The following is a 138,215-nucleotide window of genomic DNA, read 5'->3' as shown; positions in this document are numbered from 1 at the left end:
GAGAAAAAGGAAGAAAAAAGGTGAAATAAATAAAAGAAAAAAAGAGGAAACAAAAGAAAAGCAGAAAGCACGGATCAAGATCCTGTTTCTTTCTCATTTTGCCCTGGCGAGTTGGGACGAGGTTGCGGTTCTCCCCTGCCCTTGCCCTTGTCCCAGCCCGGCCAGCGGCTGTCCTGGCGGCTGGCGGGGAGCGGGCAGGGGATGCCAGCCGAGCCGACCCGAGCCGTACAGAGTCCTGCCGATCCAGGCTGCCAGCCTTCCCGCCGGGGGGCCGGACCCCGTTCCTGCGGCGTGAGACGGCAGCTGGCATTGCGGGAGCTAGGCTAGGCTGGCTTCTGGGTGCACACCGCGGGGGGTGCAGGGGAGAGTTCGGGAGGGCTGTGTCCTGCTTCTGCCTCGAAGAACTCCGGAACCGGAGTCGCCTCCTCCTGCCACCCGCCAGCCGACCCGGCCCTGCGGCCGAGACCTGTTGCACGGCGGCCGTGCAAGGAGCCCTCCCGCAGCTGGGGTCACGCCTCCCGCCCCCCGCCCCGGGCCCCGCCTGGCCCCCAAGGTTGCGCTGACTCCCAGTATCCCGACACCGAGTGTCCCACAGCGCTGCCAGGGGGCAGGCTAGGCGACACAGGTGGGAATCCCTTCCAAACTCAGCAGCTCTGGTTTCACCAAGGGGCTTTCAAGCTCTCCCAGTCCTGCGGAAAACTGTGAGGTGGGAGCTGGCAGAGCAGCTTAAGGGTGGTGAGAGGTGGGTGTCTGGGAGGGGAGGAAAGAGCACCTCCCCTGCGGATGCAAGCTGAAGTGGGTGACAGCACCAGAGAGGAGGGCCGGCAGTTGCTGAGGAGCTTGTACTAGCCCTTGGATGTCCCTCCGGCAATGCTTTCTCATCCCTGCCACTGGTGTGAGGTGTTAAATGTGCAACTGACTTCCCTCTTGCTGGTTGTGATCTGGGGGAATGTGGTGCTCAGACCTGCCCCAGACACTCTGTCCCTGTCCTTGTGCACTTCATATTTCATTCTTCCATCCTTCTGTCCTAAGCCATGGGTGACTCCTCTTCATGGGTGACTTGTCTCGTGCCTATGCCATACTTGTGTCACAAGGCTGCGTGACTCTTGGCAGCACTGAGACCCCAGTGCTTTTTGCTTTTTGCTCCCCATGGGTCCAGCACATCCATGGCACAGATCCTTCTTGAATGAGGCCTTGAATCAGGGCAAGTTCAGTCCTGCCTAAAACTGAGGGACACTGTCCAGAGGGCCAGGAAGTTGCTCAGGGAGATACCAGAAAGCAAATAAACTGTTGGATCAGGGAACTCAGGCAGATACTCACTTCAAATTTGCTTCTAGGGAGGCAGGGAAAAGTTTACCTCCTTGAGCAACATTCAAAGCAACAGGGAAGGAGATGACTATTCTACATTAGCAGGACCTGGGGGCCAAAACAGAGGGAGAGGATTAAATGGCAGCAAAGCCCAAACCTCTCCCTGAGGGTACCCTGCACTAGTGAGACACTAGTGCTATGGGGCAAGAGAGCCACAGTTCTTTGCCCCGTAAACTCAAAGTCACATGAAAAACACTGCAAAGGCTGGCTGAACTGTGCCCACAGGTTCCAGCCACACCTGGGACAGGCTGTTCTGAATGCAAGTAGGGCTCTGCCTCCCAGTGTCAGGCTCTGCCAAGAGAGATAAGGGAGAACCCAAACTAGCCACCTTTCCACCCAAATCTCTGCTAACCTAACCCAGAAACCCAAAACTGGCCTTGCAGGTGGGATGGGGCTGTGGGTTGCTGAGGAGGACACAAATCGTCATCCCCTTCCCTACCCCTTGAGCAGTGACTGGTGTTGCTTTGCAGTCCTGCACCAGCTGAGGTTTGTCCTCTGTCTCTTCAGAGCTTTTCTTGTCGTTTCCATGATTGACAGAGGTATCTCAGCCCTGAAAATGAAGGCAGGATACATCCTTCGAGAGTACAGGGAAGAGCTCTCTCCCCAGTCCAGCTTTCCACCGCAGCTTCTATTAAAGCTGTTTCCATGGTCATCTGGTGGAAAATTAGTTCAGCTCCAACAAGGCAGAAAATTATAGGTAGCATTTAGTATTATTATTATTATTATTACTATTAATACTGTTTAGTTTTTACCATTATTGTCCTGGTTTAAGCTGAGATAAAGTTAACATTCTTCCTAATGGCTGGTATAGCACTGTGTTTTGGATTTAGGATGGGAATAAGGTTGATAACACAGGGATGTTTTAGTTGATGCTGGGCATTGCTTACACTAAGTCAAAGACTTCTCATGCTGCCTTTGACAGCAAGCAGGCTGGGGGTGCACAAGAAGCTGGGAGGGGACTCAGCCAGGACAACTGACCCCAAGTGACCAGAGGGATATTCCATACCATATTGTGTCATGCTGAACAAAAAACCTGGGGGAAGTTGGCTGGAGGGTGGTGGTCCACTGCTCAGGGACTGGCTGGGCATCAGTGAACGGGTGGTAAGCAATTGCATTGTGCATCACTTGTTCTGTATATCCTTTATCATTATTACCCCTTCCTTTTCTGTCCTATTAAACTGTCTTTATCTCGAAGAACAACTTTCACCCTTTTTCCAGTTCTCTCTCTCATCCCTTTTTGTTTATCAGGCAGTTCTACATACAGAAGATGCTAATATAGTAATAAAGTTTACTGTGTCCTCATAATGCCTTGGAAGTACGAAGAGTTAGCAATCCTGCTATAGAAGCTAGTGTGTGTTTCCTTTTCACCGTATCTCCTTCAGGACTATGACTACAGTTACGTGGTGGCATTTTCCAGTGTTGAGCCATGGTTTCTTGCAAGGTATCTTTAGCTGGAGTTTCAGAAGCAAGAAAAATTCAATGTGTGTCCTCTTTTCAAATACATCACTCCTTCTGCCTTTACCTTGCTCCCCTTCTCTGCTCTTTGGGTGAGGAGCCAAAAGATCTTCAGTGAGGAAAAAAAAAAAGAAAGGGAAAAGCAAAAAATGAGGGACGTCAGCTGAGGGAAATATTTAAGCTGCTAGAGGTGTATGGATGTAGCAGCACAATATACAGATGTGCTGTTTTCATCTGTTTCTCTCACTGAGAAGCAGGTGAGTAAGATCAGTTAAATCTAACATACCTGTTTTCTTGCGCAGGAGTTAAGGAAGGAAAGGGTAGTGCTGTTTTCTCCTGGGAGGAAGAGCTGCTGTTGCTTTGGAGCTCTTCAGAAGCTATCTCCAATCCTGTTCTTTGGTGCACATGCCAGAGAAGAGCCCTAAGGCATCCCTCAGTGCCTCAGGCAGCCTCATACAGAGGGCAGCACCCTCACAGTGTAAATGAATACCTGCTGGGTTTAGTTCTTCTGGCTTGCTAAACCCTTTCTGAATTATGAAGCACCTTCCCTTATTTTGTAGGTCACAATCCATGTTTTATCAGCACCACCACAAATCCCTTTCTGCATCCACCTGTAGGCAGATGGACAGGCAGTGGCACCACAAAGGTTGCTGAAGGGACCATGCTGCTCCTCAGTTGCCCGCCACACTTGTGGTCCCTGATATGTGATTCGGAGAAAACTCCATGAACAAACTCGCCAGCAGAGTTTCAAGTTGACAAGCAGGTATTATTTATTGCAGCGCCGGGAGACACAGGGGATAGCTCCTCCTAATGTGTGTCCCCGTATTGCTCTACAGGTCATCCTTATATGGTCACTGGGAATATTACATCATTTCCAGAAAGTTTCCTGCATTCATAAAAAAATGTGATGGTGGTCTTTTACTTTTCCCAGCTTAATTAACATTATAGACATAGCAATCTTCCTGTCCTTCTACTTATCAGTGTCTAAGTGGTCCTGGTCATCAGCTAGTCCGAGATACTCCCCTCCCGCAGGTCCTGTTCTTCCATTCTGCTTTTCTCACACCTTTTGTGCTAAGGTTCTGAGGACCTGAAACTATGTCAACTACCCTCCAGCCACAACAGTTATTTTCCATTACAAATCCATCAAACTTATCATTACTTAGAACTGATTACATTTTGTGCTTTTGTGATTCCTTGTATCATATGGCTGTGCTTGGCACCCAACGTTGGCTGTTTTCCATGTGGGTGTTGGAAATGTATCTGACCAGCTCTCCTGAGGTATGGTATCTTCTTTGCAAAGCCCTTGCCTCATGGACACCTTCCCCAGAGGACCCCACGCTGTACAACAGCAATGGTGGCATTGGCCTTCCCAGTGCCCCACCCGGGCTGTTGCACCCAACATGGCTGACCCTGGGGGCTGAGGATGCTGCACGGCAACTGCCCTGGCGGCCATCTTGGAGCTACCTCATGCACGCCCTGTGGGTGGGCACCTTCCAGGGCTGCAGGGCCATGCTGGGAGCCCTGTCTAATTAAAACAAAAGACAAAACAAAACGAAAGTCCCACAGCCTTGTGCTGTGAGCTTTCTCCAGCTGGAGCAAGAGACAGCTTTTTTCCACAATGTGAAAATCCAAGGCACGAACAGCCGACCCAGTGAAAAAACTGCCCTGTGAAGCCTCTTTCTCTTGTTGCACAAGAGGGATTTCCTCACGTTTATTTATCCTCTGTAAAGCAAACTCGTTTTCCTGCTGCACCCAGGAATGACCTTCCCTGAGCCAGTGGCACCCTGTGTTAGAACTCTGTGTGCTGAGGTGTTCTGGTGAACATTCCAGTTACCTCTGGCATATGTTGGGCTTCTGTAGCTCTCAGCCCATCCTCCACCTGGAGTAATCCATCCAGCAAAAAGTTGGGAAAGACCTGCATTCCTTGCAGATGCCAGTGAAAAAGTGGTGAGTTTCTCCCTTGTGCATGTGCATGCTTGATTAAATAGGTTAATGACTGCGTGAAACAGTGACTGTATAGCTCTATTTCCACACGTGCATTTGATGAGCGCATGTTAGCAAAGCCACCTTGTGCAGAATAGCAGGGAAAACTATGCCTAAGGAGGACAACTGAGAAAAGAGTATCTCTGTAAGTCATGGCACTTTTCCTCAATACTTGTATTCAGAGGTGGAACAAGCCTGAGTTCACTTGCGGCAATGAAATGCCCCATTAATCACGTATGCCTTTGAAAGGGATATGTCAGGCTTGGCTTATACGCCTACATTGGTACCTGATCCCATCTAGACAATGCAAGACAAGCGCTTAACAAAGCAGCTCTAGTTAGTAACTTGACTTATTTGTTAGTTTGCTAGTTAGATATAAATCAAAGTGTCGTAATAAGCCAATGATGTAGCAGCAGCTGCAATCTAATTTAGAGAGAAACAGCCTCATTTTAGTTTTCCTGACATGAGCACAAAAGACAGTATCAATACTGAGGCTGGTAGAGGCACAGCTATATAAAACTAATGAAAGGTCCAAATATGAGGGCAAATATGTTATTATCTCAGTAAAAGAAAACCAAAAATTAGATTGGGTCTATACTTTTAACAGTTTTAAAATGCTAACAAAAGAATTCTGACTACAAGGAATAAATGCATCTTGGAGCTACGCTGTGACACGTAAAAATCATTTTGCCAATGTGTTAAATTAATAGCTCTGGTTACATCCTAAGCACCTTGTGTGTAGGAAAGAGTTGCCTTAGCTATGACTTTGATCATGCTTCAAGCATAATCATTTCTATGGTACATTGGCCTTCCAAATTTTCCTGTAGAAGCTTATTTATAAGCTGACCTTTGAGGCAACTGAATAAAATACTATCTGGTGACAGCAAAGAATGCTCTTTGTAAGGGCTGTATTTCTAACTAGCAATGTAATGGCTCAGCTCCATTGACTTCAATTTAGCTATATCTCTTGATACTGGCTAGAGACTAGATCTGCAGTATCTATTTTGGGAAACAAATTTAGAACCAACGAAAATAAATACTTCCAGATGCAGCATTGAGTCAGCGTATCACATTCAGTGCTGCTTGAAAGTATTGAGTCAGTTGGTGCAGATAGATTTTTAAGAAGAGATTATTAATTTTATGACTGTCTATGACTTCTATAGACATGCTTCCTTTATCTCTTTCTTCATAAAATACAGGTCATAGAATTTCTTTGCAGGTAGAGCAGTTATTGGCAAGTCCAAGCAGAGAAGAGCACAGTATGCATCACTCTGCAACTAGCTAGATGTGTTATGAGGTTGGTTGGGATTTTCTGCCTTGTGAGATTTTGGACATAGATGAGGCCAGGATGGTGAGCTTGAGAAACCAGTGGCCTGAGTCCGTGTAACAAAATCTAGCACTCTCACCTCTAAGAAAAGAGGAAAGCAGAGGTCTGCTGTATTCCTCTGTAAAATAATTTAACTCTTGCAGCTATTTGCACTTGTTCTACCGGAATAGAAAATGCAGTCCAAAGAAAATATGCAACTGAGGCAGATTCTGATCCTGTGGTCTTCCATTGTAAATATGAATTAGGCAGCAGTTTAACGGGCTTTGATAGCATTGCTGGTGTACACAAGATCTGCAGAATTTAGCATGAACAAAGTTTTAGGCAGCCTATCTGGCCGGAAAGTCCTGGCAGTCCCCAACTCAGATTTTACCATTCAAATACATATTCTTGAACTTGCAGTGTATTTTAGTGGTTCACAAACCCTGGTGCCTGGAGTGCTTTCTGTGGTGTGGGGCAATTGCATACTTCTGATCCAGGGATTCCAAGCTCTAAATGCTCTTAAAAGAGAGCTCAGATATCATCACTCACATCCTCACATGCTTTTGCCAGTTGCAGTTTTGCTGCAGTTGTCACAAGAACATTGTATCATCATAAATATTAGGGAATTACAGGTGCTTGAACATGCAAGAGGATATGTATTTGGTGAGATACGCTCCAGTAACTCTATGTCCCTCTTTTCCATGAGAAATGGCTCTTACAAAGAAATATAAACCAGGGGGATGTGTGATGAGAATCCTGGGACACAGATTTATCTTGTGACTTAGTTCTTTGTGCTGTAATATGGAGCACAAAGTATTGAAGCATTGAACCTAAAGCTTAAAAAATTGGCACGGAGGGCAAGGCAGCATGGAATAGTACATGTGGAAGCTAGTAATGCTTACATTAACTGCATCTGTAATTACTCTGTTCTGTGGAAGTGCTGATACTGGTTGGTAAGGAAAGTTGTGTGACAGATCTCTAAGTTAAAGCAGCAGAACAACATGCAGACTGTTGCTCAACAATGCTTATATTCCAACTAAAAGTGCAGAGACTATGCTGCAAATTAAATCATAATGTTTAGGAAACCCCAAGAGTGATCCAAATACTGTAATCTCGCTGCAGATATACATGGGAAATTGTTTCAAATCAATCTACTGTATTGTGAACCAGTTTAATATTGTCAGGAGCATTTGTTTATTATTGACATTTTTAATATATTGTTATTGCAGTCAGTGTTGGCTGATGCTACTCAAATCCAGCTAGTATTCTTGCTTGCATGAGGTTGAGGTGATTCAGCACCTGATAAGTGAACAGAGGAAATAAGTTCTGTTCATTTTCCTGTGTACATGGTAAACACATTGTAGCTGTAGAATATTTTCTGTCATATCCGGTAGCTGGATTTTTCTTCTATTTGAAATCATAAGCAAAGCCACTACTCAAGGAGGAGGAAGAGTTTTTGTCTTAGGAATCCCATCAATTTTACTGATGACTAGGACCAGTCAGGGTAATAAAGGGTGGGACAGCTAAGCCTCATAGGGAATACCATTGTCCCTGGTACCAATGTTCTTCCCATGCCAGGGAGGGACAATGTTAATTTGGTTATGCATTTCCAGGATTGTTGAAAGAGCGAGGCCTCCATAGGGAGGGATGCTACATGGGCATCTCTCTCTCCTGGACTTCCTGGAGAAAACTGTATTTTAACGTATTTGCAATTGTACCACTTGGTTTTTATCCTGACTCAGTGCCTTACACCATTGCAACGTGTGCCTCTACTTACCTGCTTTTATGGTCTCTTAAAACTCCTCTGCAGGTGGGGAAGGCCTTAGGTCTTACATCTGTCCATTGCAACTGAGGGCTCTGCTGATCTGCAACTATTTGTTGAACTCTTTGTGCCGTATGTTGAAGGCCACCTACCACACACAACACCCACTGCTGTCTTCAAGCACGGAGCCTGATGTTTTGGTTTAGCTCAGTGTGTTCTAGTTTTGCTGTAAAACAATTCATTTGGAATAGCCCTAACCTAATTGTAAATGACCCCTGCTTCTGGCTGGTTTTTAATTAGGTTGCAGTGACTGTATCCTTTTCACTTTCCAAGAGCACATGTAAGCAGGCTTAGGGGAACTTGGTAGGTATAAAGCAAGCTGGTGACATTTTTGGTATCAGTTTGAACTTGGCCTTCATTTTTCTTGTGTCTTTCAGGAAATGCCTTGGGAAGACCATCAAATAAACACCAGTGGGCTGGGCAATACTCAAACAATGAAGTTCTTTGAGTAATGTAGATCAAACCCATTTAAGATACAGCGAGACAAAGTAGTCTGACAGAACAGCTGGACTGGCTGTCACCTAGCAATGAAGTTTCTCAAGTTCACTGCAAAGTTTTAGGACTGTATAGCTGACTTGCATTCATTTCTCATGCCCCTCCTTTTGGTCAGATAACTGCAACAGATCTACTTCAATGAACTGGGTTTCTTCAGCTTTGTTTGGGAAGCCAAACTGCCTGAATAGTAGTAGGTAAGCACTGTGACTGCAGCAGAACTACTTGTTCTTCTGTGAATTTGGCTTTTTTTGCTGGTCAGGTCAGGCTGTACTTGCTGGCTAGGTGATTGGGCTGAGCAACTGTTTCCAATCTTTCCTAGGAAAAAGCAGGGCTCTAGTTTTCAGCACCCCAGAGCTCACAGGAATCTGCTAGCCAGCCCCTTGACCCCTGCCCAGTGGGCGTAACAGAAGGTGCAGTCACAAGCAAGGTTAGGTATGTTTTTTCCATTTTTCCCTAAATCAAGAAAGATCAGTGTGACAGGATCAGAAACTTCCCAGTTACTGCCCTCCAATGTGAGAGCTGCGCTATCTCCATGCTGCTTTGAGAGGCTGTGTGTGTATGGACCTGGATCTGCTGGAGCCCAGGCTGGGGGAGAGCATTTCCTGCACATTCTAACTTTCTGGGTTTGGTGTTGTAGGGAGGGTGTTGTAGGGAAGGGTGGGTCCCATATGTGAGCTAGGGATACTGGATAGTGCTATGGGAGCAACAGCAGTGCAAGTGAACAGCCGGAGTTGCAACAGAGCAGGTTTGACTCTTCATTCATGCAAACAGTCCTTGAAGTCCAAAGGGGAGTGTACCGTAAGAAGTTTATCAGTATTGGTGTGGGGGGCAGGAAATATCTGTGTGTTTGTTTCACCTTTTTCTGCTTGGGATGTGTTTCCCAGTGTACTGTGTATAGGAAAAGCTAAACCAGCCTGTTTGTAAAAAAATGCTTGTATGGGTTTAAATGTAGATTTTGATGGCAAGACAACAGAGAACGAGACCTGCTGCTCTCAGAGTTGAGCTGCTGGTGAAGTTTTTGAGGCTGGGAAAGCCTGGCCAGCCTAGCACAGTGCTGTGTAGCAGGCATGACAATGCCATGTAAAAGAAGTTCGCTGAAAGGCTTTCAGAAGTCAGAGGAGCTATACAACAGCCTGGGAGCTTGTTAGCTCCCTTGCTACATCTGCCTTGAGATGAACAAGAGCCCCCATCAATGCCATTTCGCCCTGCTGTACTTCAGGCCCTGCGCCCACCCCACCTGCTCAAGACATGCCCCCAGACAGACAGACGGACAAGGATGCACTTGCTCTTCCCCCCCACGCTTCTTTTTCTCTTCTTTTTCCTCCATGGCTTTTTGCTTTTAAAGGTTGCTGCTGACAAATCTATCTATTTGGGGCAAATTGTCAGTGAGAAACTTCCGCTCGAACTCTTTGGGACAAAACTGCCTCTTTGAAAGGGTAAATCCCGTTGCATGAAGGTCTGAACAATGGCCAAATGTGTTGCTGCTACTGCTGCCGCTGCTGCTGAGGCCGGGGCTGTGACAAAGAGCGGATTAATTGGTGCCGCGGCTGACTGGTTCGAGATGGCTCCACTCAGCCTGCGCTGCGGGGAGCCCCATTGACTGGGCCCCGAGTCCCACTTTTCACAAACTCCAAACAAAAGTCAATTTCTTTTTTATAAGGCGAGGGAAGAAAAAAAAAATCAGTTCATGTTTGAGCTCGGGAAGTTGACTTGTTGGATTATAGGGCGTCATGCTCTCTCTGTCTGTCTCTCCCATGCTTTAAAGTTGCTTCTCCCACTAAGAGAAGAGTGAGGGGAGAAAATGGAAGCAAAAGTGAGCCGTCCCCATCAACATGAACATGAGAGTGGGCTCTGGGGATTGAAAGCTACCAAGAAACCTGGACTTTCTGACCATGCTGGGGACCAAGCCAGAGCTCTTATTTTGTCGCAACAAACTTCTCCAGCCATCTGATGCTATTCTCAAAGATGCTTGTAGGACATTACATTCAAGCCTTAGGTAGGTAGCGTTATCAGGGAGTCAGAGTGACTTAGTGTGGTTGAAGTCAGCATATCCATACAGGGCTTCATGACTGGCAAAGTCTTTTAACAGGGAAGGTTTTCTCATGTGGAAGTGTGCAACACAACTAAATGGCTTGCATCCCCCTTGAATAACCTTCGACTTCCTCTGACTCTAAACACCCACCAGGGAATGCAGAATAAAGTTCCCAAGTGGTACATCCCATGCACTCAGAAAAAAAAAGTAATATATATAGTAGCAATCAGAGAGAATGAGAGAGAGGAAGAAAGAAACCCAGGGGATTACTCTTTTGCATACAGATGTTAATAGCCACTACCGAGCTGGCACAGTTTCTGCAGCCGAAGTTATACTGGAGCATTTTGGGAAGTTAATCCCCATAATTGCTTTGATAATCTTGTGGTATTTGAGATATCACTTAATCAATATTTAGCTTTTCTTTTGGAAAATAGAGATCCCCAAATAAAAGAGGGAGGCTATTATCAGATGTAACTGCTGACCCTCTCCTCCTGGCGGTGGTATAGTATCACATCTCCTATTACCTGCAATTTATTTGCATATATTTTGTTTTTACAGGGGGACATTTCACGCTGGATTCTATTTCTTCTTTTTTCTGCAGAGTAGACCCTTTGATCTGACTCTCACTAATTGGTTTGACACACAGAGGAGGGAGCTGGGCATCCAACAGTTAATTCCCTTGATTTTTTAAACACCCTTTTCTGCAACCTATTCATACTTTAACGGGAAACACAGTGTGTTTTATCATCCACAGCTTTGCTACAGACTGTATGGCAGGCAGAGCTTGAAACTAGGATAGAAGGCTTCAGAGTGCCACAGTTTGGTTTGAAGTTCATTATAATTTTCATGTGTTAATGCTGCTGTGTACTCTGCAAATGAACTTCTGATTTTCTAAGATCCACATAAAATGATTGCAGATTTTATTCTGTCCATTTTTCAAGTAGAATCGTGGGTACAGTAAGAGCCAAACAACAGGAACATTCGTTCACATTAAACATGTAGCTCTGCAAGTATAGCTAACTTAAAAAGAGCCTCTGGCTTCATTGCTGATCTATAGGATTTGCACCACCACTCCCCAGATCTTTGACTGTGACCTTCACTATGCTACTGCATTTACTTTTACCCTGTATGATGTTCCTTGGCTTTCAGCTAACCTGACACTGGAAAGACTCCACTATCTTCACAGACTGATCCTCTTTCTGTCTGTATTGTGTGTCTGTATATAGTTCAGAATTAATCCATCTCTGATTTTACCAGCAAACAAGGAGAGACATGGTACAAAAAAATCTGTAGAAAAGTATAATTATTGGTTTAATTATTCTCCCTTTTATTCCTCCTTATAAGAATCCATCAAGGAAACTCTGAAGATATCTGAGATAAAGGTGTGTATTATCTTGTATTATACCTTAAGTCTGGCAGAGAGATCTGTGGGAAGCAGAGAGATCCTTGCTGGGTTTTCCTTATTGTTGAGTATGCCCTTAAAATTTTCGTAGTTTCCTAAGAGGATCTTCATTAATGTGCATAAGACAATGCAAAGAATTATCCTTTTTATTGTGCCCTTATTATAATGCTTCAAGCTCTCCTAAAACTAGATGGCAATTTTCAGCAGAGCAGCTGAGTTATGGGGAACTCCAAAGGAAGGTATGGTCTGGTATGTCAAAGGTGTTGGAAAAATCAAAGGGAAAGAGGTTGGAGAAGAGGTGGTTAGAATTGACTAGAAGGACATCATTAGTGATTTTAGAGAGAGCAATTCCTGCAGAGTGAAGTGGCTGAAAACCAGACTGCTGAGTGTCAGAGAGGTGAGTTCAAGAGAATGGGAGTAAACTAGTCATTTGAAAGGATAAGAGGTAAAGGAGATGAGAAAGGCATAATGGTATGTAGAGGAGGGTTGTTTTTGCAGAGACTTCAGAGGCGTATTTGAAAACAGATGAAGAGGGTGATCCATACAAAGAATAGGCTGGTGAGTCTGGAGAAGGAAACTGCTAATCAAAGAATGAGTAGGGATGGGAGGAGGCTGATGGGACCCTAGCAGGGAGTGGATGAAGAAAGAATTTTTTTCCAGGAGAAATACAGAGATGCAGAGGATGAACACAAGGCTCCAGAGACATTCACCAGACTGTGTGCCTGAATAAAGTAAGGCAGTTTAAAGGCTGTAAGAGTTAGTAGTTAGTGGATGTGGAATGGCACCAAGAGAAGCTGAGAGAAGAGTTATGGGTAGCTATCACCACACTGATGGGCTAAAGGTAGGACAAAGAAAGACAAAGAAATCAGAGCAGCCAAAAGGTAACTGGCGAATGCACAAGATGTAAAAGGCAGAAACAGCTACACCATGAGGTCAGTGACTCTCTGTTGGGCTGGCAGCTGAAACTTTAAGCTCTTAAAATAGGACTCGAGCTGCAAAAATCATCAAGAGAAGCCAAATAGCAACAGTGAGAAGAAGAATGATTACCAGGAACACACCATAAGGCAGCAGAAAGAAAACAGGGGAGGAAGGGACTGGCACCACAGCTGGCAAACCTAAGACAGTTCACAATGGGTCAAAGAGAATTGGGAGAACTGTGGAATAGCAGTGTTATTATGTACAAGGTATTTTGAGATATTAAACTATATTTGACATATTAAAATACATTTTCAGGCATGGCCATAAGGGTTTCTAAAGCCCACGATCCTACCTTGGTTGATGTAGTTGGGAATTATAAAGAATACTCTTCAAACAGAAAAACAGCCAGGGAATAATCTATGGGTTCTCTTGTTTTCTTTTTCGTCCATATAAACCTCTTGGAATCATCAGAACTTCTCAAATATCAGGTTTTGCATCTCGAACAGATGGACCTGCCTCCTGAGACTGTTTTTGCTCCCTGCCTAGAGGGTATAGAATTCAGCAACAGGCTCTCCTACTAAGACAGAGCGAACTGCTTTCCTTTGACTCCTGATTTTCTCTTCAATGTCCAAGATCAACATACAGGTGCTTATGTCAACCTGGAGGCACTTAAAAAGCTGATTTCTGAGATAAAGCCTTTGCTTTCCCTACACCTCTGCTCTTGGGCAATGCTAAGCAACTCAGTCAGCCTTTCTGCATCTAAGACTGCTTTGTAAATCTTGTCCAGCTCATCTACAAAGCTCTGGAAGTGTAAATGGGTCTGTAGGAGAAACAAGAATATGAGTTGTGATTTTATTTGTATCGCAAGAACTGTGTGGATGTCTCTCTTCCAAGAGAAGCAGACCTATTGCATTGAAACTTTACTAAGGTGATCCTTGCATTAGTAACTATATTTGCTGGCATGTTAGGCAACAGGGTAGAGTTGAATTTTCATGTCTACCAGACATGAGGTTGCTATGGTATGTACCAGGATGTCATTTGCATTGGGCTGCACTGTGCTCATCCCAAGCAGGGCCATCTGCTCAGCCTCATTGGGTGAACATTGATGTGGAAACAAGCTAAGTGTGAAGACAAGATTGTTGGAGAGCACTGAGGTGATCAGAGGTGATCAATCCTCCCGCTTCTCAGAGCCCAGTCTGTCTCTGCGAGAGTGCCAAGCAGGAAAAGAGGCACTATCTTGTTTTCAGGTAAATTAAATACATTTGGTATGGAAACCACCAAGAGGCAGCAAATGTGCAGTCTTTCTCTGTTTTGTATAAGGTCACTTTTGAGAGTTGAGCTCACTCTGAAGTTGGGAAGAACAAGGATTTACTTTTCTGTTTCTGTTGAGTCTATGGGCTTCTCCTCCACAGAAAAGTTCAGAAGACAGAGAAAGCCCGTGTGACCTCCCTGGGAGGGGAAGCAGCTCATCTCATCCCTCAAGGCTGAGAAGGTGGCAAGGTGGAATTTCTAGTCCAACTCATAATACCTGAGTTGGAACATTTGCAGTTCCTCAGGTTCAAATCCAGTCTTGCTAAGGCAGTTGGGTTCAATGCTTTATGTGTCCAGGACTTTGCTACTGGTTTCACCTAAAAAGGTAATTTTTGTGCTGTAAGAAGACAAATTAAATGCATTTTAGGAGCCCTAGTTTACACTTTCTGCCTATAACTTCTTTTTATGGTTACTTGTATGAAATGACTGTTGTTTCTGGATAACAACTGAGTATAGTTTAATTTAAGTGGACACTACTGGGCTCTGCAAGGCTATCTGATAAAAATAATCGATTTAATCTCAAAAAGGATAGGCTGAGGTGGAAGAAGGCATCAGTCTCAAGCTGCTGCCTCTTTCACAGACTATGAAATATGATTTGAATGTCAGAGTCCAGTTCTAGGGACACCCAACTCTGTGAGTTGTGTCAGGAAGGGAGATAATGAATGTCTCAGTTGCTGTGAAATATTTCCATAGAACACTTGTTTAGTTTGAAATAACAAGACTTAAAAACTCTGCTATGTTTATTACTGAACAAAATGCCTTACACTTTATTCTACTAACTGTTAATCAGGATTTCCCACTCAGTTAGTCATTGGATTATTTAAGATACAAAAGCAGTTAAAACAGTATTTCAAGATACCTGAATTATTTTCCTCAGAGCTCTCTGTTGTGCTTGGTATTGGATAAACAAACAGAGGAGATTAATATTACTTGACATTAGAAATCTGAATTGCAGATTTGGTTATCTCCATCTCCCTATATACAGAGAAAAAGACATTTTTATGATGCATTGTTTAGAACTATTTTTTTAGATTTCAAATTTGGCAAACTTAATTGCATTGCAAAGGTATGAATTTAGTAGATGCCCTAAAAATAGTCTGCTTTTTGCCAAGTGAGTCCAAGAAGGTCTTTAAGGATCTTACTTTTTAAGAGGGCAAAATTGGCAAAAGAGAGAAGATTGGAAATACCATTATGTTTTCACAAATGGAGAAGTGCAGAGGGGATGAAGGTGGTATTCATATGACCACAAAACAGACATTTGTAGCACTAACTGCAAGTGTTCGAGTTTGGCATGTGGATTCTTTGTAGTCAACTGAGGGAAAACTCTTCTGGGGCACAGTTTATCCTTCTTGTATGAGACATCCACAGTAGGCACTTCTGCATTAACAGTTGCCTGATATGTTTCTTTCCACTGACTCTGAAGGCATCCAGTCTCACAAAACTCAGATGCATATATATTCACATGGATATTAAAAGTCAAATGAGATGAGCCATCCCAGCTCCATGTCACCTGACAGTTTTGTGTTGGTGTCTGAGAATGAACGCAGTTTTCCTGAGAACCTTAATGGTGATGCCCTTCTCTGAAGACCTCTTCTTGATTTAGTACAGATACTCCTTTTGAGGCAAAGCCTGACACTAGGGACCCTGAAAGCTTTAATTAAGCTAGAAAGGGCAATACCTAACCATTGATGTGGGATCAGCTGGGGCAAAAATACCAGACCTCTGAATGGTCAGATAAAACATTGTGTGGTTCAGTAGGAGTAGGTAGGGCCCTGGGCTTCCATACATCCTCCAGCTGTCTGGTAGCTAGTGACATCCAGCAGGAGGGAAGATGTGCTTCTGTTTTGTATCTTGATCCCATACATGTCATTTGGTTGTCTTTCCTCAGCAATCAGACCCACATGATGCCAAACCTCTTTTGGCATCTTACAGGCAGAAATGTAGAAGGTGTGTTTAACTGAAGATGTTTCTGAAAGGTGGCATGGTCAAATTTTCATAGTTATGTATCCATCACCAGGCTGTACCTAGAACACAGAAGGGACACTTGGGAGGATGATTAGTAAGTATACTTTGGACCACTTGACTGGAGAATAGAGCAAAGAAGTGATAGATGCCATCTTGCATGCCAATTACTCTATTAGAAAATGTGTACATAGTGGCAGAATCAAACCATGAAAAAAAAGAATTTGGTTATTTAAAAACTCAGACTTCTGGCCTGGCATGTTGCATTTTGCATGTCTGCAGCTTTCGTACCCCATCTGTTCAAGACCTTTTGTTTTAAACACTACTTCAATGAAACAAAACTTCTTTAAATATGGAGAAACTGAATCAAGGTCAAAGCAACCATTTTCCACTGTGCACCAATGACAGTGAGGGATAAGACTGTAGACAGCCTGATTTTCAGGCATCTCTTGATCACTATGTCATGCTTCATCCTCAGTTAATCTAAAAATCTCTTCAAACTATTCTGTCCTATGTTTTGTTTGTTTCTTTCTTTTGTTTCTCCTCACGTATTTGAAACTCAGTACATTCTGTCCAGGAATATGGGTTGCAGTCAGATATTCAGGCAGGGATGTACATCTGTATGTTTATACTGGGAAGCAATTATTACTCTCTTCTACTCTGCTCTGTTATTCTCTGCTGAGTAGAGAAAACTAAGAACAATTAATTTCATGTCTCTTCTGTAAGCCAAAGAACCACTCTCAATCTTTACTTTCAAGAAGCAATTAACTTCAGGTTTATTAGTCAAGTTGTGCTATGAAGTTTCAATCTTTCATTGTACACTGTGAATTTTAATTACAATTTATTAAAATAATTTAATTGACTTCAGTCAATGGGCGTGAATGAGGGCAGAATTTCCCTGAGAAAGCTGTAGACAGAAGAAAAGGCCACCCATCCTAAATGCCTTCTGCCTGCCCTTTTTTGGGTTGCATCAGACTGTTTGAAAGAGGGCTGCATTTATCATCTTTGATGCCTCCAGCTCAATGGTCAATTCATATTAGATTCCACAAAAGGCAGTGAACCAAATTCATCTCTGATACAATTCCATTAACTTCAATGGTCTTACTACAGGGATTAATCTGGCCTAATATTATAGTATTAGAATGCGTGTGTGAGTACTATTAGCCCAGATTCTTTGCTGGAGATCATGCCGCGTAAAAGCGGATAGCTGTTGCAGTTGCAATTTGGTCAACAAATCCAATTCCTTTTGTTGACCCACTGAAGTCCACATTCCAAAAATAAAAATTAAAAAAAAAAGACCCAAAACCTCTCCAAATCCCTAATCAGTTTGAAACTACAGTTGAATTTAGATGTATATTTGCTAATTTGGTTTATTATGCATGCAAATATTGGTATAAAAGGTGTTTCAATTATTTTCTAAAGCAGGGACCTATGCATTCTCCACAGTCACAAAGAGTTTAAATGGAGTTATTTTTCCCTCCCTATAATCATTCTCCCTTTTAAGTACCCAGGCAGAAAAAGTAAGTTTACTGCTTCTAGCACAATGGCTCTCTTCACTTTTAGGTTTGGGAGACCTGGGTGACCTACGAAAGTTAATTAGAAGGTTAACAAAGACTAAGGCAGAGTAGAATACAGCGCCTCTCCTCCAGCCAAAGATGTCATCCATTAATTAGGGAAATCGTTAAGGTGGCCTTTATTGAATCCATAGAAAATTGGCAGTTGGCGGTCGACAGTTTTGATCAGATTTTCCTCTCCCCAGTAATACTACCCTTAATCGCAGGAGATGCGGAGGGCTCAGGGTGGGATGGGAGGGCTAAGGGGGAAAGTGTGTGTGCGCATAGAGGGAGTATGTGTTTCAGCGACATTACAGTTAAACAGCCGCCAATTGTGACGGCTTTGATTCTCAGGCTTACATGGCATACTTTTTCCATGATGTAATCTTTATTGAACCTGGAAGCTTGGGGGTGGGGGGCAGGGGGCAAGTGAAACTCGCTGCTGCTGCTGCTGCTGCCGCTGCTGCTGTTGCTGCCTTCCAGCCGCAGGAAGCCCGGGGAGTTAATACTGCAGTCATCATAGGCAGAGCTTGTTGCTTTTGCATGGTAATACACTGTTGGACTCCCCTTCCCTCCTAACCAAAGACTGTCTGCCTCTAGCAATGAGAGCAAACAGCCATCTGCACAACAGACCCTTCATTTCTCCATGAACACAGTCACTTTAAAGTTGAAGGGCCTTTTTGAAGACCTCCGATTATTCTTTTTTATTCTCTTTTTTCTCACTACAGTACCAAAGTGGTGTTGCTATGGAGAATTTCAAGTGAAACATTAGACAGGCCTGACATTTTAACGTGTATATTTTTTAATCTACTGTGAGAATTGCCTGGGAGAAGGTCTTCACTGATTTAGTTTTAATGTTTTTCCCTATACATTGAATAAGCTATGTCAAGAACAGTGACTACAGCAAGTCCAGCCTGTTCAGTGTTGTAAGCAAGAAAGCTACCAAGCATTGAAGATGTGTTTTGTTTGAACATGGGAAGCCATCACCTTCCAGGGGAGGAAGACAGAGACAAGGGCTACTGCAGTCGAGGGTATTTATGTTAATGCAGTGCTGTCCCAGCAATAATGTCCTGGAACCTGCTGCCTGGAGCCATTGGTTTGAGGCTTTTAAAAACTAGGGACTCAGTAGCTGTTTGTATATCTAGAGGACCATGTCCTATGCAACATGTGGTACAAAATGCCTTAGAATGATTTAAAAAATGAAACAATTGGATGAATAATACTTTCATTGACTGGTCTTCTTCAGGGTAAATTACACACAGTTCCAGGCCATGAAAGACCAAAAAAATCTTGTACTTATGCTTGCACCCCATATTCTGGTAAAAAAATTTCTTCACATTAGAATGAATTTTTCTACCAAAAAAAAAAATCAAATTTGAAATGCTACATCCTAGAAACAAGCTTTAATAGGCACAGGGCATATACCTACATTTTAGCCTGTATCTTTCCTTGTGCTGCAGTAGGTAGTACTTTATTTTATATACAGCTTATAATTAAAGCTCTCCCATAAAATAATTCAAGCTTACATAGTATTTTTAATATACAAAACATGTCATATTGAAAGCAAGCATCAGCACAAAAAACAGTAGCAAAGAAAGGCCAATCTGGTTCTGATATTCTCCGTGCTTTTCTGTATCCTATTTATGTCAAAAGGGAGTTGCCTGATTTTGTCTGGGTTAGAGTTAATTTTCTTCCTAGAAACTGGTGCAGTGCTGTGCTTTGGATTTAGCCTGAGAACAATGCTGATAACACACTGATGTTTTAGTTGTTGCTCAGTGATTCTTGCCACTGAGTCAAGGACTTTCCCATTTCTCATGCTTTGCCAGTAAGAAGGGGCACAAGAAGTTGTGAGGGAACAGAAACAGGACACCTGACTCAAGCTAGCCACAGGGGTATTCAGTACCACAGCATGTCATGCCCAGTATATAAAAACTGGGGGAAGTTGGCCAGGAGAGGCCTATCATTTCTGGGATATGGGCTGGGCATCGGCCACGCCAATGGTATTGTGCATCACTTGTCTATCTTCGAGTTTATTTCTCTCTCTTTTTGTTTTACTCCATGATAATTATTTTTATTATTATTGTTGTTGTTATTATTATCACATTTTTAATTATTATAATGTTTCCATTATTAAGCTGTTCTTATCTTACAGGTAAAAAACCCACACGTTTTGCCTGTTTTTCTAATTCTTCTCTGCATTCCACTGAAGGGAGAGCAGGGAGAGCAAGCAGCTGCATGGTCCTTAGTTGTCAGCTGGGGTTAAATCACAACAGGGAGATGGAGCAAGGTATACTCCATAAGTAAGGCTTTCTCCATGCTTTGAAGAGCTCCCAGAGAATTGTGATTTGACCTGGAGAGGCGTTGTTTTCCCACAGCTCTGTTTTGGACCTTTCTCTTTTAGGCTAAGAAACAAACTAACTCACCCATTGTGTAGCCACTGAGATCCCCAGATAAAGTGCTATAAGAGGGCCACACACTATTATTCTTTTATTATGGAGCATTAGTGGCTGTTCAAGAGTTACTATGGATTTTTATATGTTTTCCTATTGCCTTTTGTTTCCTAGTAGCAGTCCTGTGGCTTTGAGAGCTTTGGTTTCTGACTAGAGGAGGGCTCCTAAATTTAAGGTGGCATCCTCGGGAGGCTTTGGAAATCATTCTGGGTGGGGGAATGCAGGCTCCCCATTGCGTAAACATAGTTTTGTATCACAGCAGCTTCCGTATTAAAATGTATGTGAGTGTGGAGAGCTGGTGTCCATGTTAGCTTGAGCTCTTCTGCAATGAAGTGCCTGGAAGTATTGAACAGCATTTGTAAAAAGCCCTGGTAAGCAGGGAGACATTATCAAGAGTATAGACAGCATGAAATCTCAAGGAAAGTAAAGGATTTGTGTAGCTAAAAACAAGGTGAAAGAGGATTTGTGTAGCTATACAAAAGAAAAGTAGAAAGCATGAGAAAGTGATTTATCACTATTTTTTTCTCAGCTGATGTTCCTAGAATTGTAGCGTAGGTTTGTATCCTTGGTATGGAACTTTCTTGGATTTTTCATGTGATTTTTTTCTTTTTTGGTGGCTGTGACTCGGAGCAAAGCAAACACAAATCATTGCAAGCACATTTTTACAGTGATTTCACAGTTAATACAGCTTTGAGAAGCCTGGTAAAAGCTGCACACAGGTAATACTTTTTAACTATGATGTTCTATACAGCAGCTCATATAAGTGACTGATAAAGGAGAAAGTGGGTTTGAGTTGTTTTTTTTTTTTAATCCACTTAATTTAAGTTTCCTAAAACAGAACAGGAATGAATCAGTACAGGAGACAAAGCAAAATAAGTACCAAGTTCTCTGTATGCTCGGGAGCCTGGTTTTGGCTGCCTGTGCGCTTCCTCCCCCTGACATCTTCTCTAAAAGCACCATGGAAGAGATTTCTGGGGAAGTCTGAATACCTAGAAGGTAGACAATTCAGCCTAGCCTTAGGCATCTGCTCCTGTTTTAGTGTCCCATGGGTCTTTTTCTATTCAAGTGGGGCAGAGGAACACTTGTAAAGATTGTTCTTTTGACCTGTTTCAGACTCCCATATCAAGCTAATATGGGTTGTGCCCTCAACATGCCTACTCACCTCCTTGGAGTATAAAGTGGATCTGGACCACAGCTTCATCTGAGTTAGGTTCAACCTTGCAACTGAGTGATGTCTCTAAACTAGAAACATTTCTGTGTTTCCTCCTGTGGGAGAAGGAAAGATCGCTGGGGAACTATGTGGTAGAAAAGGAACTGGTTAGAAAAGAGGAGGCAGCTGGCTATGCTGACAGGGGAGTTGTCAGATCAAGGAAAATCACTGCTGGAGTTTCTCAAGAGGATTTATATTTTTAATGAATATGTGGGTACAAGATATAGCAGTATCAGCTATACAGAGAGAGACAGGAATATCCAACAGGGAGAGCTCATGGCCTTTAAAAATATAATGGAGATGATTTGCGAGTAAAATGTCCTTAGGGATGAATCTCTAGGATTTCTGCCTGAAGCCAGTTCTTTATGTAGCTATGCAAAAGGGGGGGAAAAAGACCTCCTTCTATTACTGACTACACTCTGACCATGAGACACTAAAGTTATAGGGTTGCCAAGTAGGCAAATGCAATTCTAGGTTATATCAAATGAGCTGTTTCCAGTAGAGAAAAGAAAACAGGAATGCTGTGCTCTGCCATGCACTGAGACTTCCTGTGGAATTCTGTGAACAAAACCTGCAGAAATGGAGGCTATCACAAGTGACTAAAATAAGGTGTAAAGTCCTCAGAAAAGAGCATGAGACCTTGCAGAAGGAATTAAAGCAACATCTGAAGGTTGCTGAAAGGCTTTGGAGATGGCCTGAGACTGGAGGTAAAATTTTTTGGGGGCAGCAGAAGCTGGAATGAGTTCAAAATAGATGAATAAGGAACCAGTAACCAGATGGCTGAGGACCAGCAGCTTTTCCGGGGACAGGGGAGGCCAAGGAATCTTTGGCAAGCTTGGAGGTTACTAACTGAACAGGATGGCAGTGAGGATTAAAAAAGCTAAAAATACCAACAGCACAGGGAAATCAGAAAGTTGCAAAAGTCAGAAACCTAATGTGGAATTAAGCCTGTCAGGGAACTTCTATCGCTTAGCCTTACCTAACACTGTTGCAGTTGCAGAAACCAGAAGGGAAGCAGTCAAACAAACTTTCTCAGTATATAAAAAAGTGCACAGAAACTGCAGTGAATGATCTAAGGAAGTATGAGCAGAACATTTATGGCAGAGAAGATGGACAGCAACAGTTTGCCAGGAATCAGACAGGTCTGAAGCATCACCTGCAGCATAAAAACAGACTAAGTTGTCTACTCCATTTCTAAACACGGCACATTCTCAAAGCCAGAAATCAGCCCAGTAGGCTGGGCCTCAGTGGGGGTCTCTGAGGAGAGAAGGGGAGAATCTACCTAAGCTGAGGGGGAACCTGAGGAGCTTTCTCTCCTGGCACCCCTCCAGCAAGGGCTGCCAAGATCCTTTGGCAATGAACCAATTTAGAAGGACTCAGCTGGATTTGGCCTGGACTGCAAAGATCAGCACAAGGAGGCTAGAGCTGTTCTTAGAGGTACTGGTATTTGCCACTGGCCTTGGGTGCAGCTGTATGCTGAAAGGGGGCATTGCTGCAGGACAGAGACCAGAACAAAGAGCTTTGGACACAGTGAGGCTGGGCGAGAGTCATGTATATGGAATGGGAATCTGCCTGATGGCACTTCTGAGTGATTAGAAGGAATGACACAATGGGTTTGTGTGACAAGTAAAATGGTTGTGAGGGGAAGCAGTTCTTTTACCTGCTAGTCTAAGGGGGGCAGGTAAGGAAATACCACAATAAGGATAGCCTGAAGTGTGGCCAATGTGGAGTAACTGATGGTACCCAGGGAAAGACTTTGCCCAGCTTTGAAGGGGAAAAGGTGCAGCTTATTGACCTGAAAGTCAAAGTGTGGAAGTACAAGGGTCAGAGCTGCTGACCTAGCCATCTTAGGCAGGTGGATTGGCTGTGGCCAAATGAGTAAGGAGTTACCAGCTCTGAGAACAGTGGTCACCAGCTGAGCATACAGGTCATTGGGTGAGCATGGGCTGAAGCAAGGAGGGACCATGGTGGGGTCTGCTCTGCAGCTGCTTGTGCAAGGCCAACCTATGAACAGTGGGGTCTAGACTGTCGCTTTTGCAGATGTTACTTGGAGGAAATAGATGAGCTGAAAGTATCTGACTTGTACGGCATGAATAACCATGCTTGTAGGAAAAGAAAATGTCATACTCTGTAGAAGGTGGCATAGTCTGTATTCTGCTAGTAAAAGAAAGCTGAGGAGCATCCAAGATGTGGCTTGAGGTCTGGGAAATCTTGGCAGTGAATGCTGACATGCATCAGGGGCAGCCCCTGCATTAAGCAGGTTGCTTCAGAGCAGCAGTGCAGCTTTGAAGCTAGTCCTGTGGTGACCACAACTTGCTGTATGCTGGTTTAATAACAGAGTGGCTGTAGTGCATGTGAGCTCATCTCCTGTCAGAGACACTACTTGGGAAGCTCAGATGTCCACTGAATATGCTTCAAGCATCCCATGCACTCCTGTGCTAGTGTGTTTGGTCCAAAGGAGCTGACTAAATGTTACATGAAGGAACCCCTCCCTCAGGCTACATGCAGCATAAATTTGGAGGCCAATAATTGCTTCAATCTTCTGTTCAGCCAAAGTTCTTGCCAGCATGGAGACAGCCAGCGGGTATGGGAACTATGCAATTGTGAGTTATGGGCAGCAGAGAGAAGGTGAGTGCTGGATCAGGACATCTTTTAATGGCTCTAGTTAATGAAAAAGACCATGAAGCTCTGCCTCTGCTAACAGCTCAATGATGGTTCCTCTGAGTCCTGAAGTCGCTGGTTTTACTTTATAATGAAGATTCAAGGCTCATTCTTAGAGGCACTGAACCTTTAAACTGCCCCACACTGTCTGGGGTGAAGGCATTGTACAGACCAGTGAAGACCTAAATGTGCCTTCAGCAGTAACTTGGATGTCACCCACAGATCTGCTTAAGGGACATGAGAGTGCGTGCCCCAGTACAAAGTAGAACATGCTGAAAGCAGTAACACCAAAATAAATAGGTGCAGTTGCTCTCATGAGAGAATAGCACCTTGGATACTGCAACATTTCAATCTGGTTTCCATACTTGGTTTTAGGAAGAATTGGCAAGTGGCAGTGGAAGCAAAGAGCAGGGGAGAAAGGCAGGAGACAGCATTTCCACTGCGTCAGTAAGCAGCACTTGAAAGTGCCGGCTTCTGGCTGACACTGAGTGATCTTGGAAGCGGTCACTGTGAAATAGGTCCCTCTGAGCCTGTCTGCTGTGCTGAGACGGCTCTGGGCACAGAGGCTGCTGGTAAGAAAGACTGCATTTACAACCAGCCTGGGATCAGATCAAGGCTACCACTGAACTTGAGCTTCCTGAAATGAGAGTTGCCCTGAAAAGAGTCACCTTCTCATGGACACACAACCTGATGAGAGAGTTTTCTCTAACAAAAATATATCTGTGCATAGGACTGGGCAATTTCCCAGGCAGTCACAGATGTGCAGAGTTTTGTGGGGCACTGGATTTGCCATTAAGGCCTTATTTGTGGATTTGCCAATATTGCAGACCTGCTATATAAAGTGGGTGAGAAAGAGACACCAACTGCAGTGACAGGTGAGACTTAACCACTTTCAGAATTAGGATTGGTTTTGTCTTGGCAGATCAAATTTTAAAACCCATTAAGGTGTTGTAGCCCCTGCAGGCCCAGATGCTAATCCCTGCAGATGGGAAATCTGCTCTGAAGTAAGAACTCAAAGGATATGTAAACGTGAAGATTTGGTATTGAATTTATAAAGTTGAATATCTAGTATCTAATATTACTTAGATCAACAATGGTCTAAGTAATCCAGACACCTTGTAAACAGGAGTCCAGAGAGGCAGTTTGCCCGGAAATGGGGGAAGTGGTGGGGTTTTATAGTCATACTATGTTCTGGAATAAGAAAGTCCCTACAGATACCTTGTTCCAGCTGGCTGGTGGAAGTCAGCTGCAATTGTTGCCCTAAACCAGATTGCTCAAGAGAGGTGCTCTAGAAAAGAATATTGTCCCCTCAGTTCTGTAACATATGCAGGTTCAAAGGTGTTTAGTGCATGTCCTGAATACTACTACACAGGATCAGATATGCTGGAGAACTGTAGATACTTCCCAAAGACTCTGCCTTGGATGTAGCACATCTAGAAAATCTATTGGCAAATGAGTACTGGAGAACTGGCATTGTGAGAGAGATCAAAGTAAAAATTATGTAAAAGGTGGGAAAACTTTTCCAGCAATGTCTCTGGTACAAGCTGATGATCCTAAATATCTCAAAGCTCAGTCCTTAGGGAAGCTATTAGACCATTTGTGCTGGGTAAAACACCAGAAAACAAGCATGAGAAGTTTGGCAAGAAATTAGCTCTTTGCAGTAATAAAGCTATTGGGATAAACTACACATACGGGAGTAAGGAGGTAGCTGGTTATGGATTTATTAGAAAAAGGATGTAGAAAGGAACCCCAAGACTTTATTTCAGTCTCCTGAACCCCTTGTGCAGCCGGGAACATCCCCATGAGGGAGAGAGTCTGCCACATGGCTGTACACAGCATAAAGATTGAGCTAAGGACTGTAGGTCACATTGTCAGCTGGAAGAAAGCAGCACAGCTTCATTTACTTTCATGGAACACCACCCACTCCCCCCAGCTGCAGATTCAGCTCCTATGTGCTCTTCTGCCCTCCTCAGGGAGCTGCTTTTTCACAGCAGCTTGGTTTTCTGAGTGTTGCTTTTTTGCTGTGGGGGTTGGGAAAAGAGCAAGATGTGTGCTCCAACAGTGAACCTTGGGTGTAGTTGGGAAGATAGCTCCTTAGCCACCCTTTGCCACCTTCAGCTGTGACTGAGGTCAAGCCGGTGTGCTTGGTTTGGGCAGTTCTGCTTACACTCTGCTGCAGAGAGGGAACCACCTTCCTGACACCTGCCAACTCTGCGGTGTGTGCAAGACCTTAAACTCAATTTGGGGAAGAAGGAAATTTTGTTTACTTTTTCAGAGAGGGGGGAAAAGCTAAGATGGATCATCAATGGTTACCTCATTCTAACAGCCTAAGTCCCTGTCTACCATACAGCCAAAGTGCATAGGTATGTCAGAGTGAATAAAGTGCAATCCCACCTGCTGCAGTAGAAATGGATGAGGAGGAAACAGGATAAACTGAAGATGGAACTTAGGAGACAGTGAAGGACAGAGGCCAGTTCTCCCCCTGCATCTTGTACAGCACCTCACTCAGTAACTCCCACTGTGGTTAAACTGTGAGACATTCCTATGGCATCCAGAACTGAGAAGGTGGGTTTGGTAGGACAAGAAATATGGAACTGTGTCACATGAGCTGGGGGGATCCAGAAGGAGCAGAGGCACCCACAGGAGAGTCAAGAGAAGTTGCAGATAGAAACTGAGGCAGCGTGAGGAGTATGGAAGAAGTGGGATATGTCAGGTTTGCAATGCTTAGAGACTGTGCTGGGGATGGCAGCAGACCAGTAGATGTGGGTTTCTGCAAGTCAGTGCCTCTTCACTCTGCATCTGTTTAGCAGTGCTTTCTGGCACATCAGGATGGGGGGAGACGTGTTCCTGTGGTGCCACCTCCTTACCTAGCCCTGCAGAAATCACTGTCTCAGCTCCTAGTCCTTTTACTGGCAGTGCCCAAAGGTCCCAAGGGAGCTGGGAGGCCCTCTGTGCTTAGCACCCTCAAATGCAGTGGGAAAGAAGGGGGGAGTGCTGTGTGCACTGTGGTGCTTTCCTGCGCAACAGAGATACAGGCTAGCAACAAGAACATGCCTCTTCATCAACAGACTTTGCTTTAATAGCCTGGTGGAAAAAATGCTACTTCCTACCATGCCATATTGCTTACAAACTTTGCACACAACAAATAAACTGAAAATCCAACTTCCCAGGTCATGAACTCTAGGCTGTCACAGACTGTGCCAGTGCACACCAAAACTCAGAGCACAGCATCCCTCCCAGCGCCAGCAATCACAGCCCAGCACACCGCCCCACCGAGAGCCCGCAGCTCAATACTCCCTCCATCAAGGCTGTTGTCCAGAGAAGCTGAGGAGGATCTGTTCCTTAACTATGGTGGGCTTGGGATCAGGTTTATATTCCTTTTGAAACCCTCGCCACATGTGCAAACAAGTTGCACTGGGTGGTGTAATTTGAGAGCAAAATTAAATGAAGAGCTGATGCGCCAGCAGCGTACACAAAACAAGGGAAGCTTTTCCAAATCACAAGCTGCCATGGAGCGAGGGGCTTTTACATAATAGCAAAATTAGGGTTTGGATGACTGGTATTCTTCAACAAACTTTTCAGAAATATTTCCTGGAGCAAACCCAAAGAGAGAATCCTCATTTACCCTATTCCTTTCAGAAGTAATTGAATTCACTTGTTTAGGGTTTCTGCCTCCTCCACCTTTCATTCAGCAGCGATGTGAATTCTGCTAATCTCTCTACAAAACAGTCAATCTCCTCTAGTCTCACTAACCATCGCTCAGTCACCCAGTAATGAAAATTTGCTTTGATCCTCTCCCTCCATTTGCTTCATCTCTAAAAAATATCTCAATTAAAAAAAAAAAAAAGCAAAACTATAATCTTTAATAAACCTGCCACCAAAAGGAATGTGGATTATTAGTTCAGTAGATTCTTTTTTCCCCTCCAGTGGGTTGTTTGAGAAACCCTGAATGTTAAGAAGACTGCGAAAGTGGCTCATAGCTTTGGGAAACGGTATACAGTGTTAATGTGAGTGTCCAAATGGTTATCCAAGCAATGGAAAATTACATAGAGGAGGAGAGGGAAAATGCAGGGGGTGGATTAGTGGGCACTCTTTCTTGATACCACATTTACCAGTAAATCTCAGTTACAGATTTTTCAGGCTATAGCTCTCCTGCTGCATGCAACTAACCAGCACTGTATTCACACCGTATTAACTTGGATAAGCAAGACGATGCTTTCAACATCTATTCGGGAAGGAGACCTGAAAACCATTTCCCCAGGATGTTATATTACTTGCCAATCATCTATCCACTAGCCAGAACACTTTCCCCACATATTTTCAGAGTAGCTTACAGCAGCTTGTCCACCTTCACTGAGGGTATAGATTTTACTGGTCCGCTGTCAGATATGAATTTTCACAGCAATCTGCAAAAGTTAAAACCTGCTCCGAGAAAACAGACCTACAGTCCTTCTCTGCTCTCTTTGGGAAAAGTTCAGGATTGCAGGAAGTGTAAAAAATGCTGTACTTCTGTCTGAGAAGGGGTACAGAAAAATTAATCCCTCCTGGTCCTTGTTTTCTCTGGTTCTGTGGAAGCCACAAATAGAGGCATTTTTTCACTGGTACAAGTTGATGCGTTTTCTCATTCCTCTACATGGAGTGAGTGTACGGCCAGCTTGAAACACCACAACTCTCTGCTAATTTCAGTGATGAATCTACAGGTTCATTTCCTCCTGCCTACTACCCCAAGTTGTCAAATCATGAGACCTACTGCTGTAAAACACTGTGTAACACCTGGAAAAAAGTTACTGTGCTTTGAAGCCATGTAGTACTCTTCAGGCAAGAATCGCAAGGCACACTGCAAACACTTGGAGCCAGATCAAGAGAATGCTGTGAGTGAGTCATTTTACTTGAATGAAACACACTTCCATTCCACACACAAATATGTGTCTATATGTGTGCTTTTATTTTCCTAGACACATTAGTTTTAGTTATTTACCCATTTGTGCTCCAGATAATTACATGCTGCAGATTCAATTGGATGCAGATTTATTCTTCACTTCCTGTCCTAAATTCTCTGCAATTAAACAGCTGCTGTGTGCTTGGTGTAATAAATTTATACAAAATCTGGGATGGTTTGGCATAGCAGAAAGGTTGTTTGGCATGGGCTTAGGGTGGCTACATTACTTACAACTGGCAACCCCTGCATGGGTTATACTTTCTCTCCCAAATGAGATTCACCCTAGTGCTATGCAACCAGAGCGGGCCTTTTGCATGACAGAAATGTTTACAAATGTATAACTTGATTTACTTAGCTGTTTTGAATATTCTCTCCCAACCTGAAAAAGAGAATTTCCTTAGCTTTCCCAGGCTAAGCCTTTTCGGGAAGGCCTATCTGGAAAGGAACAAGAAGAAGAAAATCTTCAGGAAGCCTCTGTCTGCAGAAATACCTCCACTTCATTTTACTAGGTGTAACGTTCTTCCCATGCTGCTGAGAGAATGGGAAATAGAGGAGGGGGATCTTTTTGATAAATTATTTACCATATTATTTTGCAGCATTTTGCACTGTTATTGATCAAACATGGATCAGATGGTGGTCTTATCCTTTGCAAGGGCACGTAGTGTGCAACATCTCTGTCCTTGCTCACCTTCACCCAGTTCTGATCTGTCTCCTTCGGGAAGAGCTTTCAGATCCTGGAGTCAGACAGCTTCTCTTTGATATCTGCCTGTCGTTCACTCAGTGTTCCCGTCTCCTGTGGCATTTGTGGCCTCAGATGACTATGGTCTGTGTGTCAGCATTAGTGGCACACAGTGTTTTTGGGGGAGCAGATGTAAAGTCTGCTGTAGCAGGGCTTGCAGACTGGAATTAGTGATGTACTTCTGTTATGAGTTAGCACACATGTCTTTTTGTTTTCTGATACCTTCTGCATAATGAAGTCAATGAGAGTTAAACTCCTCAGCTGTGATTCACATATTCATTAATCTCCTGCAATAACAAATACAAATTTTACAGCGCGTACAGTGCGCTTATTACCAGTGTAAACAACTTGCTGCATCCCAAAAAAGTGTGGCAGGAATTAGGTCCCATTGTATTGAACTGAAGGGAAGAAGAGTTGGAAAAATTTGCTATGCACTGCTGCCTGGGCCCAGGCGGCTGTGATCTGGTTATTGCACAGCAGTAATTCTGGATCTTTGAGAGAGAGCTAGCCCCATTATTTCCACAAGTGTCATCAGGCTTTGCTGAGGCCCTGCAGGAATTAACAGGGTTTTAGCATACCCTGGGAGGTGCTTAAAAATGCCTGAAGAAACAGCACATCTGAAAGTAAGACAGATTATATATTTAACTTCTCAATTTGAGGGTGAAATGATACCCAGGCAAAAGTGGAGAGCAGATCATGTTGGGGTTCTTCAGCAGGAGCACCTGAGGTAGCTTCTTCCCAGGTATCTCCCTGCAGGCTGCTTTTTGGGATCACATTCTTCTCTCCCAAAGGGCGCTGAAGGCATTTCTGTGTTGTACCTCCTCCCACCCTTCTTGACAGGGTTGTGCTATTGTTGTTCCCTTCAGACACCCACACGTGGTACCGGTGTGGCTGCAGGACTGCAGATGCCTCTTGAATTAAAGAGAATGCACTGTGTCCAGGATAATCTTCATAGGAAAGGCTGAAGGAACTCACTGCTTTCCAAGAAACATCCACCTCTTCCTTCCCACTCTTGCCACAGCTTGTAATTGTGCCTGCCTTTTCCTGGGAATATGCAGGTTGCTTTGACTTACACAAACGATAAGCCAAAAGCCCCCTTGGCCCTTGGACATTTTGAGAAAGATCATTTTCCATTTCCCAAACCCTCTGACTCAGGTTCTGCCCATGTTATACGGGGTTTTCTCCCCTTTTTCCATTCCCTGAGCTGGAGGAGAATGGGATCAGTCCCATGACATGATGCTATGATACTTTTTATGCTTTCTGCTCCTTGAAAGTTCAACTCTAATTGCCATTTTCTTCCTCCTGTGAAATGAAATCAGAATTACCGAGGCTTCTGGTCGAGCTACAAGGGGGCTGCAGGCCAGATACAAACACTGCATGGTTGGGAATCCTTAGCAAGTTATTAGCTCAAGACTGCCTATAAAGATGTATGGAGAGGAGCATCTCTGCGAAGGAGGCTGACATGTTTAGTGACATAAAGTGGCTTGACTGTTAGCTTCTTTTTTTTCCTCTCTCTCTCTCTTCCTAAATGACAAGACAAAGCCACCTCTGCTCTCCTCCCAGTCCCCTCACCCTCCCAGCCACCCCCTTCCCCGAGATGCTTGGAGTTGCTTCTTTTTAGAGGAGAGGAAAAAAAAAAAAAAAGAATGGGAGAGAGACATTTTCTTTCACACAAGCCCTCAGAATTACAGTTCATGAACTATTCAGTAAACTGACCGGCATGAACCTCCCTTCAACGGCCTAATCTAAGGGGTGGATCTATGTGTTTTGTTGCTTGTCAAAAACAATCACTGCTCGGCCCATTACATTTACAGCACGTCGTCCTTTAATTGGTGTAACACACTGAGGGCTGAAAGGAAGAAAGTCCTACAAAAGCCCCCGAGTGAATGAACCCTGACTCACACAAAAATACTCTTCAGAAGTTCAGAGCTGGGCACTAACAAGGGAGGTAGAGAGTTAGTTTGAAAAGGGGTTAAGTTCAGAAATGTGCCACCTTGAAGACCCTCCCATCAAAGCCATGATAGCATTGACAAGATGCAGGGGGAAAAAAGTTAATATTCCGCCCTTTCGGGTTTGACGGGAAGGCGGGGAAGGACGAAGATTCCTCCCGGCTCCCCTTCCCGGTCCGACCCTTTTCACGTCGGAGCCGTTCTCACTGTGTCCTTCGACTGCTTAAGAAAATTACGAGAAAGAAAAAAAGACCGCAGGAAAAGGGGGACGCGTCCCAGCCGTGCCGGCGGAGCGCTCACCCTGCCCTGCGCGAAGCAGCCTTCCCCTTGGCCCCTCCCCGCTCCCCTCTCCCCGGCCCTTAATGATCACACTAATTAACCAAATCGATGTTTAAACTCCCGGAGCAATCTTCGGGGGGGGGGGGGCGGCGGGGGGAAGGGGAAGAGGGGACAGGGACGCGGACCTGCAGCCCAACGTCCCGCACGCCCCGGGACACTGGCGGCAGCGGGGCCAGGGGCGCGGGATGGGGCCGGGAATGGGGATAGGGCCAGACCACCGCCCCCCTGCTCCTTCCCTCCGGCCCTGAATCTCCGCTGACATAGCCTCTCCTTCTTCCACCCCTTCTCTTCTCTTCTCTTCTCTTCTCTTCTCTTCTCTTCTCTTCTCTTCTCTTCTCTTCTCTTCTCTTCTCTTCTCTTCTCTTCTCTTCTCTTCTCTTCTCTTCTCTTCTCTTCTCTTCTCTTCTCTCTCTTCTCTTCTTCTTCTCTAATTTTATTTTATTTTATCTTATTTTATTTTTTTTATCTCCTGTCCTTCACCTCTCACACGGGCTGTTGCTTCTGCGGGATTTCTCTCACAGACTCTCTCTCTCTCTCTCTCTAAAGATACAATAACTATTTTGATGTAAATGCCGAGCCTTGGGTGGGTCCCTGGGGTAGAGAGTTAATGATTCTTCTTACACCGGGCCGGTCTTTCACTTTTCCTGTGCGCACCATGTTAATAAATTAACGCACCTTTCATTACTCCTCCACGCATCAAACCTCGGCTTTGTGTTTTGCGGCCTGACCCCCGTTCCTGCACTTTTGTGAGGCAGTTGCCCCCATGCTAGGTCCGGGGCACTTTTAAATGCAGCCCCATAGTCCTGCCCAGGTTTGTAATCCGTCAAAAAGCCGTTGATTGCTGCAAGCGTTACTTTTCATTAAGAAAACTTCGAAGCAATTTGGAAGAACCCTTCTCAATGAATACATTTACCCCCGAATGCTTTTTATTCTTCGCCTATACTTGATGAGTTTCTCTGGCACAAATCAGTTCTTACAGGCACAGAATGGGCAATCCCCTGATCCCCATCAATTGTCATCCAGAGTTTGGGCCACTTTGACCGCCAATAGTGGGGAAGTCAGAGCTAATCCTCAGAAGGAATCACGGGAAAAGAAAAGCAACAATAACCAAGTCAAGCGTAAAAAATGAAAGAGAAATCTCTATTATCACTCACTACATTTCCCAGCGATGTACTGAAAAAATCAGCTCGTTTGTCATTCGAGTCAGACACTGGGAGAAGAATATGGGGTCGTGGTGGGTTGGTAGACTCACACGACGTAAGGAACAATATTTTAGAGCAAAAGGCCTCTTCATTTGCCAAATCCTCCTCACATCCGCCATAACCATTAAATACAGACTGACTTTATTCTCTATGGGAAGAACAAGGGGAAAGGAGCCTTCAGCCACATAGCCAGACAAAAGTCCAAAGAGCTGGGCACTGGGGAGGCGAGGCGGGAGGAGAGCCGCCACCGGGCCGGGCCTGGCTCAGGGGGTGCCGGGGAAGGAGGGGTGAAGAGGGGTGTCTGTCTGTCTGAGGGCATGTGAGCAGGTGAGCTCGCAGGAAGGTGGGGGGATACGTGTGTATGAGTGTGCTGGGGCGTGCGAGGGGTTGCAGGAAGGGGTGTGAGAGGGGCTTTGCGGAGGGGAAAATACACGTGTAGAGGAAAAAAAGAGAGGTGTGAACACGGAGGAAAGCGGGACAAGGCTGCGAGGGGTGCTCGTAGCCGGGGCACCCAGTCCTGCATGTGCATGTACACAGGGCAGCGTGCAGAGTGGAAAGGCTGCGCGGGGGCTGCTGTGGGGCGAGGGCGACAGGGAGACTTTTGAGAGGCGGCAAACACTGCCGCTTTCCACGCTGACACCTACAATTAGCCACAAGAAGGCCGAGAATCCTTTACTCCCCGGCCAAGCTAGGGGCAAGGTTACCGCTGGGAGGCAGCTGCCAAGCCTCCCGGGGCTCGTACCTTTCGGGGAAGTAAACAACTTCATAGCTACCAGCCCGCTGCTGAGCCCCGGCTCTTGTGGGGAGCTTCCCAAAGCCCCCCGGGTGTCCTTCCTCTGCCAGGAGCTGCTGGGCTCTGTTCGGGTTTGGTTCGTCGATGCGGGCAGAGAGGGGGAGAGACACGGTGGGGATCACAAGGGGAGGACAGCAGCCACGGTGAAAGGAGGGAGAACTGATCCCTCGTGGTCCATGGGGAAGGAGGCGTCTGGCTGCCCGTGGGCAGCGGGAGGGAGCGGCGGATCCGGAATCTATCCCATGTAGTCCCCCCTCGCCGGGCTCCCGCGGCCGGCCCGCAGAGGTGCGGGCTCTGTTCGCAGGCCGACCGACTGCCACAGAGAGCTTTTCCTAGTTTTGAGTAACTCGTAGCTGCACACGGGCTCGCGGATACCTTCGTGCAGGCTTTTGGTTTCTCATTAGCATGAGACTGATTTTTCACTTAATTTTTTTCTTTTTAACCGACGAATAAACCCTTTTCTTTTTCTGTTTTTTGCTTTTTGTCGTGTCCGTCCCTCCCTCCCCTCACACTTCAGGGCATACCCGGGCCTCGCTGCGGCTCTGCTTTCCCGGCTGCTCAGGGCAGTAGCCGTCCCGCAGGCTCGGTGCGGCGGCGGCCGCGTACGCCGGGGCCTGGAGCAGCCCAGGGGGGCCAGCCCGGCCCTGCTCGGCTATCCCTGCCTGGGAGCAGCACCCCGGTAGCGGTGTCCTGCTCTGGATTTGCATAAAAGTGCGGTCTCTTTGCATCATCCCTCATCTCGAAAGGGTGCTTGAAGAACTCGAGACACTCTGCAGTCCTAATTAGTGATTTTTGTCCTCTTGTTACGGGGCTCAGCATCTCATGCAAATGAACTCTTCATCGCCGGCACCATTACCCCTGTGCTAGAATTAACTGACTCTTATCTTTAATGATATGCCGCTGAACTTCTCGGAGCCCGGCTAGCTTTTTATCTTGATTACTCTAATCAATAAGAAATGATAGAGTAGAATTATAAACTCTATTGGCTTTTGAATGTTGCCGACAAGCCCTCTAGATGCGCTCCCCTTTCATTGTTATTTATTAAAATGATCTTCAGCTAACAGGGGATGCAAATAGGGAAATGAACCAGCGAGGGGGTCCGGCACGGAGAGATATTTCCCCCCCTCCTCGGCAACTTCGGGGAGCTCAAATGGGGGCAGTGGGGTAAGAGTAAACAAACGGCTCTTTTTACGAGAAGAAGGTAAAAAAAACAAAACTACAACGACAACAGCCCCCGAGCACTCCCTCTTCACAACAAATCAGGACATAAACACCCTCCGGCCCCCTCCCCTAGCCGGAAGATGCCGTGGGGGAAGCACCCAAAGGGCCCGATAGTGGCCGCTTCCTCCCATCCCAAGGGAGCCAGGGGTGCAGGATCTGGCCCGATTGCCATACCACCCCCCCTCCAAGGCAGTCCAACACCCTGTCTCGGCTGCCGGTGATGGGGGATCAATACGCAACCGGCAGCAGCCCAAGTCGCCGCAGCGGGGGCTGTTCCACAGGGCGGGATGCGAAGGGTCGGCCGGGAATGTACCCTGCGCCCCGCGTCCCCCTCCAGCCCCTTCATCCCGCAGGAAAACGTCCTTTCTTATCTGTCAGCAGCAAGTAGATATCCTTGCGGTGACAGAGAGATGCACAGCACCCCCACTGTGTCTCGGGGGACAAGAATACGGGGGTATTCTCATATACACACAAACAGAGAGTGCCAATTTTGCAGCTGCATCCCTCCCCCCTCTTTTTTTTTTTCTTCTCTTTTTCCTTATTTAACCTAAAGGAGTGGAAGGGAACGGAACGGGCAACGGGCAGCTAGCCGGTCCTGCCTGCTCCTCGCCGGCGGCGGAACCGGGCAGCTCTCGGGCTGGGAGCCGGCTCAGTCCCGCAGCCGCTCCGTATTTCCTCCCCTCTCCATTCCTTCCAGCGAGGAGTCAGTGCCCGAGATTTTTCCTAAATTGTTCGGTGGGCGCGAGGAGCGGTTTTTAGATGCAAATTTTCAAGGCTGTCGAGAAGAGAAAGATACATTTAGTTATCTGCATGAAAATGAAACGTCTCTCAAACGAATTTCTAGGGGAAAAAACCCACGTTGGCTAAAAGAAGAGAGGTCTGGGGGCCGTCATCTCTGGGAGAGGCGGATTTCTCAGCATCTCCGAACCGCGGGCCTGAAGTTACTTCAAACCCTGTCTCTTTGCAAGCACCCATCGGAAAAACTCTCCATCTTTAATTCCCCTCGTAGTTTTTAAGCCTGTCCGTAGCATTCCAGCTCCTGCAGTAAATATAATTTTCCCCTAAGAGTTTAATTACTTTAAATACTTTCAGTATAAACCTGTGCTTATCTCGGAGGGGATAATTAATCAGAGAAGAGAAACAGGCGCCAGGTTCCTGATGAGTTGGAGGGGAAAAATAAAATTAGAAATCCATGAGGGACAAAATTATTTTTCTATCCTTATTCCGGGCATGTGTTTTTCCTTTTTTTATTATTTATTTTTTAAATATCCAGACGTTCCCCAGACATATCAAATCTGTAATTGGCATGTAAGGGAGCCGTACACAGGGTAAGACTAACAAAGTAGTCGTCGGCAGGAAAATTGAAGTTGTGTGCCACAAAGGCAGCCCCTTTCGTGGGGGAAGGGCTGAATGTGGCAAAATCATGTAAAATCTCCGTTCTCAGTAACATCTCGTTATTAGGAATGATGACTAAACCTCCAGGATTATTCTGGACTGTAAGTTATCAAGAGCCCACTAATTTCACATTAAAACCCATTGACTGCAACAGCGTGATTGAAGGGTTTTTAACAATTAACATAATCAGAAAATGAGCGGAGATAATTTTTATTCAACTCATTACTTTTTAATCATGTATTTCTTTTAATTAATATCTTCTCCGTGAAAATAACAAAAAGCCGAGTCCCAGCGCGGCCCCAGGCAGGGGAGGCGACCCCGGCGGCAGAGCCGGGGGGGACCAGGGAGAGACCGGGGGGGCACTGGGGGAGGAGGGCCGGGGGGGTAGGCCGGCATCGCTCCCAAAGCCACCGCCAAGGCTGCAAGGGCGGTCGCCCGTCAAAACAACCCCCTCCACGCGTAAAATCAAAACCAAAATGGGCTGTGTCCGGCTCTCAGAGCCCCTTTATCCCCAAGCCCTCACTGAGGGGTGCTGCACATCCAGCACGGCACCGAGAGAGCCCTCCCCAGCCCATGCCCGCTGGCCTACCAAGGAGAGAGGGTTGGGGTGTATTGGGGTGTGAGCAGTCACCCCCAGCCCCGGGAAGGCCGCCTGTGCAGCCGCCGGTGCCAACAGGTTGCTGGTGCCTCTGGCTTTTGGCTGCACCGCCCCAGCCCCGCTGCCTTGGGCACCAGCTTCAGCTGTGACTTGGGGTGGCTCCAGAGTGCGGGACTCCCCGAGCTCACCATCACTGGGGGGGGGGGGAGGGGGGGGGGTTGTGGAGGGGTGCTGGGCTTCATCAGCTTCTGTCCTTTCCTCTTCTGAAAAGAAGGAGGTTTCTGTCTCCCTGTGGCAAGTTCAGAGCTAGTGGTGAGAGAGGGGATTCCCATCCTGGAAAACCCCCAAAGAGCCCCAAAGCTTGGTCTCGATTCCCACGCTCCGAGGGGAAAATAGAAAATCACGACAGTTCTCTAGAGGTGTGAGGACAGTCAGCCCCGGCTGTATGTGTGTGTGTGAGAGAGTGATGGGGTGCCCCAGCACTGTCCGTGGAGAGACAGGGCTGTGAGCGAGGGGCAGGGCACACCTGAAGGCTGTCCATCCATCTATCAGTCTGTCCAGGCACTCAGCCACCCTCACCATCACCACCCCTCCTGGCCTGGCTCGACACCACTCAGGGGCAGGCAGCTCCACACGTGATTTGGGGCCCGGCATCTCGCAGCCTGGCACATGTGGCTTGGGTCTGGCTATCTGATGGGGATGATGGAAAGTGGTCACATTTGGTGCTGCAGACTTGCCAGTATTACTCCCTCTGTGCTTTCACTGGGAGCAAAGATGTTGAAAACCCCACGGGAAATTCCCGGGATCATCCATTCCTTGGTTTTATTAATCACTTGTGGACAAAGATACACAGGCTCTGAATAGCTGGAAGATGGTGAGACATCAGTTCACATCAGACAGTGCAGAATAGCCACAAACCTGTTATTTTGCTGCTGGGAAACGTCTGCCCATGGTGCTAATGAATTCACAGGTTCATGTTGGGTGAGTGGCTCCTCTCCTTCGAACACTTCAATTAATACAGTCTAGGAAGAGTAGGAAAATCAAATTTTATTCTTTTCTGCACTCCCGCAGCCTGACCTCTCCTCTGCTGCTGGAACTTCCCTTCTTGAGGATCTGCCTGGGGTCCTTCACCAGCGCGACTGTCCCCTTGAGTATGGAATAGGGCTAAATCCTGCCAGTCAGAGGTTTCAGGGCTGGGTCTCCTGCACTGACTCTGCAGTGGGCTGGTACAGATCCTCCAAGCAGAGAAAGATCAGGGACACACTATTAGATAAGTTTTAAACCTGGGAATGCATTGTGGGGTTGTTTTTTGTATCGCTGTTGGTTGGGGTGGTTTTTTGTGAGTGTGTGTGAAACTAATGTGGGTTCTTATTTTTTTTTTAATAAAAACATGCTAAATTTAAAAAAGAAGTGGAAAAAAGCTATTAAAAATAAACCATATGTAAATATCATACCAGCAGCATAAGATGCATTCACTACATGTGGTACTTACACCTGAGGTGCTATTTGTGTTCAGTTTTCTTAATAAATTCTGTGTGAAGCCTTGGAAGAGGGCAAGTGACTCTTGGGTCACAGCAGTGAGCCAGGACTGAAACACGGCCATGGAATGCTGCAAAGTGTGACAGTAACTGTTTACAGAATTCCATCAAGTTTTCAACCACCTGTAGCACTTTTGGAACTGCTCACTGGCTCCCACCAGCATAAGGAAAGCCATCTGGTACTGCATATCATGTTTATAGCTTCTTGACTAGAGTGTGCTCCTGTTTCTGCACGCACACAACCTTGGTGAACTCAGCCGTGCAGACTTGAAAATGCACAGATGAGAAAGCTTGGCCCTTTGTGGAAACCACAATGGTGACATACCCTGGGTGAGACCTAGGCTTGGCTCCTCCCAGGTCCCTCGAAGCTCCCACCAGCAAAGCGCCCCTGGTCTGTTTTGGAGTGCAGTGTCCGAGTGGGAAGCAGCCACAGTGGACATCACCCATTGTGCTCCTGGCTGTTCCATCCAGTGGTGTCTCTGCTGCTTCCTCACCAGCAGGCAACTTGCTGTTATGAGTGTTATAAGTGTCTTGGGCCCAAGACTCTTTCTTTCTTTTCCCCTGTCTCAGAATGAACAGAGATGGGGAGTACTTCAGGTAAGATGGCAACTCTGTAGGATAGTCAGTCCTTAAATTTTGATACCTTTACTGAAATAACATGTCATGTTTGTGATATCTTGTGTTATGGCTCATCTTGCTGTGATCTTCTATCAGAAAGGAAAGAAAAAACTTTTATTAAGGAATTATATAATCAGATAGATTATTTTCTACTACTAAGGGTAAAAGGAAGTACCTAGGTACAACATAAATAAGAGATGTAAAGCAAAGAACTCACCAGGACAGGTATATTTGAAGTGAAGACACCTGTCAAAATGTTCTCCCTCAGTGGAGGTAATTATTTTGGATGTTCACATCAGTTCCTGCACCACCACTTCACTCCCATCCATGTGTATGCCAGAGGGAAGAGCTCCTGCTTCTGTGAGACTGCTGGAGGGAAGGTGTCCTCCCTCCAGGGGAGGACTCCCTCCTGGGGGACTGCAGTACAAGGAGTGAAACCTGAAGGGTGCCCAAGCAGATCCTACATCTGCTGAAGCCTGGCCATTCTCTTCCCTTGTAAATCATGTTCTAGGCCTGTGCTTTTGGAACTTGATGAAATCTAGTGGAGATACATGAGTAGCAAGAAACAATCTGTGCAAAAGTGAAGAACAGTTTTGGGTTGCTTCCTTCTGAAAGGGAGAACAGGATGGAACCACAATAACACCAGGGAAACTAAAAGTAGAATTTGGCTCACTGGGTATTTCTGAGCATGGGCAGTCATCCACACCTCAGTGAGATATAAAAAGAATGTACCTTTCATACTGTTTGTGTTGATCAAGATTTTTTTTGCAGTATTTTCATTATTATGCTGCTTCTAATGTTTCTGCTGTCTTTTAAACATAGTTATCTTCAGAAGTCTTCTCCTCCCACTTTTGTCCTTTTCCCTTATATATATCTTAGCTATTTCTTTGGTATCATCCTGTTTTACTGTCATAAAAGATACCCAGTCTAACAGCTCTTCTTTAATTTCATAACGAACAGTGCAATTAAGACTCAATTAGATGCATATAGGTAAGGAGATGGCATGACACCCATGACCTTAAATGTGATATCATTCAATTGCTCAAGAACGCATCTGCAAAACAAACCCCATAAGCTTATTTCAGGCTGGATCTTTACCATCTGGAACGATTACCTACTGACATGAATTGTTTTCTAGTCATGATTCTAAAAAGATAATGTTCTTTTTTTTTCCCCCTTTCAACAGCAAAAATTCTGACAGGTGCATGGAAATGCCATTTCTCTGTGCACTGGATTCGTAGAATGTATTATATGCAAACTTTTAAAGTCTAAGCAAAGATTGTATGGCTTTATCTACAATTTCTCAAGCTATTACACTATTATATACTCACAGAAAATAACAGCCTTCATATGGAGATGTGGGGTTGTTTTCCCTCTTCAGAAGTGTGACAGAGCTAAATAAGGAAGAGGCTTAATTGATGGATGTCCTGTTTCAGTCTTCTTTTTCTCTCTCTCTGGAAATCGCTGGCTTTCTGGCTCACCATCACAGGTCGCTTCAGTGCCTTTGGATACCCTAGCTCCAGGATAGGGACAGAGGCTACAATAGCCTTTCCATAGGCAGTGGCTATGGAAAACTGCAGATGAGCCCTGGATAGGTCTCTGTGGGCAGTAGTGGTCAGGAAAGTAAACTCTGGTCCCTTGAGGATGCTGGGTGGAGGTTCAGACTCCCCATAGGTGAACCAGCTAGCCATAAAGAGGAGTTGGATGTACCAGGTGGCATCTAACTCTGATTAAACCTTACTCAGACATGGAGGAGGTTCATGATTCTCCAAAATGAGAATGTGATAGTTTGGATGAGGTGAGCAAATCATCTGCCGTATAATATACAATTTGCCATATAATTGACCAAGACAAACTCATTAGAGATCCTGGCTGAGATGGCCATACGGACACACTAAACAGCTCTTCAGAAAACTTTAATGTTAATAGTCTTTCCTCATTTCATTTGGTAATTCAGGGAATAAACCCTGAATTTGCAGAACGTTTCTAAAAAAGCATTGTGTATGAGGCACTGACACCTATTATCTGTAAGTTTAAAATTCTTAAAGTTCTAGTTGGTGACAGTAATTTCTTGTACTCACCCAGAGAATGATGTTCCTGAGTGTGTCTTCACATTTCAAGTGTTTGACCCTTCCTTGATTCCCAAGTAGCTGATGAAGCGTTATTGCTTTCAAGTGCCCAAGGCTGGAGGACAGGATTTGGCATCTCACTTGCAAAGCCAGTGATAAATTTTGGGGTTCCTCTGAAATGGTTGTAAATCAACTGGTCTGGGTTCCCCCCCCCCCCCCCTTTTATTATTTTGCTAATTCTTTGTGCTTTAGTGGAGATGTGACTCTGTCTTCTTGCCCTGAGTGAAAAGGCTTTCAAATTCTTTGCTACAAACACAGTAAAACAGTGCTCCAATGGGTCAGTGCTAACAGGCATGGTGGCTTTGGCTACAGCTAGACAAGTGTTTGTCAACCAATTTTTAATCAAAGCTCACATAATCTGTTGAAAATAGGAACTGGCTCAGACCTTTAAACAGTATTGCTGGGATGATTTTCACTTGCAACTAACCAAAAATGCATCAACATGATGATAGTTTATTCAACATATTTGTTTCCTCCCAAGTTAATTTTCTTGGCTGTGCTGGGGATGTGTGCATGCCCTTAATTAATTACTTATGTGCAGCTGTCTTCTGGACCATTTTCAGATGCTCTGTGGATTCTGGAAAACAGCCATTGAATTGCATGACCCACTATCAGCTTTACCATCAGCCACGACCAGCACATGAAGGAGCCAGCAGTGGCCCTATGAATTAATAGGGACATGCAGAACTGCAATGGAGATAGGGAAGAGAGGATTTCCATAGGCAAGGGATGGTTGTGCAGGGAATTCATAGCACACTGATCCTTTGCTGATGTTGAGCTTTGTCCTCTTTGTGATGAAGTTGGTCAATACTAAAAGAAGGTTTCCACTTCCACAACCCCAGAGACACCTGTCATGGACAGCTCTCACACCTCCCTGCTCTTGCTGAGCCATGTTTCAGACAATGAGCAGTCTGTCTCAGGGCAGCAGTTTTGGCTCAAGAGGCAGAGCCCCTTCTCCCCTTTCCTCCTGCCTTCTGCACTGCTGCCTGCCCAGTCTCCCTTCCCAAGCCTGTCCCCCTCCCCAGGCACCCAACCTCCCCATTGTCCCTGAGTCCTTTCCCTCTTCATTCCCTACATTCAGGTTATCACTTAATTTTCTGATACTGCCTTGACATTTATGGTCTGTTCCTGCTTTTCCAGCCCTTTGGTTTAAAGGCTTTATCCAAGCCATTGTTCTTTGAAGATAACAATAAAAATTGAAAAAACTGTTTGGTTCTCAGCTCACAATAGCACAAATCACAGGAGAAAGGGCACTGAAGGCAACAGGGAGACAAACAGAAGAACCAGATTCACAGCTTCAAACTGCTCATTTTCCCTTGTTCATACTTCTATCTCCACATATCCATCAAGATGGCATAGGAAATCAATGTTTATTTGCTGTGTTCTGTTTCTACATTGTAAAGGTAAGACTCTTTCTTCTGCTGAATGACACACACCTTTACCTGTTGTCAGGGCAGGTACTGAAATACTTCGATGGGTTTACAAGGATAATTGGGACTATATAACTGCACAAGACTTCTGATAAATAATAACAAAGTTCTGAGACTTGCTGGTTAAGGCTAAATCCTGCTTACTTTAGTTGTGAGTATGACCCCTTTGATGAAGCTGAGCAGAAAGGTAATGGCACTACTTGTACAAGAAAACTAACCAAGGTTTCTTGACAAACAAGTTGTCCACTACAAGAAAGTTAATCTGTAATCAGAGAGGAGGACCATGCTGCTCTCAGGCCATGTTTCTGAAACACAGCTGGAAAAGTTAGTGACTTTCTGACTTTGCTTTGTAATGTCATGTTCATTATTGATAAATACATGAAGTGCTTAATGACCAGACATCTTCCTGAGACCTACGCAGCAATACATTTATTAATGCCAGAAATGTTTGTATTCTGGCTATGCCTCAGAGATGTCTTCCAAAACTCTTAAGCTTTTTTTCCTTTTTTTTTTAAATTTTCCTTTTCCTGTCTTCTTCTTCCTTTTTCATCTTTATTTGTTTGTTTTCCTTTTCTTCTTTTCTTTTTGTTTTTCTTTCTCTTTTTCTTTCTTTTTCTGTTCTTTTTTCCTTTCTTTTTCTCTTTCCTTTTATTTCTTCTTATTCTCTTTCTTCTTCCTCCTTTTATTTTCTTTTTCCCTTTTCCTTCCGTTTTTTTCTTTTCTTTTTGTGTATTTTTTTAACACCCTCTCCTTTTTTTTCCCCTTTTCTTCCCTTTTCTCCCCCTCTCTCCATCCCCCCCCGAGGCCAGTTTCTTACTCTCAAGAAAAACATGTTCTTTTGCAGGAGAATGTTTAACATCTCTCAAGACATGGGAAAACACACCTCCTAGACCCGCCAAGAAGAGGACGCCGCTCTTTCCCCGCGCCAACCCCTCCAAGGCCCACGGCAGGGAGAGCCCTGGTGAGGATGGCGAGCGACTGGTCTGGGGGGGTCTTCCCATCCCTCCCCATCGCAGGGATGCAGATGCCGGCAGGGCGGGGTGAGACACACCGAGGGCCCTTTCCAGCCCTCCTGCCCCTCGGTGGGACTATGCGCGGGAGTACTGCTGCCCTCTCCTGGGGGGATGCGGGCAGGCCCTGCCTGTCTGCCTGCCTGCCTGCCTGCCTGCCCTCCCTGCCCTCCTGCCTGCCCTATTGGCTGCCTGCCCTTCTGCCTATCTGCCGCCGCCCATCCCCAGGGTAGTGCAGTGCGGGGCAGACGGGCCCTATGGCCCCCAGCTAGGCAGCTTCAGGCTTTCAAATGGGGTGGCCTTGCCCGATGAGGTCCTCAAGCCAGGAAGAGCTGTGCGGGAGGGTATTGCCTGGCTTTGGCCAAAACCAGAGCCAGGCCTGCTCAGGGATTGGGCAGTAGGGCTCGGGTAAAGTCCAGCACCCAAAGCAGGGCACTCACCCTGATCAGTCTGCAAGTTCAGGCAATCTGGCACATTTTTGACCATGCTGTCATTCTCTGTGTCATAATCATTACATTATTTTCATTAGTTTTCATTCATTACTTTGAAAGCCATTTCTTCACAGCTGAGTTATTCAGTCCACTCAGAGAAGTCAGATGCTCTCTGCTGGTCGCTCTTTGCCTGCCCGATGGCATCTTTATCATCATCACCTTTGCTGATGTGTTTTCACCTGACAGCACAAATCCATCCTGGACACTTCCATGGTGTGATGTTTACTGCAGGACTGGCACAAGGTAACACCAGGAGGGCCAGGTGACATTGAGGTGGGTACAGCTGGGTGCACAGGAAGCCACTTCAAGCAGCGCTGAACTCCTGGCAGCTGACACAACTGTCATGCCACCACCAGCCAGTGCGGCCTCCTGTCACCAGTGTCACGTGTGCAATACTCAACCAGCTGCAGAAGTGCCTGAGGCCTTTCCTGCTCAGATCCATTATTCCCAAGGCACTGCGGCCTGGAGTTGGGGAGGTCGGCTCTGCCTCTCCAATGTATATCTGACTAGAGCACTAAGAAACCCTAACTCAGGAAAAAGTTTTAGTCAGATGGAACAGGCATGTGGGCAAGGTCCTTTGAAACAGGAGGGTTATTAGACAACCTGGCACTTCCATCCCTGGAAGTACTTAAGGCCAGCTTGGACAGGGCTTTGAGCAACCTGGTCTAGTGGAAGGCATCCCTGCCCATAGCAGGGGGGTTGGAACAAGATGACCTTTAAGGTTCCTTCCAACCCAAACCAGTCTATGATTCTGTGATTCTACAATACAGCCCATGGAGAAGGGGTTACCTGCTGCTGTACTCACTCCTATTTTCTTTTGGTGGCTGTGGTTTTATTCAGAAATGGCCATGGGAAGGTTTGGGGCCAAGTACCAACAAAGGCATCCAGCGTGAGGTAAAACATTGGAAATATTATGTCTGCAGAAAGATGTTTTGTTCCTCCCTCATAAATTCTTTCTTTGGTTTGGGACTTTTTTCTAATTGCTGCTGTATTTTCAGCGTATTTTAAAGTCACTTCGCATACAACAGATACTTTTGAATCCCCTTTTCATAGAATCATACAATGGTTTGGGTTGGAAGGGACCTTAAAAGCTCATCCAGTTCCAACCCTCTGCCATGGGCAGGGACACCTTCCCCTAGACCAGGTTACTCCTGGTCCTCATCCAACCTGTCCTTAAACACTGCTAGGGATGGGGCAGCCTGTTCCAGTGTCTCACCACCCTCACAGTGAAGAATTTCTTCCTTCTATCTAACCTAAATCTACTGTCTTTCAGTTTAAAGCCATTACGCCTTGAGAGAGCGGAGCAGAGGGGCAGGATCACCTCCCGCGACCTGCTGGCCACACTAGTTTTGATGCAGCGCGGGACACGGTTGGGGTCCTACGCTTGAAGCGCACGCTGCTGGGTGATGCTGACCTTGTTCCAGTCACCCCCCCGCACAGAGCACAGCGAGACCCCGGTACCCCCGCACCAGCACCGGCACACGCCGCTGCAGCCCCGCCCCTTTCCCCGCCCCTCCCCGCCGCAGCAAATGAGCCGCGGCGAAGGCGGCAGGGGTAGGCTGCTTCTCGGGGCGGCACTTCCGGTTCCTCGGCGCGGCCGCTATGGCGCCGCTGCGCTGGCTGGTGCTGCTGCCCGCCCTGGCGCTCGCCCTCGGCCCCGCTGCCGCCGAGGGGTCGCGCCGGCTCCCGGCGCTGGAGGCGCTGGGCGAGGCGGAGGAGCTGGCGGAGGAGCTGTGGGGCGCGGGGCTGCCCGGAGACCTGCCCGAGCTGGAGCCCGAGTGCCGCCAGCTCCTCGCCGACTTCGCGGAGGGCAGCGCGGCTCTGACGGGCTGCCTGGGCCGCAACGCCCGCCCGGTGCGGCTGTGCCAGGCCTGCCACCGCCACTACCGGCAGCTCCTCGTACAGTACGGCAACATCGCCCGTGCCGTTGGGGTGCGTCCAGGGGGCCGGGCGGGCGGGTGAGGGGTCTGCCAGGCCGCTACGGGCTGGAGGGAGGCAGTGTGCGGCTCTTCCCGCTGCACTGGGGCCGGGCTGGAGGCCTGGACAGCCTCTCTGGGGCTTCCAGGCAGGTAAGTCCCGTGCCAGTGTGTGCTGCTGGGCCCTACGGAAATGGCTGTGAGTCCTCGGCAAGGCAGGCAGGAGGGCCCCATGCCGAGACATCGCTGCTTCGATGCCCCTGCGGCCTGTTGAAGGGTATCTCTCTTGGCTCCGCGCCCTGGCTGCTTGCTGGGGTGAGGAGGGGTGGCGTGTGTCAGGCCTGGCCTGGTGCGGCTGGTAGTGTGACCGTTGACATGCCGAGAGCAGGGCACCCGTGTTCTGAGTAAGCGGATCTCCAGCCTGCAATGCTTAATTCCCAGTCTGTGAGCTCCCACAGGTGTGTAAGGCAGTTTAGCAGGGGCTGGGGGTGTTTGGGAAGCACTGCTGTCAGTGACAGCAGCCTTCTGCTGCCTGGCATTGTAGTGTAGTCTGAGCTGCCAGCCCGTGGCATGGTCTGGAGCAAGTTGCTCCACCTGCAGAAAAAAAGCTGTGCAAGTGGAAAAACTTGAGTTGTTCTTGCTGATGTGGCAGTGGCTAAAGCAGCACTCTGGCTCACTGATTGTATATAGCACCAATGAGGAACACTGCCAGAGCTCAGTTGCCTGGCACTTCTTGGAAAATTTATGGTCCTGAAGCTGTGGCCAGTGATGCACATCATCTGTGCAGAGCTGTGTCACAGTGGGTTTTGCCTCCAAAGCTGATGGGAGTGTGTGGCAGCAAACTAGGAAGTCCTGTGTGCTGGCTGGAGTCTGTGGATCCCACCAGTGGGAAACCTTGGTTGAAGCCGGGTCTTGTTTACATTCGTCAGACTCCTGATCATCAGACCAAAGAACCTTTGTTCATTCTGTGATGATGGCTAGAAGGAGGTGCCAGGGTAAGAGGACAAGCAGAGAGCAAGTTTATAGTCCCCTGGATTATGCTTCCAGTCTTGGGATTTCTGAATCTGTATTTAGAATCGCTGCGGACAAGAATAATTTGTTGCCCTTTAAATTCAAGTAAACTCTGGAGCTGCAGTGTCCTCCTGCAGGCCATTTTGTAGTTCAGTCACCTGGCATGTGAAGAAGTGTCATTCCAGTTTTCATGTGTTGTCTGCTCATTTCCCTACACCACCCTAGTGCTTGTACTGGGAAAGCACACGGATGTTCATTTGATAATTGTGCTCTCCAGGGCAAACATCTTGCCAGTGCTCTCTTCTTTTAGTTTGTAAACCTGTAGTTGTTTTATTTGTTTCTAATACGGAAGCTGCTTCATATTGGTGACTAAGTAATGGCAAAGTGAGAAACTGAGTATGTAATTTCCTTGGGTATTTTCAGCGTGATGTTTTGGCTAGGATTAGGTTGCCAAACATATCCCAGTACTTGCAGTACTTACGAACTCATTAGAGCTGCTGTGCTTGAGTAGTGGCAGCCTGGGAGGACTGGTCCCCTGTGTCGTCTGAAAGGCACATCTGTATTAAAGTGTATTTGGCTTTCCTTCTGTGTGTGGTTTAAGTAACCAAGTAAATAAAGGGAGTGAGCTCTTGCAGCCTCAGTCCACTGTCACAAGTTATCGGATATCTGATGGTTTTATCTTTGCCATCCTACAGTGGATATAGTGCAGCATGAAAGTAGCAGCCAAGTTAAGTTTTGGACATCCCTGAAATGTAGAATCCTCCTCAGTCAGCTAATTAAAGAAATAAATTACCCACATGTATTTAAGTCATGATACAGGCCTACTTGCTTCAGTTTTGGATTTAAAGTGCTTTTTCCCCACTCATGAGTCCATCTGATGAGGAAGTTTCACAATTAAGGGTCTTTACCAAGCAACTGGAGAGTTCTTCTACATACACACAAACATGCAAGAAAGTTGTTTGAGTTGGTAGAAATGAAAGCGGGTGAATGTCAGAGTTACCAGATGTGGCGATAGTCTAGTTCTGCAGCTGAGTCTCAAGGGAAACTTCCTATTTAAAAATAAACCTGTTTTAACAAAGGGAGGCAGAAACTAGATGTCAAAGCTCTGTAAACAGGAACCTCTCTCCCATTAAAGAGATTATTTTCTTCTGTGTCCCCCATTACTTATCAAAGAGGCTTTTGACAGCTTTGGCAATTTTGAGAAGTGCTTAAGTCAATTTAGCAGCCAGAAACAAGGAGCTAGAGCACAGGAGTCAGCTGACTGGAGGTCATGGCTTTGTATCCGTGATTTGAAGGAGAAAATAACTCTTTGAGGGAGAAAAACATTGTTGTGAATTCTGATAGGAATACTTTCTGTTTGTTCTGTAACTGCTTTTATAATCACTCTGCATTGTTTTATGAGCTTGGTCCAGAGAATAAGTCGCTGCAAGAGTTGTGCCAGTGCCTGCTTTGAAGATGGGGCTGGGGGTTGTTGGGTGGCAGATTAAGACAGATGAGCTGGTACCTGTTTTCTTGGGAGGACAAGAGCCCAGCCTGGCCGCAGGCTGGGGGGTGCCACCACAGAACACTGTGCTTCTGGTATTGCTGCACTGGGAGGAAGCTTGCTGCTGATACAGCACAGTGGTACTGGGGTTTCACAGGTTGTTTTCTGCTGTTTGGATTTGTTTTATTTTGAGACCAGTCTGTTGGTTCAGCTCCTTCAAATGTTCCTGCAGTCCAGTAAGAACACCACCACCCTCCTCTCTGACTGCACATGCCTTGGGTGGGCTTCTGAGGCAGCAACCCAGAAGTGGATGGGTTTGAGCTACCTGGCAGAGGAGGACCTGCCTCTGTGCTGGTCTTTTCTTTTTTTGACTGACATGTATACAGTCTTAGTAGATCTTCAGAGACCATATGCAGTGAGCTGTGCTGCTCATAATATGAATTGGAAGGTCAAGAAACTTTTATTGTTCCATCAGTTGCTCTGCCTTGTCTAGAAATGTGTTTTTTTTTTTAGCTGTGCTTGCCTATAATACATTTTGGAATTTTCTCTTTGTATTGCTAACACCTGACTGCTTTCTCTGTTGTTTCTTTTTTCTTCCAGAATTCTTCTGAGAGCCACAATTGTGCCAAAAGCATCTTGACCTCAGACAGGCTGCAAATAATTGTGACCCTTTCTGACTTCTTCAATGAAACCTGGGAGGCAGCCAACTGTGCAAGTACGTGACTCCTATAGCTTTCATGCTACTGTTATGACTTAGTTCCTGAAATTTGTGCTGATCAAAATTACACGTGCTTGTTTAAGTACAGTCAGTAGGTAACACAAAAATTCTGAACTAAAGCCACTCAAAAGAAGGGTACAAGAGCTTTTTATTCATTAAAGGATACTACCAAAATCCAAGGGTACTGGCCTGTCAGAAAACTTAGTTGTTACATTAAAATTTATTTTAGACTACTCTTTCAAAAATTAGTCTTGCTCATTTTCTTTGTGACCTTCAGACCTTACCAGAGACTTTCCTTGTCTTCATTGCAGATTATTCTCCATCTTCCCATTTTTTAAAAAGACTTGTATAAGAAACTTTTATTTATTAGTCAAGTCAGTAACTTTGGTATGCTTATGTGTGTTGAACAGCACCTGGCTCCACAGCTGTGCTTTTGATTTCGTTTTATGGGTGGAGTGTGTCCAAGTCTATCCCTATATCTCCCTGTGCCCATGCTGATGGTGCTGTGTCATGCTTACAGCTAAATTGTGGCTTTTTTGCCATTCCCCTGGTGTGGGAAGTGGGACCTTATGCTAGTAGGTCTGTTGTAAAACAAGGGAATAGCACTATGGAGTTGAGTGTAAAAGCTGCTGTGTTTGCTGCAAATTCCTTTGAGAGCCCAGAAAGGTTTTTCCTTTGTGAAGGCTGGAAAGGCAGTACAAGAGCAGCATTGTGGGCTGTGCTGTCCTGCCTTGCTTAATCTGTGACCTGTGCACTGCCTGCCTGGTGTCCAGCAGAATGCTTGCCCTCAGTAGTGATGGCGCTTCCTTCTTTCAGGAGAATTTTCTAGGATGTTGGCTTGCTCTTGCTGAACACTGAAATTCCCAAACTGCTGTTGGTTTCAAGGGTCTGACTGGTTAGAACACCTGAAGTGGGGTGGGGTGGGATGGATGGAAGCAGTAACATAGTAGGGTTGAGCCAGTGGCTGGGAGGAAAGCCTTAGAGGTTCCCTCAAAACTGGTGAAATGGTCAGCTCTTAAACAACAGTAACCTACACTCTGGTTTCTACTACTGTGTTCATGGTCTAGCTGTTTCCTGATGCTCTCTGTTTCATCTTCACTACTGGTGCTTCTGCTTTCACAAGATGGCTGTTACTGTTGCTGGGCAAAGCCAGATTTGCAGGCTAGAAAATAAAAGTAATGTCTTGTTTTATCTTCAAGTCCAAAGATAATTCCGATCCCCTCTTCAGAAAGCTCTTGATGATAGTCTTCATCTTTCACTTAATCAAGGACAATTAATTCTGAAATATGCTCTCGATGAAGAGTTAGGTCAGCGGGTCTGAGACATCAGTGGCAGGCAGATAAGAAAACCACAGTGTTGACTAGAGCTCTTTTTCTTTTTGCAGGAGTGGAGTATCTGAGGCTTGTTGGCTATGAAATGTTAGAAATTAGAATATCCTGATGTTTTTCTTTCTCTTTGACAGATTGTTTAAAGAACAACAGTGAGGGATTATCAAATTCTACTGTAGAATTCCTGGATTTATTCAATAAATCTCTGACATGTTTTGAACATAACCTTCAGGTAATTTATGCTGTGTACTTCAGAGAAGCACTGAATCCTCTAATTGCTAGCAAAATCTTACTTATGCTGAATAAACTGCAGATACAGATTAGGCAAATAAATTGCTGGTGAGTTGAGAATTTTAGGCAGATAAAGCAATGATCTGTTAAACACAGTTATCTATAGATTGAAAGCATCAAATTGATTGTAATTGATATTCACCTTGACTTAATTTTATATGTAATTGCAATGCTACTTCACATCAGAATTTCTGAATTCACAATAGTTGATAATTACATAGTAAAATAGATAGATTACATAGATAATTACATAGCAAGTCTGCATGCTGCGAGTCTCTTTTCCTTTATCTTTGTGGAATTGTTGTCTTCTACCTTAATAAAATCTTTAAATAACCTTTTGATAATATGGACTAGTTCAGAAAGACCAGATACCTCAAATCATTGTAACGATTCTTTTGACTAGTAAAATTATGGGTAGTTAAAGTTTGTCCATATTGCAGAGGCAGTATAACTTAGTGAAATAAATGTAGTAATTGTCCTTAAAGAAAATCACCTAAATAGCCTAAGAAACTGTGCATATTCAATTTTAAATAGAAACTAGCCAAATTCCAGAGTTGTTCAGTAGTAAAAATGGGAAATGATGTGTATAGGCTGATCTCTGAGGAAACTGTTGGGGTTTTTTAATCATTAATGATTTCTAGGAAATAAGTCTTTTGACTTTGGTCAGGAGCAATGTGGACTGGCCTGCCATTCATTTCAAGTGTCTGAACTGGAACTTAACCCAGTGGTTGGTTGGTAGCTGGTACAACCATCACTGAGTTGCAATATCTGTCCCTGTCAATATAGCTCAGCAGTTGCAGCCTACCAGTGGTCAGGTATGGGCAAATAAAACCAAAAGACAGTGAAGGAACACAATAGCTCAGGCTTCAGAATAGCAAGCAATTACTAGTAAGTTATTTTGTCTTCCTGAGAACCAGTATTATAAAAATAAGTGTTTAAAAAAACCCACCTCACTGCTAGTTCAAAGAACAGTTTGAGATGCAGATCTTGCAGGAAATGGAGCTCGTCCCTACTGAATTAGGGTTGGTCCCTTTTCCTCCTGCTTTCTCATGTGAGTTTTCCATCTGGACCTCTACTCAATCTAGGATGCTAGAAATCAGGATTTTGGTTCAAACTCGAGTCTAGTTTTTAAGTGATGGCTTTTAATTTTTTTTTTTTAATTTTTTTAAATAATGTGTTAAAACAGCATTTATACAGAATTTTATAATTCTAGGGACAAACCATCCACCTGTCACCAAATAACTACACAGAAGTATGTAAAAACTGCAATGAGACCTACAAGATGTTGAATGACCTGTATAACAACTTGCAAAAGATGAACAGGCAAGGTGGTGAGTCTGGACACTCCGCACACTTGTGTATCGATGTGGAAGATGCAGTAAGTATTTCTTAACACTCGACAGGGAGACCTTGTTGTGGAGTTTTTCATTAATCCAAGTCATCTGTGCTTGTTTTACTAGGGATTGCCTTTTCCCTTTAGGCTTGGCAGCAGTGCCTTTGACAGTCTCATGTCCTGTGGGGTAAAGTTAGCTTGTGGGGCTATCTTGGTTTTGTCCTCAGTCGGTGTGGCAGGAGTGTAACTGAAGCTTCTGGTCACCCAAGTGCGTTCCCGTTTGAATAGCTGCAGTTCCATGTCTTGTTACTATGAAGGGAATGGATTTAAAGAAAAATAATCCCTTTATCTTCTGTGAAGCTTTACTGCTATTGTTCTGGCTAGTGTAATAATTGATTCCTTATTACAGCAGCTGTTTCTAGGGGTCCTTGGCATTGGCGACATGTTTGGAAACAGCTTTGTTATATTGTGGGGTTTTAAGTGGTTTGGGCAAAAGGAGTGCTGTTGAAAGCATGGGATTAGCCCTGTCCCTGAAGTCTGTTAGTGAGTTCTCTGGGAAATGGGCATGTGTGATGTCTGTAGTGTTTCTGAGTACAGTCTGGTTTTGAAGCTTGTAAAAGTTCTGATGTGAAATTTTGGCTCATTTTAATTGTCTGTTTCTACATTTCCAGGGATTTGCTTGCTTTTGGGGGGAGGTCTGTTAAAGTGTTGTTTTCTGAGATAGTATTTGAAAACTTGAATGTCTTGAGACCTGAATGTTTGCCATGCTGCACAGCAGAAGTGCATGTGCTTGCTTTCATGGCTTGCTTATGTTTTTCCTTTTAGATGAATATCACTCGGAAGCTTTGGAGTAGGACTTTCAACTGTTCTGTTCCCTGCAGTGATACAGTCCCAGTGATTGCAGTTTCATCCTTTATTCTCTTTCTACCTATTGTTTTTTATCTTAGTAGCTTCCTTCACTCAAAGCAGAAGAAGCGGATACTCATTTTGCGTAAGTGATGGTGCTGGCATTTCACTGTGAGAGCTGGGTGGTGCCAGGGACTCGCTTGGCTCTTGTGGGAGTGGGGGCCCAGCCAGATCTGCCTGCAGCTGTGCTGACGGCGCTAATAGCAACTATTAGTCTGCTGCTGTCCCCTGAAGAAGGGTAGTAAAGAGCTATAGCCATATCTTTTCATTAAAGTTTCTGGACGTGAACAGAAAGCTGTTTGCAAGTCTGTGTCGGATAAATAGAGGGAGTGGAGAGACTAGTTTTGTGGAATTCTTTGTGTTTAATTTTCATATAATTTTTCCCTTTCTAGCCAAGCGCATCCAGTCAAATGCCAGTCTTGTGAATATCCAAGAAAAATACAGCTGAGCTGCAAAACAAAACCTGAGAACTGCTGCTGGTATACAGTGGGTACAATTGTGTTGGAATGAGGCCGGCACAAAAGAGGAGTTAATTATGGTTTAGTGTAATGATACAGAGCAACACAAGTTAAACAAAATGCTGTCTGACTTCTAAGCGAGCATATTAACAAACATGACAAGGCAGGGCTGTGTGACACTGTATGGACTCTGGTTTTGAAAAATCTGTGGATTTTTTCCTTTCAGTCTCGAGTTGAAGCTGGTGTTTTTCTGTTTCTAGGCTTTTGTACTGCTCATCAATAGAATAGCTACACTTCTCTTGCATAGTCTTTTTTCATATTTATCTTATTTGCTTCCCAGAAACCTAAGATTCAGGACCTTTTTGAGGTGATTTTTTGTAGACAGACAACACTTGAAATAATATTTGATGTGTCCATTTGAAACATTAGGTTTAATTCTCCGTAATACTCTTGGCAGTCTTGGGATGGACAGGAAACCTTTAAAAACATTCCCATCTTTCCTGTACTGCTCTCAAGTCATGCTGCTGGTATTAGTTAAAAAAAGGCAAAAAGGCATGAAATACGCAGAGAAAGTGATAAGATAGAATGTCCAAAACCAGCAACAAAAGCAACAGAACTGCCAGTGCTAGACTAGAATAGTAATCATCAATGACTACAGTATTTGGTTATCTCTGAAACAGACGGCATATTTAGTCATTTGCACACTTCAATCACTAAAATCATTGCTTTTCATGTTATGTTTTCAGAGGCCTATTTTAGATGTCTCTTTGGGTAACCAAAAGCTTCACTCCTTGTCTGTTTGTGTCATTTCCTTTCCTTTTTAATTATAAAGAGATTTTTTTGGTTTGTTTCTTTTGTTTATGTAGAGAAGTAAGGTAAAGTCAAGTCACTGGAGATGCTGAATTTCTTGGTCTAGAGCTTGCTATGGCTTAATACTGAGGTGTGTTTACAGGAGCTTTGTAGGGGGAAAAGCTTCTTTACCTGGGGAAAAGGTTCCTTTTCTAGATAAATATGTATTAAATGGTAATGAACCAGGGGGTTCTCTAACTTAAAAACTGTCCTGAAGGACAATGAAGGTACTGTGTTGGGAATTGAATTTTCCAGGAATAGTTCTTACAAGAAAACAAGGCCTGTGAAATAGATGAATGTAAACAAATTCAAGCTTGCAGGATTCCAAAGCTGATGGAGGAATGGGCAATAAGCACTGGGTAGTGCTGCTGACAGGTTGTGGGTGCAGCAGTATCAATGGTTCAGGCTGGTTATTATAGCACTGATTTGGGAGAGTGGCAGGCTTGAAATGATTTATAGCTGTAGTTGAGGTTAATGAATGCCAGAGTCTTTGCTGCCTTTTTAAAATGGTTCTCTAAACTTGAGATAAAAATTAATGGCTATTACAGCCAAAAGATTAGATTTCTCTTGGAATCTGCGTGTCTGATATCTGTCAAAACCACTATGGAATGGTCTTACGTATTTGACTTGCTTTGGAGCCTACAATATTAAATTTTATCTTTGCACTAAGGCTCAAATAAATGTGTAACAGTGTAACAAAACACTCCTAAAGCTCTTCAAATCAGTGGTTTTCTTGTCCTTATTTTTTGTGTTTTTACAGAGTTAGGACATACTGACAGCTCTTAAGTCAAGTTGACAGTATGTTTAATATTGAGAAAAAAATACTGTGTTCGTGCTTGGTCCCACCCACGATTGCCTTTTTGTGTTTTATCAGTCAGAAGTGTTTATCTCCCTCTGTTGAACATGTGAATTACTAGGTCAGCAGTCAGTTTGTTCTAGGCAGTTTACAACAATAACACAAAACTGTGTTTCTTGTGGTTATTATGTAAAGTTACCTTCTTGCAGCTGGGAGAGGCACGCTGCCTTTGGAAAAAAAGGTTTATTTTTTATATCTATTATTCTTAAACTTCAACTTTCTGGGACTTATTCAGCTGCCTGCTTTAATAGCATTACATTGATTTGGGACATCATATGATTGAGAACTGGTCAAAGGAATCTTTCATTCGTGCACTTAAAGCCAGTTTGTATGTGCAGCATTTCAGAATGACTGCTTTTATACTGTAAGCAGTGGCTTTTTGAGCACATTCATGTTAAGTAGGTCTGAAAGTCATTACTTTTGGATATGGTGGTTAAGCACTTTAAAAAAAAAAAGAAAAGAAAAAATTAAAAAAGTCAGCTTTTCTTGCTGGCTGCAGAGCTGAACGGAAATACTTGTGTGGCTTTGGTTGGTCTTTATTTTAAAGCAACAGTAAAGTTTACACTTGGGATTTTTAATATTACGTCTACTATCTTCTCTTTTCTTTGGGTTTTTTTTTTCTTCAAACTTTTGTACTACTGGCTTTCTTTACACAGTGTTATATTAGTAGGATATTTCATAAATAAATTGCTTGAATTCTCTTTGTACACTCTTTCCTAAAGAAATGTGGAAGAACACAGACTGTGTTGAAGGAGAGTTAGAGTTCTTTTTGCTGCTAGTCTTTCATCTTGGTTTATTTTTTGCCTTTTTGGTATTATATGTACTAAATAGGATGGACTTTGAGATCCTGGTTTGTATCTTTTTGTGCAAATAAAGATTTCTTACTGTGGGGTAGCACTTTGATTCATATTTATACTTACTAGGAATCCTCTAAACATGGAAAGTCAGCTCTAATAAAGATTGTCAATAAACTATGAACAGTGTGGTTGCTTAATTGCTTCATTTCTAGTAGTTTTATACTCCTGCTGTTCTCAGTCTGTGTTCAGAAGCACTTGCTTATTATTCCTCATTATGCCATTTGCAGGAAAACTGCATCAGAAAGATGTTTTCAGAGCAGTGCTGTGCTGAATTGTGGAACAAATGAACTGCAACTGCTGAGAAAGGCTGGAGTTTCAGCTCAGTCACAGCTTACTGAAGTACATTGAAAGGCTTCTGGTAGTTGCAAGAGTTTCTTGGATGCATGTGTGTGAGTAAGGCTAGTGGAGATAACTTGCTGTCTTTGTGGGCAGGATTTTGGTTGACTGCATTGTCAGCTTCATCAGGCATAGTGTATGATTGCTGTTGAGCTGAAAGATTTCCTTAAAAATGGCAGTGCAGTGCCTCACTATGGAGAGAGCTGGGTGTCTCACCTGATGGTAGCAGCCTTGTACACTAGTGGTAGGATGTGCGTATCTCAAAACTTAAATCTCAGTGCATCATTTGCAAGGGACTTCCAGGAAGGTTGGGAAGTTGTAATGGCAGTGTGTGAGGTGTGACTTAATCAGGAAAAGTAGGAATGGTTCTGGGTGCCTGTATGCCTGGGAGAGGGACGTGAAAGGGAGTAAGCACAAGAGAAGGGCAAGGGGGATTTACCCAATGAGTGGAGCAAAGGCTCAGAGAATAACTGAGGGTGGAAATGTGTTTTTTTAAGCACACTTGAACAGTGTGTTTTAGAGAAGGAGGCAGCTGTTGTAGTTCATGGTTGAAAGATGCTGAGAAAAGAGGGTAAAAATGGGGCCTTAATTGCGGCTGGGCTGGAAAGGGGGAAAACTGGCTCATTGGTGGAGGTGAGGTTGGGGATTTGTAGCAGGTAGATGGAGCAGCTGAGCCCAGGTACCCCACTGGTCTGTGATGGGGCATATGGGTGGGCTGCCTGTGCAGATTGGGAATAGGAACAAGTAGTATGATGGCAACAGGGACTAGCTTCTGAGTTACTTAAAAGCAACTACTTTCTTCTGGGAGGATACCAGAGTTGTGTAATGCTGTTGAAATGGATGGTTTTGAAGTAATCCTGGTTCAAAGGCTCTCTACAAAGCTCCTGTTATATTTCAAGCTGAGGTCTCCTGTTCAGCACTAAACAGGGGACTTTTTCTCTAAAACAAACAAAACCCAGTTCTTCTGGGTCTTCAAGCCAAAACCCTTGGCTGGTTTTGGCTGGGTTTTTTTTTTGTTTGTTTGGGTTTCCCCCCCCATCTTTATGAATGTCTGCTGCAATCACAAGATGGCTTCAGTATTGTAGTATTTTGTTTCTGATGCTTACTGTCCAGCTAATTGAGTACCATCAAATCTTCTTGCATTTCTGCTAATTTATAGATGAGTTTTCATGTGCTGAATATGGAGTTTCTCTGGAATGATGAGCTCTGTGATTAGCAAAGTCACTGCACTCCTAATCAGAGCATGGGTAACTTACAATATTTGTTCATATTTTATTGTGAATTTTCCCTCTTGCACCGGTGTGAGCATTTTCAGCCTTATCTTTGTGTTTGTGCAGAATGCACCTTTTGTATTTTTGCCAGTGAAAAAAGTTACACATTGGAAGAGTGGAGCCTATATGTGCTGAAACTTCTGTGAAGTGTTGCTTCTCCCAGCACTGTGATCAGTGTCTGCTGCTACTTGCTGGAGTCAGCCAGGGTGATGCATGTGGAACTAGTACTCTTGTGTTGTGCTGAGAGTCGAAAGGCAGTGTCTAGCTTGGAGATCATGATCTAAGGCATCATCCCCTGTGAGGATCAGGGCTTGTGAACATAAGGCTGGTCCTGCCTGTCTATAGAGGGCCTCATCCACTTGGTCTTCCTGGTTGCCTGTCCTCACTATGTCACCTGTCCCTGCCCTCCTTTTAATCCTGACCCTTATGCTTTTGCTTGGCTCCTCATCCATCCCCAGGCAGAGCTCTATGCATTCCAGCTGGTCGTTGACACAGAGGGTAACATCCAGTCTCTGTGTCCCCTGCCTGTCCTTTCTGAGGACCCTGTATCCTTTGATATACATGGACACAGACAAATTGCTGATGCTGAGAGGAGGCCATTTGGCATTGGGGAGTGCTTTGCTCTTTCACCTAAGCCTTAACAGTGTTTATTTCCCTCCTGCCAGCCCTACTTCAAGTCCCTGCTCAATCAGGGTTGTCTCCAAAACTGAATCAAGTTGTTCCTGCTCATTTCTGAGCTGTGTTAAGGATAGTGCTAAGGAACTGGCAGTGTGGGGAAGTAATATGGCAATACTCTGTGGCATAGCTTTGGAAGGAGCCTGCTGCTTGAAGTGTAAGCTAGGTTTAGGCTTTTTCCCTTCTGTACAGTATCTTTGCAAATGGGACTGGGCAGGGATAGGGCTGACTGAGTGACAGGATGGCAGGGATGATGTTGCAGTGTTTTGCAATGTTGGAGATGCAAAGTTCCATCAAGTAAACCACTAATTAGTTTTTAAAAGTAACCGGAATTGTGATGGACACAAGTTAAATGAACTCTGAAATCTTCCCTTACTCCCATCTGAGGTGAAAATACTTGAAAGCTCTTTCAAATATTTAATAAAAGAGGGATACTGGCTCATAGCTTGGTTGAAGTTTTAACTTCTAATACCAGAAGTTCCCCTCTGGTGCCAGCACAGTAAGTATCATGGATTGCTGCAATTAAACCAGTGCCTTAAGTTATTCATAATACTCTTTCTGGGCAGCATTCCCACCTGCTTAATCTGTGCTGTACAAGGGTTTATTAGAACTGACTGTTGAAAAACGCCAAGCTAAATCAGACACTAGAAGGAAATAAATAAAAAATCAATATGATGCCCTTAAAGTGGTTTAATATGTCTTTCCTCTTCAATAATCCTACACGTTACTGATTTATTTGCTGTAATGAACATGCCATTCAACTGAAACAAGATTAGCTGCTTAAACCGCAGCATTAACCACGGAGCAACTTTAATGCTGCTTTATGTTTCATTGTAATGCTCAGCACTTACAGTGGTGTCTCTTTCTCTGCTCTGCAATAAAGAGTTTGCGTGAGGATCACAGAGGGTTCTGGAGTGGTGTTTTGTTAAAGCAGTAAATTTGGGTCGGGATTGCAATGCGGCACCTCCTTCATCCAAACCTCAGTGGTACGAAGTTGGTGAGTAGGATTAATGCATGGAGTTCTATTCCCTGCAGGATTTTACTGGGGTTAACCATGAAGTAAATGGCTTATGTCAAGCTGATCTAGGCTAAGACAGAGAGAACAGCCACTGACAATCAGGATATTCTTTTGGATTTCATTCAGAATTTTTATTCCAAGCATTTCAAACAGTAGCAATTTACTGTGCTGCAGGCAAACCAGACTGGAGCAGGCACCTTGGTTTTGCAAGGAAGAATCCTAAAACAGATGTGGTAAAGTCTGAAGATTTTTGAAGGAGTCTATAGAAGAGGGCAGGGAAATATGAGTGGTACAGGTATTTTATACCTGTCCAGTATAAATGTACAATATAATGTACAATGGGGAGTCTGTTCTATTATATAATATCAGCCAGGTCTGAGAAGATTAAGCTCTCCAGCTTCCAGGTAAAACTGTGTGTTCTCTCCCTACTACAGAGGCAAGCCTCAACTGGGAGTCCGTAAAGTCCATGGGCCTGCGTTACTGTTTTGTTCTTTCCTGCTGTCATGAGAAGACTGCTTTAGACAACTGCCTTCCCTTATTGTCGATGAAGAAGCAAGTTGTATTTGTTAGGGCATCCGGATATTCTCCATAGTTCTAAAAATTGTAGTGAATTTTCTGTTTGCAGCACGAAGCCTGTGGTGATTTGCCAGTACGTGTTTCAGAAGCTTTTTGGGAATTTGAAATCAAACTTAGATGATTAAAACCAGAGAAATGAGTTTTAAAGTATTGCAGAAGTGTGTGGAGTTGAGAGCAATTACTCAAACAAGTAGAAATGATTAAAAACCTGTCAGAAGTATTGTGCTTGCATGGTGTTGGATGAAGTTTTCAAATGGAGGTTGTGGTTCTGACTCTGGAAAGCACACGTTTCCTCTGGGGAATGCTTCTTTTCTCCATGTGATCAGAACAGAGGATTGAAAGAGAACTGGCAAAGGGAGAGTCAAGGGATTGAAGGCAGCTGCTTCTGGAAGGGGAAGTGCACTCTGGGTATGTGTTAGGAAGAGTAGCCTTACTTTGTGTTGCTCCATTGAAAAAAGCAAATAGCCTGAAGATGCTTTCAGCACATCTGCCTGAAGGCAGAGTGCTGGGATGCAAAGAGAGGGTTGATGAGCATCAGCAAGGTATTAGTTTGGCACTGATATGACATTTAATGGAAAAACAGACTCTCAAGTTGAACAGGATGGAGTGCCCTGAGAGGAGCATGTGTGCTGTGAGGGGAAAACAATGTCCTAAGCAGCTGGTTTGAAGTTGGTCGGGGAACCAATAGAAACAGTCATGTTATTTGTATGGAACATGCATGCGGTGTGGGCTTCTTCTCAATTATCAGGAGCTTCCTCAGCAGCTCAGCTCACGTCTGAGCGAAGCCTGCATCCAACCCCAGGGCTCTGGTTGCTCTGCATTACAGCAGGCTGTGTTCCTAGTGCAGAATATCCCTTTTTGTCTGTTGCACAGATAAGTAGCATATAAGGAGCTGCCATTACTGCAGCCACTCACTTGAGTTGCTTTAGGTCTGCTCCCACCACCGTATTTTATTTACAGATCAAGTGGTTTGTGTGATTTCTGAAATCACATCAACAGCAGCACTTGGACTGGCCTGTTTGATGCCCAAGCAAGCATCACGAGAAGGGATAGTGAAAAAGAAAGAATGAGGGAGCTGCAGCAAAACTTAGCAAGAGAAAGCACAATTGACTAGTCCTGGGAAAGCCTCTGCCTTGGCTTGTATAACGGGGGCTTATACAACACGTAACCCAATCTGACCCTGACCCTGCCAGTGCTCAGGGACTATATTTTTACTAAGATTAAGCTTTTCTTTCTTTTCCTGGAACTATTTCCTTGGCTTTCAGCTTGCCTGTTGGCTGGCATGGCCACAGCAGCCTCGCCTCTTTATTTCTATGATATTCAACTGGCTGCACTCTGCTTCCCCCACAGCCATATCTCACCAGGCAAGGCCACTGGCAGGAGGTTCACCACCCATGAGAAATGGTGTCTGTTCTCTGCTGGTAATAGTGCTGTTGGGGAAGGAAATTAAAATGTGGTAACTATAACAGCACTCTTCAGTTTAGCAAACCAGCTGTAAGCTCCCTAAGGAAAACGGGTCTCTCACTGCTTGGAAGGCTACAGGACTTACCAGAGCTTAGTTTCCCCAGGAGGCATGGGGCTTTCTGCCTTTGGGATTTTTATTCTTGCAGCAGAATCACTTTAGCCCTTGATGTTCTGCAGCACAAACAGACAGTGGCTGAGGATAACAGTCATCATTTGCTTTACATCTCTGAGTAGAGGCTTACATGGACAAATAAAGAAGTGGCAGATTAAAATATCTAAAATAGACCTTTAAATATACATGTATGTATTTCTGTTAAGTGCATATTCTTGATTTCAGAGTGCATTAGTTCTTAGCTTCTGTACCACGAGTCAGATGATCTGTGACATGTGTGTGCAGAGAGTGTTGACTGTGCTTGTTTCCAGCACCTGAAGGGGAAGATGAGGAAAAAGGGGTGAGGAGGGGAAAGTAGAGGTTGTTAGACCTAAGATGAAGAGAGCCCATGTTACTCACTGGTAGAAAAAAACGTGTGTGCTGCTGAAAGGGGATAAAAAGAGCATAGATTCCAGTCAGATGTGCCTCTTGTGAAAAATGAGTAATTAAATGGCATTGGTAAATGACCTTGCTTTAATAGGAAAATATCTTAGGGGTCTCTTGGAAAGAAATCAAACGCCTAGGAAAGATGGAGAGAGTATGACTGCCTGCCTGCCTTTTGTTATTTCTTAGAAGCAAATCTCATTTTGGGGGCAGCTTTCAAGAGCAGCAGTAAAGCCTGGCACATGTACAATAGCCATGCTCCTAGAAACAAGTGCTGTCCTGGGCTCACAAAGGGGCTGCAGAGGTTAGAAAACAAGTGTCAAGTGGTGGGCAAATGAATTCAGCCTCTCCTGACCTTGGGCAAACCTTCCTGTGCCTGCCAGTTTGAGAGGGACCCACTTGAGATTTGCCCTCACCCCACACCAGGAGGGATGCTCCGGGGGAAGAAAGCCACTGGCTGCCTGCACAGTGCAGCAAAACCGCATGACATGAGCATGGGAGCAGCCAGGCAGGGGTCCTGGCAGCAGAGCAGCCTCGCACTGCTCATCTGTAATGGGGATGCTTTAATACGTTTGTGTTGAAACACAGTCCTGAGCACCTGTAGCTTCACAGGGATGAGCTTTGTGGCGATGACTGCATAAAATCAATGCCAGCTGAAGAATATATAAGCTGCTGCCCATGCCTGCTGTGCCTGTCAGTTCTGGCATGATGGGTAGGACTCATTTTCAGTCCATGTTCCCTATGCTGGTAGTGATTTTCCTTGCCATTTCTCTCCTGCAGTTGCCCCAGTAGCATGTACACCCCAAATAACTATTTCCCAAACCATGTGCCTGAACACCTAGAGGATGAGGGGTTTCTAAAATCAGTTCATATACTGGAAACCTGAAAAGGATTAATGCAAAGGGGAAACGTTTGATCTCTTTCACCAAATAACCATATCAAAAGCTCTTTTCAACGCCTTTTGTTGAAACATATAGAAGTCAGGAACTCCTTGGCTGCTGGCCAGATACATCTGAGCAGATGGGCCCAAGCCTTGCCCAGTATGAACTTAATGTCCCTGTGCTGATCTAAAGGGACATGGACTGACTTTTGCCATAGCTGGGTTCAGCCTCTGGTGATTGACAGGATGTTTGTGTGAGCAGTAATGCTGTATGTTCTGCAAAGAAGTGGGATAAATGTATGTGAATGTATTTGGGAAGGACAGGTAGCTCCTGAAATATAACAGAGATTATTTTCAAGAGACCGACAGACTATCCATCTTCGAGGTGGTTCATAGGAATCCCCCCTATTTTCTAAAAATCTGTGAATTTTTACTAAACATCTCACTTTGCTCCACATATGCAATTTTGATTTCCTGGTGTTTGCCAGGGAAGGCTGCTCCCTGGTAAAGGGGAAGTTTTATTTAGGTCTTGTTATTAAAGCAAAGTTCAATTATGGGAAACTCTCCCTCTTCTTACCTGAGCTGATGGCTCTAAGAGAAAGGAGGACATTTCCTATTTCATTTTTTCACCATGTAATTTACTTCAGAGCTTTTCCAGCTCATTTGGAGGGGTACTGAAAGCAGCAAGGGCTGTGGCTCCTTCTCCAGATGCTGCAGCTGTCCTGCACTATAGTTCTGTCTCCAAACACAAGTGTCTCCAGGATGGACATGGTGAGGGTTTAGTGTTGAAGCTCATGCTGTGGTCCCTGGAGGCCTGGGCAGTCCACTGTGCAGCAGCTGGAGCTCTGTGTCTGCTTCAGGAGGGCCAAATGGCTCTTTAAACTGCTGCTAACCCCAGTCCAGAGTGAGCATGGGGGCACCTGCATGGCAACACTCCTCCTTTTTGGGACCAGCCCTAACCAGATCCCTTTCTGACCATGACAGAAGCTGCTTCTGCCCTGTGACTCTTGGTGCCTGTTGGGAGCATGGGATGGTGTGTTCTCAGCATGGTATTTCAACAAGAAAAGCTCTCAAAGAGGGCAGGAACATTTCTGAGCTTGGCTTCCCGGGGAAAGCAAGCTTATGTGTTTACGGGGTGTGAATGCAGATTGTGCCCTCGTGGCTTTTGAATCTCTTTGCAAATCTTAATCAAACTGGACTTGGAAACATGCAAAGAGAAACGGGTTCCTACAAGTTTGATGATAATGGCAGCTGAGGAATGGAAAGAAATTACCCCTCAAAAAGGCTGTGAGCTCAGAGTTGGTTAGACATGACAAAATCCCACATACCGGAGCCTGCACAAGTCACCACTGCAGGGAAAGCTTCGGTCAGACCGTGAAACTTCCTTGCCACCACAATCAATTGACCATGGGCACAAATGTGGCTTTGTTAGTCCCGGACCTCAGCCAGCCTGCTAGTCCTGGTTTACCCCACTTTGATCTTTCTGTGCCACACTGGCAGCCCTGGGACCCTCCTGGCCCTAGTGCTGCTGCCAGACTGATGTGAAGGTGAAATAATCAGCGGAACCACTTGGAAATATGCACTCCATCAGAAACATATGTGCCCACGGTACTAACTACTGCGGTGATTCTCAAATACAAGTGGGTTTTCTTTCCCCTTGGTACCAAGGGGTTTCACGCTGAGTTGACCGAATAAGGCTGTGCAGCAGAATGATTTCCCTGAAAGATTAGGGAAGTCAAACATTTCTTAGGCTCTCAATCATGTCTGCAATCTCTTTATCCCCCATATGAGTGACTTTTTTCCCCTTAAACCGATACATGCACTACAGCTAAACCCAATGTTTTCCCTCCCAGCTGTTGCTGTTTAGCTGCTCCCCTCTCCACTTACTTTTACATTTGGGGGTTTTCTGTAAGGTGAGAGCCTGAGAGAGGTCAGCTGGAGCACAAGTGCTCTGCTTTCCCCTTTCATTAGCACAAGTGATGGCTACCCACTGATTTCAAATTTGTTTCAGCTCTTACTGGGAGCTCTTTGCAACCTGAAGCAGGGATTGATTGTCGGTGAAGAGGCTCTGCGATAACAAAGGCAGAAGTCAGGCAGGGAAGGTCTGACATGTGAGCTGTCAGAGGTGGTGTCACCGCCAGCTGACCCATCATGAGACTGCCGGGGAAAGCCAACAGGCGCCCTGCTTGGGAGGTTCTAGTGCCCTGCTCCCTGCTAGCTTGTGCTTGGAAACAGATTGACTAACATAATAGAGTGATTTTGTAATCTGTCATAATACCATAAGCTACAGATCCACAGACTTTGACCCCTCGCAGGTATAATGAGCTCCTTTATTCAGCTGCACATGCTCTCTCGATGGGGGAGAGAGAGGGGGGCTTTCTCTAATTATATATCCAAAGCATATGTTTTGCCCAGAAACAAAGCATTATATTCATTAGTAAAATCCTATAAGCTAGGCTCTTTCTATTAGCCAGTTAACTAATTGACAGTTAAGAACGTGTATTAATATCATGGTGTAACCATGCAGTCACTTAATCTGACAGCTTTGTTAAAATCTCAGCATTGCTCCTCTAAGTTGCTACAGTGAAAGGCTGTAGCAGTTGCATTAGAAGCCCTGGTGTTCGGAAACATATAGCTCAGCTGTGGCAAAAAATCAATATAACATCATACAAAGTCTCAGCCTAGTGGTGGTGCCTGTTAATCCTTTGATGGAATTGGAGAAGAGCATTCAAGGTCTTTGCACTGGTCTTTAAACATCTGCTCAATCAATTTTAAGTAGGTTTTCAGGAGCACACAAAAACATGTATTAGCACATTTTAATTTTTTCTTACTAAATCAGAAAATTACCTCATTATAGCAAAACACGGAGCATTGCACACCTGAAGAATACTGTGAAATGCTCAGTGGAGCTTAGGCAAGGGGTGTATGCCGTGTGGGGAGAAGGGGGAGCCCAAGCACAGGTGCAGATGTGACACTGAACACAGCCCTTCCATTCGCTATGGTAGGTTAAGAAGGTAAATTGCCTGTAGATGGAAAAGCTTAGAAAATACATACTAATAAATACATAAATTAATTACACACTGGTAATGGAATCAATGTCATCATGGCATGATGGCATTGTACAACTCAATCTTACATCCTCACCTAAGTAATAACTCTCTAAAGTAGTCCGTGTTTGAAAAGGTTGTGGTCACAGCTTTATGTCATGAAGTACAGTGCTTTCATGAGGAAAGCACCATAATAAAAGTTCTATGGGATTACATTATTCCCTTCATTACGCTTGTACAGCCTCTGCATTTGGTTTACAGATCTTTATCACCTGGTGCCTGACATATAAGATGGAGAATACAATACAGATTTGAGTTTGTCAGTCTGATAGTTAAAGAGGGGAAAAAAAGCAGTAGACTGGAAATTAGTGGAGGAAAAATAAATACGAAAATATGTAATGCTGTCCTTACAGATCTTTGCTTCATACAGATCAGCAGGCACCAAGGTTAATAAAAAGGAAGCTTTAAAATACACCTCCACTGAGTAGCAAAGCTGCCCATTGCCTGGTCACAGTATCCCCATTGCAGCTGTGAGAGATGTGTTTAGCTGGGTTGAAGCTGTTGTGTATTTGTTTGCCTGGCATGCATCACTAGGTGGTCAGGATCTCCTGGAGTGGTTGCCTGGCCCTATCCATAGCAAAGATGTGCATGTCCCTGTCCCTCTAGGTTAGGTTAAATCCCTCTGATTCAAGCATTTACCTGCACTCCCTGCCTTCTGTGCCTGAATCTCCCATGACAATTATTTCAGCTCATTGAATAGGTAAGTCGGGCACCAAAGGCCGTCTGACTCCTGATGCCCTGGGTACCCAATTCAGACAGGCACGCAGTGTGCCCAGAGGTGCACAACTAAACTTGCTGATGTTCTGTCTTAAGCTGTCCCAACTCCTCACCAGTAAATCCCACTGCTGCAGCTGCCCCATTCTGGGAGTGTCACAGGCTGGGCTGCTGCTGTGACGCACCAGGACAGTTTCAGAGCATTCCCTGTCTCCACCGCTTACAAAAGAGGTTTCACCCCCATCTTCATTTATTGCAGCATTCCCATCTCCTACCATGGGCAGCACTGAAGTACACGTCACAGCTGTGTGGCCAGGCTGATCCCACAGCCAGTTCTTGTTGCATGAAAGATCTTGTCTGGGATGGTTGTGACCTAATGGAAATCACCTTGGCTGGACATTTCTGACACAGGAGCAGAGAAGTCAAAGTGTGTTCAAGAGAGTGTTGATTACACTGCAGACAAGAGGGCTGCTCATGAGGAAAGGTCATGTTTTGAAGCAAAGAAGGCTCTCTATCAGAAGTGGGCTGGCATTAGCAAGTAAGCATGAACATGAGCTTTCATTGGGCGGAGATAATAGAAGAGGCTAAAAGGGAGAGCACATAAACTTAGCCACCTCCTGTGGCCGCTTGCTCTACTGTATCTAGGGCTGCTGTGCTAGGGGTGTTCAGGGCTATGTCCTGGCCCAGTCCTTTTAGTCCCATCCATCCATAGGTCTATTGTTCATCTAATCACTTGATCAGCTTTCTGGTATCATCTGGTATCCCCCAGCTCCACGTAGCTGCCAGCAACAAAAGCTCACTACTGTCTGTATAAAGAATATCTGTTTTAAAGTGATCTCCTACTAGTTTACTACAGTTTCCCCCATGCTGATGTTGCAATACTTGCAACCAGCTCTTCCGCTTGGCTGTTGTTGCCAAAGCTCTGTATGCCTCCAACATGCTCTTTCTTGGCCACCTCCGCTGCAGAGTCCCAGCCTGCCTCCTTGCTCCCTGTCCAATGATCTTAAGATGATCTCCTTGATCATTTCAGCTGCCTTTCTCTGTGTCTTCTCTTGTTTCACTTTCTATAGCAAGAGTATATACCAACAAACATCTGCTTTAGCCACAAATGTGAGGTGTAGATGAGTTCAGCCAGCAGGTACTATTTTTAAAGTCCCTTTTATTTTTGCTATGACTTCAATATTAATTGCTTTTAAAGCTTAGTGAAAACCAATTATTATCCTTTGCATTCTGGCACTTTAACCTAAACCCAGACACTCTTCCCCTTGAAAATAAGCAGAAGACAAAGTAAATCAGAGAGCTGTAGTTAATTATAAATCATTGATAACCACTGATGAAAACTCTCTGCAAGCCAGCACAAGCCCCTGTGCATAACATTGCGTCCATGGTTCTGTAACTATTTCTTGGACAAACCTGACACAGCCAGGAAATGGTGTCAATGTGAATTTCACCTGATCACTGGCACCATGACTGAGATTGTGCAATAAATAAAATGTCAGGGAAAGCCCTTCTTAAACATTCAAACAACATTCATTAACAAAACCCAGCCGTGGTAAGCAGTCAGCAGTGTTATTCTGTGCCAAACCTCTGTATCTTGGAGCAGGCTTGTGGGGTGGACCATAATATCACACTTCCTGAGCATTTTCTGAGCAGCAGAGGAGTAAACAACACCTCTAATGCGAAATCAGAGGTAAAATGAATTAGGTGGTGATAACCCTTTGAAAAGAAAAGGTATTTTGTGAGCTTCTGTGCAAAGGCCATTTGAGCTCTAAGCTTCATAATCAGCTTGGAAAAGTTTAACCCACAGGAATCTTTGTGACTTACTTTTGTCTTCCCCAATTTGCAAGGTCAACTATCAAACCAGGTATGTTTGAAGAGCTCTAAATGCCAAGCAGTAAGCATAACTTACGGATGATTTTCCATGTCCAAAGGCAGTACTATTGCATCATTTTTAGGCCATGTTTAACAATATGGTATAAAATAGTTTAAACAAAAATAGGAAACTCAGAGGAAACAGGGAGGGGGGAGGACTTTTCAGATAATCCACTTACTGCATCTTTGTTGTGCCTATCCCCACAATACCCCTGAGTCCCAGTTGCTGGATTTAACTGCAAAACTTGTTAATTTCCAGAGAAACAGCAGCTGTGCTCCAGCTTTCATTGTTAGTATTCCCAACATTAGTGCTCTGTTCTGATGCCTGTGAAGCCCTGCAGCAAAGCCTGCACCTCCTGAAGGGCAAAAGCCTCATGTTCAAGGCTGGGGATAGGTTGAGAAAAGGAGAAAGAGAAAGAAAAGGAGGAAGAGGGATAGATGAGAAAAGAGAGAGAAGGAAGAGGAGAAAGGTCAGGTTTGGACCTAGGTCAGTGGAAACCCTCAACCCCTAAAGCACTGCTCAGCTTCAGTATTGCATCCCCACAATTGCTCCCTTGCACCCAACAGGAAAGAAGAAAGTAGGCCAAAATGCCAACCAAATTGATTCCTGATGTAACTCAACCAGGGGATTTTCTGCTAAGGGTAAGACTCCAGGGAATCACAGCCCAAACATCACAGATGAAGTGCATAAGCTCTTCTTTACCCACTCTTCTGGCTCTTCTGGCATCTCACTTTGTTCAGGAGCATTGTGGGGTTTTGGGTGCTATTAACCTCTACACAAACTGAGACAAGCTGCCAGCAACTTGCTATAGAATCCTTTTCCTGTGCTTCTCCCCCACCTTCCCCATCCCTGCTATCAGGCTGGCCTGGTCCTTGTGCCTTGTCAGGAGTGGATCTACAGAAGGTTTTGTGGAAATCACACCAAAATGTTAGGAAGCATGCCAAGGAGAATATGGTAACTATCTTCTCTCACCCCTGTTTGGAAGCAAGTTGGACACAGGGGGAAGCAAGAATCCCAACCAGAGGGAGTTACACTCTTGGGGGACCCCAAGAAGAAGATAAAACATGGAACATTTCTTTCTTGTTAATCATGTTAGGTCATAACATCATGTGAGATGTGTTGTGCAGCTTAACTTTTCTATGGTTCTTGTCAACTGCTAGTTTTAGTTCCATCAAAACCAACTTGCAAATCCAAAGAAGACAGGCCCACTGTGGTCCCAGGGTGAATCACTGGGTCATCAATTCGAATCTGGCTTCTCTACCAGAAATAAATATATTAACCACAATAGAAAGTGACAGTGAGAAGGGCAGTTGTGTTTGCAGGGAAGAGGGTATGGGCACTTGCCCTTGGGGAGCTAGCTGCGGGCACCTTTCCTCCTACAGCTTTTCTATGGCTATGGGTTCTTCTGAAGCCCTTACAGAGACCTATTCTATTAGCAATGCTCATTTCAATGAAATATGCCATACAAACCTGTGATATTCTCACTTTCTTACCTATACACCCTAAAAGCCTTCTTCCTTTGTTGGTTTAATGACCCAGATTTGCTAGACTTATATAACATCACATTGCATTTTGCTGAAAACTAGCTATAGCTCTAAAACTGGGAAATTGTTGGAAATCATCACCTTGCTATGAGACTTGTTTGGCAATGGAGTGAGCTGGAGAACTTCCCAATGCTGTGTTGGATTACCATTGCTGCAGAAAAAGTTAGTCGAAACTTACCACTAGCAGCTTAAACATTAATAGCTAGAGCAGACAAAGCCTATAGATTGTGGTACATGAACTGCAACAAGCATATTACAAGATACCTAGTAGCTAACTATAGAACTGGCCAAAACTGCTTTAAAAGGCTGTGAAACAGGATATAGAACCATTGTGGTGGCTGGTATGTGGAATTTCCATAACAGTTTGGCAACCCAGATGGGACTCCAGGCAACCACTACTGGATATCAGACCCTTTCTACTTCAAAATGTCCAGCTGCTGGCATCCAGTGCATTCACCTGTGAACTTTGGGAATGGAAGGCGCTGCCTGGTGTTAAAATGCCTTTACTAAATTCTGGATATTCTGTGTTCTAGTGGGTTCAAGTCCCAGCTCAGAAGCGCACTAGGAGAGGTGAGTGCAGCCTGATCAGTGTAAGGCACACCAACCTGGCACACAGATATGGGGAGCATATCCAGCATAGATGATGCCCTTAGCTCTCTGCTTGCTTCTAACCCACCTTTTGCTACTGCTCCTGCTACTCGTTCAGCTACTGCTAGTGCTAACACTCTTCCAAATCCAGCTGTGATGCAGCAGCCTGTAGGTGGGGAGCTCCTCCTCCAATATCACATATATTTACTAATCTGTAAACTGGAACCCAGGAGATCATAAAATCATAGAACAGCCCAGGCTGGAAGGGACCTTGAAAGGTCATCTGGTCCAGCCTTTCATGGGACAGGGAGCCTAGATCAGCTGTCCAGTCACACCTCGGAAACCTCCAGCAATGGGGACTCTATTAAATGGGGACCCCTCCATGGGGAGGTTGTTCCAGTGAGTGATTGTTCTCACTGTAAAAAATGTCTTTCTTATCCCAAGATGAAACCTCCCCTAGTGCAACATGTACCCATTGCCCCCTGCTTTCTCCATGTGGCTCCTTGTGAAGACAGACCCTTACCTTCTTTGTAGCAGCCCTTTAAGAACTGGATACTGTGCTGAGGCTACTCCCCGAGTCTTCTCCTTTCCAGGGAAAAAAGACTCCTTCAGTCTTTCCTCACAGGACTATGTGGGGGAGTAAAATGCCCAGATTGAGGGAAGATGCGGATCAATGTGCGCAATTAGTTTCAGACATTTGTACTGGGTATAACTCATCATGGGGGGGATACTCCAGTATTATTGAATATTATTAGAGTTATTTTGATGTGATGAAAGGGATAATATAACTGAAAAGGATGCAGAATTGATGAAACAGGCTGGGGAAAATAGGAATGTTTGGCCGGCAAATGATCCAAATTGGGACTATAATAATGCAGGAGATAAAGCCAACTGTCAGACAGCAATCTGGAATTTAGTGGAAGCTATTAGAGCTTGTGGAGAATTGGGAGTGAACTGGATGAAAGTACAGGAATGTAGGCAGAGCCTAGATGAACACCCTAGTGTCTATGGGAGATGATGCAGGAGATAAAGCCAACTGTCAGACAGCAATTTGGAATTTAGTGGAAGCTATTAGAGCTTGTGGAGAATTGGGAGTGAACTGGATGAAAGTACAGGAATGTAGGCAGAGCCTAGATGAACACCCTAGTGTCTATGGGAGATGATTATGGTGGACTTTTATTAAAATATGGAGGAATGACCATGCAGAACCTTAACAATTCACTAGCATCAAGAGCATTTGTTGATCAAGATATACTGGAATATATTAAAGAATATGTGCCTAGTGGCAAGGGGAGGCATTACAAAAGATCCTAAATGTGCTGGTGTTTATGTTCAATGGGTGGGAAGAAAAACACAGAGGTGAGCTTGCAAAGGAAAAGAAACAGGAAAAGCAGCAAGCAGCTAGTCTTTTAGCTGGGGCATGGGCATAGACTATGCAACAAAGAGGGTGAGGAGGGGATTTCCCTCTCAAAGAGAACAAACCAGGGGAAGAGGTAGGTCAGATTGGAGATCTGGGAGAGGAATGAGAAGACTTGGGAACAACTGGGAGGAAAAGTATCATTACTGTGGGATACTCGGCCACTGGCAAAGAGAATGTCCGCTTTGAACAAAGGGGCCTTGAAGGGAACTAGACATGGGAGGTGTAAGACAGGAATCAAGAAGTGAGGCTCAACGACTGAAGTCAGGGAACTCAGAAGGTTCTGTGGAAACTGGAGTCTATGGGATGCAAAAAAGCTCAGCTGAATCATAAGGGACACATAACTGAGGGAAGGGAAGGAAACTGAATTTTTAGTCGACACAGAAGCAACACCACCACTTTTAAATTCTGTACCGAAGTGATCTGTATCACAGGAGAAGGTGTTAAGGGGTAATGGGAAAAGAAGAACATGTTTCAAGCAAACCATTCCTATTAATAGGAATTAAAGGGGTGTGAGGAAGATTTGCAGTAGCAGAAGGATTCCATCTCGTTTGCTAGGAGCTCTCCTCCAAACCGCGGGGGTACAGTCACACAGTGGCGGGGGTATGGCAGCACCGGAGGCCCAGAATCCCAGCCTCGAGCTCCTAGAGCTCCTGGAAGCGGTGCCCATGGATCTGCAGAATAACCCCAGGGGGTGGATGGGTGGGTGTGTGGGAAATCCGGCACGAGCAAAACCAAGGGGAGGGGCGTCCCCTGCTGGAAAGCAGTGGCACATCCCCGGGAAGAAGAGGAAAATCCTTGCCCAAGGAATCGTTAGTGTGTGAATCCCCATGTAAGACACCAGTGCTACCAGTAAGAAAAAACCTGATTGGATAAAGATGAGGATCCTGAGTTTGGATTTGTTCAAAGGGGAAAAAAACAGTCTCACCGAAGAAAGACCTGATGACTATAACTTGATGATTCCATGATAAAGCCCAATGGAAGCATTGGCTAACCAAGTACAGCAAGTATTGTCAGCCCATCGATCTATGCAGCTGCTAAAGAATTATTAATACCTGTCCTACCTGTCAAAATTTTTCCAGTATATGAATTGGGAAATTGACCGTGGGCACTTTTCCCATTCCAGAGGTTGCAAATAGATTATGCTGATACACCTGCACTGTGTGGATATAAATACTTGCTAGTGATAATAAACCAATTATTAGGATTAGAGGCTTTCCCAACAAGAAAAGCAGACACTGAAGGAGTAATAAAAGCTCTCCTTAAAGAAATTACTCCTAGGCATGGAGTACCAGTATCTATTTAATCTGACAGAGGGTCGCTTTTCACTGCAGAAATAATTGACCAACTTTATGTATTTATGGACAGAAAAAAGACTGCACACTGCTTATTACCCTCAAGCATCTGGGCAAGTAGAAAGAATGAACAGAACTATTAAGGAGAGAATACCTAAAATATGAGCACATACATGGTTAAAACGGTCAGAAGCATTAAATTAAGCCTTATGGGACATTCAGAATGCCCTGAGGCAAACCTTAGGACTATTACCTGCTGAAGTTCTTTCTGGAAGACATTTAGCTGTGCCTAGAACTTGTATCCTAGCCAAAACCAATCTGTTGAATAGTGATAAGCATTTAACACACTGTATTCTACATTTACAATGAAGTTTCAAAATTAGAAGGGAGCACGCTCAGTGGTACCAACCCACCTCTCCAGAGATACAGGTACACAGAGTGCAGCCTGCGGATAAAATGTTAATAGAAGAATTTTCCTGTAAATCTAAACTGGAACCCAGGTAGGAAGGGCTGTATAATTTCTTATTAAGTTCTTGCCTTGCTGTAAAGGTTACAGGGAAGGAAGCCTGGGTCCGTCACTCAGACATGATTGGTACTTTGGAGATTAAGCTCATTTGAGTTTCTGAAGGATGAAGGAACTCTGAATTAATGCCATTTTTCTTTTCCAGAGCCACTTGAACATGGGACTCCCCTGAAGCCTTGTTAAATGAACTATCAGAGACTACTTATAAGGGGTATCTTAGTATACATGCTACCCTTGTAGGAGAGATTGTGGAGGTTTTATGTGTAAAGTTACTAACATTTGCCAAGCTTACTACACAGGTAAAGGGAAAGCCCCATTATGAGTGGAGAGAAAACCTCTATTTTAACTTGTCATAACCATAGTCAAAATTACTACAAAAAATAACTGTTGGATATGTGATATGTACTCACTTCTCATGACACTCAGCTTCAAGCATTCCCCTGTTAGAGATCTCTGTACCAAGTAACTGCTTACCATCAAGACCACACTGATTCACAACAATGGGAGGTGGTAATCCCAAGAGCAAAGAGCAAATATCCAAGAGGTGTAAAACGTCAGGCTCTCATCTCTTCAACTGAAGCTCCTATACAAAGGTGCTACCCTTGTGGGCAGCTTTAATGATTGTAACCAAACAATAAAAATTGGAATAGTGGGAATACTTGGGGGGACTTTTCCAATACACCTTGCCCTGTACCTGAAGGAAAAGGTGTTTTTAGATATATGGTAAGAGAGCTTGCAGAACACTATGAGGAGATTGGTCAGAAACTTGTATGTTATGAGCCATTACTCCTAATATTTTTGTGTTTCAAATTTGATTATGGATTCAGGATCATGATTAGGGACATTTGCCATGGAATGGACTCAGTCAGAGATCAATATGATCAGACAAAAAGCCATTTATTGCAAAGCATTAACTCCTTATATACTATTGCTTACACATACCTACAGGAATTTGGCATATCATGACTGGATACTTGTCCTGAAGACCCTTAGTGACTACCATATGATTGGTTAAGCACAGGTGTGAGAACTTAACCTTGAAAGCTTGCCAACAGTCAACAGTTCTCATAACTCAGTGAATTCCAGCTTCTTTTTATCTTGCTTGCTTAAGCTTCCTCGGGCTTCTCATGGCCTTGCTGTATCTTTCAGTTATTCAGAGCTCATGTACCAAACATCCATTCTCTGTGAGAACGCTGTCTCCACAGACATTTGTTTGTAGGAACAAACACAGTAATGCACTAACAGAGAAGCTGACTGCATTCCACTCCTTCACTAGATGGTTGGGAGTGAGCAAATTAGAAAAGGCCCTGGTTAACACTGCGGGGACAAATCCTTGGTAATAATAGGGCTGATGCAATTAGGGCACTGCAAGAACAGGTGTCTCTCTTCAAAATGACACTGTGAAACAGAATGGCGTATCAAAATAGATACTTTGTTATCTTCACAAGGGGAAGTATGTACCATTATTAACACCAGTTGTTGCACATATATCGACCAAAGTGGAAGGATTTCAGCTCATGTCCGGAAGTTGTGGGAACAAGTAAAATTAATGCCTAAAGTGCAATTGGACAACACTGCAGCTGATTCCAAGAAGTAAGGTCTTGGCTCATCTCCTGCATACCAGAGTTAGGAGTTGGGCAAAATGAATTATTGGTTATTAATTTTTCTAATGATCTTTGCAATACTGTTTGTTTGCACTCAGTGTTGGAAAATTTGCTGTAATCTGTTCACAACTTAGAGGCTACAAATATTCTGCCTATGCGATAACAAAAGGAGAACTATTGTAGAAAAAGTTAGTTGAAACTTATCACTAGCAGCTTAAACATTAATAGCTAGACAAAACCTTTAGGTTCTGTATATGAACTATAACAACCCTATTATAATATGCTAAATAGCTAACTACAGAACCAGCCAAAACTGCCCTAAGAGGATATGAGACTAGATATACAACCACTGTATATTGTATAAGATGACTACTTAGCAACCACTTAGCAACAAAACAGTGAGTGAACTGAAGTAATGAAATCATGAAGACCCCAGACCTTAAAATTGGTGGGAAACTCAGATTGCAAAGATATGTAAATGTCCAGGGGTTTCTTTGTTTACAGTCCCTTTTTGAAGGCACCCAGCTCAAGCTGCAGTGCTGTTAATAAAAAGCATTTTACAGAAGAATGTCTTTTTGGGTTCCTTGATTCAGCAGACACTCAAGAGTCAAACCCTGCTATATGGTGGCTGGTATGCAGAATTCTCTAATACCATCTGTCCGCCAGTCACTGCCTCTGGAAATCCCTGCTCTCCAGACTCCATTGGCTGTGGGAAGGGAGTCCACTTCACAGAAGATCAGGAAGGTTTTGGTATATGGGCCACAATTTCTCACATCTGCTGGTTTAGGTGTATCTGCTGGATTGTAAATTCCATTTTACAATCATAAATGCTTTAATTCTGCTTGGAAATCACCCATCTGTTGCAGCTGACATATTCTAAGTTTCACCATTCCTACCTGCTAAAGGCTGTCATCTTTGATACTTTACCAGGTTTGTCAGTGCTTTTCTTCCAGAGGTTAAGGGAAGCTCTCCTTCTCCTGTCAGTAATTTGGGTCTTCAGCTTGTGTGAGTAGGAATTAAGGTAATATTGAACTCAGCGGGCTGCATTTTTGTAACATTCCCTTCATAAAAGCTGAAGGTTCACACTTGGTAGAGGTGGTCAGCAGCTCTGACTGAGCTTCAATCATGAGATTGGAAACATCATCAGTGCGTATGCAAGAAAGATGCTGTGACTGTGAAACCACATTGCAAGTGACCACACGTGTAACTCCAAGCAATGTGAACCTGGTGCAGAGTGCTGAAGGGAAGCCAGGCAGACCCTTCAGTGGACTGTGAGATGCTGGGGGCAGCCCCCATGGCTGCAGTAACCCATGTGGGCATTGAGACCCTGCCCATGTGGAAGGGTCCACTTCCACTGTGAGTAGCATGACAGTGCTGTGGTGTGAGAATGGGCACTCCTGTGATTTGATACAGTGGGTCCTTCTACGTACTTTGAGAGCATTTTGGGAAGATTGAATTCCTCTAGTTTAGAAATAGTTAGCTACTGGGGAGTTCCCATAATGTTATCTTCACCTCCAGTGGACTCAGCTGCCCTGGAATCCAGGCAGCTGGGGTTGTTTTTACCCAGGTGACCTTCCAGAGAAAGCATGAGTGGAAAAAGCTTCTCCCTTTCCCCTGGGAGGCAAGAGATCACCATCACTGCTTATGTGGAAATTATGTACATAAGGAACATCACCTGAATAAATCATCAGGGTGTATGCCAAAATGGTCTCTGCTCACTGCTATTCAGTTACTGCACATACCAGAGTCAGATGGCAGAAACATTTTTCTCAGGTCCTCCTTTCCAGTGGCTCCTGGCTGATAGCTGGCTGGCAAGGGGCAGAGACAGGATGAGGGCAAGAGCAGCCTCCTAGGATACCCTCACTAGGTCCATTCAGGTGGCCAACCCCCTCGCATGTCAACTTGGCAAAGGAGTGATGTTGCCAACAGCTGATAGAAAATCCATAGCTGGGCTCCAAAATGAGGACATTCAGAAGCAGTCTTATGATCTGCAACATGAGTGATAACCCCTTTCCTTCTGATCTGGCTTCTGTGATCAGCTATCACATCGCTCAGAGATTTTCTAGAGGGTACTTACCCACACTCTTTTTTACTCTACAGCTTTTCACTGCCTCACTGTGAAACATTAAGGACCAGGAACCCAGAGGGAGCTGAGCTTCATGCATTAAGATATCCTCCAAAAGAGCTACTGCAAGAGTTGTCATCACTGCAGAGGGTGTACAATACTGAAAGGCAGTGTATAGCAAAAAACATAGAAGGAAATATCTTAAACTTTGTCTGCAAAACCTACAAGGACCTGAGAACAATTACAAATAATATAAATGAAAAAATTATTTAAAAAATATTTTAATTAATCCAAAATCCTTCCCCTAAAAAATTGCAGGTTTCTTCCATTTGTGGCATCAGGACATTTGGTGTCCCTCCCTGGTTGTGGCATTATTACCTTTCTCCCCACTTCCTGCATCAGTCTTCTTTAATGTTGGGACAGCACCGATTTCCACTAAGGTAGGACCAACACTTCCATTGCATGTGATGCCATCACCACCTCTGTGTCACATTTTCCCAGAGTCTGAACTTAGAAGTACTGAAACTGTGAGATATTTATGTCATCGTATTTATGAGTGGCTGTACACGGGACTGTGAAGCTGTAGAGATGGGCATGTTCTCCTGAATGGGTGTGATTAGCAACTTCTTCTGCTTCAAACTGGTGATTTGCCATTAATGGTGGGATGAATGTCAACACTGTATCTGCCTTTTGATTTCACACCTTTAGGGTCACATTCTCTTGTAGAGGATGATCATTGCTGCAACTACATTCAGAATCAGACACATTTTAAATGCTTGCCCTCACATAGCAGATCAGAGTCTATCCTGCAAATCATGGGGACTTTGCGTGTTTGAATTATTACTACAGCCAAAGAATGGTCCTTTATTTACCCAAGCATTACAAAATGTCTTCAACAACAGCTCTGTTGGTGATTTACCCCCTGAATGCTGCTTCCCTTCCAAGTTCTCACACATCTTAAGAATATTGTGCGTTTTGGTCCTCTATTTACTTTCCGAATGTTGCTGCCCTACTGCTGACCTCATCGCTGCCCTCTCTTCTCTCCTCCTGCTCCTGCAGCTCTCCCCGATCCCGTCCCCTCGCTGCCCCATGCCCAAGGCAAACCACAGCCATTGCCGCCTAACAGCCCAGTTTCACCCACACTCGGGATGAAACCAGCACAGCCCCAGCAGAACTCCCGTACATCACAAACGCCAGTCGCACCGTTTCTCCGGGCCCCAGGGGACACTTATTTCGCCCGGGGATGCGGCACGGAACAACAGGCGGCTACCTCAGGGGAGGGGCGCCATCTTGCGGATAGGCAGCGGTAGCACGGGGGCCAGGCGGGGATCGGCACCCCCGTCTCCGCAGCCAGAGATGGCGGCCACCCGCCCGCGGGAGCCGGGCGGCGACACGACCCGACACCCCTCGGGACGAGAACCGGCAAGTAAGAGCACCGAACCGGGCAGCCCTCCTCAGGTACCGCGGCGGAAGGCGAGGGGCAGGGCTTTCGGAGAGCCAATCAGCGGGCCGGGCCGGGCGGGGCGTGGGTGAGGAGTGGGTGTTGCCGGTGACGCCAGCAGGGCTATGGTGGCTGCACAGTGACACGTCTCCTTCCGCGGCGGCGGCGCCAGGGCAGGGGGCGGGGGAGCGCCCGTTCTCGCGGGATCCCGGAGCGGTTGTGCTCGGGCCCGGGACGGCCAGACCGTGCCGCCGGCGGTGGACGGCAGCGGCGGTGAGGCGGTGGGCGGCACGGCGCTGAGCGGCCATGGCGGGGCAGCAGTTCCAATACGACGACAGCGGCAACACGTTCTTCTACTTCCTCACCAGCTTCGTGGGGCTCATCGTCATCCCCGCCACCTACTACCTGTGGCCGCGGGACCAGCACGCCGGTGAGCGGCCCTCTACCGGGCCCAGCCTGCTCCTCCTCCCGCTGCCATCCCTTCACCCTACCCCATGCCCCCACGCCGCGGCAGAGCGGGCCCGTGCCGGAGGGAACCGGGCCCGCAGCCGAGCTGCTCCGCCTCGCAGGGGGCGCCGAGCCGGCCCTGCGGGGAGCCCGGTGGAGCGCGTCCCGGTGGCCGCCGCTCTGGAGCCCGGTGGGCTGGCCGTGTATCTGCTACCAGTGGTACCTGGGAGCGGGCGGCGGACGGCAGGGTCGGAGCCCGCCTCCCCGAAATGCGCGCTCCGTTCCGCGCCTCTGCTCCTGCAGAGTCATCGCTGCGCTGGGATCCAAGGCTTTGTTTTGATTTCTTTTATTTATTTATTTATTTTCTGTTGTGGGTTCTTTTCCCCCTTTTTTTCCCGGGATTTTAGGGCGGGTGACCTAAATTTTCATCGTGGAAAAAGAACAAAAAGAGTTTAAGCCGAAGAGGAAAAGTTAACCAGCCTCTGTTTATGTGCTGTAAGGTCATAGCGAGTGTGGAAATGGGACTTGAATTTTCACCACTGCAAGTCACTGTTAAATGTCCCAAAGTGCTAGATTTATGTACCGACCATTGGGATGGTGTTTTGTGGCCCCAAGCAGTGTTTGAAAGTTTCTCTGAATGGTTGTAAATTTCATTTCCTCAGTCATTTCCCTCTTTGTCTTTTCTTCATCCTTCTGTTCTTGGAAGAAGGCATTTTGGTACACAGGCTGCACAGAAGCACATTTCTAACAGCCTTTTTGAGATTAAAAGGTCCATAGAAATAGTGTTTAAAGGCAGGATATTAACTGTTTGGTAGAATAGGGATGCTTGATGCTGATTCCCATCTCTGAAACTACTGACCTTTTAAAAACACTTGTGCTTTGCAGTCTGAGAGTAATCCCTTTCTCTGCATCTGGTGGCTATTCAGTGTTTTCTGTATGCCATTTTAAATGGCTTGTGTGGTTCTGTTTACCTTAGTTTTGTATGTAAAAGAAATAACAATGAAATCTTACTCCTGTACTTTCTAGTATGGTGTAAATAGAAAGAACTTACAAAACAAATGCTATTTTGGTGCTAACTCATAGCTGTTTACAGTCTTGGTTGCTGCCAGGCATGCCTGTGGCTTCTGGCAGGGCACTGACTAGAGGACCTCTTTGAAGGCTTGGTCTCTGCCCTCCAGATACTACCTGTTGTACAGCTGAAGAGTTAATTCTTTCTGTTGGAAAGGAAAGGTTTCTCTGCTTTGTCTTTCCAAGTCCTGACTACTGCAAGAGGGAGGTGTTACTGTTGTTGAGGGCATTTTTAAATCTTTGGGTCGCTTTTAAAGAGTGTGGGATCAGAGAGAAGAAAAATAACTACTTCCCTAACCTTTCTCCAAAACTCAAGATTTGTGCTTTATTTTTGTTCTGGTGAAGGGATGAGAGGCAGTGGGGGAGAAAATTGCTCTTTTTCTTGAATCGTGTATTACTTCTTCTGTACTTAGCAGCTGCTTATTGTAGAAACTGATGTGACTTAATTGAGATGCTGTGCAGAATGGTATGGCTAGCAGTGATGCTCAGTGGTGTTAACTTTGGTTTCAAGAGGCTGAGAGAAGCAGGGAAAGCCATAGAAAACCTCTCAAGCCTGGAAACATTTTACTAGCCTTATATTTGATCTTCAAATACTGTTACAGAATGGCAGAAAATTACAGCCTAACTTTGGAATATGGCTATATGGATTGTAGCCAGCTGCCATTAAATGTTACTAATTTCCCTCTTGTTAGCATTGTCAGGTGTATGGAGGACCTGCTGAATATTCTTCTGCAATTAGTGCTAGATTCTTGCAAAGCTCTGTCAAACCATACTTTCTGAAATATAACGTAAATTTTATTACACTGTTGGTACAAAAATGAGTCAACTGAGTGAAAATCATCAGGCATGGCAATGAATGGAAATGAAAGAATGATCTCTGCCTCATTAATTGTCTTAATGGATTTTATAATGTGAGTATAGTCTAATTTTTAGCATAGGGTGTAATAGTGTGCCTACAGTTTCCTGCTTGAGTTCTGTTCTGCAGGCTGGTTTTAAATGGAGAGTTGAGGTGCACGTTTGGGATTACTGGAGTGGTCTCTTGCTTTGCTGTGGTGTTCTGGTGTTTGAGTGTATGGGTGTTGTGTGACTCGTTTCCAGCAAAATCATCTCAGTAGTTTTCTCAGTTTTGTATGTGTCCAAGCATACGTGTTCCAGCATTTGAACTGGATTTCAGGGATAAATTGAAACCTTGTGATGATAGAGAGTACTGAATGTTTGGCCAAGACTTGTTTTCAGAATAATTCACTAGCTAAAAACAAAATAAAACCCGTATACCAAAACACATACATTGTTTCAGAAGCTAAGAGAAGATCTGTGTGTCTTGAGAGGAGTAATCCTCCAGCACTGCTAACTTCTGATTCCTGTAATGACCAGGGATATCTGGATGTTGATATTCCCATTTTGATTCAAATTTAGAGCCGGTTTTCCAACTAGTGGCACACAGTACTGGGCCAAACAAAGTAAGCGTTGTCAAGACCTCTGCTCTCTCCCTTTTAGGACCAACTAACATTTTTGTTCTTGAGTTGTGTTTTGCCCTACCTGTGCTAGAGAACCCAGTGTAGATAGATATGCCTTTGTTGCCCTGGGTGGACTTGGTGAGGTCCAGGTGGACTAGCTAGCTGCTTAAGCTCCAGTTGCAGCAGAGCCTGCTGGGAGAGGACTGGATCAGGGCAAACTTCTGAAGCAAATCACATTCCTGTCCTCTTCACTTCAAAACCCTTTTGCAGTGTGAACCAGAGCACCTGAAAGATGTTTCAAAGATTCATTTTTTTTTGTAAAAAATAGGTTGGAAGATGAACTTCAGCTACATTATCTTTCAGCTGCTCTCACAAAACAGTCTGAAGCAAGAGCAAAACGCAGGAGGTCGAGCCTTTGGTGACTGCTGTTTCCTTCTACAAATGCATTGCCATGGATTGTTGGTACTTGATGCAGTAAAGTGCCAGCAGAGGAGAAGGAATGAGAATATAAAACTTTCACAACTTTCTTCAAGTGAAGCTTAGCACCAAAAATCTGGGAATTGCTGATGGTCTCTAACATTCTGGCATTTGTCCTGTAGTTTTGTAGTAAATGCCCATAGAATAAATAGGAGGAAAAACAGTATTAAAAATCAATGTTTATTTGTGCCACCAGGAAGATTGGAAGGTAAAAATGTATCTATTCTGCCTTACTACTTTGAAAAACTTCAGTGTGTTACCTAGTATCAGTGTTTTAGCAGAATAGTTTTTTGGCAAGCTATTAAGATTTTGCTCTTACAAGTGTTTAAAATACACTTGCAAAAGACCTATTCAGTACTATTGTCTTGAAGAGCAGTATGACTTGCTGCTTTTCTCAAGTCCTGTATGAAATTTGAGCTTCTTTTCTTTTCTGGGTGTCTAAACCTGCTTTCTCCAGGCATTCTGAGAGAGTCCATCACAAGTGTTGCAACCTGCAGTAAGGATCAATACTTATATTTGGGGAGGGTTTTGCTGTGGTGTGGTTGTCTTCCTGTGAACTGGCCTATAACTTCATTACCTCAGCTTTGATAAACTAAACAAGCAGGTAATTGAGTTTATAAAATGGATTTGTCCCAATGACTTTATCTCTTTGGTGTTCATTGTGGAACTAATAAGGCTCTTGTAAAAGGTTAATTGTTCAGCTTTGTGTCTTGGTCTGCAATTTCATTACTGCTTCAAGGTAGCAGTGCTCTAAGAGAGTTAAGTCATGTATTTTTTTTCCCCCTCCCTTGTGCCAAACAGAGCGCCTGGGCAGTGCGAGGCAAACAGAAGAAACTACGTTGAGCCAAAAAACTAATTTTTGGCTTTTTCTTATTTTTTTATTTTAATATTTATTCGTTTCTATGTAAGACTCACTTTGTGGATGTGTGGGATGGTGCAAGATGAGAATGAGCTGGGAGGCAAGAAGGCTGATTCAGCAGAGGTGATGGTGAAGCTGCTACATTGTTTATCCTTGACTTGTATCTTTAGAACATATATGTGTCTATATGTGGGTTTGTTTTTGTTTTGTTTTTTTTTGTGGCTTTTTTTTATGAAAAAAGGCAAACAGAACCCTGTTTCACACTTCTTGTGGATAACCTATGTTTTGGGTAAATATTGGTATAACTTTAGCATAATTACTGTTAGGAATGCTACTGCAAGGACTGTTCTTGATTTGGAACAAAAAGTATGGTTGCTAGTGAGTTAAGTCTGGTACAGATTGCCTTAACTGAAAAGTATTTTCTGCAATGGGAATTTTGAAGTTGTTTTTCAAAAAGTTAATTGCAAGAGTTGAAAATACCTTCCCCCCCAGCAGCTAGGGATGGATAAGTGCCCATTAACATATTTTCATGTTGTTGGGCTTGCTTTGAACCAGTTTCATAGGAGGCTTGTGTGGATTAAACACCAGTATCTGGAAAGAAAATGGAGAGCGAGAGGTGAATTAATTTAGTTGGGTAATGTGCCAGTTGTTGCCAGTGCTGATGTATTTGCTGAACTTTGTGTACTTTTTGACTTTGATCTGTGCTGCTGGGTTGAGACACGCAATTATAAAGCAGTGCTGAAAAAGGTGGTCATAGATTGTGATGTACTTCATAGCTAAGTACACGTATCTGAAAGCTTGTCGAATTTTTTAATTCAGTTTTTGAATTTGAGGTCTACATTAGTAAATTAGCCTCTTCTAGGGCACTGGGCATTCGTAATGTGTTACAAACCTGATGAAAGGAATAAAAGTTTCTGTCCTGAGTCTTTTGACTTGACAAAACAAGGTGTTGAAAACTCCAAAGAATAATAGCTGGGAATGCTGGGATAATAAAAGTTTTCTCTTGCCGTCTCGTCTCTGAGAGAATAGAGGCTGTAGGAGCTGTTATGCTTGGAACATAGATCTTTCTTAAATTGTAATAACAGAACATGTAGGAATAAAAGAAAAGGTATGGATGTGGAATAGATAAAGGTTGTACAGTTTACTTTCATTGTGGTAGAAGTACATATATGTATGTTTCTTTTTTGTCAGTCCCCACACCTCAGCAATATGTTGTTCTCACTCACTAACCTTTTCTCCGTGCACCCTTCCCTCTTAAATGTGAGATATAGCTAAAGCTTTCTTTAAGAAACACTTAACAAAATCTGGTTAAAGGAGGCTATTCTCTGCTAATCTTTGAAGATGCCATGCCTCTAGAGGTAGCTTAGGCAGTTTGAGAACCCCTGTACTAGCCCACCGTTTTTGCAGTGGGCCTGGGCAAAGTACAGCTCATTTGAAATATAGCTTCCTAGATGACTATTAAAAATGGGAAATAGACTGTAATGGTGATAATACTATTTTGTTACTTTTTTACTGTATTTGAAACAGTTTTTTTGCATACTGCTGTCGATGGGTAGTCCTTGGCACCTCTGTTCAAAACTTTGAATAGAAGTCATGAGAAGGTCCTTCTGTATATCTGCCCACTATATTGAATATCCCTCTGTAGTAAATATGAAGGTTTCTCTAATTTTTTGTTGCATTTTTCATCCGTAGATCTTGAGACAGTCTTCTGTAGGCTGACATTCTTGAGGCAGACATCTGTATTAATCCCCTACTTAAAGATGGAAGATGAGGAATTGAGGCTATACAGTTTATTTGGCTCTTTAAGGACAGAGTGAATCTGCAGCTTCGATGTGGTGTACAGAATACAGGCAGCATTTCTTCTGTTTTATCTGTAATGGAGTAATGAGCATTTGTAACATAGAGCAGTTGGGGGAGAAGGGCATCTTGGTGGTACTTAATACTACTGTTCCCACCATGGCGTAAGATTCTTCTGTGCTGCTTCTAATCCTCTGGTGAGATAAGATTGGCTGGAGTGGGTTAACTGTGACCCCTATCCTTGCTCATAGCTCATTCAAATCTTATTAACCTTCCCTCAAAGCATTTCACAGCATTTTGGTATTTGATAGTACAGGGTAAAAGTGCAGGATACTGGTAAAGGACGGGATAAAACCACAGGATGCCATGCTCATTGCTAATGTTAATGGATGAGCATGGATGTGAAAACCTGGTATCTGTGAATATAAGCATTTTAGGCCTGTATGTGTATGTACTTGTCCTTTGCTTTTTATATAACCTTTTGAGTATTGTGTCAGGAAGTGGGAGGAGGGAGAGTTAGTGAAACTCAGTTGTGCATTTAAGAACTGTTATGACATAAATTTATATATTTTTTTTAAGGTATTGAAGGTACTATGGTTAACTTAAACCATTTCAAGTTCAGAAAAATACAGCTTTATTAGGGGACTGTTAAAAGGGAGAATGAAATATAATGGTGAAACTTAATATTATTTTATTTTTTTATTATATTGCTGTTTTGAGGCAGTAGGGTTTTTTGCGGAAACATTTGAAGAAAGGGCAAACATCGTGAGATATCATTAGTAATGCCTAGCAATTATCTCTAAAAATACATCTCAAAACAAAGCATTTGGACAGAATAAACTGCTCTGTTATTTGGAAAAAAAAGGCATGTCTTTTCATGGAATATTTTTGAAGTATTGTAATCTTACTGTAAGCATTGTAGCCTCCAGCAGTAAAAGAAAATTAATAACCCTTTATTAAAGATTAAGTAGCTTCAAGACTGTCCTGAACTGATAATGATCAAGCTATTACAAGAACTTTATCTCTCATTACATGTACATGAACATAAAGCTGTTTCTGTTTATTTTTAAATTCAATCTTTGTTATGGAAGCTTATGAAACAGCATTCTAAAAGTTTTTTTATAAACCTGGTTGTTAATTTTTTACTTGCTACAGAAATATCTTGACTAGTCATGTAGATGACACTGAACTGCCAGGATGTACAGGCTCCATATTAGGGAATTCAAGTTAGTGCTATTTAACCTCATATATTAAAGGGTGAAGTGTGATGGGTCAGTTATGATTTTGTGAGCAGCTAAACCATTCTTGCAGGAGGAGTAGGAAAGTAGTAAACTCCTTCCTGCAGGAGGAGTAAGAATTTTGAGAGAGGAGTAAGGTAAACAATGAGGAATGGGATCAGCAGTGATTCCAGAGTGAGGATTTTGGTCTCATTCACTCTCCACTCAACCCTCCTTTCAAATGCATGTCTGTGAAGAAGGGTGCAGATCTGAAGTAATTCCAACACGTCTAGAGTGGGGCTGCTGCTTCATCCTTTCACCCTGCAGAGCTGCCTTCTCCCAGTGAGGGATTTGTAGTTCTTTTCCCCAGTTGTTAGCCAGGACCTGATACACATGCCTCCATTTCATGGTCTGGGAGGTCATGCTGGCCAGCTGGCTGGACCACATCAAGAATAGTGACAAGCTCAAAACAGGTACTTCATTTCTTTCATGAGCAAAAAGATTTGTGTCTGCACCAGGTTTTAAGTAAGTATACAACTGAGAAGAATGAAGAGGTGTTTTCATATTTTCACTATATTTCCCTTGTAGAGAAAATTGCATACAAGCATTCTAGTATTCTAAATGTAAGTATCTGCTGGAGGTAATGCATTTTTGGATTCAAAAGGTGCATTTATGTTGGTTGGCTGGTTAAACCATTTGAAACTAAGACAGTTGCTAGAATTGTGACTTCTACAAAGGCTTACCAAGAAAGTTTCAAATATTTCTATTTACTTATTTAGAAAGAAAAGAATCGATATACTGGGTCAGGTCAGATATTGTCTTTACATGATATTACAAAATTGTCTGCCATAAGAAGTGAAGGACTAGACAAGCATAAATGGCGCTTCCTTTGCATTGGAAATCATCCCTGTTTCCAGTGGCTTTCAGTTCACTGACTCTCTTAGCATGGCATCCATACCATCCTGTGGCCAGGCGTTCTCCAGTTCTGCTGCCTAGACTGCAAATAATAACTTTTGTTTTGCATTTGCTTCTGATTTTATTTGACAACCTTTATTTGCTCTACTGGAGGAGGCAATAAACATTCAATCCTGTCTGTCACTTAAGTTTTTTTATGGTCTTCTGTTACCTCTTCTTGCACTTTTCTCTCTCCTGGATGAAAGATTTGTAGCTTGTATTTTGGGTATAAATCTTCTCTTACATTCTATGGTCCTTGTTCACCTTAATTGCTTGTTTTCTAGTTGCCTCTCTTTGAGAGGTGGGGACTAGGATTTTGCATCATGCTCAAGGTTGTACATATCTCAAGCTAACATATTTCACAGGAATGCTCTAACCATCTGCTTTGCTTTTTATAACTAATAAGCATTCAGCTAAGGTTTTTATAAAGCAATTTCTCACAACACCCAAGATTGCATTCCTGAGAGGTAGGGGTCAGCACCAGACTCATCCTTATATATATATAAAATTAGGATAGTCCCCATTACTCTTTACGTTTTCATACCCTGAATTCCAGGTGCCATTCTGTAGTCCACTTGCTTAATCTTTACAATTTTTCAGAATACTCTTGCCCTTGTTACCCAGAAGTTAATATTATGCAGAAGCTTTATTTTACAGCTTACCCCTTACCCAAGTTACTAATTAGTGAAATGTAAGTATCATAGATCCAACGCAGATTTCTGCAGAACTCCTGGTGATTTCCTTCTGCTGTGAGAATTGGCCATTCATTCTGTCTTCTAGTCACATATTTATTTTTGCAACAGCTAGATGGTTGTCCTAAAAGACTTTTAAGAGGAACTTTTCAAAAACCTTTTGGAAACCATATACTGAGCACCTCTTCCCTACATTTGCTTCCTTTAAAGGACTGATAAATGGATGTATGGTACTTATCCCTGTGTCCACTAATTCTGTTCTCTACTATAGGTTTTTCAAGGTGTGCATCAGAACAATGTTGAATACAGGCATTCTTAGTGACTTTTGTCTGCATTTGATTTGGATTGAATGTGCTCTGGTATCCTTACCACACCAAATTGATAAAATAAAGCTACTGACTAAGGATGTGTTAAGTCTTGGAGCCCAGCATTGTTGATTTAATGTAAAATTGCTAATCTTGACTCATATGGCTGTCATTGCTTATAAAAATGCCCAGTTTTCTGATTCCTCTCAGATTCCATTAAAGTTCTGCTGATGTACCTGTAGGTCCAGCCCTAGTATAGATTTGATAATTTAGATGATGTAACTTAAAAGAGTCACACTGGTGGTTTTGTCGTATAAATGTGACTGTATACTAATAAGAAGGAGAAGGCTTGGAAATGGCTTGTTTAGGAGTAATGTGATGTGGAACTGTGTCCTGAGACCAGTGGGGCTGATTGTAAACAGAAAGTCCAAGTAAGTAAACCTGAAAAGAAGTTAACTTTCAAGATGCCTTGATGAAAGTGTTATGTTACTATTTATTAAAGTTGTTGATAACAAATACTGTCTTTTGGTCAGCAAATACATGTGGAACTGTGTGTGAATGAGTAGTTAGGTTGCTTTTTGTCCCTTTTACACTTAATCTACTTGCTGCAAAACATGCTCTAAGAATGAAGAGGTCTTGCTGTCTTTCACAGGATTTCCTGTGATTTATGAACTGCTTGAAGTTTTAATAGTTAATAACATATTCCTCAGAATAGGTGATATTTTTTATTTATAAATATTTACTAGACAGAAAAATATGTTTGAAAACAATTAGGATCAGATTATTCATCTTTAACCATTTTAGTGAGAGACAAACTTAGATATGACCTCTTTATAGATGAACTTGGGGGAATGAAGACAATTCTTACAGTAAATAATAGACAATTAAATTGGAAAGTGTATATTCAGATCATGTAAGTCTTCACTTACACGGTCAGTTCAAAGTTCTGAAACATGCTTTCCAGTTTAAACAGTAGTGTTAAATACTAGTGGTCATTTGAAAGCTCTTGGATTTCAGTAACTGCATTTTAGATTTTAAAATCAATTTAATTTGCTTTATGCCTCATAATTTGGGGTTTTACACTAGAAGTCAATCCTATTATGTTTGAAATTATTTTGTGCTTCAGAGAAGCTGCTGACTCTGGATATGAGTTTGAATCCTGCTTCTTAGCTTCTGTGGAAGATGGGTTACTGCTTTAAAATGGCATTAAAAGTGTTTGTCAGTGGCTTCTTTTGAAAGTAAGAGGGTTTTTCCTAATAGAGTATGTTTTAAATTATTCCCAAATACCATACTATATCCATGTGGAGTCTATTTTACAATAATTATCAACAATGTTGTCAATAAAGTGAAAATGGCCTAATAAGGCCATAATAAGGCAGTAGGTTAGCATTTTCCTACTTCTGTTCATGACTTGTTATTCTAGGAATGGTTCTGTGATTAAAAAATGAATTTGTTCAGAGAGCCCCAGTTCAAGACATCAGTAAATAAATTGTCCACAGTTTAATTTCTGTGATTGCTGAAGTAGGAAAAGATCCCAAGACTTCAGCTTTTGCATAAGTACGTGTATACATTTTATGTATGTATACATATACACAGCTGTTGAAAGGAAACAGGAACCTATTTAGTGCACAGTCTAGAGGATTCAAACTGTAGAGCTCTGAATAAAACCCAGCGAAATCAGAAACTCTCAAAGAGCAGTGTTGCAGCAAGCCTGTTACCCTCAGTTTTAGCAGAGTAGGCTTAATACTTAGAGCTGCAGTACCCTTTAGTCATAATGTTTATTTGCGATTTGCATGCTGTGTTACTTGCATCTCTTAATGCATTTCACAAGTACAAGTTTCCAGGACAGGGACAGAGGAAGATACATTGCAAGTAAGTTTTGTGAAAGACTTGTCTTCAAAGTTAACTAAGTGTTTCCTGGGCTGTAAAACTGCAGCCTGCATTCGTTGCTGAAAGAAGTCCTTTGCTTTTCAAACCAAGCAGCATTCTCCTTTGGGTGAATTGTCCGCATCTGGTGGGCAGAATGTTTCAAATGAACCTCATGTTTCTTTTTCTGAGAGTCCACTGGAGCTGTATTTTAGACTTGCTGCCTTTGCTTTTCTTAGTAGCCCGAAGGTGGAAAGGCTACAGGAGGCTAGGTTGTACTTCTACTGTTTGAGGTAGAATGATGGGGAACTGGTGCCTTCCCTTTATCTGGCTAATTTTTTTTTATTTAGTTAGTATTTGTTTGCCCTAAACGTTGACTGTACGATCCCTAATATTCTGTATGTTTTAGAAACAAGAACTGATTGTAAGACAGGTAGTCTTACTTTGTGGTATTTTTTTTCTAAAACTGACCTGTTGTGGCTGAAATAAGATTCTGGTGTTTGAAACTTTTTCTGTATAATTCTAGGTGTACCTTTTTTCCATTCCCTTTCCTCCAGAGTTGCCTGTCTCCAGCAAATGTGTAATCTTGTATTTTTCCTCACGAGGATGTAAAAAAAAAAAAAAAAAAAAAAATTCTCCTGTAGGTTTTCTTTTGGAGCACTTGTCAGAGCCTCTAGAAACTGAAACAAAAGGTTAGGTCTAGATAGAGATCATTTATCAAGCATTCCTAAGGATAAAATTGATCCTTCTGTTTCTTCAGAAACAAATATATAAGAATTCTCAAGCACTTCTGATAGTAGGACAGTGAAGACTACTTCTGCTTCACTGCCAGGAAAGAGTATGGCAGAAGTAATTTCTGAAGTGTTACCTTACATGGCTTACTAAAAGTGAAATAAACCTCATAGAGAGCTGTTGTATTTGTTTGCATTGTGGCGTTCCTTCCAAAATGCTTTGTGTCCCAGATTTATGTTCTGATGAATCAGCATAGCCCAGCTGTCTGGTGCTATGGTCACTGCTCACAGAAGTGGTCCATTCTTTCTGTGGTATTGTCTTTAACGTGTTTTGTGAAGTCATGCCAGCATGTGTGTCACAAATTCTTCTGCTAACAGAAGTGCTTATGTTCCTGAGCTGTTTGCCATTGTTTGTCCTTCGTGTTCCTCGTGTGCTGGTTGAAGTTTGTCTGCTGAGATGCAGTAAAACAGTACTGAGTTGCTGCATTTTGTAAAGGGCTTGGTTTCTGAAGGCAGTATTTGTATGAGAAGCCAAAGACTTCTTATGATGGGCAGGCAGGGGGGAAAGGCAGGGTGTGTGCCACTAAGTAAGGTAGGGGGGAACATCCAAACAAAAGTCAGGCATGGTTGAGTTGCAGGATACGGGTTGCATGTAGTCTACAGAAATGGCCAGTTCAACCTGTGATCAGCTTCCTTCTGTGTTTGCCAGTCATGTGACAGGTGAATGAATGTTGAGATGTTGAGACAGAGACAAGAAGAATTTTTTGCCCTGTGAGGGTGATCAAACACGAACAGATTTCTTGAAGAGACTGTGTTGTCTTGCCCTCGAAGGTGTTTGAAGGCCTGCAGCCAGAGCTCTGCGCAGCCTCCTGTGAGCAGCAAGGTTGGATTAGATGATCTCCAGAGATCTCTTCCAGTCTCAGATGTTCAGATGTTCTGTGATACCCAGGAACCCAGAAAAAGCAGACACCTCCAGCTTATTCATCCTAAAATTGCTCACTCTAAAGAACTGGCTATTGAGGAGGGGTATGTAAGTTCTAACAAAGAGGAGTCAATTGTTGACTTAAGCGTTCTCTACTTGTACCTTTCTTCCAGAAAGTCACTTTAGTCACTAAATAGAGGGGGAAAAAAAAATCAAAGATTGTCTTCCTCACTACCCCCTTTTTATAATAATTGCTCTGAGTTAGTCATCCAGGTTTGCATACCTGCTTGGATTCAACATAAAGGTGACTGTATCTCAAATGTACAGGTCAGTGATATGTATTCATTCTCTAGCTAAGGTATGTAGCCAAACAGACAGCTATCTTTAAGGAAGCAGAAGTCTAGAATACCTGTTAATTACTTTATTTTCATCCAAAAAGTGGTAAGCAGGTTAGTGTGAAGATTAACTTTTTCCCTATTTAGTTATTAATGGCTTAGCTGTGTTAGGGTCTTGTCATGGGTTCAGCAGTGGCAGTCATTTTTCTCCTTCTTGTAGCTGGTGCAGTGCTGGGTTTTGACTTCTGGGCTGGGAACAGTTGCTTGATAGTGAGCATGTTTTGAGGGTGTTTTTGTTCAAGTGCCTTTTGTTCAAGGCACATGTTCTGCCGGGGAGGCCGGGAGGAAGGAGAGACAGGACACCTGACCCAGGCTAGCCAATGAGGTATTCCATACCATAGCACGTGATGCCCAGGATGCATACTGGGAGAGAGAGCTGGAAGGGTAGAGCTCTAGAGGAAAATGGAGGAGGGAGCAAGCGGTGCTCGGCCAGGCAGGGTGGAGTGAGTTATGGGTTGGTGGCTGGTGGGGTGTTGTATTCTTTTCGCTTGTTATTGGCCCTATCATTATTATTGTGTTATGCCTTAGCTATTAAACCGTTCTTGTCTCAACCCGTGGGGGGCTACATTCCTTAGATTCTCCTTCCTAACTCTCCGGGAGTTGGGGGACTTGGTTTAAACCACGACAGGTCTCAATATAATTTTAGAATCATAGAATCATTGAATAGTTAGTTTTGGAAAGGACCTCAAGATCATCTAGTTCCAACCCCCTGCCATGGCCAGGGACTAAACAGTGTTGCATTAAAATATCTACTAGTATCACTGGAGAACCTGACTAGCTCTTTCTGAATAACTGAAAGAGATGGCACTCTGGTTTTCTTTTGTGCCAGTAACCGTTTTCTTTCTTGAGAACTTGAAGTGTGTTAAGATGCAGTTTTGACTGGATATTCACATACATTTGTTAAGGTAGTATGATAGGCACTTATGAGAACCCTCTGCAAGTAAGAGCTGTATTGATGAAAAACTGCTTGTGAATCTTGTGAATTTTGGATACATCAGTAACAGTCTTGGGGGAAATCAAGGTAGCATGGGATGCTCCTACAGATTATTTAGAGAAATGAACTGGCAGTCTACAACCTCATCTGAGAGAGGGGTGTTTTAACAGTACTTTGCATGGATTATTGTTGGTGAGATGGATTCAAATCCACAATGCATTACGCCTTTGCTTTTCAAGGCTGTTTAATACCTATTTTTAAAACTGTAGGGGTGATTCACTATTATTAAGGGTTTTACCCATGAAATGAGAAGTAATTTTGACTAGAGGAAATGCATCACCCCTTTGAATCCCTGTAGTCTCATATCAAAGGATGGTTTCTGAAGTGCTCTTATGTTGTAAGCCATGATTTGGAGTGAGGAGAAGCAGGGAACTCTTATCTTGTTTTCAGATTCTGAACCTCTTTCCCTGACAGAGGAAGAATTCCAGAGCTAAAATTCAAAGAATGTTCAATTCTTATTTCAATGCAAAGCTTTACCCCGAGCAACAGGTAATGTATTTGTTCCTCTGTGCTTGGGGTGTGCAGGATATTGCAGGGACAGTGTGCCAGTTCAGTGGCATGGCATATCCATTCGTGTGAAAGGAAACTCCTTGGGAGAGGAAGGCAGATTTAAAAAAGGACCTGATTTAGCCACAGCTTTCTCATTAGGAATACATTGCTGCTTTTGTTAAGCACAGCAATTAACTGGTATTCTGGCTCTTGCTAGCTTTTTTTTCTTCCTGCAACCAACTTCTTCCTAAAGAGATCAGTATTTTTTTGATGCAATCACATACATTGTCTGTAAATAAACAGGAAGCCTGTTTTTCCTGGATACAGCAAGAATATAGCTTTCTTATTCAGAGTGATGTTTTGCTCAATGGCTTTCTGCCTGAGATGGCAGAGACGTCTGTACTCCTTCTTTCTCCTGAGTAGCTGTCTGTTTTTGAATTCCACAAGTTCATATGTGTTAATGATGACATGTGACAAAGGAAGTGTCTCGGGATAGCACTGAATAATCCAAATAGTCTGGATTTAAGTCTTTTGGGAAGGATTTGATTCTCTTTTAAGTTCCAGACAGGTAACTATGAACATTCATTCATCCTCCTAGTGCCCTCTCCTTTTGGGGCTGTTAATCAAATGAGACCATTGCCATCCCAAGATTGCAAAGGAATTAATGATGGGCTTTTGTTTTGATGTGGTTTAATCAACTGTAATTTGATTTAATCCAGAGTTGTTTAGATGCATGTGTGAAAAATATGATGGCTGCTTAGCATCATGTCTTACCACTGTATTTTTTTCTGAGGTTCCCCCATGCAGCATAGCTGTTCCAGGACATCATTGCAAGGGACTCTTTAGCTGACTTAGGTGTGTGCTGTTTACCTATCCAGAGGGCTTAGTTTTCACTCTCACCACTTGCCTCATTTATATATTCAATTTATTTTATTTTTTTTTCTCCTTGGTGCTGTTGTCACACTGGTCACAAAATGTACCTCCTGCAGCTGTTACAGGAAAGCTGTTCCAAAACATCAGTTCTCTGGTTATTATAAACCACCTTTAGTGGTCAGTTTTTATTTGACTTTATGCCAACTCTTTAGTTTACCTTGCACAACTATTTTACTTTTCTCTACTGTGCCTTCCCCTAAGGGCCTTTTGGAAGCTTTTTGGCATGGTAAGGTGAAGAGTGCTGGCTGTTCTTGCAGGGAGGAAGCAGAAAAGGGAAAAGAGAGGGTCATCTGGTACTTGTAGGGCCGAACAGTAGGCAAGTTTGAGAAGTGGGGGCATTTTGTCACAGGATGAAACAGACTGTTAAAGACAAGGCACAGCAGCTTGTTAAAAACATCCTAGCAAAAACAGTAAAAGGAGTCATATCCTGTTATACTTAGTTTCGTAGGATTAAGTAAACAAAATTCTCTTAGTCACCTTCTGTGTCTCCAAGAGACTGTGGTAATTATTTCCACATTACTTTTAAGTATTTCTGCAGGCAGCATAGTCAGTTAAGACTGGTACCAAACAGTACTGCCACTTGGTTGTGCTGAACAAGCAGAAATGTCTGTGGGGCTGTGATAGGGATTGAATCAGGTAGGTTATCCGGGTAGGTGGGGTTGAACCTGACTTCTTCTTGCTTCAGCACCACACAACTGAATTTATTGACAGTATTTGAAATGAGCAATTTATGGTTAACATAAACATGTTTGAGAGGTTAAGAAAGTTGGGGCTGTTCAGCCTGGAGAGACATGTGTGCGGAGACCTCATAGCACTCTTCTGGTGTCTGAATGGGGCCTAAAAGGATGACAGAGAGGGACTCTTCATCAGGGACTGTAGTGACAGGACAAGGGATGATGGGTTTAAACTTAAATAGGGGAGATTTAGGTTAGATACAAGGAAGAAATTCTTTACTGAGAGTGGTGAGGCACTGGAACAGGCTGCCCAAGGAAACTGTGGCTGCCCCATGCCTGGCAGTGTTCAAGACCAGGCTCGATGGGGCTTGAGCAACATGATCTAGTGTGAGGTATTCTCTGCCCATGATGGGGGCTTGGAACTAGATGATCTTAAGGTCCCTTCCAAACCAAATAATTTTATGGTTCTACATGTGTCCTCTATGAGGCTTGTGGTCCCTGATTTGTTCAAGTATGATTGTTGCCTTTTAGATAAAAGCATTATGCTATGGCTCGTAGTTGTCTAGTGATCACTTAAACCCCCCAGAATATTTTCTTCCCTATTTCTGTAGCAGGGCTTTTTAGTCTTCATAATTTAATCATCTGTCTTGTCTTCAATGCCATCAACTTTTTTTTTTTTTCCTGAAATGCCACCTTGATGTCCTCCCAATATCTTCAGAATAACTAAACTGAGGTTGTCACTGTCTCCTACAATTACCTCTTAGAAATTTGTAAAATAGAAATGTTTCTGTATATCGCAACTGCTATTTTAGTTGAGGGCATCACTTTGTTAAACGTACAAAGTTGAGATTTAAGACTTTTTTAGGATGTGATTAATATGTGCTTTGGATCGAAGTTGTTAATATAATTCCCGCCTTTTAGATAATTCAAACTTCTTTTAAATTGGCAAATTTAGTCACTTTTTTTACCAGAAATATCTAAATGTATTGAGTCAGGATGATTTTTTTTTTCTTTAATTCTTTCACCTTTAGCCTGAAAAGGGCCAAGTGGTCTTATTCCTTTGCATGTAAAGTTATTACAGTGACCTAACTTCTGAAGTGTTGCAAGTTAGACTGCAGAGTCTGTGAATAGACAAGTTACTCAAGTGACTTCAGTCCTATTTATCTTTTATAACATGTAGTTTCACTGCTTACAGAAATTCTCTACAAGCTATTTGCTTAGCATCATACTTTTTTTAGTACAAAGAACTTGTTTGACCAAGACTAAGTTGGTCTTGATTAACTCTAAAATAAGACTGAAACTCTCTTAACAGAGAGAGTTTCCATGCCTTGTATTTATACTGTCAGTATCATGGTGACAATTTCCTTCCAGCTCCATCCTGTCCAGAAGGGGCATAGGAAGCAGTATTGTTGGCTAGCTTGTCATTAATGTGTATACTGTCTTGTCAAAGACCCATATTACTGAGCTATATTGCTTACAAATAACTATTACCTTACTTCGTTTTCCCCTTCAACAGGAAGAACCTAAACGAAGACAACTTACAAAAGCAAATGTTGCAAAGAGGAGGAAAATGGATCACGTTTTAATTGAGGAAATAGCTGTTACTCTAACTGCACCCCAGTTGTATACAAACGCTGGTTTTATGTGGATTAGATTTTTTGGGGTTTGTTTTTCCTGTACAAAGGAACTGACATATGGAAATGGAAGACTTGTTGGGAGTATTCCATTGAGTATAAAATGGCAGAAGTAAATTTTACAAGTGCACATTAGTTGGGCAAAGGCTGGGCTCATAAGTGATGGTTGCTGTGTGACATGTGGAAAATATAATAGATTAGTTTCAGGCAGCGGAGAATAACCTGACCAACTTTTAATGCTTATGGATGTGCAGTGTCACTTAAATGGATAAAAAACATTCTCCCCTCCAGTATTGCTGGGTCCTTTGTTAGTCCTCCAACTGACCTTGTGCTGCCTACTCCAGGATGAAGTGAGCATGTCTGTATTTCTGCTTTTTGTCACATTGGTTAATCATAATCTTTCTTTTTATTTATATAGAGCAAATTCGATTAAAGAATATAAGAAATGTATATGGAAGGTGCTTGTGGTATCGTTTGCGACTGTTAAAACCACAACAAAACATAATTCCTACAGTAAAGTAAGTGCATTTCATTTGCATGGCTTCCCATTAAAGCAATTCCTACATTGTTATTTTTATAAAAAATAGGTTGGTTTTTTTCCCCCCTGTGAAAGCTGCTGGAATTACTTATATAATAATAGCTTTTGTGTCACAGAAGAGACATTTGCAGTCTGTTCTATTATAGTAATGAATAGTCCATCATTATTATCTAGTAGGGCGTGAAATCAAGATGGATGCTGTTTGTCCTTTATAAAGTATCTGCTTAATGAAATCAGTGAACCTCAGCCCTAATAAATAAGAAAATGTATTTCTTAATTTCTTTGTTCCAAAAAACAATCCTACTTCACTAAAGTTAGTGATACTAGTCTATCTTTTGATTTAAATATTTAACATGCACGATTCTATGATTCTATGATATATATTCAAATATACAGGAGCAGTAATTTGTGTGTTTGAAGTTGCTGGTTTTATATCCTTCAGTGCCTTGTTTATTGCTCCACCATCACAATATTTTGCTGTCTGTTATGTATCTATTTCAGCCTTTTTTTTTTTTTTTTGTCGACTTTGTCTAGGATGAGGTTGAAGTATTTCCTTTAAGAACAGGAAATACTATTGTATACCTGCTGGGGACAGCTAAAGAATGGAAAGAATCTTTGTTGATAGTGACTTGCCTTTGTTAGAGAAAAAAAGGGAGAAAAGAATTAGAGCAGCTGTCTTACCTGTGTCAAGTGTGGTGTTGTAACTGGAATACTCATACATTCTTTAAAGTTTCTTGCTGTTTTAATACTTTTTCTTGAAGACTGATATCTAATGGCTTCTTTTGTTGTTTGTAGAATTATACTAGTCCTAGAGGATTTGTGCATATAAAAATTTTGTTTCTTTTATTTTTTTTTTCTCCCTCACAAACAGGAAAATAGTCCTCCTTGCTGGCTGGGCATTATTTTTGTTTCTTGCATACAAAGTTTCCAAAACAGATCGGGAGTATCAAGAATACAACCCTTATGAGGTTTTACATTTGGATCCTGTAAGTAACAGCATCCTTCACTAGTCTGTACTAGTGTAATGGTATGTTCTATGTCTAGATATCAAATTTAAGGCTTGTGTTTTTTTTGTAAATGAAGTAAGTTAACTTTAGCAAATGTATCTAGTGGTTTTGTTCTATATTGGCATCTGAAAGTTGCTACTCCATATTGTAAGTCAGTCGTTAGATATTCTTTGCCTATATCTCTGCTAATTTATAACTTTTTTGTATTAAGCCCCTTCAAAAATCTAATGATTTTCTTAATATAGTGAGGTGGGGGTTTTGAATCTTTTTGAATCTTTACTCTGATGCTGTGGTACAGGAAAGCAAAGAAGACATTCTGCTTTGTATACCCCGTAAAAATTGTCTCAAAAACCATTTCTGGAGATGCTGCTGAACAAACTCTTTAAACAAGAATGTGGATTCATTCGATTTACAGCTGTACAGCAGTATTTCTCTTGTAAATGAAAGGTTTCACTAAAGGGTATTGGTGATGCTCATTTTGATGTAGTAAAAGTTACCTTGCATCTCAGTTGTATGTAAACAACAAATTCTACATAGTAACACCAACGATTTGGTTTATTAAACTGGGGGGGAGGGAGAGTAGTGTTTATCTAGAAAACGGATGCAGTGCTTTATTTGTATTGAAGGTCTGATTCAAAATGGGTGTAAAAAGTTGTTTATCTCAACGAGAGAAGTAGACCCTCTGGACATCTTTCATACTCTCATTTAATCTTGTTGAACTCTTCATCTTAACCACAATACCTCAAGCAAATTCTCTGTTTATGTTGATTATTTCCTGACATAAAGCTCCTCTTTTGAATAACAGTAATCTTTTCAGCTCTGAAATCTGAAGTATGTTTTACTCACCAGTCTAAGGAAGTATGCTGTGGATACTGCTCAGCACAATAATATTGAAGAACTTTGAATATACCTGTTTTGATTAAGCTTGATGTTATATTGTTAAGTGTGGGAGAGTTTAATATGTATATGAATATTAATGAATACATGTCTTGCCATTAGTAATGGGACTTGTCACCATAAGCATAGTATCACTGGTACTGCTTTTCTGTGGTAAGAAAGCCATTATAGCTAGACTCTAGCCGCTTTCTAGCTGGACAAGTAGAACAAGATCTGCGTGTCATGTGCAGAGCAAGTTATTTAAACTCAGCCTCTGCTCAGTTCCTCTGCGAATGATGGACTGCTGACTTGCGTTCTCTCATTGAGGCAGAGGAACAAGATACATTTTTACTATTGAATGGTGTCTGTTGGAACTGTAGTTTGAACAGTCGTGTATCTTGGTTCACTTTGGCTAAACAAGTCAGGCCTGGGATTAAGTCATAAGAGGATTTTCTTTTGTCATCTTTGGCAAATTTCTACAAGTAACAACCCTGAGGGAAAAAAAGCATTTAAGTTAATGTTTATTAATGAAAACTTGTACACATGCTCTAGACACATGTAACTTACCCAGGTAAAGAAACCACTACTGGAATGCTCCAGTAACTGATGGAGGGATCGAACACATTGTCGTAAGGACATTCTGAATTGAAGCCGGAGATGTTATATGAGGGATGAAGAGATGGGTGTGAAGATAGATCAGTTGAAGTCAAGCTCAAAATAATCCAGAATTCCAGAGCATGTTTATTTTATGTATTTCTGTGGTATCAAGACAATGTCTGTTAAATCCCCTTGAAAAACTTGTAGTTCAGACTACATGGAAAGTGAACATCTTTCTTCTGTTAACATTCAAGTGAAACCTTTAGAGTCATTGCCAACTCTGCTGATGAAGTGATTCAGATGTTGAAACACATGTTGAAGTGTTGTTAGAAAATGGAACTTTTGTTGCTGTTAAAAGAAACCCAAACTAAAAAAAAGTTGTGGATAAAAGCAATTGACAGTTTCGGTACACAGTAATTCATTTGCTTCTTTGCATTCGCTCTATGGCCAAGATTGTTTTGTTGGGTTTTTTTTTTCCCCTTTGTTAGCATATAGGCTTATAAGGAGAGGCTTTTTTTTTTTCCCTAGGAGAACCACATCATGGATGAAGTCCAGATTAATGTAGATGCATCTTATTTTATGTATGATATCAGCACCTTGTTTTGAACATAGAGTAGGCCTCTTTTGAGCACATTGCTTAAATTCACTAATACTCAAGGCACTGAGATACTATTACTGATTTACTGAATAAGTATCCTTACTGCCATTTCACAGGTGGGATCCAAGGCATAAAGATGAAATTCAAAACTGATTGTAATATTGGATTCTTTAAATAAGACAATTGGGGTCTGAATTACAATTTTTTTTTTTCCCCTCCAAGTAGTTAATATAGGGAAGCTCTGTGTTGCAAGTAGAGTGCTGATTGACACTAGGTGTCCTGGGCTAGTAAGCATTTCTGTGAATCAGGCCTAAGCACTGTAGCCTAGCTTTTGAGAATGAGTAAGTAATTAATGACAGGAAGTTTGTCATCAACTTATCAGGGATCACATGCACCCTCTGTTGCAGAGAGAGAAAAAAAATTAGGGTAAAGTAACAGCAAATGAAGCCTCAGAGTAGTTAAATTTCTAGTTTAAATTTATTGAAACAGCACTGTCATCTTTAATTATGCAGTTAGAGGTCAGCATGCTAGGCCTCTACCACAAAATAGTAAAAATCCTATAATAATGGTTCTGTGAGACTTAGCAGGTAGCTTAGTAGAAAAAATTTGTCTGCACTTACTATAAAGTTTTGTGGATTTTATTGAGTAGTGAAGTAGTTTCCCAGACCAGCCTGAAAATTAATGCACAGGAGTTGTGTTTGTGGGATTTAAGTATACTGTAGTAGAATGAAAATCCATTTCTTCCTTAGGTATAGGTAATGTATTCCCTTTGTTCAAGAAGCTTGAAAGAATTTATGGATAGAATGCTTCTAGTCAAAGGCATTCTTAAGTGGAAAGACAGTCTGCTGTTCCTTGTGACTGACAGATTTATTTCTGCCTGCAAGCTGCAAGTGAACCATCATACTTGATCTATGAACTCTTGCTTAAGTTTAAGAATATTGCAAGTGAGAATCTTGTATTCATGAACATGTTTAGGAAAAGATTTGTCAAACAGATAAGAAGGCCTTACTTTTTTTTTCCTCCCTATGGACCAATGAATAAAGTAATTCAGAAAAAAATCCAATATCCCGTCATCTGAATGTCTTTTTGTTAGACTGTGACTTTGATTTTAAAATACAATGGTTGTTAAAATGCTATTAGAAAATTAGTATAATCTTGTTTCCATGAAACACATACAGAGTTTCATGATCATATACTAGAACCTAATTTAGTTCAGTGGATGGTTCAGAGAAATGTTAATGATGTGCTTTACAGATACAGAGCAATAGATTTAAGGTATTTATTAATAGATAACTCAAACCTTTCCTTTTAAGGGAGCAAGTATATCAGAAATTAAGAAACAATACCGTGCACTATCGCTAAAATACCATCCAGATAAAGGAGGAGATGAAGTCATGTTCATGAGGATTGCTAAGGCCTATGCAGCGTAAGTTTTTTTTTTTTTGTCCATTAAAAAAAAAATGGGAACTTGATGTTATGAGTGGGGAAACCTTTAAGGTAATAGCAAGGATGGCCTAAGGAGCCAGGAAAAATGCATTTGGATATGTGATGAAAGTCAAAACATGTCTTAGTTCAGTGCATGTTTGCTCTGTGCAAGTTAGGAATGATAATTGTTTAGCAATGTCACAATGCTGTAAGGTGTTACATCTTTGTATTTAATTTCCATGTCAGCTAAGAAAAATGTTTCCTGTATGATACATATTAAGCCTTAAAGATGACAAAGAACAATATGGGTTGCAGAAATTCTGAAGCACTGCTTAGAAAATAAATAGTGTTCATTTCTCCTGGCAATAAAGCCAGAGAATAAGGAAGAATATTTTAAATTTGTTCTCATCTAACAACAAAGATGTTTCATTCTGGTTCTGACTCAATTTTCCCTCAGCTTCCCTGTGTCCCTTCTCATTTGCACTTGCCTACTTGCCTTCCAGTCCTGATTATTCACTGGTGACTGTTTCATATTACCTGTGTAGATCTTGAAAGCTGTATCCTTGAATCCTCTTTTTCTCCAGAGTATTTTTTGGCTTTACCTCTCCTTATAGCTTACTTTTTTGTTTATCTGAGAGATGATGTCAAATATTAGAACTTGGTATAAAGGAGATCCCTTTTTTTTTTTTTTTTTTAAGTTTTGTATTATCAAGATGTGGGTTTGGGATTTATAATGCTGTTCATACGTGGAGTGTTAATACAGCATTGTATTATTTTCCATTCTAAATGGTCATCTGTCAGAATCCAGTAGTATCTGAACAGGGTGGTTTGTTTTGTTTTGTTTGCTGTTTTTGTTTGGTTTTTTTTGGGGGGGGGTTTTGTTTTTTAGGTTTTTCTATATGTGGCTTTAATATCAACTTTGCTTCTCTGAAGACAGTTGATGTTACACACAATTTCTGATTTAGCAGAACAGTACATTTATGTTGTGGCTTTGGTATTTTTTGTAAGTTAGACTTAGTAAAATACAGGAATTTCAATACACAGTTCAATCACACTATCAATGTGATTCCCATTACCCGTCTCTCTAATATACTCACTGTCACAATGCTAGTGTCCCCAGGTGCTGGGAAGGCACTTACAGGTTGAAGTCAGTTTGAGCATGTTGGGCTGAGTCAGGTATGCACTCCCCCATGCTGGTCTCACAAACTTGAGGAGACATTCATACTTTTTAAATGCACACAAATATTTATACTGCAGTTGATCTGTAGGTGTATACCTCAAACAAAGGCCACCCACCAGTCCCCATTGTGTTGAGACAATTGGTTTCTTTGCAGCAGCTGTGGTGAGTCAGTGTGGTCAGCCTGAGATTCATGGCATGTTGCCCTTGCCCATGCCCTCTGAGCCTTCTTTCACTGTAGGGGTTTATTAGAATAGTCACGTCACTGGAGAACCTAGCAAGCTGGTGGTTTTTGCTTTTAAGTCACTTGTCTATGTGTTTGACCTTAGTGACTGAGATTCCTGTTTGGGGTGAGGTGAGGAGAACCAACACCATGATCACTTGAGCAGTTTTGAAATCATACCTTCCACTTAAACACACCTGCATCACTATGAAAGTCTCTTCAATAGGATATTGGAGTATTGCTTTCTGAACTCCTGACACATCTCAGTTCTTTGTTTTCCAAGGTAACACTCAAATGCTTAGTGATACAGTATGATACTTAAAATGCTACTGCAAGGGCTCTGGCAAGTGTCTATTTTGAAGTAAATGATGGTGAAGTTCCTTAGCCATGCTGTCTTAAAAGAGTATAAAACCTATCCATTGAATGAGTCTGCTCATTAACAAATGTGAGACTTAAAAATAATCAGGAGATGTCTGAATCATTCACTGATTTCTTCTGTGAAACCACATCTTCCGTATAGGGATTGCCTGGTCTTCTGTTTCCTAAAGCAGTATTCTTCCTGTAACAGGGATTCTGTTTGAGGTAGTATATTATTGCCAAGAAACTATCATTAGAGAACAGGCATAGAAACTAAGATTTAGGAGGTAGTGCCTTAACTTATTTTTTTTCTCTTCTTAAATATGAAACTAGGGAAAAACAAATGAAACCATCAAAGGCTGAAAGTCTAGAACAAGAGAATTAAAAGCCCATATGGACAACTGCTCTATCAACTCATCTTGCATATTCACCTCATTTCCAAAAAAAGCTAACGTTTTCAACCTTTGTTGTCTTTAAAAATTTGCTGTACTGTAATCTGGCACTGGAAAGTGCTTTTTGCTGGTGGGCACACAGTCCCTCTCATCATTCCAGTCCCCTGTATGAGGGTGCACCTTCTGTGTCAGATTCTTTTGTTGTCAGAGTGCTTAAAAGAACTTGCCTGCATATCATGAGGGAATGCAGCAGTATCATTTCTTATTGATTTTCATAAGAACAATAGGAGAAGCTGTTTAGCTTGCCACACCATCTCTGAAGGATAGTGTAAATGGCACATATTAAAGTTTCTGTATGTTAATGATTTAGAGAAATGTCTTTACTTCTGCATTAACACGTATCTTTTCTTGAAACTAGTTTAACTGATGAAGAATCACGAAAAAATTGGGAAGAATTTGGTAATCCAGATGGACCACAAGGTAACAGGAATGATAGAAGTCCTGTAATTTTTATGCATTAAGCTGTGTAATATCTGATCATTTGAGAAGCATTCAGATCTTATTATATACTGAATAACTTCTTACTATGATTGAAGCAATGCATTGCATCAATTCTTTGCTTATGAAACTGGCTCTGGGGTGATGGTGGCATGGAGAAGTAGGGAAGAGTTTGTTTTCACATTTCTCAAACTTATCAGGGGAAAAGATAGGAGTATTTTTCAGTTAGCTGTAGTAAATGTTTAGAGAAGCATGCCAATGTTAAAAGGAGGTATTAAAATTTATGATCAGATAGTATAAATGTATATTGAAAAATTAACAACTAACCATAATGCAATAAACACCCTTCAGGATATGTATGTATTTAAATAAATACTGTATACGCATCTGCCTTCTGTTTGCTGGAAGCAGTAATGTTTGGGAGTAGCTCTATGCCACCTTCATCAGGAGGAGTCTTAGTAATTATCCTTATGCTGATAGATTGTTCCTGGGCAGGTAGTTACATGAAAATAATCCTGATGATGGTGTATTAAAGTTTTACAGTAGATGATCACATAGCAGCCTTCCAGTATCTGAAGGGGGCCTACAGGGATGCTGGAGAGTGACTATTCATTAGGGACTGTAGTGATAGGACAAGGGATAACAGGTTGAAACTTAAACAGCAGAGGTTTAGACTGGATATAAGGAAGAAATTCTTTACTGTTAGTGTGGTGAGGCACTGGAATGGGTTCCCAAGGGAGGTTGTGAATGCTCCATCCCTGGCAGTGTTCAAGACCAGGTTGGATGAAGCCTTGGGTGATATGGTTTAGTGTGAGGTGTCCCTGCCCATGGCAGGGGGGTTGGAACTAGATGATCTTAAGGTCCTTTCCAACCCTAACTATTCTAAGAGTCTATGATCCAAACTAAAACAATTTACTACTGAAAGCTAATAGTTCACTCCCCCACACCCCAATCTCCTATTTGCAGTTGTGTGAGTCACTTGTAAAACATCTTTGTGACCGTTGTTTAAGTGGACTGGTTATGAGAAAGAAAATTGTAAATTTCTAGCTGCTTCTGATACTCATTACAAGCAAAAAGTAAACCTGCCACCTGTTAGGACAGGCCTGTATAGATCTCTGCTTGATGCTCTGCAGTTTGCAGGACTAAGTTATACTACGTATCTACATGGAATGAGTTAAGGCCAGCTTGGAAATAGTAAATGGAATTTGAAACTTACTTGTGAAGTTACAGGATGATCAGAGCTCTGTGCTGGAAATTTATTCTTCTGAATTATAGCCATCGAACAGGGGAAATTAATTTTTAAGAGGGACCCCTCTCCCAGCCTCTGAGTCAGTGTTTCAGGGAAACAATCTTCTTCAAAAAACCAACTGTGCCAACTAAATCATAGTCTGATTGAAAGCATTTTTGATGGACTAAGGTGGTGGCTCAGTTTGTTTAACCAGTGTGATTTATAGCATAGAAGAGTTTTCAGCTCTTAGCTTCTCTTGGTTTTTTAGCCAGGCAAGTGGGAGGACTTTGTTCCTCTTGCTGCAAAATACAAATAAGATCTTGCTTCAGAAATGCTGTCACAAAATCAGTAAAATGATACTGTAAATTTTAGTATGGTATATGCACAAATAGCTTTACTGGAACCTTTTCTGATGCTAAACTTTTTTTGCATCCACAAGTTACTAACTTAGTGTTGCCGAGGCATAGGATTTCAAGTTAGGCAGCATGTCAGTGTCCTTGAACAGAGTTGAAGCTGTGACTTCAAAAGAAAAACTCAGCCAAACTCTGAGCATTTAAAGGCATGAAGATTTTTCTTGTGTGATTCGTTCAGAGGTTGCTTTCACCAACTGAAGGGACCAAAAGGTGAAATGAAATGATTCTTTGGTAGGGCAGGAGTTCATACTGTGAGTGTTGAACTGCCTACTCTTCTGAAACCCGGACTACAGTGGAATTGAAATTCTCTACTTTGCTTCTGAGTCTCTCATCATCGCTTCATCTGAAGGGTGAGAAGAAGCCTGAAATTCTCTCACATCTTATGTTCTGTAACCTTGCTCCACATTGAAGTGTGAGGAGCTTTCTAATTTAGTGAAATTCATCTTCTCTTCACTTATACACCTATAGTGTAAAAATCCAAGCTACATACTTAAATTTTTTAGTTTGCATAGTCAAAGAATGGAGACAGTCCATTATAAAGAGGTGAGATTAAGCGCATGTGTTGTTAGCCATCTCTAACCAAGTTAGATGAGGTCCATCCCACCCTGTGTGCCCAGGAAGAAGGAACAGCTAGCAGTATTTCTGTCTCTTCAACTGGAGCAGCATGGAGGTTGGAGGCAGGCAAACAAAATTTTCTTATCTTTGGCATGACTTGCCTCTTTACTAAAAGTAAAATACTCAATGTCTAAAATCATTTGAAGAGTGTTTCAAAGCATGGGGGTGGACTTGGAGAGTAAAAAGATATGCTTTTAATAACTTAGGGCAGTTTTAGTACACTGTTTTTCCCCTTGGTATTTGCTAGTGCTTCAGCTCAGCAAGCATGGATGTGGGCAACGAGACTAACAGACCAGAAGAGAGCGCTTTCTACTGATCTACTTCTGTTCCTGCAGCAGTTCGAAGTTACAGTACTAAAGGCCAAAAATACTGTGGGAAACTGGAATTAATACCAGCAGTAAAAGACACATTACATTTTTAGTAGATTCTTTTAAAAGTCCATAACCATTAACAGATAGGAAAGTCTTTCCAGACTTCTCTCCAGAGCAGGGTGTTACCTATAACTTAATGTGGTAAATTCGCTGGCTGTTATTCTGTTGAGCTCCAAAGCTTGAGGTGTGGTCAAGTTGATCAGATGTTTGAGTCTCAGCAAATACTAATTTCCAGTTTAATTACACGGAAGTCATATTAGGCTTGCACGGAACAACTGGTTGTGTGAATTGATGGCTGTTACAATCTGTTGGAGACTGTATCAGGATAGTATCTGACTACACAGGGAATCCTACTCTGTCCTTATTTAAGGCAATACTCCTCATTGACACCTGGTACTGCAGAAAGCATAAGTTTTGGTTTGTTTTGGTGGTTTGTTTTGTGGGGTTGCAGTTTGGGTTTTTTTCCTTCTTTCTTGTTTTCCTAGAACTTCTAGTTTTGGTATAGGTAGTGTTTGCAAAGATCAGTGTATTACCACAAAAGTGTTTGAACACAAACTATTTTATATTATTTAGTGTTCAGATCTGTGCGCCGTAGATGTTACTGTGAAAGAATAACGTTTTCTATTTTTTGCAGCCTGACTCCTTTTGAATTGAGAAGTATTCCTTTCTTTTTCTTGCCAGTCACAGAAATTTGAACTGGCAGAAGATTTTGTTTTTGCAATTTACGCCTTAGAACACTCTCCTGAATTTACAAACAAATAAAACTTTGCCCATAGAATTCAGTTGGGTCCAACAGTTTTCTTGCATTTAATGTATTTACTGATCTGTATGTATTTAAACTGCTGAAAACTGTGCAAGGCAAAACTCATAAATCTTTCCATCTGTGATTTTTTTTTTCTCTTTTTTATTTTTTTGTTTTTAATATATTGATCTTGCATATCTCTCACTTCAATATGTTAAGCTAAAATCTCTGGTATTTCAGATGTTGCACTTAAATCTTGTTTTTTTTTATTGTGTACTTGAGTGTATTTATTTTGTTAAATTCATTAAATTTTGTTCATTGAAGTGATAAATATGAGGATTATTTTTATGGACTGGTGGTTTTGTTGGGTCTTTTTGTTTGTTAGACTTAATGTGACTCTAAACCAATTCCTTAATATTGTATAGTGAATTTATTTTCTTTACTCCCACAGCTACAAGCTTTGGTATAGCTTTGCCAGCTTGGATTGTGGATCAGAAAAATTCAATTTTGGTGAGCCAACTTACTTAATCTCAGGATTTCAAGGTGAACTTGCAGCTGTTCACCTTAAAATGTTTGTGCTTAATACTGTGTATTTTTGTCAAAATATGTTGTTAATAATACTTTGGTCCAAATGTGTATCTTTGAAGCAAATTTCAAGAGTCAGAAGGGTTAGTGTAGCTCAAAACAGAACTGCTTCTTGCATTTCTGTAGTTCCATTTGGTTTGCTAGTGATGCTGTAATCATAGTGTCTAAATATCCTTCCTCTTGCATTTGTTGCTGCAAGGTATTTGGTTTACCCGCTTAATTTCTTTTAATGCGGTAATCATCTCTCCACTGTATCACATTTTAGCTGCCAACTCTTAAATTACTAAAAAAACACCTGAGACAATGCATGGATGATTTATAAGATTACTTACACCACACCAATACTCCTTATTTAAACTCTGCCCAACTGATTATGTTACTCATAAGTTGTCCTTCAGAAATAGCAATAGGTGTTATGCAATAAGCTTACATTAATTTGTAGTAGGTTTGTGGTAATACTACTTGACTGTACTTTAGAATAAAGGTTTTAAACAAGAGTGGCATTAAGTAACTGAAGTATCTAATGCAGTACGTTTCATAATTCTTTTATAGGTTTTGCTTGTATATGGATTAGCATTTATGGTTATTCTTCCAGTTGTTGTGGTAAGTATTATCTAATCAGTATTTTATTCTCTTTAACCAAGCTGTAAACAGAGCTGAGTTGCTCACTCTTGCCTTCCACAGAGAGGGCAAGTGAGTGAGGTTTTTTTTTTATTTTAAATGTGGGTGTTTTCTTATGGAAAAAGTGTAGTTACTGTAGAGTTTAAAAAAAAAATCAGTGCCATGATAGACAGCCATAAGGGGAAATATTAGATAGAGCAAGTGTTAGACTGAGTTATGTAATTTGTCTTGTACCTTCTGTCATTCATCACATGAAAATTAATGTGATGTGGTGAACTTGAATGTATTCAGTGATGTTACTGTACAGCCAAGACTGAGATGTCTGTAGCTGGTGGTACTTGAATATGTATTGCATGTGGAACAGGTTGTTGATGTGGTTTCTCCCAACTGCCTTTGTTTCCATAACTTCAATTTTTATTGATCTTCTGTACGTCATGAGATGTCTGCTCTTGAGATTTCTTTGTGTGAGGTTGAGTGGTATTTCAGGACTCAGGTTTGCCCTACAGTATTGCTTTTGACCAATGTCCCTTATCCAGTGTTGTGCATTTAGAGGTATGGCATGAAGAAAGACTCAGAAAATTGACACCTAGAAACCTTCTTGCTCTTGGGAAGATGATTTTAATTTGAAAAAGTTTCCTGACGTCTTGGCAACTGCTTGCATCTCTCTGTGCAGAGGCTCAGCCAGGCATTATGCCTTCTCTTTGAGGGTCTACATAATTGAGGATTTAGGGTAGAAAATTACGTGTGGCGAGTCAACAAGTTGTTGATTAAGTAGTCTAAAATCCAGGGTACAATGTTGCATATTTTTTCTGCCTTTCTATTTAGGTTGAAGCTGGTGTTTCTTGATGCTTTTTTGTATATGTGTACTTTTAGTGATTTATACCAGGTTTATAGTAGCTCAAGTGAAAGTAAACATTCTTTCTGTTGTTAGGAAGAAATGTCCTGAGCTGAAAAAAAATAAAATCTGCCGCCTCTTGCCTTTATATGAGATGTAGACTTTTGCATTCACACTTGTCACTGTAAATTTCTTTTACAGTCAGGGAAGAGGAATAGTAATTTTTATGGAGCAAGTTATTTTATCATTTCATTCTAAAGTAGACATTCAAGATGATTCATGCTTTTAATGGGCCTGTTTCTCTTTTATGAATCAATGAAGAAGTCAAAGTTAACTACAGGGTAGTCATGCTATACCTTAGATAAGCATCTAAAAGTAAGGTTAGTTCCACCCTTTGAATCCAGATTAACAAAAAAGGAAAATACTGATACGTAATTCTCTAGACCTCTACTGACCTAAATAATGCTCTGTACATGAGGGGAGAGAGACGAGCTGTGTCGGCAAAAGCAGTTGTGGCAGCCTCTTTCATGAAGATTGGACTGGTCATATTTATATTTTTCTTCCAATACCTGTACTTAGAAAAAAAGTTTGATAGGTATGGGATTATAATTTAAACTTTTCTGCAAAAACCTAAAAAAGTTGTGTACTATTTTGTGTCAGGATTCATCTATTCATGGAAGAATCAAACCTAATTTTATTTTAAAATAAAATTTGTGGGGGTCCAGTACTTGAGCACTTCTCAAATAATTAAGTAGCAGAGTTCTTGCTGTAGTAGGAGAATTTACACTATTGCCTATTAAATTATTAATAGTAAGCATTGCTTACTGGTCTTACTGATTGCTACTTTTTGCTTGTGATAAACTTTACAATAGATTGAGATGTATCTTGGATTTTTTTCCTCCTATTAGTGGCCTTTGCTTACAAGTAGTAGTTTAATGAACACGCTGCAGTTTATAACCCAGTACACCATTTTTCTTAGTACACATTATAGAGTACAGTCACTGTACACTGAGTTCCATAGTTTGAAGCCACTGGTGTAATGCTAATGACAGAATTATTGGAGTGTTTCTGAAGGTTTGGAAAATTCCGTTAGCCTGAAGGCATATGGCTTAATTCTGAAAACTTGCAGCAAGGGCACTGGGCCACCTCCACATTCCCCTTCTGAAGAGCATTTTCTGATTAGATTACTTTTTTTTCCCAAATTTTCTTAGAATTAAAGACATTTCTTACTCTGTTCTTGATTTGGCCTTGGTCTGCCTAAACTGAATTTGATTTGAATACTGTGTTGCACAATAAGGAGTTACCAGATATATAGAAAGGGGAAAATCTATCTGATTTACTGTTTAGTGGATTCACTAAAACAACACAAAAAATAAAAGAGTGCATATGTGTGCATGTGTGTGCACCTGCTGGGGGGAATTCTCTGGGCTAGAGATCATCTAAAAGCTTTGAGAGTCAGATTCTCTCAGGTGAATGTATTGGTGTGCTTTTTAGAATTTATATTGGCAAGTATTTTTTTGCTTCTATTTCCTGAGATTCAGTTGATCTTAACGTAGGTGTAAAATCAGTTGGGCTGAGTTACCTGGTTGTGAACAGACAAGAGGTGATGCAGCATAGCTGTTTCAGTGCTTCATCATAGCTGATGTCAGTCTGTTCTTCCTAAATATTTCAGGGTTCCTGGTGGTACCGATCTATACGATATAGCGGAGACCAAATTCTCATTCGGACAACTCAAATATATACATATTTTGTCTATAAAACACGGAACATGGACATGAAACGTAAGTAATGGGCATCTTGAAATGTTGGCAGATTCATCTGGAAATGTCAATCTGCTCGTGTTAAAATGTCTATTTTATAAACCTTCATTAGGTTAAAATAATGTTTCTGTTTCTTTTTAGAGTGTTTTTTAAAGCTTCATTTTGTTGTGGATAAAGAGTACTCTGTAAGAAGCCCTGTGTATTCGGAAGAGGGGGTTACATAGATGTATATTTATGCCTGTCTGTGTACATCTAAAAAAATAAACCAAAACACAATATTGTATGCTGACCTGCCTGTAGTCCTGAGCTACTATGTGGCCCTTAGGAGCACAGCCTATATATGTATTTTCTGCTGTTAGTGTAGCGAAATTGGCTTTGTGAATCTTCTACGGGTTGTCATAAACTTATTGTTTCACCAAAGAATGAAAGAGTATTTCTGCTTCTCTATTCTTCTTATGTTATAGTTAAATTTCTATTTTAAAAAAGTCTCCCTGTCAGTTTCATGTTACTTTGTTACTCATTTATGGGTTTTGATAAACTTTTCTTGTGTGCTCACTTTTAAAGGAGTAAAGACCTCTTTTTCTGGGGAAATCTATAGATGCATTATGTTGTGCAGAATTGGATCTTTCAGTTTGGAGGCTGTCATGGGCCTGAAGAATTACCATGGTATTAGCTAGTTTTAGGTTGGATTTTGCTAGATTGCATGCTCAGAGCAATTAAAAAGCAGAATTAAAAAGCTCCCAACCCCTCTAAAAAGGGTTCCTAAATATATTGGTTTATTCCTCTGAATTGCACTGTTCAGCTTCAGATTTGTTGGAATATTGCAATGACTTTCTCTATTGAACAGAAATGCTTTGCAGATAGTTCAAGAAGTCTAGGAGCTAAGAGCACATAAATACACCAGCTTTCTAGGCACAACACAAGTGAATTTGTGTGTGATGAGTTCAGACCCTTGTAATATTTTTATGCTTTTTTACATCTCCAGACGGCTAGATGAGAAAGGAGGAGTGGGAGAGTAGGTGAGACAACTTTAGAAGTTTAGGGAGATGTGGCCAACCCAGCCTCTTCTTTCACCAAACTTCTAAAGGTAGATTTGTGTTGAACCTTGCTCAGAAGTACAGGTTTGAGGCTCACCTGGTCTCATCTACAGACTGGTTAAAAAAATTAACCCTAAGTTTGAGTGGCTTTATTTAAGGACTTAACACTTTCAGGGAGTCCTGGGGTCAGAGGCAGGTCAGTTGTTTTCCACTGAGGTCTGTTGTGCAATCTGAATGAAAAATGAGGCACAGCTGCGGTGGCTTAGACAAACCACAGAGTGATCAGGTAGGGCTTTTGCTTGGCTGTGAATTCCACAGTGGTAAGGTATCAGTGCCAAAATTCAAGGCTTTCAGCCCAGGCAATTGTAGTCAAACTGGTTCAGGGAAATGGTGAAACAAATATGTGTGATTGTTTTTAGGCTTTGGAATGAATGAGTTCCTTAAACTTCCTTTCCTGAAGATCCACAGTTTTTTATCTGAAATAATAGGAAAGTATTTATAGTTGTCTGTAACTCTTCCATATGCTCTGCTCAGGAAGTAAATAGATAATTGCTAGTGGCAATGAAAATTGATACTTGGGGAACTTGACTAGTTGTTAGTAATTGGAATTCACTGAGCACTGCAAGTTGGCAAAAATAACTTTGACCTGCTCAAAGTTTAAGCAAGCCCAAGTAACTATTGCAGAAAAAAATTATTTTAACTGAAGAAAATAGTGGGGTGAGCTTCCTCTTACTGTCTATGGCTGAAGGATCTGATATGTTCATGAGCAGAAAGCTCATAATGAGGCTAAAGCATCCCATTGTGTAGATCTTTCATCTTAATTACACAACAGAATGCTTTAAGGTAGTATGGATTTTCCTAATCAAATCAGGAAAAGAGCAGTCCATCATCTTCCTGAGTTTTGTTTTTAGAGGGTATGTATTGAACTGCTTTTCTAATAATAAAAAAAATTGGTGAATTTTTATTGCTGACTGAACAGAAAATTGAGTTGAAGTTCCACCCTTCCTGCCTCCCCCTCCAGTGGTTTCACCTCAGGCACATGAAGTGCGGGAGGAATGATTCTGTGTGCATGCAGAAGTAGTCAAACTGCTGTGTAGTGATGTGTGCCAATCCTAAAGAAGCCTAACTGTTTTTGTGAAGACATTTCAAGTCAAGTGCTGCACTTGATGCCATGTAAAATGAAGCCTTGAGATATCTCTTTTGTCTTGTGCCAGGTGTTAGTTCTTGCCTCCTTTGCCCTGTGGCAGTAGTAGCTGATCAACTAAATACCTACAGGTCTTCATGGTTGCTGGGGGAAGAGTGGCAATAAGCTTTATGAATGAGGGTTCTGAAGAAATTGCTTGGTGGCATAGGATGTTGCTGACATTTCCTCGATGTGCCTTCTATTCTCTTTGCAGGGCTTATCATGGTTTTAGCAGGGGCATCTGAATTTGATCCTCAGTACAATAAAGATGCTACAAGTAGACCAGCAGACAACATTCAGATACCACAGGTTAGTTACATCAAGAGACGTTTTATAAATAACTGGCTTTTTCAAGGGAAGAAGGGTTTGGCCCTTCTAGGTGACTAGCTGACAGAATTCAAGCTCTCAAGGAACAAATTTTGTTGAGATGCAGCAAAACAGGTTCTCCCTTCAGAAATAAGAATTAGAAGCTAGACTTTAATTATTTTAAAAAGAAAATAACATTAATTGGTGATAATACTTAGCTTAAATGTAATCAGTTTAGTATACAGACTCCTGGGTTGGGTTTTTGAGGAGGGAAAACTAAGTAGGGGATTAGAGTGTCAGTCCTTACAAATTTTGAGTATTTATATAAGGTGATGTCCATTTCATGAAGTTCTTTAAATCATTAATGCAGACCTGGTTAAATATGTTAATACTGAAGTAAAATTATCTGATATCGGAATTAATAATGTCCTTAAATATTATAAGGATTTCTCCGTGAATGTCTATTCCCCTCTGGTTGCCTTTTATTTTCATTTCCACACAGTTTTCCCAACAGAGATGACATAATGCATAAATGTGGCAACTAATTTTAGCTAGCAGAGTTTTAGGAAGTCCTATTTATCAGAAACGAACACTTTGGTTTTAAGAAGCCTAAAGTACAGTATACAAAATGATCCAATAAAGATGTTTCAGGTTTGCTAAATAACAATTGTGATCTCAAAAATTTAACCTTTGCATGCACACAGTCAGATTTTCAAGCTGAAAATGTGCTTTTGTGTTCGAAACATAAAGAAAATAGGCTGAGATACTTAACTGTCTGTCTTTTTATTAATATCATCTTATGGGCTTTAAGAGAAGGAGCTGTAATTGTGGTTAGGTGAGGTTTTTCATCAGTGGGAGCACATGACTGGAAAGCATCACCTTGATTATCAGTTCCCCTGTGCTGTTGTAAGCATTGGCATTGTGTAAGGCGTTTTAATGTAATAATTCTTTACTTAAAAGGCAGTTAAACCTCCTGTAACCATATCCGGCTGAGAAGATGTTCCAGAACTTGCTGTTACATTGTTAAGAATCTCATTTGTGACCAATTTGTAGCCATGATTTTCATCATGGCTATTTCTGAGTCTAAATGTTTCTTGCTATGTATATCCTGAATGCATTTATAGACAGAAGCAATAGCCCATTTGTTCTCTTTTTGTCTTTATTTTGCTAAACTAGAAAAGTTGATGTCATCTAATTCCTTCCTTCCTTCCCAAGAGGCTCACTTCCCTCATCGTGCTATGTGCTGAACAGGGTGTTGTTCCCAGTTGATATATTTCTAAATTTTACATTATTTTTTATTTTATTTGCTGAGAATTGTCCTCAGTATTCCATGTGAAGTCTCAGCAGTGCCACAGTTAGTGATGTTAGTATTCCTGTATTTTTTGCAGAAAGTAAATTCCAGTGTACTGTTATCCACAACTGTTTCCTATGGTTGTTTAATGTAACTAGTGTGGGATTGCTAGGTTTTCTGGATTTCTCTTCTCTTGCGTACCTCTGTTTTCCAACCGAAAGGCTTCCATCTTCAAGCTGCAGCTCTTGTTAGTATGCAAGTGTACAACTTTGCATTTTATACTGTTGGATTTTTGTTCCATTTCTAAAAAAGGTCCAGTAATCAGTGTCATATGTGTTCTTTCTTTTTCTGAGTATATATATGACAGTGCAGGTCTCCAAAGCATCAATACAGAGGAGTATTGCTAAAAACTTTTGTTAGCATATCCTGCTCTTGGGACCATGTTAACTATTGCCATTTTTATTTCACTGTTTTATTATAAACCAAGTATTGATACTTTTTATAATGTTTTCTTGAAGTTTTACTCTGCTTGGTCTGGTGTTATACCAGGTTATAAGGAGCTTCTTGTTAGAAGATCTTTTTTCCACTGTAGAGAAAGACTGGTCAAAGATCAGTGTAGCCTGGCTGTTGGTATTCTAACTTCCTGTTGTGGCTGGAGATTTTGGAACCTCAGTCTCTTCTCAGGTGACTTGTTGACCTAAAAAGTGAAACTTCTGTGCTCTGTATTGGTTCCTATAAACTATGAGCTTCCGTTGCTCAGCTTTGCAGCCTCTCCCTGAAGGGTCTTCAACAAATTCAGGTGAGAGAGATCTGTTTGAACTGTACAACATCTTGGTTTAGTCAGTATCAAGAGATGTCATCCTGAATAAAGAATGCCCCACTTGTTTTCAAGTTGCTGCTGCTTATAAATATGTTAAAATACTTGATCTTCAGCCTACCAGGATGTTAAGGCTTACAGCCTTCCTTCCTGTGATACCTGAGACTGTTTCTGAGGAAGCTGGCAGGGTCTTAAATGGTTGAAAGGTCTTAAGGTGATGCTGTTGTAGTGCGTATTGAATTTAATATAAATACATTAGAAATAAGGTTCAATCTAGTAAACCTTGGCAATAAAATCAGGTTTTTAAAATACGTATCTACTGTTACAAATTTACTCAATGCTATTCAAGGCAAGTTTCTTGTATGCAATTCTTCTCCCCTCACTCCCACATTGAAATAACGCATTTAAAGACACTTCTTGACTTTCTGGAGTTGGGCTGTAAATACAGATGGGTAATGTTCATCTCTACAGAACTTTCCAGGGAAGAGTTATTAAGTCTTGCTTTTGTGAATATAATTGTTTTTCCCTTGTAAACTGTTGTCCTCCTGTATTTCTTTCTCTTTAGCACCAATATAGTGTTTTGTATTTATTTTAGCTAATCAGAGAAATTGGTGGCATAAATTTAAAGAAGAATGAGCCTCCACTCACCTGCCCTTACAGCCTGAAAGCCAGAGTTCTGCTTTTGACTCATCTTGCCAGGATGAAAGTCCCTGAGGTCCTTGAGGAAGGTAATGGCTTCTCCCCTAATCGGATATTGTTGGAAACAGGGCAATAAGTTGCATTCTTGTCCATTAATCAGTTGCATGGATCTCTGCTCAGTAGTCTCCACGCAGTGTACCTAGTTTTTCAACTTTAATGACTCTTTAAACATTTATTTAACATTTACTTACTGGCAGCCCTGTAGTACTGATACCTTCCTTTTTAGTGCTTTTTGGCTGCAAATATGACTTTGGTGAATTTTTATTCTCTTTGTGATAGAACAAAAAGTTAAATGTGAAGTATTTTTGGTTTTCAGAGTAAAGAAATCAAAGATAACCACAACACTGCTCTCTAACGTTTCCATACATGATTATTTTTTGGGTGTTTAGCCCACTGTGTGAAGCAAAGATGGCAAAATTGAACTTTAAATACTAGTTACCTATGAGCTTCTGTTTGTGTTTTACAATTTTTCATATTTCTAAATATGCAAACCAAAATGTTTCTAAATGCAGTTCAAGTTTAAACCATGAAGCCCATGGTTTTAGGTTGACCAGCACACTTGAGATGTTCTGTATTTTAATGCAAATTAAAAAACAAACACCAACCAGTGAAAATGTTTTGGTTAAAAAATTCCAATTTCTTTCAAAAGAAGAATCAATTTTAAATAGTCACTAAAAATCTCTTAATTTTCCTTGCTATGTAATTACTATCTTTACTTACAACTTCACAGATCTGTATTCAAAAGTATTTAGTACCTTAAAAATAATACTTTTCCAAACCTGTTGTTTTACTTGATTAAAAATTCTTTTCTTTTTTTTTTTTAAACTGTGATTACTTGAAAATTTCATGATATTTTATTAAGACTGGTAAATTTTCTGTGCCATCCTGTTGGTATTTTTTGGGTTTTTTTTTTGTTGGTTTTTTTAGATGGGTATAATAAGTACTTTTGGTACAGAAGCTGCTTGTCTGGTATGCAGAATTTGTGCTCCCTCTTAGCTCTTACTCTGTTTTGTGAGGGAATGTTAGACACGTGTCAATGAGAATAAAGTGCTATTTTCAATAATATATGAATGAATAGAAATGGAGGCTGCACCATTAAATGTCCAGTTCATGTAAACTGTCTTCTTTCATAAGTGAAGTGCAGCATAATTGCAGCAGTTATGTCTTGCAGATCAGCAGTTCATCCTGAAAAAGAGTCCTGCACTACTTCAAGAAATGATTAATGTGATCTGCCAACTAATAATAATGGCTCGAAGCCGAGAAGGTAAGAAAAGAAACTATAATTAAAACTAGTAGATACGATTCTTCATTGCAGTACTTCATAAACTTTTGCTTCTTGTGGCAAACTTAACTTGTGATATTTAGAAATGCCTGAATACACTTTTGTTCTCTTTACTGTAATGAGCTTCCTATTTAGAGGGTTGAAATGCTGCTGCCACTGCCAGCCTCAACTCTGAAATCTTGAGTATGTGTTCAGCTTGTAATTTTTGCAATTAAAAGTTTCTCCTTAAATGCAATTGAAAACCTTTTCTTAAATATCTGGTCAATTTTTGGTAGCAAAGCACTTAGTATAAACCTTGTATTCATCCCTCTGTTCATTTTCACTTTTACAGTTCTTCCTCCTGAGTGTCAGTTGGTTTTGGATCATTTCTTTATCATAATTTCTTTGTACATTGCTCATACTTCCCTATTTCAAGATCCTGTGCTGCTTAGCCTGCTATGTACTTTTTTTTTCTGATCTTGTAGGGGGAGGTGCTTTACTGTAACTGCAATGAAAATTACAATTTAATTGTAATATAATATTTAAGCATTTTTATTTTTACTGTAAAGAGGCAATTGTGCTGAAGATGGTTGTTTGCAGTGTAAAGAAACAAAGATTTGGTTCTCCTTTATTGCAACAAGCAGAGGCAAGGCATTTTTCTGTGCCAAACTGGTGACCATTTTATTTGCTATCAAATAATACTTTATTGGCTGATCTTTACTAGACTCCTTTAACTAGCACTGATAGCTGCCTAACAGGAATGGCTTCAGGAAAGTTCTTTCCCAGCACTGTTGCAAGTGGTGCTGGAAATTGTGTTCCATAATCAAATAACGTATGATAGAGGGTATGTGAGCATATGAGATGTTGCATACTGGCTTAGGTGTCCTATTTTAAATAGGGTTTAAAATAAATTAATACTTCTATCTTTACTAATCTGTGAGGTTGCTGGGGAGAAATATCAAAACCTGGAAGTAAACAGCCACATTTTTCATTGTAGAAGTAGTCTTCATCTGACACTAGATTATGTTTATTTATTTGGATTTGTTATTTGCAAGCAGCAAATTTTAATTTGCCTTCACAAAAATAAATTTGATACTATTTCTGTTTCAGTCCAGTCAGTTTTTGCTTACTGCTAAGCTTTTTTCAGCCTGATGGAAATGTGGCAATTGTGAGCTACCTTTAGATAAAATGTCTTGTACTCTCTTGCCTCATTTCTGCATAGTCAGACTTTATCTTTACATCACTGGAAATACAGCTGTGTGGCATTTTTATTTTGCATCCATTGTTTTGTGACTATTAGCTGGTAGTTCATAATCGTCAGGTCTAAGTTATCTTGATGTCTTCTTTGAGATCATCCTCAGTATCATAAGTAAATAACTGCCCTGCCAAGCAAGGTGATTGTTGCCAAAAATGTGGAATGTGTTCTAGTACCTGGCTACAAAAAAGTTAGACATCAGGTCAGCTGACCAGTCAAAGTGCATTTCTCATTCAGGTTGGAAGCTGCAACATAATGTAGAGCTGTGGTTCAATGGTTCAATTTAATGTACAGCTGTGGCTGTAGAGATGTGGTTGGACCCAGGTATATACCATTTCCTCACAAACAGCTATTATTTGCATTTAAATTTGTGATTAACTACTTTGATGTCATATGTTTTGAATGAGTTTATGACCTCAGGTCATCTTGTCTTGTACACTTCAACAAGCAGAAGCCATCAAACTGTGCAGTAATGCCATTCATTTTATGCTGGGGGCAGTTGAATGTTAAAATCTATACTGGCCCAGAGTCACTCTAGGAGAATATAAAGTCCTGTGTTATTTTTCAGGAAACCAAACTGCTGTTCTCCAACTTTGTTAAACATTTTTCTATTGTCATATAGGTGATGAGTCAATGCTTTCAGAAGAATTTCTACTCTGACTAGTGCTTTGTGGTCTCAAACCTGTAGGTGAATTTCCTGAAAAGGCCAGTTTGTCGGAGAATATTTAGGATTCTTTTATTAACTTGGTTTGCAGTGTGGTGGGTTTTGTTGTGTTTTCTTTATTATTATTATTATTATTATTATAGTTTAAAAAATCCCGTGACTTTCCTTAGCAGCGGCCAAAATTACAGGGGATTTGGAAGATAGGGAAGATGGAAAGTAAATTGTGCTGTTTGGGTGGGGAATTAGTTGTTACATTACTTTTTTTTTTTACCTTTGTAAAGGTACATCTTTGTTATTTTGCCAGATAGTTCTGTTCATGTGTTTTCTCTGCATTGTGTATATTCTTTAATACACTGGCTTTAAAAAATAAAGGCAGTCCTGCCATGTAATTTGATTTAGTAGCTGGTTATATTTATAGTTTGGTGTAATTAATGAAGAAATGGGCCACTGAAGGGAGAAGGGCAGGTGGGGCAAAGGTGATGGAGTGATTTTTTTTTTTTTAAATGTGTGTTTAACATGCCTTAGCTGCTTATAAATTTGCAGCAAAGTCATAGTAATAAGAGAAGGAGAAACTGTGTTGAAGACATCAAATTGGGTTGAACTTTTTTTCATTTATGTGAGATTTATTACCTTTACACATTTCCTCTGTAAAATTAATTTAAACTTGCTTTTTATCAACCTAAATGATTCTTGGCACTTAAACATTCCGTGCTTTTGCCTTTGGTACCCTTTTGGTCAGGTGTAGTTTGCCTTGTCACCCAGGTGTAAGTAAACCTGCTTTTATCCATATCTCTAATTGACTTAATAGCGTGGTAAGCTTGATCACACAGCCTCAGCAGAGTGGGCATATTCCTTCAGACCATTTATCTAATCAAGCTATTGCAAGATGTCCCTGTTGTTGTGTTCCAAATGTACCAGCCACATATGTCCATACCAACTATACATATTTGTATACATATGTATTTGTGTATGTAAGCACACAGATGTTTGTATTTGTATTTATTTTTGTTTATATGCAGAATATATGTGTAACAGTTGAGGTAATTAAAGGTTGATTGTTTCTCAGAAAAGGTTTTAAAGTATAGGAAAACAATGTACTGATTCTTAAATAAAATGACAGGCATCATAAATTACAAGTACCTTCTCTAATACATGTTTAAAATTGCCTTCAGTTCTTTCTTATGCCACAGATGAGTTCAGAAAAAGATTTAAGTAGCTTAAATTCTTATTAGCTCTCTGAAGAGTATCTAACTTATTTTTCTGTGATGATGCAGTGTGTGTATGTGTATTTACATATATATTTATTTATATATATGTAGAGGAACCCTAACATTACCAATTCTGGACTGGTAGCAGCTCTTTTGCTGCAGGGGAATTCTGAAATTGAGTTTTCTGAACTGGGTTTTGAGAAGTCTTGTGAATGAATGAATGAATGAATGAATGATGGTCTAATGAAGTTAAAAAGTAGTATGTGGGAACCTGTCTGCTTTGATTTTTTTCATTTCTTTGCAGATGTGATGAAGAGTATTAAATGGCTGTTTTGTTTTTTTTTTATTCTCCCCCACCCCCTTTTGCTCTGTTCTGGTTAAGACTTTCTCTGTGTCTATTTCACAATCATTTTAATTTTGTAGGGTGTATACCTTTTTGTACTTTAAAATGTTAAAGGGATTACCTATAATTTTAAAAAGTCAAATAGGTGTTTGCTCAGAAATCCCCTTTAACCTTTAGGTTTTCTTACGAAAGTCATGCCTTTCACATTTTTACAGCTGGTTTTGCTGCCTTCTACCATAATATAATATCCTCTGCTTAGCTACAGTTATACTTGTAGGTTTTTTCTTGCATGTAATAGGCTGCTACCTTTCTGTTCATCTCTCAAGATGAAAATTTGTGTTATCAAGATTAATGTTAATAATAAACTGTATTTAATGATGTGTAGCTCTACTTTGTAGGCATGTGTTATACACACATGCATGTATATATAAAAAATACACAAAGATGAAAATGTCTTTTGAGCTATGTGACTGCTGTGAGAATAAAAAGGCTGCCTGCTTTATTATGCTGAACATTTTAATATGCCTCTTTCTGTTACTTTGTTGGTTGAAACCAAGGTTTCCTGTAATCTATAATACAAGTGTGCATTGTTAAAGTGAAAAAAAAAAGAAAAAAAAAATTAAAAATTATGTTGTCTGTTTCATTCTCCCCAAGAAAGGGAGTTTCGTGCTCCATCTTTGGGATCTTTGGAAAATTGCATGAAGCTTTCCCAGATGACTGTCCAGGGACTTCAGCAGTTCAAGTCTCCCCTTTTGCAGCTTCCTCACATTGAAGAGGACAATCTCAGGCGAGTCTCCAATCATAAAAAGGTATAAAACTACAAATGATACTTGGTAACTTCTTAAAACACTTGTTACTTGTTTTATCTTTTTGCCTATAAGGAAGCAAGGTCATGAATTAACCAAGAGAATAAAAATATTTTTCAGGAACTTGGTACAATATTTCCTATATGATTTGTGTCCTTTTTGTTTCTTTAAAGTCCAGCTCAGGAGGTGGAAGTTAAGATCAAATATCCAATAAGTACGAAAGATGAGCCTACACGGACCTCACAAGTAGAAGAAACAGTTTCTTATTATGGAGTACTATCTCCTATTTATTGTTTTCTAGAATGTAGCTGGAATATTCTGGGATTTCTGTGGGGTTTTGGCTGGCACTTTTTTTGTTTGCTTTAATCTGCTTTGGTAGAAAATGTAATTGGAAGATAGCACAAAGGAGTTCATAAAAGGAAAAAAATTAAACTACAGGGAGCATACAAAAAAGTATGCATTTCAGATGTATTTTTTTTACACGTGTGGTGTAACTAAGTACAAAAATGAAAAATTTGCCTGTCCCATAATCCCACCTGTCCTTCCCCTGAAAGAGGGAAGTGGCCTATTTATTAGGCTTGTTCATTCAGTATTTCCATGCACTGAGTTCTTAAGAAATGCAGTCCCCTGCTGGAGGCATGAGCAGTCTACCTGGGTGCATGAAGTTAGTTTTAATAAAGTATGTACATTTATAATGGTGAGGTAATCAAGTACTCAGATAAATCTGTGTTTGTTTTATTCTTTCAGCTCTGCTGTGCAAATCTTAAAAGGAATAGGTTTAGATTTGTTTACAGTTCAGTATGAAGGGAAAAGGAAAAGGTACTTGGGTGTTCCTGCTAATGTAACTCTCAAAGCATGCAAGTACTCTAGATGGAGAAGGAATATGATTATCTTGGCACAGCTTTCTGAAAAAACTGGCAGAAATAATAGTTTTATATGAAATGTATCCAGTTTCTAAAGGGTGACATACTAAGGAAGGCACCAATGTTCAAAGCAGTGCTATTTAGTTGCTATTTAGTAGGTTTGGATGCAACCTGCTGGGTTTATTGTTTCTCAAAACATATGCTTGCTCCTTTCCTGAAATCTTTTATAAAAACAAAAAAATGAAGTGGTGTGTATGTATTAGTGATGTGGGGGGGACACAAGTGATGTCCTATCAAGAGGTTATTTGTGGACTGTCTTCTCTGCTACCATGGGACTTCCTTTTTTTTTTTTCAGTATAAAATCAAAAGTATTCAGGATTTGGTGAGTTTGAAAGGTTCTGATCGTCGCAATTTACTGCACTTCCTAGAAGATAAGAAATATGATGAAGTTATGGCTGTCCTTGGCAGCTTTCCATATGTCACTATGGATATAAAACCACAGGGTGAGTGGGAGGTCTTTTTGTTATGTATATGTTGCTCTTCTGACATTTTGATAGTCTGTTGGCAGTAAGCTTTTGGAGGACGCTGAATCACAACTCGCTGTTATTTATGTGGCCTGGAAATGACATGCTTTTTTGACTGGCAGGCCCTTATACATGAGATTTACAGTCTGAGGAGATAAAGTACATTGAAACATTTCACAGATTCCCAAGCTAGCAGTAGTTTCTCCTGCAGGAGCTTATCTGATATTTCATCTGTTGATTTAATATTTCACAAGCTATGTGGAATTCTGGTTGAAATACTACTTTTATTAGCTATCTTAAAAAGTTGTGCTTATTCCAGAATTTATGCTCGGCTTACTCCAGCATGGAGAGTCCTTTGTGAGATTTTGAGTTGGAGACCCTGATGACTAAATATTCATGGGTTCCTTTGTGTTAATCCTTGTATAGTTTTTTTTTTTTATCTAGCTTAATTTGTCCATGCTATGCTTAGCTACGTTCTGTGTGCTCTGTTTCAATGAATGTGTAACACTCTTCCTCTCTGAGGATTAAGTATGCTGTTAAGCAGTTCCTGTTAGGCAGCCTTGAGTGGCAAGTGGTTCTGAGGTCTCCTTTGCTTTGTAAGATCAGTGCTAGTAAATGTAAGATGTTTGAAGGTTTGTTCTAATACTTGTTTGTAATTCACATTGCTACTGTGGCTACAGTGGTCAAATTCAAAATACAGTTCTGCTTATAGTCTTAATTTGTCACACAACTAAGGTGTGATGCAGAGGATTAAACAATGCGTATACTTTTCTGTTTATCTTAGTATTACAGTTATATAAAATACATGTTTAAAACTGGGGAACAGTAAAACTGCTTTGGCGGGGGGATGGTGGTAGACATATATAAAAATTCTATACAGGAATGTAATTCTATTCTTCCCCAGCGTGGGACATTTTCCAGTTCACAGATTGGAGATGTAAACTGCGCAATGGTTTCCCTGTGGGTTTTATATTTGATGTTTTAGTTAAAATAATCATTGATGTTCTTTTTATTTGCCTTTGCCTTCTATGTAAAGAATTAAATGCATGATTGTTAATGTGGCGTTGAAATTGAGTTGTTAATCATATGAAAGTCAGGAAAATCAAAGTTATGATTCCCAGAACAAATATAACATGATCCCTTTGGTCATGTGTAGTATTTCATGTGTCTGAAGTTTTATGCTTTAATATATAATGCACAATATTATAGAGTTACAGTTCCCACAACAGTTGTAACTTTGAATTTTTTAACTTTCATGCAATTAAAATTTCAAACTCAATATTGCTGTGTTGTAGTTTGCTGAATTACCAGCCCTCAGTATATTTGGGGTTGCAAGAAACTTATCAAATAATATTTTGAGGTTTTTTTTTGTTAAAAAATCTGGAATTTGTATTCTTATATTTAGACATAGTAGAAACAGTGTTTAATTAAAAAAGAAAAAGGCTTTAAAGAAGTTTAATAGATGTGTTGCTTTTCTCTTTTACACCAGTTTTGGATGATGAAGACAGCAACAATATTACAGTAGGTTCTCTTGTCACTGTTTTGGTCACACTAACAAGACAGACCATGGCAGTAAGTATTTAGAACACTTGTTCTTTCAGGATAACTGCAAGCCTATGCTAAAAAAACAGGCATTTCTTCTTTGCAAGCTAACATGGTGTGCTGTGACTATAACTGTAAAATTAAGATTTGAAATTGAGAACTTGTGCTCTTAATCCTCCCTTATGTTTTTGTTTCTGAATGAGAAAGTTTTCCTGGAACCAGACCAAAGTTCAGTCTGACCCATTGCAGTTGTCTAGGGAACAGTAAAAGAATATGGCAAGTCATACTGCCCTGAGGTTTGTAAATAACAGGAAAAGAGACATTCAGAAACTTAGTTCTTGAACTAGAATAAATTATTCACTGAAGTCCTTAGGACAGTGTTTGATTTCAGTTTATGTGGGCTCATATTGTTACAAATCTCTTGGGTGCTCTAGACACTTATGAGAGAAACTCAGTCTAGCAAAATATACATAACTTAATATAAAGAAGGTACACCGGTGCCATGAAGAAAATGGACTGCTGAATGGGTAGCAATGTGGCATAACCAAAGTAATAATGCACCCTAGCAGTTCAACTTCTGACTTGAGATTAACTTTTTAAGCTTTAAACACGGTGATTACTCTCTTAGAACAAAAAAAATGCACAGAAAGGAAACAAACTTCTACCTAACAAAGCCTACAGTGTTAATTTTTGCATCTGTACTGTTCAGATAATTCTGTAATGAAACAAAAAGTCTGAATTGTGCTTTTAAGGTAAGGCATACAAGCATGAATATTACGCTTGAGGATCAGACAGGCTGCTGAAGCCAGTTCAGTAGAAATAAGTCTATATAAGTACTATGTGTTCATACAGTGAAACTTCAGAATGTGTCATCTCAATGATAACTGAGGATGCAATAGGTAGAAGGTATAAATCACTACACTGTATCTTAAAAATAAAGGAAACTGCAAATTATGAGCATATTAAATTTAGAAATTAATTAAAATATCTGACAGCATATAGAAAACTCACTTGTTTTCTACATTAACTCCTCTTGGCAGTCTGACATTGAGATACATGAACTAAAAACTAGATCTAGCCTTTTATAGCATGCTTTTTTTTTTGTTGTGGTGTCTCTCCTCATGGTGAATTGTTTTAGTGGTATTATAGTATGTTTTGAAGAAAGAAATACATGAAAATATTCCATTTGCATAGAGATGTTCTAGTCCACATAATACTAACATTGTGTTTTGACTTAATGCTTCGTATTTCTGGTTTGATTTGTTGTCCTGTGTTCCTGATTAGCAGTGCAGCTGTTATAGTTTTTAGTGCTCTGGCAACTGGAGCAGAATTTGCATTTTTACTACTGCTTGTTTTTGTGGTACAGGTTTTACTGTTTTTTACTGTTTTTACTACTGCTTTTACTGTTTTACTACTGCTTGTTTTTGTGCTTTCTAAAACAAGTAGATCCTTTGGAACAAGATGATATGGTTTTGCTGAATTTCTTTATAATAGTAGTGATGGAAAAATCTCAGAACAAATGTTCAAAATAGGGTTTAATTTTCATCTGTTAATCCCCTGTTGTGTTTGTTGCCGATAAAAGAATTTGCCATAATGAGCAAAACCTTAGACCTGATTAAGGTGATTAAGTTCAACTATAAAATAGTTATTTGCTGTTTTGGTACAGAGGAGCATTAGTACTTTTCACATCTTTCTCTAACCAGGAAGTATTTGAAAAGGAGCAGTCTATATGTGCAGCAGAGGAGCAACCAGCAGAAGATGGGGTAAGTGAAAAATGGATTTTCCCTTTGCTAGCTATAGAGAACTTTCTTTCAGATGTTGAGTTGCTAATTGTGTGCTTCCCAAGCATTATTTTTTTTCCCAGAAGTGCCTACTGGAGTGTCTCTTGAGCTATGCTTTATAACCTTGGATCTCAGCTTAAAATGCTTAAAATACAGTGAATGCCTGAAATTTAACGAACAGAATAAATATTTTAAATACTGCTTTCCTACAGCAAGGAGATGTCAACAAAGTTAAGAGCAAAGGATGGCAGCAAAAGAATAAAGGAACCAAGAAAGCTTCAAAATCAAAGAAAAAGAAGCCACTGAAAAAGAAGCCTGTGCCACCTTCATTGCAGCCACCGAAACAACAGAAGCAAAAACAAGCTAATGGGGTAGCTTATAGATTTATTGATGTTTAAGTCTTTTGTTCAAGCTGATATTTTTTTTTGTATCCTCCACATTTCATTCTTTGCTTTTTTAAAGCATATCTCCTAAAATAGATTTTTTTTTTCTTTTTTCTTTACATTTAAAAATTACTGGTAAAATGAGGGAACCACCACAGTAATGTTTCCATCAGCCTGCTGAAAGTTGTGCCCAACTACTTTAGAAGTCTGGCTTTGTAGTCCCTTCTGATTAGTTCTTGTTATGATGCCCTCTGGTAGGTGAATTGTTCTGTACCTTCTACTTTGAGGGGAAAAAACTGCAATAAGACTTTCCTCTGATAAATTAAGTAGCTTTAGTACCTTTATGCTACTGTTGCATGGTGTTTTCTTCAGCTATGTTGTAGGTACTTCTCTCTAATTTTCCTAGGATTTTTTTAAATGCAACCCCAGGATCAAATACTGTTTTCTTCTATTTGTGTTGCGGGTGCCATGTAGAGAAGGAAAATTGCTTCCCTGCTCCTCTTAACACATGAGTTGAAAAGAAATACTCTTCACTGTGTATACACTCCGTGACACAGGAAGAGTATAGATCAAAATAGGAAATAAGGACTTTAACCTTAAGACAGGTGCTGTGAATGCTGTGTACTACAATAATGCAGACAAACTAAGTTAGAGGTTTGTTGGTCTCCCCCTTACTCCCCCTTTCTTTCTTATTAGGAAGTAGTTGTGAAGGAAGAAGAGGAGGAGATCTCTGATAAAGGAAGTGAATCTGAAGAAGAAGAAACAAACAGGGACTCTCAAAGTGAAAAAGATGATGGAAGTGACAGAGACTCTGACAGAGAACAAGATGAGAAGCAAAACAAAGATGATGAAGCTGTAAGACTTACTTTTTCCTGAAGGGTAATGTTGCCTCTGGGGTTGAGAGAAAATGCATTTTAATCCTCTTAGCATCCCCTCAGGCTAGGCAACACCAAGATAAAGGAGTAGTATCAGTTCTCCAGAGGTTTTCAGACCTCATTCCAGCGTAAGAGCTTTGTCATTGCAAGTCTGTTTGAGAGCAAGCGGTGAAGGGTGTTTGCAGCATAGACAGGAAACTTAAAAATTACATGAGAAAAACAGCTTAACTTCAGGAAAAGATTGTAATGCTTCTTCTGGCTTAATTTGTTTACTAGCTGCTGCAGATTTTGTGCGATAAAGGCTCTCCTTTGAACTTTGCTCTTTGCATTTAGTGACTGTTGTATTTACTGCATAGTGAATACTGCAAGTATCCTCTTACTAAACTCTAGTAACTGTTAAGTTAGTCATTCAAGGCTGTAATTGTAATTTAGAATGAGGCATTGTGGGGGTAGGTGGTTTCTGCACCACAGGTCTTATGGTAGAGGACTTGAGAGTGACAGCTGCAAGTCCCATACAAGATGAGAGTAAGCTGATGGGAAGAGAGTCATCAAGCTTGCAATCAAGACTTACAGGTCAGATAGTGTTTGTAGGCAGTGCTGTAGAAGTGAGTTTTGAAGAATGTGCGCAAGCCTCACAGATCTGTTTTGGGGTTTGCTAATATGTACATGAATGGTCCCTTTAGTTTCACTGTCACTTGATTTTTATTTTTTCTTTTAATCATACTATATAACTTTATCTCTGTGTGCCTTTCCCTTCTGTAATGTATAGTGTAGCACAAGAACTTGTCATGTATATAATTTCCATGGCCTGAAATTTCTTTCTCTAATGCAAAAGATGGCTGGTGCACAGTAACTCTTTAAACTTGTTTTTGACAGGAATGGCAAGAATTACAGCAAAGTATACAGCGAAAGGAACGAGCCCTTCTTGAAACAAAGTCAAAGATAACACATCCTGTGTACAGTCTTTTTTTTCCTGAGGTCAGTAATAGAAACCATTACAGTTGTGAAACATGCAAATTAATATAATACAAAATAATTGCTCTTTTTATATTTTTATTGTAAATACCTGGCTTTTAAACAAGTCTAATACTTGAAAAAAATTGCTAACCTTAATTTAAAAAATTCTTAATTTTTAATATCTTCTTAAACTCTTTCAGATACTTTCTTATAAACCTGTAATATGTTCTTTCCATTTCCAAGAGACTTGCAAACTTGTATGCAACTTAAGGTTTATTTTTGATGGCAATAATGCTAAAGTTTGTGTTTGGGTTTTTTTTGGGTTTTTTGTTTTGTTTTTCTGCTGATCTGTTACATATAGATAAATTCAGAATGAAACCTTTGAGATATATAGGGATTTAATATTTTAGAGTTCCCTCTTTTTTTCTATGGAACATGAAAGCACGGCAATGGTTCTAATACAGAATTAAGGGTAGAGTATTACTTGCTGTTTAACTGGAAATACCTGTGAGTGGAGGAGGTCCTGATACCTCTTGTGTTAACTGGTGTTGGGGGTGAGCAGGTTGTTTTGGCTTGCTGGTTGACTTCCAAGTCTCAGCACAGCAGCATGGTGGCATCACAGTGTGCAACTGTGGAAGATGGAGGGGGTTAGAAAAGTTCTCTTTCTACCACAGTGTAGTGTGTGGCAGAAGCCAGTTGTGGAACAGTCTCTCCTATAGGTGTGGATGAGTATGAAACGAAGGGGTGTATTTGAGAGCCGTGACTCATAGAGGTGTCACTACAACAGCCTTTGGTGTTGAAAGCATGTTCTGGTGTATCAGTTGTTACTTACACAAATGCATTTAGAATAGGTGTCTAAAAACCCATTACAGCAATGAAACCTCGATGGAGTTTTTCAAAGTGTGGGGTTTTTGTTCTGAACAAATAAATTAGGTCTTTGGGAGGTGACCAGACTGGAACCAGGAGGAAGGAGTATTTGGTCACACTTTCTTTCCAGGCCAGTAATTCAGAGAGTTTTCTTTGCTTCCCTGCTGTCTGAGTAGAGAATTAATCTAAGATCTCTCCAGTGCTGTCTCCAGTAACAGTGAGCTGGGATGCAGGCTTATGCTTCCTCTTGTGGTTTAAATGAGACAACTGAGACAGAGAAGAATAGGAAAACATAAGAAAATATGAAGACACTGTATATTTGCTCTCTTTTCAGTTCCTAAGGCTCTTTATGTCTATACCCTGCACAGCTTGTTGCGTGTGCAAAGCACACTCCATTGTACCCATGCTTGTGATCATACTGTTCCTGATGGGTTTACATAGTTCTGGCATCATTAGAAAACAAAGTGTGGGAAACAAGACCTGTTGCTACAGAGCCAGAAAAGGTATACAAATACATCAAAGAAATTGTTTTCCTGACGGCCTTAGTTAAGAGCTCTGTGGCCTCATGACATCTGATTTTGTAATGGCTAATCTTAATGCTGTATTTTCCTGACACTGTTAGGTACCCTCCCATCTCTCAATACAGCTTCCAGCAGCACACCAGCATAACAGAAAAAGGTGTGCCAGCATTCTGTTATTCTGTCTGCCTTAATCATGTCAGATATGCAGCAGAGTCTTAATGCCGTCTTGCTGTGAAAGCAGCTGGCTTTGGTCATCAGTCTAAGTTCAGACAATGAGTATGTGCTGTGCCCATTGCCACAGGGGTGCTAACTGTTCATATTTCTTTTTTACTGCACTGAGGGTTCCTTTGGAGAATTTGCTTATACGTACTGTACACAAAGGTGCTTCAGCTGTGTGTAACCAAGCTGCTGATGGGTTTTATGATAAAACCTAAATACAGTAGCATGCTAAAGAAAAAGGCTAGGGCTAAACTGAGTACTTGAAAGATACACATGTATTCTCTCATGCAGTTGTAAATTTTCCAACCTCCTTTCACTCATGACCTAAAAGCTGAATGCAGCTGTACTTGGTGCTGTAGCTGTAGTTGGAGCATGTTCAGATAGTGTCGATTTGCAGTGTCTGAAGAACAAAATCCATTGTACTCTCTGGGTATTTTGGGTTTTTTGTCTGTGATTTAGAGTTACAACTCTGTTGTGGTCATGGCCACTTCATAGACTCAGAGTTAAGGATAAAATGTTTTATTTGTGTGAATTTCTGTATTTCCAGAATTTAGGGATGTTTGAATGTAGCTGAGCCTAATATGCTTGTTCTCAGGAGATAGCCTTAACATTGTGTCATAGAATTTACTAGGTTGGAGAAGACCTTTTAAGATCATCACTCCCAACCTTTACCCCAGGGCTACCCAGTCCACCACTAAACCATGTCACTGAGGACCTCTTCTACACTTCAGGGACAGTGATTCCACCAATTCCCTTGGCAGCCTGTGCCAGTGCCCCATCACCCTCTCTGTGAAGAAATTTTTCCTAATATACAGTCTAAACCTCCCCTGAGACAGCTTGAGGGTGTTACCTCTTGTCCTATCACTTGTCACTTGGGAAAAAGACCAACCTGAGCCTTCTCTTCTCCAGTTCCCTCAGCTGTTCCTTATAAGACTTGTGCTCCAGACCCTTTGTTGCCCTTCTCTGGACCTGCTTCAGCACCTCAGTATCTTGTAGTGAGGGGCCCAGAAACCGAACACAGTATTTGAGATGCTTCCTCACCAGTGCTGACTTTTATAAAGTTTTTGGGCAGTCGATTACTGTGCCAAAGATGCAGCTTTAATCTATGCAGGTTCCTAAATAATTATCTTCTGCTCCTGCATCCATGGATCCAGAAACTGCACAGATTGTAGTTTTGACATTTTTAGGTAGAAACTGGCCCTAGTGTTCCAATTTTATGAACATGCTGGTTTCCTGGCATGCCAAACCTTGCACCCATCTGTTAAAGGGCATTTTGCCCACTTGCCTGTTAGCTTGCCAGATTCTCACAGGCATAAACTTTAAATTCCACCCAATAAGAGGAAGGAAAATGACACTCCTGCACAGTTGTCCTTTCTATAAAAAAGCAGTGACACTTTAGGGTTATGAGCTCTACTTCCAAAGAGTTTACTCCATAGATTCCTTTGAGCATCATATCAATGAATGTACTTTGTTTGGGTATTTCTTTTCTCCCTTGGCTATTAATTTTACCAGTTTTTGTGAAAATCCAGTTGACAGTTTTGATCTTTGTTTCTAAAAAATATAAAATAAGAATTTCCTTACCACTGAGATTGATGGCAATGTACACAATGTACAAGTCAGCACAGTGTTTTGGTACCATCAAAAACCTATTGGTACAAATGCAGATCCTTTCTTTGGTTAGAGTCCTTATAGGCCCAAAGTGGCAATTAGCCATTTCTGTAATGGATCTGTCTTCTGTAGTTCTTGTTCATCTGCACTGTTTATACTCTTCATCCTTCTATTCCTAGAGGGCCCCTTGGCTGGGAAATAAACACTTCAACTGCATAAGATTCTTTTTTGCTACAGCTGTCTCATGCAGATTGACAATATATTTATTGTTGAAACTTACAGATAAAATAACTTATGCCTTGTAATCATATGGGACATTTTTTTCATAAAGAAAAATACTTGGAATAGCTCACTTCTTGCAATTCTACAAATTCGGGTCTTAAATACTATATGAATTGGGTTTTGTCCTATTCTCAGTGCCTGTTCTAAATACGTGAAGAAATGCTGTTGCTTTACTGTGGTACAGATGCTTTTACTTTATACATCACAAAATGGGCATTAACGTATTGAATTAATTTCACACTCCTTTGTTCCTGGACTCAACAGTGCTAACCAGGGTGTTTTGGTTGGGTATGTTGGTTTGCTGGTGTGAGTGTCTTGCTATTGTAAGTCTGTAGTTTCCTAGTTGAATATTCCAGCGAGATGATGACAATTATTACTGGCATAACAATTAGTCACTTCAAAAGAGAAAATAAGTTAATTTAACTTTTGTAGTTTTTCAGCCTGCATTATTTAAATTTCAGATCACCAGACACTGGCTTCTTAAGTGTTAAAACAAAAAAAAAAGTCTGACACCAGCGCTTCCCCCTATCCTCCCATCCCCAACCCCCCCACCCCAAAAAAAAAACCCTCACCAAAACTACTGAACTTTTGACTCTTTCTCATTAGAGACAAAAATTCTTCAAATTCTACATATTTACAGCATTTGCTTCTCACCTCTGGAACTTGGAAGGGGCTTAGTGGTGGTGTTACAGTCCACTGTAATCTTTCATTCAGTTCTTATAATTCTGTTAGATTAAAAATGAAACAAAACAACCACTTCCAGGTAGCACTGAAGCAATTACCTGATTGGTGGTGATGTGTGTGTGTATATATATATATATATATATATCTGTATATAAGTTGGTCTCCTGGCTTAGAGCTTGACCTGTAACTATCGTAAGATGCACACTTCAGGGCTTTAGTCTGTTATAATTGTAATCAGTTACGAGACTATAAGGGTGGGTAAAACTGTTGGAAAACAGTTCAGTAGTCTAATACTTGGGTTGTCTAAAAGGTATGGGATTTCCCCCTTTTTTCCCCTAAGGGTAAGCTTATGCTGTTATGACTATAACCTATCTAATAAAACACCTCATAAATATGAAGTAATCTTCCCTCCATCCCCCTCCACTATTTTTCTTTTTAAAACAAAAGGAGGTGAAGGAATGGACACTTGCAACAACAGTTACTTGTGGTAACCTGTTTGCTTTCAGCGTGTGCTATATACCGTATAGTTTATTCCTACTCATCCAAGAGTTCAAAAAAACCAAACTGGCAAACACAAACCACCTCCTTTCTTGTGTGTGTTGTAAGGACCAGTGAATCACAATTGCTTGTTACCTAGTGTAAGGGCATCATTTTATGAGGCTTCAATAATCCTCTTTGGATTTTTTCTTCTTTTGTGAAAGGAAAAACAAGAATGGTGGTGGCTATATATTGCAGATCGGAAGGAGCAGATGCTAATATGTATGCCATATCACGTTTGTACACTAAAAGATAAAGAAGAGGTAAAGTTCTTTAAAAATTTTTTGTTTGGGGTATTACAAAAATGCACTGAACTGTCTTGTGATATGCAAATACACTTAGCTGCTTTTTTCATATTTATCTCAAGATGGAAAAGAAATTTTTACTCTCCTGATTAAAGCAGAGGAGAGCCTTTTAACTGGGAAAACTGGTACTGGAGAAAGGAAAAATAATTTAAGACTTCCAAATTTCTTTGCAGAATACATGGGGGTTGTTTTTCTCCTCATATGAAAAGTTGATGAAAACCATTATTAGTACACAATGATCATTCTGAAAGTTACTTAAATTGTGAGAAATGTGAAGTGTTCTTTTTCTGTAAAGCAGAGGCTCTGACAAATTAATTAGTTTCGGCTCATATTGAACCTTTCTGAGACTGTAACCTTTGGCTGGTTCTTTGCTTTCCTGAAAAATGGAGATTTGATGTATTTTGTTCTTTCAAACTAGATTTTATGTTCAATTTCAAATAGCAATAGAGTTAGCTAATTCTTTCAGCAGACTAAATATTTTAACCTGTTTGAGTTTTTGAGATTAAGGAAGCATATAGCATGGTGAAATTGTGTACTTAATATAGAGCCTTGGTCTCATTCAGAAAATAATGTGACTCTGATTATTCAGCTTTCATGGAACGTATTGTACTTGGGTATTCTCTTTTCTGCAGGTATTTTATTATGCAGAGGTTTACAGAGAAGTGTCACTTGTAAGAAACAAACTTTATATATTAAAAAGAATTATTATTCTATAGTAGTATTTATTGCTCATTACAGTACTCAGGTACTTGTTCTAATGTGCTGATTGAAAGCAGCAAGAACTTACTGTGTAAATTCTGTTTTGCAGGTAGAGCTCAAGTTCCCAGCACCAGGCAAGCCTGGTAACTATCAGTACACAGTTTATTTAAGATCAGATTCGTATATGGGATTGGACCAGATAAAACCATTGAAGGTGATGTTGAAACTTGTTACATACTTGTATCATATTGAAAGCTGCTTCTTAGAACTATTGAAACCCCCAAAGTAATGTTAACCTTTAACAATTCAAGCTGTCCTACTTGTAAAACAGTTGCAAGAAGAGACTTGTAAGCCATTTTTGCCTGATGCCAGTAGTGACAATGTTACAATGGATTAAATAGGACTAAAGTTTGTGATGCTTTCCAGTGCCTACATATTTTAATAGACATTTGCTCATGTTTCATAATTTTCTCCAGTATGGTTGGTTGTGGCTTTATACTTTGAGGTCTGCAATGCCATTTCCCAGCCCTTTGTGCTAGATACATTCAGTTAATGAGAAAAATCTGGTGTGCCTTCTTTCTGGAAGCTGTTGTTGGTTTTTTGGGTTTTAGGGTGTTTGTTTTTAAAACTGTAAATTTTGTGTGGTGTGTCATTTGTTCTGGTTTTTTTGTTTGTTTTCCCAAATTGGTCTGTATTGTCTGTAACCCTTTTTTCCTTCTTTTCTTCCTTATCCAATTACAGCTGGAAGTTCATGAAGCAAAGCCAGTGCCAGAAAATCATCCACAATGGGATACAGCAATAGAAGGTGATGAGGACCAGGAAGACAGTGAGGGCTTTGAAGATAGCTTTGAGGAGGAAGAGGAAGAGGAGGAAGACGATGATTAAACAATACTATTGATTGACTACAATATCTGCACACACTGCAAACTCTTGGTCTGACTGTGGAACTTGTACAATAACCAAGAAACACAGTACAGAAGCCTCGAGAAGGCTGAGTTTAATTTTTCTTTACCAATTAAGAGTGCATTATGTAACTTCTCAGTGGAGGTGAAACAAATCTGTTGCCATTGATACACCTTGGAATATGTTTATGGCTCATTATAGCCTTCAAGTGCAGGACAGTGCATTTGTTTCAACTGAAAATAAAAGCTTTTTTTATTATAAATGTCCAGAAGTGTGGGCTATGTATTGTCTGATCAGTTTAGGGTCCAATTTAAATAAAAGGTACTATTAGCTAGAGGCAAACTTTAAATCCATTTTTCTGCATTAGGAATTTATTTTAGAAAACGTTTTGGTATATTTGACATGACAAATCTCTGTTGATTGCAACAACATCTGTTCAACTTTCCAAGTTGATTGGTTCTGTGGTATTCATTAAATATTTTGCTGTGATACTGCTCCCATCATTCATAGCTTTAAAAATCTGTTTTACTTAACTTGATCATTATAAATTGGCATCATACCCATTGCCACATTCCATGTATTCCCGAGGGCTGCTTTTTTTAGGACTATTGCCTTTTTATGCCCAAGATTATAATGGAAATCATAAACTTTCTTGAGTCTGCTGTAGAATAGTTACTAATGGCTTAAAACATTTTTAAGCCTTTATTTCATCAGATCAGCAGCAGATCTGAGTCTTTTGATAAACAAAATGTCTGAAAGCAATTTTGGGATCACATGTTACATAAATTAGTGGCTTTTGTGTAATGCCTTTGTAGAAGGTACATCCTAAAAGCCAAAGTATATTCTTAATCTACCTGACACTGTTGAAAACATTTTAAGGCTAAAATACAACATGCAAGGAGGGCATGTTTTGTATCAATTTTGAATTCCCATCAATAAACTGGACAATTTGATGGCTGCATTTGTAATAGTGTGCATCTCCTTGAGGTTTGTTTTTCTTTTTTTACCTCAGTCTCCTGCAGGGCTGTTGAAAAGACAGTGATTCTATCCCTAGTCTTGTTAAAAAAAAAAAACCCAAGTCTATATAGGGAATACATTCAGGGAGGAGAAATCAGGGCTTTTAGTGTATTTATGGCTTGACAAAAGCCAGGGATGGATTCTTCTTAGTTTGTCTCAGTAAAACAAATGAATTGATTAATAGCTATATTTCTATATTTCAGAAATACATGAGTGTTCTGCAAGTAGGAACAGATGTATTTCTGTTCCCATGAAAAAGCAATGCTGTAAAATGTGACAAATTGCCATGCAGGAAAATTTCCATCCTATGAAGATTGCCCAAAGCCAGAATGGGTGCACATGAATTTTGTGACCTTGTCTATTAGAAAGGGTTGTCACTTTAAATGCAAATTTACAGTGTTATATTCTTTGTAATTGCAATAGTTGCAAATAAAATTTGAAAATGTTCTAAATGAGATTATGGTATCTTTCAAAGTACTTCTGAAGTGCATATTGGGCAGGAAAAACCTTGTAATGCGTATGCAGTGTCAGGTGTTCAAACTGAAGAATGAAGACTAGGTTAAATTAAAGGGCTTGTACGCCTGATGCCTTTTACTTCCAGTTTTTATTTGCAAAATACAGTAGAAAAACAGCAATAAAAAAGCACTAGTTGCGTTCAGCAGGTTTTCAAGCCAGGTACTGCACTGGTGAGAGAAATGCATGAAGAGTCACCAGACTCCTTACTATCAAATAGGCAATGTGAATACCAAACTTTAATT

The 138,215-nt window shown here is 41.6% G+C and overlaps 2 protein-coding genes across 2 annotated transcripts; both read left to right on the top strand.

The window, feature by feature from the left end:
* The first annotated feature begins 45,914 nt into the window (after positions 1 to 45,914).
* OSTM1 (osteoclastogenesis associated transmembrane protein 1) lies at positions 45,915 to 56,446 on the top strand. The gene is made up of 6 exons (XM_005154780.3): positions 45,915 to 46,251; positions 49,330 to 49,444; positions 50,910 to 51,007; positions 52,280 to 52,444; positions 53,225 to 53,390; positions 53,698 to 56,446. Exons 1-6 carry the CDS (start codon positions 45,922 to 45,924, stop codon positions 53,751 to 53,753), a joined length of 930 nt encoding a protein of 309 aa, XP_005154837.2. The 5' UTR covers positions 45,915 to 45,921; the 3' UTR covers positions 53,754 to 56,446.
* A 22,943-nt stretch (positions 56,447 to 79,389) lies between these two features.
* On the top strand, positions 79,390 to 137,518 carry SEC63 (SEC63 homolog, protein translocation regulator). The gene is made up of 21 exons (XM_005154674.3): positions 79,390 to 79,681; positions 97,581 to 97,680; positions 98,572 to 98,686; positions 102,092 to 102,204; positions 104,771 to 104,832; positions 108,671 to 108,729; positions 109,357 to 109,407; positions 111,933 to 112,041; positions 114,455 to 114,549; positions 117,250 to 117,382; positions 118,525 to 118,617; positions 122,739 to 122,893; positions 124,109 to 124,256; positions 125,767 to 125,849; positions 127,523 to 127,582; positions 127,813 to 127,971; positions 128,680 to 128,838; positions 129,735 to 129,836; positions 134,698 to 134,796; positions 135,647 to 135,751; positions 136,279 to 137,518. Exons 1-21 carry the CDS (start codon positions 79,558 to 79,560, stop codon positions 136,420 to 136,422), a joined length of 2,268 nt encoding a protein of 755 aa, XP_005154731.2. The 5' UTR covers positions 79,390 to 79,557; the 3' UTR covers positions 136,423 to 137,518.
* The last annotated feature ends 697 nt before the right edge of the window (positions 137,519 to 138,215 follow it).

Source organism: Melopsittacus undulatus, chromosome 3, assembly GCF_012275295.1.
Source record: "Melopsittacus undulatus isolate bMelUnd1 chromosome 3, bMelUnd1.mat.Z, whole genome shotgun sequence".
Classification (NCBI taxonomy): domain Eukaryota; kingdom Metazoa; phylum Chordata; class Aves; order Psittaciformes; family Psittaculidae; genus Melopsittacus; species Melopsittacus undulatus.
The sequence above is the reverse complement of the archived record's forward strand: the minus strand, read 5'-3'. Positions and strand labels throughout refer to the sequence as shown.

Coding starts and splice junctions, on each gene's coding strand:
- SEC63 (XM_005154674.3), top strand. CDS start 79,558: ATGGCGGGGCAGCAGTTCCAATACGACGACAGCGGCAACACGTTCTTC. Junction 102,205..104,770: donor ATTGCTAAGGCCTATGCAGC/GTAAGTTTTTTT, acceptor TCTTGAAACTAG/TTTAACTGATGAAGAATCAC. Junction 127,972..128,679: donor AGCAAAAACAAGCTAATGGG/GTAGCTTATAGA, acceptor CTTTCTTATTAG/GAAGTAGTTGTGAAGGAAGA.
- OSTM1 (XM_005154780.3), top strand. CDS start 45,922: ATGGCGCCGCTGCGCTGGCTGGTGCTGCTGCCCGCCCTGGCGCTCGCC. Junction 52,445..53,224: donor GTATCGATGTGGAAGATGCA/GTAAGTATTTCT, acceptor TTTTCCTTTTAG/ATGAATATCACTCGGAAGCT. Junction 53,391..53,697: donor GAAGCGGATACTCATTTTGC/GTAAGTGATGGT, acceptor TTCCCTTTCTAG/CCAAGCGCATCCAGTCAAAT.